Source organism: Erpetoichthys calabaricus, chromosome 4 (assembly GCF_900747795.2).
Source record: "Erpetoichthys calabaricus chromosome 4, fErpCal1.3, whole genome shotgun sequence".
NCBI lineage: Eukaryota > Metazoa > Chordata > Cladistia > Polypteriformes > Polypteridae > Erpetoichthys > Erpetoichthys calabaricus.
The window spans coordinates 312,990,649-313,102,706 of NC_041397.2; the positions used below are offsets into that span (position 1 = coordinate 312,990,649).

Consider the following 112,058-nt stretch of genomic DNA (forward strand, 5'->3'; position numbering starts at 1 on the left):
GCCCTTTGAGACCCCACAAGTCTATGGGCTTTTTTTGGCTACATGATATTATAAAATGATATTAGCAAACATTGATTTTACTGTATTAATATATGCCGTTGCATTTTATTTTACTATTAATATTTATTTATGATTCATTATTAGGAAAAAAAGTAATTAATTAAAGTGTAGTATCTGTTTCATTGAAGAAGTAAATAAATAATAAAAATATCCCAACTTTTAAAACAGTGTACTAAGCCCCTGAACTCAAATGACTGTGACGCCTTGTTAAAAGCCGGTAGCGCTTCTGCCTCCGCTCCATTGAGTTGCTAGCAGGACAGGCGGAAAAATGAAGGCACTTGCACCTCTTGTCCACTAGATGTCCTCAGTAATTAAGCTAACAGCGCGTCTTTGGGATGTGCGGGTAAACCACGCCCTGCCCGGGGTTTGTTTCCTGCCTTACGCCCTGTGTTGGCTGGGATTGGCTCCAGCAGACCCCCGTGACCCAGTAGTTAGGATATAGCAGGTTGGATAATGGATGGATGGATGGGTAAGCCATGCATTATTTTGATCCTGACTATCAGACTCAAATCACCAACACAAATATTCAATAAGCACATTGTGAGACAGCCAAAGGAAATTCCTGAAAAGATTGGTAAAAAAATAAAAAAAGAAAAGAGAAAAAGTTGACATCTGCCTGTTACATTTATTGTCATGTGTCGTACAATGGAAATAAACAAACAAAAACAACCACATTTTTTTCTGTAGCACATTTTCATACAAGGAATGTAGCTCAAAGTGCTTTACACAATATAAAAGAATAGTCATGAATAAAAAATACAGCAAGTTAGAAATAATTAGTTGTAACTAAATAAATAATTTATAAGCCAATAATGTATAACGTATCAATATGCACTTATATAACTCAGATATACTAGTAATAGAATCCTAATCTGAAGATAAGTTTATTAAATCCATTAACATAAATCCAATGTATGGGCTGATGCTCAGGGAGGATAGAAAAAAATAAACTCTTTGCCAAAAGACCACCCAGGCCATTATGGGCATTCTAGCTAACATAAAAGGTGCTAAAGTCAGTCTTATTATTTTTTTACCTTCATATTGGACAGATAGGGATACAGTATCCAAATAAATAAACAAATAAATAAGGTATTTGGTTTACCCAAGAAATTGAAACCGCAATTTGCATCCACTGTTTTTGGGTAATTTAACTCCATGTTTTGTTGAGTACAGAAACCCTTTTCTGCTCCCCTAAGTGGCTCATTGTGTGCTGCTCCATTCTCAAGCTTGTGCCGTAGTGCAGGGTGACCCTGGACTGTCATTTGGATGACTTGGTGTCATTGAGGTACTTGGCAGCTCCATCAACCTCACTCAAGCCACCTAAGAAGATCACTTTAAGTGAGGCTGTCACCTTTAAGGCTGAAGTCTTCTCATCCAAGGAATCTGATGTGATGATCTTGAATTATGTTGTCTTCTGCGGTCTTCTGCTGGGGTTTTTCTTGAGGTTTTCTAAGTCCCACAGAGTGACACCTTGTACCTTGTAACAATCTCCCGATTAGGGAATCCATTCCCGGGAATTTGGGAATCCCACATGAAATTCTGGGCTCCCGGGAATGACACAGTGCACGGGCATCTCACATGTGAACGGTTTTAGAACGAGCGACACTTATTTTTAATAAAACTACTGCAATATGTTGACACCAATAAAAGACTAACCTTATCTACAAGCAGTTCATGCTGTCATATAAGTACATGTATCTAGTTAGTTGTGGTAATAAGAGCGTAGACAGCACAACGTGTCCAGTGTGTGGTTGTCCATGCGAGAGCCCACCTTCATGCAGAGAACGCCAGCTGCTGAGAAAGCACGCTCTGCCTCCACTGAAGTAGGCGGCACAGTCATCAGATACCGATACACTTGTTCTAAACAATGCCCGTGCTTGTTCCTTGCTCTGAAACACCGCCGTTTCAGCTTTTACTGGTGTATCCAGTTTCTTGTCATCATTCTGTGATGGCAAGTTTCTTAGCACAGATAATGCGGATGTAACAGACTGACACGTTGCAATTTCAAGTTGCTATTCAAAGCTGTCAGCAGCACAGATGTCAATGAACTCTGCCCCGTCCCGGCATTTGTGCTGCAGAGTGCAGACACCTCCCAGTCCACTGGGCTCAGTCAGCCGGGAGATTGACTGCTGCTGGTCTGTTGTTGACAGAAGTAATCAGCAACACACTACACCGTGGGCCAAAAAACCGTGCCACCTAATTATTTTCAACTATAACTCTGTTATTTCTTGATAGATTTTTACACTTTTACACGCTATATATCAGAGGTGTGACCAGAACATCATGTGCGGGTGGGCATTTGGCTAGTCTGGGGGGGGGGGGCAAAAAATATCTATCCATCCCAATTTTTGTAGGGGGGTCAAATAATAATAACAACATAGTTTTATATAACATATAACAGCAAAAATTGTGTCATAAATCATAACCTATTGTTCAATAAAATTAACAGAGGCAATGGAACTTGTATTATTATTTTTTGTGAACAAATATAGAGCTACATCTACAAGGTAAATATCAATAAAGTCAAATGTATACAACATATGAGAGCGAGAACAGAAACGTGGTTTATTGTCGTCATGGGAGGCTATAGGACATCAGTTTCCAGTGTTTAACCAGGATATTATCTACAGCAGTGGTCCCCAACCTTTTTGACAGCAAGGACCACTTTATTTGATGCAAATTTTTCCACGGACCGGTCGGGTGGGGTGGGGTGGGGGGATTTTGGGACACAATTTACATAACATTTCTATTATTATTAAGTTATTAAGCTGTTCGCATACGTTTGCAACCTGAGATTTTTCTTCTTTTTTTGCATATAACAAAGACATATGCTTTGCATTTGTCATTCCAACAGATTGCACATCACAAACATTACCACTGTTATCGTTTTTTTCGTGTCTGCCGTTTCTATAGGAGGGTGACAATGAGTTAAATTCCAATGGATGTTTTTCAAATGTTGACAAGCAATAAGCAAAAGGTATCACTGAAAACCACAGAAAACAAAAACAGTAAAAAAAAAAAAACAGTACGAGGAAAGTTCGAAGAAAGAATTTTTTTTACAATGTTTCTGTTTGGGGATCGTTGTGTGAATGTGTACAACTGAGCAGTGACCACAGATCTAACTGCTCTGTGGATGATTCATTCAGGCATTTCAAGGTCACTTCGTTGTAATGAAAGCATCTGCTGAATGTACTTCGTAGTAACGCGATTTCTATAGACTCGTGTCATATGGGGAAACTGTCGGGACCATAAAAATACTTTGTTGTAATACTCTCTCACCTCGGTCCCTCTCCTCTCTCTGCGCCGCTGCAAAGCCCCGCCCGCCAAGCATTCTGAAAAGTCTGAGTCTCCGTTGCCGGCAGTTCTCTCGCGGCCCGGCTGTCAGACGGCTGAGGCCCGGTAGTGGGTCGCGGACCGGTGGTTGGGGACCCCTGATCTACAGGACCAGTCTGCGGTTACTCTTGGCAAATTCTGAAATAAATTCATTCATGTCTAGATTTTTCTGTGATGTTTTTCTCATGTGCCAGAATGACTACATTTCTCTTCCTTGAATGCAGCATTGTTCGGCGGAGTGGCGTGAGAATGCGGTTCAAAGTAGAGAAAGAGCTTTCGCATGCAGCTGAAGACACACCAATGATGAGTGCTGTGATGCAGACATGGCTCTGACGTGCGGGATACTAGACGCGTGTTTGTGGAAGCCGCCACCGTCTTTTTCTAGAGCTTTTTTCCAATTAGTGTAGCCGTGTTTGGTGAATATGTCCTCGGGGTCCGAATCGGAAGCATTAAATTTGCGGCAGGCAAAGCAAAAGCTGTCATCACAGACAACAGAATATTCAAGCCATGGTCGAGACTGATACCAGCTTGCACTAAAACATCTGAGTGTCTTTCCGAATGCGTGCTTGGGATAATTAATTAAACTGGGCTGGGATGGGGTATCCGCATATTTAAGTCAGGCAGACCGGACTGTATATTTTGTTGAAGGCAGAGGTTTGGAGTACCCGACACGGGCACAGAGCTGGAGGATTGTGTAGGCTTATCTACATCTTTTGGAGTTTCAGTTCCCGACGTGGGTGCGCTGTGCTCCGTGTTGGTACAGAGGTTGAAGATGTCTGCTTTTTGATAAGCCACCTATGCATAGCCTTTGGTGTTACCAACCAGAAAATAAAAGAACAATGGAACGTATGCACTGTTTTAATTAAAGAATGCGGTCAACAAATTCAAAACATGCTGCAAAATGTGCGGCGAAGTGAACTGTGAGCAGCATGGTGCCTGTCTAGTGGAGGAGACACTGACGGATACGCCGCAAATTCAAATGAAAAGTAACTCAGTTTTGAAAATCAAATGTTATTCTTCTCCAGAGTTTTCATTGGACAGACAGAGAATTTGGCGGGGGGTTCGGCCCGTGGTCACGCCTCTGCATATATATACACTAGCTTGGCCATTCCCGTTTTCCCGGGAATTACAGCAGTTTAATTCCCGAGAATGCGGGAATGAAAAATGTCCGGGAATGGATTCCCTACTTCCGATTACTACACATCACCACCTGAGAGGGAAGTGGATGATATTTGAAGGATAAAATAGCATTAAAATATTCATTCCTCTGCCTCTCTTCTCCCCTCTACGCGCATCCCCAATACTTGGCAAAAATCAGAAGTTTGTTGGACTGGTTAAGTATACAATAATCCAATTGATACATTTACATGCCCGGTGACTGAGTGCTCATTTGTGATCCCTTTTTCCCCAGACACCCTCCTCAGCCTCCATACCCCCAGCAGCCAAATCTTAATCCCCGGTTTGAAACAGACATAAAGAAAAAAGATATTTTTTAAAAAGAAAGATTTAACGTAGTCCATGACACGGCGAGGAAACCTGCAGTACGGTTATTACTGTATGATGGATTGGAAAAAAACAGTCCTCAGGCGAAAATAGCTTCCTCCTCCTCGATCCGTCATTCCTCTTAAAAAGAAAAGTTTCCCGCCGAAACATCCTTTCCCTGCTTAGTTGTTATAGCAACATGACGCCGGCAACTAACATGCTGGAATCCTTGCCAGGTGGGGTCCTCCCAGCACATGGTCGTCCACAAAAAGTGCCTTAAGAGATAATCCTTAGACACCCTCACAGCCACATTATACAGTGAACAGACGGTCAAGAAAGCCAACCCGCTTGACGTGTTATGCAGCCTTGCTTACAACCTGGTGACAAGAACAAGATCAAACAGAAAAATGAACTAAATTAAAATTGTCATTTTCATCAAACTTTGATCCCAAAATACCTTTTTCCTTATTAATGAGAGTTTGAAGAAAAGAACTTGAATTTTCTCTTACCTGGAATGAGCGAGTCAGTATGACAGTCTCTTCACCTGGAAGGGCCGGCCCAGGGCGGTCATTTCCAAAGGTGAGCCATCTTGAGATGACAATACCTACCTGTGAAATGAAGCATATTAATGATTTGAAGTCAGTTATTTATTACAATTATAAAAATTGTCTACATTTTCGTATCTTTTTTAGTCTAATGCAGGGCTGCAAGGAGGAAGAAGAGTGCATCTTGGCAGGATCAGGTGAAGGCAGAAAATGGAGTTAGTGGAGGTGACCGTCCATCACAGAGTCCAGATGAGTTCACTCATTCAGGTCAGATTTGAGTCACCAATAAGGTGCTCTCATGATTCACTGGTTAAGATGGCGTATCTCAGCCTTTAAGTATTTGCGACCCAAGTTTTCATAACAGTTTTAATCGCACCCCCCTAGCATTTTTTTGAAAGGAGCCCACTAATACCAATTTGTTCTGTTTTAATTAATGATATATCATAGATGCATATTTTATTATACCTACTTAACTTTTATCACATTTATATATCTAGTATCAGAATGTAGTTTAAGTTCATTCATTTTGGTTTCAATAGATATATTTTTCATATTTTTGATTCGTTTTCTTTTTGTCACATCTTCGCACCCCCCTTTTTGTTACTTCGCGCACCTGTTGGGGGGCCCGCCCCACAGTTTGAGAACCACTGGGTTAGGCCCACTGTATTTTATCTCCAGAGCACTGGGTTCAAGTTTCCCATGGGCACCATCTGTGTAGGGTCTGCATGTTCTTCTCTGTCCTGTGCTTTGCATCTGCTTTTCATCCTCATTCTGTCTTTTGTATACTACTGCAAGGATTGGTCCTGTGTGACATCTTCAACTTCTAGATGAGCTCAGCCCAACTTTTTCTTGGTCTCCCTGACCCATCCATTATTTGCTCATCTCAGCCAGCAGAGACTCTAGCAGCCATGTTCCTCACCCCCTGATCCCCATTGTAGCTTCTTCCAGCGGCACCAGCCAGACCGCTCAGTGTTGGTTATCCTCCTGTCATCTTTCACACTCCCATGTGGTATCTCGGATCCCTGAGGAGGACTCCACCACACTCACAACTGTTCTACTATGAAGTCATTGGGGCGAACCAGCCCCTAAATCACCAGTCCTTTGCGGAGCCAACAACTGCACTACCTTTCCTAATGTTGCTGGCTGGCTGCCTTTCCTATGCTGGCTGGCTGGTCCTGTCTCTTGACCTCATACGGTTCTCATGGTGCTTCCCTTTCACTCTCGATTCTCCTCACCCCCATTCATCCCAGCTCTCCCTTATAGGCCTCCATGGCTACAGTGTTTCAGTCGCAAACTGCAGTAAGCCAATGGAGCAATCAAGACACACCACACACTCACATGCAGCTGTGCTCTCTCTCAATCACACCACCAACCTCCCTCAGCTGCGTGAACATGCACACCCATGGACCTTGAGCTGGTCATTCATTATCTGTCTATTAGCAAAATGACCAACTGCTTCTTGGTCAAAGCCCCACTATTCCACACCCTGGATTTCAGGTTAGGTAAATGAATGGGTGGGTGGAATACAAAAAGTTTCAGCAGCTTCTTATTATAAGCAACTCTAAACATTTTTTATTTGTGAAATATGGATAATGAAGGCTTTTGCCTTTCTTATTAGGAGGGCCCTACTTTATTATACATAACTTAATTTGTGGACATATTTCTTTTGATTTCTTTGTATGTTTGGATTACTTGGGTTGTTACCAACCTCTGGTGAAAACTATATGTCAATAGCACTTTTAGAAATATATTTACTAATAAAAACATTGACGTGTTCACTACTTATTTTCCCCGCTGTACATGGTGATTCCCAGGATTCTGGACACAAAATTCATATGCATCAAATTAGAACATCTTCCACAATATTAGATTTTCAATACAACATCAGGAGCCATACATTATGACCAAATAACTAAATGTATTTTTTATGTATGTTTTGTTTTCACATCCTCTTCTGTACACAGGTGATATTGTTACGCCTTTGCTGATCCATTGTTATCAGATAGAATGAGGTGCCACTCCCTGACTCACTGGAAATGTGCAGCTAAAGCAATAAACTCAATTTTCATGTCAGAAAGTCCTGAAAGCAGTGTTTTGGCACCAAACAGTTCTTGGGATTATCTTTTGAGATGGAAATGGCTTGTTTGAGAGACTTTTTAGTGGACAATTATTTAATAGGCTGTAGTTGACCATTCCGTGACAGCTGGTTTCCTATCAGGTGAAACAAGTTCTCTTGTATTTTGATATGTGGAGAAGGCTACTGCTTATCCAATGCTTAAGACAGGCATCTAAAGTCTAGGGGAGTCAATTACTACAAATATTCTTCTGTCCATACTCACTCCAATACCCTAGAAAGTTGGGTAACCAGAAGACTCAAAGCTCCAAAAAATAATATTGTACATAGCATGAGGAAGTCAATTGTCATTTGAAAATTAACATTGTAGGCCGGTGATTTTAACGATCAGAAATACTATTGAGGACGCAACGAATGAAACATTCAGTCCAACCAAATGTGAAGAGTACTTATTCAGCTGATCTGGTGAAAGCACAGGTTAGACGTCTTGTGGTCTCTTTGGTGAGATTGACTTCCACTTGGGTTTGGCTGATATGGTAGCCAGTATTTTGGATTAGGTTTTCTGCTAACTCGTTACATTTCTGAGTATCTTTGTTCCTTCTTCCCACCATGAAGCAATGTCCCCATCCAATGGTACTTGACCAAGAATGCTTATGTATCTCAGAGAGAAATTATGTGTTACTTCCAGAGAAAAGAATTGGTTTATGAGGTATAAAAGACCTCCATAATTGAAAGATGTCCTGTTACTGATGATGAACCGTTCACATGTGGATGGCATCAGCATAACCGTGAAATTAGCAAATATTAATCATCCTTCTGTCATTCACAGAGATGGACTGTAAGGTGTTACATGAGCACACAATTTCAATTAAGATCTTGTGACAACAAGATCGAGTAGTGAACAAAGTTTCACTCTTTCTTAAAGTCATACAGCCAGCCACATCCCTCCTTATGATTACCTGGTCTTTGATCACAGTAACAGTGGTGTCAGCCCACTTATATCTGTCAAGTGTTTCCCAATCTCTCTAATCTGATGAGTCAACTACCAATTTAGCAATGACATTCTTAGCTATAACATCATGACTTCATGTCCACTTCTCAGCTTGGAACTGTAGATGATAAGGTGCACAGTCTTATACACCATGTAGCCATTAGTTTGTTTCTTCTACCTGACCTGAGGACTGTGAATAGCAGAGAATGTGTGGCAGGTCCTCATGACTAATGTGTTCCCAACTCTTTGGCAGTAAATGGTGGCCTTTGATCACTCCTATTATTCTTGTGGTTCCAGCTGTGTCCTTTGGGCATGTGAAATTACAGGTTACTTTAAACAAATTTGTTTCCTTTGGAAAGATTCATCACTGGCTTATTCAGTTTTATGAATTCACGACCAGGAGAAGGCAATGCCTTTACTCTGAAACCACACTCATGTTCAGGGCTATTTGTCCAGAAGACCCATTAACATTTAGATGAGATGGAGCCTGCATACACTAACTGGAGAACGAATTGATAAATCGTTGCCATTATAGGATTATTTCTTTCTGCACAGATACTAGACCACTGTCAGGGTCTGACTTCTTAATCTACTCACCTGGCTTCACTACTGTGCTTCATCTCCTTTGTTTCTATTTAATGCGATCACCTTGATGTCCAACATTTGTTCTTGGGGAGAGGCTAGGATATCTAAATGACAGCTTTGGACTAGCTGGAGTGTCAGCAGGGACCTGGCACTTAAAAGGACTACCTTCATTGTGACACCTTCAGTATTTCACTAATCAGGCCCTTAATGAGTTTCCAATTGTGTTTCCTTGTTCTTCATGAATTATTTTAAAGTCAATGTCCCGATCCACTGGACTAATTCCCATCAAAATTTTAAACATTTTAGTCAGGTCTCCTCTTAATCTTCTTTTCCTTAAACTGTAAAGGCTCAGCTCTTTTAATCTTTCCTCATAACTCATCCCCTGTATCCCTGGAATCAGGGTTTTGCTGGTGTTCAGGTGTAGGTAGTTTGAGTCGCACCATTTAACAAAGTCCTTGATTAGGTCCCTATACTCCTCCTCCTGTCCACTCCTGATGCAGCCCACGATAGCAGTGTCATCAGCGAACTTTTGCACGTGGCAGGACTCCGAGTTGTATTGGAAGTCCGATGTATATCGGCTGAACAGGACCGGAGAAAGTACAGTCCCCTGCGGCGCTCCTGTGCTGCTGACCACAATGTCAGACGTGCAGTTCCCAAGACGCACATACTGAGGTCTGTCTTTAAGATAGTCCACGATCCATGCCACCAGGTATGAATCTACTCCCATCTCTGTCAGCTTGTCCCTAAGGAGCAGAGGTTGGATTGTGTTGAAGGCGCTAGAGAAGTCTAGAAACATAATTCTTACAGCACCACTGCCTCTGCCCAAGTGGGAGAGGGATCGGTGTAGCATATAGAAGATGAATTAACTTAACTTTGACACTTTTCTGGAACCTTGCCTTGATGTCCACTAGATCAAATAAGTGCACTGGATCTTCACCCTAATCAATTTTGAGCATCAAGGTCGGCCTATACAGTATAAACATTTAATGTTTCAGCAAAACTGGCAGTTTTTACTTGTTGGTTGCAGATGGGCAAAGAGACATTTTGATTCCATTGATTCCTAATCATTCTCCTCAGGATGATTACTTAGTGTGGCAGTGGCTGAGGGCTGTGCCCAGCTGGGACGCTGAGAAGGACTGGGAGAGGGTAATGTCCATCCTGAGCCAGTGGAGGACCTGACTGAGCCAAGGAGAAGGAGTTCTGTGTCTACTTGCGGCTCTGCACGAGCTGGAGGATTGCCTTCAACCTGCAGAGTCGCTCTTTCAGGCAATGTGCGTCCTCCGTGAGGTAGTGAAGAAGCTGGAGGGGAAGGCGATCAAGTCACTGAAGACACTACATCAGTGGCCGAAGGGGCGTGATACTGGATTCTCCGGCCGGAGGGACGCGGTGGTACAGGTAAGTGACACCTGTGCCATAAAGGGAAAAAGGGGGTCATGCAAAGGGGGCCCGGTATCGGTCGGTTACGTGTACCGAGTAGCCGTACCTCCCACAGTGGACGCGGCAGTGAGGGCTGATCGTGTGGTGAGGGCAGAAAGAACAAGAGGGCACTAAGAACACTGGCTGATGTGTGTCGGGTGTCAAAGGGCCCTACACCCAGAGCCAGTGTCGGTCTCACTCCGCTCTAAAGGAACTCAGATGGCACGGGGTCTCTGCCTTTCCCATAGGGAGACTCAGACCGTCAAGGTGCCACAGAGAAAGAGGAGGACCCAGAGGGAGAAAGCCGGCTCTTCCGACAAGGGAGGTCGTGAGGCTGGGAACTCACGTGCAGTGACGGGCCACCCTCTGCGGTATCAGAGGGAAGCCCCGAAAGCAGCTGAGAAGACGAGGGTGCGAGTGGTCCCGTCTGATGCCCCGGTCTGGGGGGCACGGAGACCTCAGAGGGGGTGCCGAAGTGGCGAGTGCCTGGGTACCAGTCGAAGGTGGGAGCGTTGCCTGGATGGTATGAAGAAAGACACCGAGCGGTGTCATCAAGGCAACATCTCCGCCCCTTGCTCTAGCTTTTGTTTTCTAGGACCGGGCCCTGGACAGGAGTGTGCCGGCTCCCCGCCTTGGGAGACCAGCCCTTGCGGGGTGGGCCGCTGGCCCCCATGGGTCTCAGCTGATGAAGGGGCAAAGTGGCAGGCGGCTGGGGGCTGTGCCCAACTGGGATGCTGAGAAGGACCAAGAGAGGGACTATACTTCCTCCCGGATCACGAGAGGGCAGCCGCCCTGGTTTGTGTGGGGGCCACGGGAATTGAGCATGGAAGCTCAACCCTATAGGGGCCCGTTGCCACCGCCAGGGGGTGCCCAGACGACTGAGAAGCCCTGGACATCAGCACTTCAGCCACACCCGGAAGTGCTGGTGGAAGTATTACCAGGGACACCAGGAGACCAATTTCTATCCTGCCTTTTTAAGTAAAATTCTAGAAAAGACAGCTATTAAGCAGCTCAATGGTTACTTGAATAAACATTGTATTATTGATAAGTTTCAGTCAGGTTTTAGAACAAATCACAGTACAAAAACTGTGCTGGCTAAAATAGTAAAGGATTTGAACATTAAAACACTCTAGACGAGAACAGGCCATTCAGCCCAACAAAGCTCGCCAGTACTATCCACTTATTTCTTCCAAAAAAACATCAAGTCGAGTTTTGAAAGTCCCTAAAGTCTTACTGTCTACCACACTACTTGGTCGCTTATTCCAAATGTCTATCATTCTTTGTGTAAAGAAAAACGTCCAAATGTTTGTGCAAAATGTACCCTTAACAAGTTTCCAACTGTGTCCCCGTGTTCTCGATGAACTCATTTTAAAATAACAGTCTCGATCCACTGCACTAATTCACTTCATGATTTTAAACACTTCAATCATGTCACCTCTTAATCTTCTTTTATTTAAACTGTAAAGGCTCAGCTCTTTTAATCTTTCCTCATAACTCATCCCCTGTAGCCCTGGACTCACCCTAGTCGCTCTTCTCTGGACCTTTTCTAGTGCTGTTATGTCCTTTTTGTACCTGGAGATCAAAACTGCACACAGGACTCCAGATGGAGGCCTCACCAGTGTGTTATAAAGGTTGAGCAGAACCTCCTGTGACTTGTACTCCACACATCAAGGCGCTATATAACCTGACATTCTGTTAGCCTTCTTAATGGCTTCTGAACACTGTCGGGAAGTCGATAGCTTAGAGTCCACTAGGACTCCTAAATCCTTCTCAAAAGGTGGACTCTCGATTTTCCGACCGTCCATTGTGTATTCAAACCTAACATTTTCACTTCCTATGTGTAATACTTTTTTTCTGATTTAATGTGGTCAGAGGCCGTATTTCATTTCTCCTTCTCTTAGTCTTGAGCGCAGCATTTGACACCATTGATCACAGTATTCTTATCAATCACTTTAGTCAATTGATGGGCCTCTCTGGCAGCGTTTAAAATTGGTTTCAGTCTTACTTAACAGGTCGAAAATTCTTTGTTGTGGTGATTGTACTTCAGAGATATATAATATTGTATATGGTGTGCCACAAGGATCTATATTGGATCAGTTGCTTCAGTTCTCCATTTGTCTATAACACAATGCACAAGGTGAGCTACCACAGCAATGCAGACGACACACAACTCCATTTATCACTAGAGCCTAATGACCATGATTGTAGTGAAGAATTAAGTTGGTTCGGGTTTAAATTTCAATCACTGCACACATCCGGTCAGAGATGGATGAAGATGTCCAAATGCTATTTATTAATTTCTTCCAAACTTATACAAATGTGAAGGTATGGTCTAAATAAAATAATAAACATAAATTAGCTATCACAGTTTCTTTCTCTTCAGTTTGCCAATGTTAACATTAGTCATTAACAGATACTTTATTTATCCAGTAGATGGCATACTACACTCAAGATAACATCAATATCAGGAAATTACTAGAACGCTAAACTATAAAGCATTTACTAAAATTAAATAAGTAATTATTCTTAACATATATACATATTATACATGAGGAAACCATAATACTGTAATTCTATAACAAAGAATATGTATGAAACTCCAAATAGCGTCTGTTCAACTATACTTTAGCTTCCTGAAACGTCTATATTTTAGAAACTGTATTAAATATATATCCAAATTACAAATTTAAACACAAACAATATACTTTAAGGACAAACAATTAAATTCCACTTACTTTATAAATAATTGCGCAAACATTCACATATAACAAATAAAGCTCCTACTCTACTGCTCAGACGCCACCAAACAATCCATAAGGTTCAAGCCCTGAAGCCCTGTGATTGGCCAAGTTCCAACTCAGCACAGGCCAATCACAATAACTAATAAATCAAGGTGGAAGACAACTAATTAAAGGGATACAACACATAAATAATATACTGCCTTTTCAACAATGATGCTCTTGGACAGGGGTGTCGAACTCTGGGCCTGGAGGGCCGCAGTGGCTACAGGTTTTCATTCTAACCCTTTTCCTAATCAGTGAGTAGTTTTCACTGCTAATTAGCTCCTTTTCCCTTCATTTCAATAGCCCTGTTTTTAAGGATTCAGTCCTCTGAATTGATTTGTTTCTTCATTAAATGGCACCCAAACAGAAATGAGGTGTGAAACGAGCCAAAAGATGACCAGCTGAACTGGGATTTCAAACTCCAACAAATTTCACTCCAAAATGTCTATTAATGAGAAGCTGTTAATTAAGCCCATTATTTAATTCAATTCATTCTACCACAACAGATATTCTCAAATTTGTCGATTTTTCTGTTTTTTCTAAGAACACCGTCAAAATGTTTTGGTGACCTGAGAGATCAACCTTACTGAGACCTTCACCTTTCTTTATTTTCAGATATTGTGTGATGGGCACAGGTGAGGTGGTCATGTGGTGGCTTGTTTGATGTCTCCTTATTGTTTGGCTACTAATTAAGGAAAAAGAGACAACTAAGGGGCCTGAGTCAAGTTAATTAAAACTAAAGCAAAAGAAGTTAATTAGCAGTAAAAACGGCTCACTAATGAAGAAGACGGTTAGAATGAAAATCTGCAGCCACTGTTGCCCTTGAGGACCGGAGTCTGACACCTGTGCTCTTGGCTGTCTGATCCAATGTCTTAGCAGTTATTTCAGATTTGATGAGTAGTCACTTTCTTACACTAAAAAGGAAAAAACAGAAATCTTAGTGATTGACAAACATGGATATAGCGAGGATACTGGAAATAACCTTGATCGGAAGTAAAGACGTTAGGGGTTAACATCGCCTCTGACCTAAACATTAAATCACACATTAACCAGATTACTACGACTGCATTATTTCACTTAAAGAATAAAGCAAAAGTTATAACAATAATTGATTTAGAAGACACTGAAAAATTAGTTCAAGCTTTTACTTTTAGTTGACTAGATTACTGTAATTCTCTCCTAACAGGAATACCTGAGAAAGACATCAACCGATTGTAATGAGTGCAGAATGGATCAGCCAGAATCTTAACAAAATTTGAGCACGTCTCACCAGTTTTAGCGTCATTACCTCAGTTGCCTGGGTCATTCAGAATTGACTTTAACTTCTTCTTCTGGTTTATAAAGCTTTAAATAATCTGCGCCGTCCTAAAGTTTGGAATGCCTGTCCTCCTAACACTCCAAGTTGTAACCTCAGATCTTTGAATGGTGGTCTGCTTATAATTCCAAGAGTCAAGATTAAAAGAGGTGTTGAGGTGGCCTTCTGCTGTTATGCACCTAAAATCTGAATACTTTACCTATAGAAATTTGCCAAGCTAATTCCGTGGGACATTTAAAAAAAAGTGCTGAAAACTCACTATTTTAATATGGCTTTATCGTAGCTACATATTAGTTGTATTCCTAATAGACTATATGGGCAGAGAATTATCATATTCTTCAGGGATCCACAATCTCCAATTTTCTTTGTTATTTTCTCTGGTTCTTCTGTGATGACAACCATTGCCACCACCACCACCTGATTAAGGCACCATGCAGCTCCCTGAGAAGATGAAATGAAGGCAGGTGTCTCAGCTGTCCACGAGACCAACTCCATCTAATCTCATCTTGTGAAGCATAAAAAATACATGGTCCTTTGTCCGAGGTGTGGTGTGATGCTGCCTTTCACAGCTTGTTTTAAGGTACTTTCTGACAGAAGAGTGTAGGCACTGAAGTTCCCTTCTTGAAGTTATGACTTCTAATCAGTCTTCTCAGACTGAGCTCAGTCTCTTGCCCAGAGTTTGGCTCGGCAGAGTTGATCTTGGAGCTCATTCAACTCATCCAGCTCCGAGGCTTTATGGATATTATCTTCCAGTACAAAGAAAGTTTGTGAGCTTTTTGCTCCACAGAGAATTGATAGCCTCTCAACCATAAAAGAGTGGATGATCAGCTTTCAGCTCCCCAAAAATGGGCAGCTCATCAACTTCCAGTTACACATCTCCAATGTTGCCTTATAGGTGCCTTATTTTGTCCATCATATCCAGTCACAGTTCAGCTTAAAATGAATGTCATTTTGGGTGCCTTTTTGTGTGAAGGAGTTTCTACGAGGTGCCCGCTCAGCTCTGATTTCCACCTTTTTGTTATCAGATGTAGAACAGAGCTGACCAAAGTGTTGGTACAAGGTGCAGTTCAGCCGTTCACTTAGGAATGCAGCTTGGGAAGTACAGCTGAATTTCTAAATTAAATCTGCTGTCCTAAAAGACCTTGTGTGCCTCTAAATGCCTAGGCGAAAGGGCAATGCCCACTTTGTCCTTCACATTCATCCTGGTAGACTGCCTTATTGTGGTGACAACTTTCAATTTTGCTAGTTTAATTGGTGGTCTGCTGTCTCTACTGTACTAACATTTCCTCTTTTTGTGGTTAGACAAGTTACTGTACTTTTATAGAGATCAGAAGTTACAGTAAAATAAAAATCGTCAATGTTACAGTTCAATACTGTGCTTTCTTACAAAAATGCTTTTAGCAAAGTAGTTAGAATAAAAAGAGAGATTAATAAAATTCTTGATTACTTCATAATAAAATCATATTCTCTTAACAGATTTCATCAGTTGAGTGTTAACAAAGGTCCAAAATAAATTCATTCAGTATTCAGTTTTTTTTTTTTTTTTCAAAAGGTCTCTTTTAAAAGTTTCTTAATATGTTGGCACTTTGACTCTGGCGATTTTCTCTTTTGACTCTTCTTTTCGACACTTAGTGAGAGTTCTTCATTTCTAATGAGACTTGTTATTATTTCTGCCCTTTCCTTCACTTCCTGCAGTTCCTTATTTCGCTCCATCCATTCCAGCTTTGCTTCTTGTTTTTTAGTCTGAATGAGGAGCTCAATGTTCCCTAGAAAGTAGAGCGGGTTTCGTCTGAGGGCAATTTCTTCAAGTCGTTTTATACTTTCATGAGACTCCTTACGGAGTTTGTAATTCAGCTTTATCAAAGTCTCCAGTTCATGACAAAACCACTCAGACAGTTGTTCAGTTGTCATCAATTCCCCTTGTGCTTGTTCGTATTTCTTCTTAAGCTCATCAAACATCTTTTTGACTTTTTTAGCTTCAGAGATGAATCTGTGCTGTTGGTCGGAGCGAATATTCCGTGAACACTTACCAGGACAAACAGTGCGGACCCCGTCCTTCATAGCAGAACATCTGATCTTATCCTCATCATTTGATAAAGAACACGGATAATGACAGGTGAAGTTGCCTTTCTGGCAGTTAGTGATGAACTTGCCGGTGCCTGCAATGCTCTCTGTTTTTGTCTCAGTTACATCCACTTCATACTCAAAATCCTTGTTGCTCTCTATGTCAGTAATATGCTTATCTGAAATATCACGGGTTTGTCTAATTTCTTCACGTTTACTCAGTGCAGTACTGATTTTAGGCCGCAATACTTCCACTACCGTCTCCAAACTTTCATCATCCATCTTCTCTAAAGCCTTAAAAAACCCCTCCATGTTGTTTGCACCCATGTCCCAAAACATTTTGTCAAACATCTGATCATCACTGCTATTAGTCTCGTCATTATTAGCATAAAGTGCTGAATTATTAAATTTGAAAAATAAAGGACTCTCTTTCTCATCTTTGGGGAATGGTATGTTAGACTCCGTGATGGCATTCAGAACTGGTGGACGCTGTCCATCTGCAAATGTGATCAAGACTAGGATGTTATTGGCTATGTCTTTACCAAAAATGGACAAAATGGAGTCAAAGATGTACTTCTGTGTGTGTGTCAGTCGAGCTTGGGAAGCCTGAACTACAAAGCACACTGCGGTAATGTGTTGGACCCCCTGTGGAGATGAAAAACATTCTCGTATCTGCTCAGTGATTTGTTTGTCCTGATCAATTCCTCTGGCATCTCCAAAACCCGGCGTGTCGACTACAGTGAAGGAGTATGGGACCTTGAAACAATCCTGGTAATTCATTTCATAGACAGTGACAGCAGATGTCTGGCTTTCAGCTTGACTTCTAGATGTTTCTTCATGGATTAACTTGAACCTGAAGTCATCCTCCCACTGGACACCAAATACGTAGTTGACCATTCCATTGATCAGGGTGGATTTGCCAGAACCTGTTTCTCCAAGGACCATAATTGTTTTTGAAGGTTTGATGGATGTTCTGTTTCCAAAGGAACATGTTTCTATCTTCTTCACAGTATTTATGAACTGTGATTTCAAAGACAAAAGATGAATTCTTAATTTTCCATCTGTTATCTCCTTACATTTGTCTTTTATAGCATGTCTTCCCGTAGGCTTTATAATGGGCAGTGTTCTTACTTCAATCTTATCACTGGCCTGACTCACACCAACTTGACAAATGGCTCTGTGTCTGAGTTGATATGTTGAAGTTGGATGTAACTCTGTGATGGTACATTTTACACATTTATCAGTTGTGTTCACAGTCTTCCACTCTTCATCTTCTAGTCGCTTATACTCCACTCTGTACCCTTCTAAGTCACACTTTGGTGGTCTTAACTTTAAGGTTACACTGTCTTCTGTCTGGGAGTCAACCACAAGAGTCTCAGGTTTCGGTGGAAGCTGAAAGTTTTTGTTTATGAGATGCCCACATTTATACAAATAGATTGTTGCCCCAAGATATTCACCATCAGCCTTTGACCGGACGAGAAATCTCGTTGTTTTGCTGCTTTGGTTTATTTCAGCAAACTCAATGAAACGCTGGGAATGCTGTCTGAAATTCTGGATGATTAACTCTTCACTTGGCTCTGACAGATGATATGAGGACTTCCTAGAAGGGGCTTGAAGATAGCGTTCCATTTCTGACATGTATGGCTGACACACATGCAGTGAAGTGAACGTCAAGCAGACAATATTTTTAATACTGGTATTGTAAATTAATGTATCCAGGTCATTTATAACAATATCAAGTTTTATTTCATTAATTCGATTAAAGAAACTTCTGAGCATAGTGATTTCCTTTTCTCTTTTATCCAGCCATGTTGTTATGACACACTTCTTAAATGGCGACTCTTCCTTCTTCTTCAGAATGTTGGCCAGCTCTCCTTCACTTGCGTCACCCCCCCCTGATATTTGGCAAGACCCTTGCCAGTTCTTTTTGGAAGGTATATTTAAATTGATTAAGCATTGATTTGAAGTCATTTGCATTTTTCCTAATAATAGAAAAGTTGTTGACAACACCGTCTTTCATGATGTCATTACACCTCATGATGTGCTCGTCTAATTCCTCCAGGACCTCCTGAGATTTGGACACAAGTGCCACACTGATCTCTTGTACCACCTGAGCAGCCTGTGAGTTGAGATGTTTCAGCGGGTACAGCCAGACCTGGACGGGCACAGCTAGCTTGTCATCTTCGTCAATATGCTTTGGCAAATTGTTGTAAATCTGCATGGCATCCAGAAAGCTTGTAGGATTGTGATCAAGGAGAAAATCACCATAGAATGTGACGTTAAGATGGTCAGCGGTTTCCTTGTCAGCATCTATCATTTTTAAGTCTCTTTTCCCATCTACAGAAATATATTTTTTAATTAATGTTTCTAATTTTCCTTTATTATCTCGGTTCTGTTCCTCTTTAGTGTCCATTTGATCAAAAATGAAAAAAGCCTGAGCTCCATACAACACACCTGTGACAACATGGGTGGCCGATTTCTGCTCAAACACTTCTGGATAGACGACGTTCTGATTCCCCAAGTGGCTCATGGTGAGCTGCTCCATTCTGGTGGTCGTGCTGTAGTGCAGGGTGACCCTGGACTGTAGTTTGGATGATTTGGTGTCATTGAGGTACTTGGCAGCTCCACCAACCTCAATCAAGCCAGACAAGAAGCTCGCTTTAAGAGAGGCTGTCACATTTAAGATGGAAGTTTTCTCATCCAAGGAGTCCAAAGTGATGATGTTGACCTGCGTGTTTTTCTGGGGTTTAATTTTGAGGTCTTTCTTGAGGTTTTCCAAGTCCCATAGAGTGACATCTGGTGATAAAAACAAAATTGAACAATCAAAAAAATTGCAATTTGGTGATACGTGGATCCCAGAATATCACTGCAGGTGGTCTGTTTGAGAGAGCAAACATGAAAAATTGAATTTTCTCTTACCTGGAATGAGTGAATCAGTGCGACAGTCATAGAGCATCCCCACCTGGAAAGGTCGGCCAAGGGCGTCCATCTCCAAAGCTGAGCCATCTTGAGATGACAATCCCAGCCTGTGAAATTAAGCACATAAATGATATAAAATGAGCAGTTTATTACAATTGTAAGAGTTTTCTCCATTTTTTCGTCTTTTTAAGTCAAATAAAGGACTGCAGGGATATAGAAGAGTTCATCTTAGCAGGATGAGCTGAAAGGCAGGAATCAGTGCTAGTGGGGGTGCCAGTCCATCACAGAGTGCAACCAAATTCACTCATTCTGGTCAGACTGGAGTTACCAATGAAGTGGTATTATAGGTGGTCCGGGCCACTGCATTATAATATTGGCTTGGTCTCCATCTGTGCAGATTGGGCCTTTTCTCCACAAATCTCTTTCATTTTTTATTTAGCGACTCTGATTTTCATCTTCATCCTGCCTTTGGCTTACTGTTGCCACAAAAAGATTCTGTTTTCCATAACCCTAATTTTATATGAAGCAGATTCAAAAAATGGCTGGATGGAATACTAGTAATTTAAAAACATAAATCTATAAAAAACTTCCAGTTTTGATCAGGACTTGCAAACATTTTGTTTAATTCTGACATACAGATGATGAAGGCTTCTGCTAATCTGATCAGGAGACCCCCGCTATCCATACAGTGCCTATAAAAAGTCTTCACTCTTTGGAGATTTTCCCATTTTTTTTTTTATATAACATTTAATCCCAGTGGATATAATTTTGTTTTTTGACAACAAAAAGAGAGTCTTCAATGCCAAAGTGAAATCAGATCTCGTCAAAGTGGTCTAATTTAATTTCAACTATTAAACTCTAAATAACACTGATCTGCAAATAAATAAAGGAATAAATAAAATGTGCATCAGTTAGAAATTTTAGACATTCTTTAAACATTTGAGGACTCTGGATCAATATCACAATTGCAGAGCAATGAAGGTTTAAAAAAAGGAAAAAAATCAACTATATTAAAGAAAGTTTTATGGTTTCCAGAGAAGCTGACCTCCCTGTGCAGCGATGTCGGGTGATCTTCACGTTCGCTTGCTCTCGCTCCGTTCGATTTCTTCTTGTGGTGCTATCTCAAGTTGAAGGTATACACACACCGACCTCAAAACATTGAAGCCCTCAAGGCTGCTACTCACCCAACGAAATCACCGCTATCCCACTTGAAACGGCCGAACGAGTCATGTGAGCGTTCAGAAATCGTCTCGAGGAGTGTATCACCTTTGATGGCCACCACCTTGAACACATCATTTTTAAAACACAGTGAAAGAAATCTATTTTGTATACCCTTTATTGTGTCATAATGAAATTTATTTTATCTTTAAGTGTTTTTGTAGAATAAACATTTAAAATGTGGTACTTGTTTTTGGCTTACCCTGTAAATTCAGACTTGGAAAAATGTATAAATTACATTTCAAATTGTTTTAAATATAATTATTTCTTACAAAATGTAGTCATTTGGAAATGTTTTTTTCCTATTCTAATCCTCTGATGGTGTTTCATTGTGGAATCTTCTTCTTCCTCTTCATCGTTTCCCCCTTCTCTGTGGGTTCAATGTGCCTGATCAGCCAGTCCTTCACAAGTTGGTCCTGCACCTCCTCCCCTTCAGACTCTTTTCCTTCAAATCTTCATCTCCTTTACCCATCCACCTCCACTTTGGCTTCCATCACTTCCACTTCCCTGTACTTCCATGTCCATCACTCTTTTGCCCACATATTCCTTGTCTCTCCTCATCCCATGTTCACACCACTTCAACCTCCTTTCCTGTACTTTCTTAGACATCTCTCACTCTTTTGTTGAACCTCTGATTGTCTCATCTCTTATTGTGTAATTTTTTGTTACTATGTACATCTACACATTCTCATTTATGCCATTTTCTAACTTTTTAACTCTGCTTCTAATTCTTCACCTTTGGCTGCCACTGGTCTTAGATGTTTAAATTTATCCTCTCTTTTCAATGGCTCTCCCTGCAGGTTGACTTCTGAATCCTGGATACAATTAAACCACAGATAGTCTGTCTTCTTCCTAGTTATCTTCAAGCCTCAGTCTTCCAAAGTCCTTCTCCATTCTTCCAACTTTCTCTCCACTTTCTCCTTTCTCATGCTACACAACACAATTTTGATGGCAAAAAGTCAGCACCAGCGGTGATTGGTCTTTTAACTTAGGAGTCCACACATCCATAATCAGATCAAAGAGGTAAGGACTTAAAGAAGATCCCTGGTGCAGACCACCTCTAATTGGAATCTTGTCTGTTACCCAGCACTGCTTTTAACCCGAGTCCTCATTCCCTCAAACATATCGTGGACAATCTTCACATACTTCTCTGGTCCTCCTTCCTGTCTCATGCTCCTTCAGACTTCTTGACGTGATCCTATATCATAACCCTTCTCTAAATCAATAAATTCCACATAAAAACCTTTCTGTTTTTCTTGGTGCTACTCTATGAGTTGTCTCAATGCAAAGACTGCAGCAGTTGTTGCTCTCCCTGTTATAAAATCAAACTGCTCCTCTCCAAGCCTTCTCTGTATAACCCTTTCCCCAAATTTTCATTTTGTGTGACAGCAGCTTTATCCCTTTACAGTTTTCACAATCCTGAATATCACCCTTCTCCATATAATTGGGTCCAGTCACACTGTTCCTCCACTCCTCTGGTATTCTCTTCTATTCCTTGATCTTCTGCATTAGATTCCATAAATCATAGCTAACATTAAGAACGAGGAAGACTGCCATTTTGCACCTCAAAGTATACATCAAATAATATTCTGAACATGGAAAATAATTATTCCATTAAAAATTAATGCTTTTTTTTAACTAAATCTGATAGCTTGTGGCAACAGTTAGTGGTTGAGAAATTTCAATTTCAGTAATCGATTTAGCACACCTAAATCTATAAAATACAGTTTTTTAGTGTGTGCTGGATTTTGGTGTAGACCAGTATAGTTGATCAACCCTTCAAATTAGTTGTGTGATGGCTTTAAGAGGCAGAAGAAGAAAATAGTTTTAATGTAACTTCAGTAGCATTATAACGTTCACAGTGAAGAACGGAATGGAAACCCAAATCAGTGAACTTGTGATAAAACCTCAATGTGCTACACTTTTCACAACACTTTTAGCCGACAAAATGCCAGGATTTTATCCAAAACTTGCCAGTTGAGACACAGCCAGGCCAATTGTCCTCAACACTGAAGAAGAATCTGCAAAGTGCTGATAGATAAATGCTGTCTGTTCACACCAACATCCCATCGTCTGCACAGGCTCCACAAAGTTGTGTTTTACAAGTTGCTGCACCCCTTCTGATGGTCTGAAGATACTTGAGCAACTTCTCTCCCCCTCATTTTTATTCAACAGATGTTAAAACATTTGAACATTGGAAAAATGTTGACAAGTACTAGCCATTCAGCTCAGCAAAGTTCACCAGTCCTATTCACTTAATTCTCCCAAAATAACATCAAGTCGAATTTTGAAAGTCCATAAAGTCTACCACACTACTTGGTCACTTATTCTATGTCTCTGTAAAGAAGCACTTCCTAATGTTTGTGCAAAATTTACCCTTAACAAGTTTCCAACGGTGTTCACAAATTCTTGATAAACTCATTTGAAAGTCACAGACTTGATCCATAATTTTTGAACACTTCAGTCAGGTCTCCTCTTAATCTTCATTTGCTTAAACTGAAAAGGCTCCGCTCTTTTAATCTTTCCTCATAACTCATCTCTGAGCCTGGCCGCTCATCTTTAGACTTTTTTTAGCCCTGTTATGTCCTTTTTGTATTCTGAAGACCAAAACTGCACACAGGACTCCAGATGAGTCCTCACCAGTGTGTTAAAAAGCTGGAGCAGAACCTCCTGTGACTTGTACTCCACACATCAAGGCGCTATATAACCTGACATTCTGTTAGCCTTATTAATGGCTTCTGAACACTGTCTTAATGAGTGCAAAAATGTGTTAAACAAACTGTAAAAAGTGCAAGTGCAAGCGTGTAATGATTTAGTAAATTCCAGGTTATCTGCTAATCCACCTATCTTGGTATCATCTGCCAGCTTGTTACTTATATTATTATCCTAATCATTTATATAAATTAAAAATAGCAGTGTCCCCTGCTTGCTCTGCCTGAGCCAATTCTGCACCCATCTAAAAACATCACCCTGAACTCCCAATAATTATTTTTTGATGCCCACCCTCTCATCCCCTCTCATCTGGCACCTTATCAAATGCTTTCTGAATGTCAAGATAAATAATACCATACACACCACTCTGCTCAGATCCCTTTGTTGCTTCCTCACAGAATTCTACCATGTTAGTAAAACGTGATCTCCCTCTTGTGAACCCGTAGTGACTGTTCAGTAAAACTCCTTCTCTCTGGCATCCTTCAACATCTGCAATAAGATGCTGCAGATGTTCTATCAGACAGTTGTGGCGAGCGCCCTCTTCTACACGGTGGTGTGCTGGGGAGGCAGCATTAAGAAGAAAGACACCTCACGCCTTGTCAAACTGGTGAGGAAGGCAGGCTCTATTGTAGGCACGGAGCTGGACAGTTTGACATCTGTGGCAGAGCGATGGGCGCTGAGCAGACTCCTGTCAATCATGGAGAATCCACTGCATCCACTGAACAGGATCATCTCCAGACAGAGGAGCAGCTTCAGCGACAGACTGCTGTCACCGTCCTGCTCCACTGACAGTCTGAGGAGATCGTTCCTCCCCCAAACTATGCGACTCTTCAATTCCACCGGGGGGGGTAAACGTTAATATTATAAAAAGTTATTGTCTGTTTTTACCTGCATTATTATCAATCTTTAATTTAATATTGTTTTTTTTTGTATCAGTATGCTGCTGCTGGAGAATGTGAATTTCCCCTTGGGATTAATAAAGTATCTATCTATCTATCTATCTATCTATCTATCTATCTATCTATCTATCTATCTATCTATCTATCTATCTATCTATCTATCTATCTATCTATCTATCTATCTATCTATCTATCTATCTATCTATCTATCTATCTATCTATCTATCTATCTATCTATCTATCTATCTATCTATCTATCTATCTATCTATCTATCTATCTCTTGACATGAGCTGCTCACCCTTATCCTTAGTAATTCCTTCCATTGATTTGCACATTTAGCTTACTTACTATTTTGTCTTGGTAGAGTTCTGTATTATTCTACTTTCCCCTTTTGTATTCTTTATTGTGAGGCCTTTGTCAGAATGCCTCAAATCCCATAGACTTACCACTGTTTATAAGGTATTGTACTTTATAACTTCTCCCCATCTTCCCTTCTACATCTTTAACCTCAGGCAATTACAGAGTAAAAGACAAACAGGAGTTAAGTTACAACTTTAAATAATGTGTTATTGAATATACTCATAAAATAATAACAATAAGCAATGTACAAGTGAATATTGGCAACCATAAAACCTGATAAATGCTGATGTGTAGTTTCAGGTGGCACACAAACTTGTTAGTTACTTCTAATGTCTCTAGTTAAGTTATCATTTCTAGCTTTCTTCAGGATGGGCCGAATGCCTGACTAAATATGGCTACTAGGCTGTGCTTCTCAGTGTGGTCGTCTTTTCAGTTCATGGTGTGTGTGATGCTCCTTCATCATGATGGTGAGAGAGAGACACAGGGAGGGGTAAAACAACCAAATGTATAAATTCTTTGTCCGAATCCTTACACCAATAATGCATTGTGCTATAGAATGGCCTCTGATTCAACCCAATCCTAAACAGCCATACTTCAGACCAATGGGACACACGATAACATTCACACCTGCCACTAAAACCATTTGTTGTGCTGATGACTTCCAGCTAAGTAGTTTGGCTTTCCTGTGGGGGATTGATTGAGAGTGTCCTGCAGAGGATCTCTTGCCAAACTGATTTTACACAGTGGTTAGTTAAACATCAAACCATTGCTGTTCCATTGCTGTTCTAATTAATGATATAACAATCCCAAGGAGACTGTCAGTTTTCACAGCATTAATAGCCTCTGGAGAAATGTATCAGGTTGTGGAGTAAATGTCAAACAAATAAAATATTGCAATTCTTTCAACAGTTGAAAACCAGATTTGGTAGAGATGTCCTATTACTCAAAATTCAATAATGGATATTAATTTCTTCTCACATGTATCGATGTGCTCTATAAGGAGTAACTCTGAGATGGTGGGTTGGGTTGTGTTTTGAGTTCACCCCGATATTTTATTTTTACAGATACTTGATGCTAAGGAGTACGCTATTGTTTCTTTTTTGGAGGATATTTATGCTAAAAAGCATAAGTAAAAAATGCAAAGCCCTGAAGCTGGAGATTGCTATCTACTTTGTGACTGAGAAGCCAGGGGCATTTTATAGTAATAACAAGTACCGAGTTAATGGCAATGCCATTGTGGCAGACGACCAGGGATCTTCATCCACCGTGAGACCTGGAAGAGGGTCGGACCATGGGAGGGGCACTGTTTTTCCCTGAGCTCAAGAGGGCAGCCGCCCTGGATTCCATCAGGGCCATGATAAAATGGAGCTGGGGAGCTCAACCCTGTGGGGACCCTTGGTCACCACCAGGGAGCTCCTAGACAGTCTTAGAGTCTGCCAAACCAGGAACTATGTATGCCTACAGTGCTTCCAAGAGCAAGGGCAGCACTTCCGCCACACTAGGTAGTGCTGCCAGAAGACCATCACTGAGCACCTGGAGCACATCCGGGGTGGGATAAAAGAGACCTCCTCACTCCCTTCGAGGAGCTGGAGTTGGGTGGAAGAGGATGGAGCTTGCGAGAGAGGAGTGTAGGCGGGTGAAGGAATAAGGACTGAGTTAGTGTGGGGTTTTGTGCACTGTCGTTGTGTTGTGTGGTCTATAATAAACCATGTGTTGTAGACATCTGGAGTCGTGTCTGTCTGTGGTTGGGCTATCTTTTACACCAGCATTTCTCAAGTTTTCATAACAGTTTTAATCGCGCCCCCCTAAAGTTTTTTTGAATGGAGCCCACTAATAACAATTTGTTCTTTTTTAATTAATGATATATCATAGATGCATGTTTTATTTTAATTACTTAACTTTTATCGACATTTATCTAACTCTATATTTATTTTTCTAGTATCGGAATGTAATTTAAGTTAATTAGTTTCGGTTTCAATAGATGTATTTTTCATATTTTTGATTCTTGTTTCCTTTTTTTTCACATCTTCGTGCCCCACTTTTTGTTACTTTGCGCCCCCCTAGAGGGGCCTGCCCCACAGTTTGAGAACCACAGTTTTACTCTATTTAGTCTGTCACCTAGAAAATCTTCTAGCACATATTTAAAGAAGAATCCCAATCCTCCAGCTTTTACCATCTTTTGCTGTGGAGAAACATGGGAGGTGTTGCAGTGATAATGCATAATGCAAGACTCTGTGCTCTCTTTTACAACCCTGGCGAAGTTTTGATATTCGTATTACTTGTGTCATGAAAGGCTGTTTTCTAATATATAGCTTAGTTCAATGGTAACATGTATGTAAGACAGAGATGTCCATGGTAGCTCAATGATCGGTTTCTGCGTAACATATATAATACTTTAGCTGAAGTACTGCAGATGCAGACAATTTCTAACCCATCACCTACTTCCATTTACAGGTCATTTTGAAAGAGGAAAACAATCTAATTGGTGTTAAAATGTATGTGTGCAAGGAAGCATCCCGTGATATTAAAATGAAATCTGCCAAGATGGTTGAAAGTTAAGGGTTGTGGTTTGCACCACACAGCTGACTGCCTTCGTGTCCCCCAGTGAGTTTCTGCACCAGCCACCGTCTCAGTAATGCAAAATGTGAAAACAGTTTGTTTACAATCTCCAAAAAATACAAAATGAACAAAGGAAAATGACTTGAAGTAATAAGGTGAGTTATAACTCTTCACTGCCTAATGAGAGTGTACCAAAGGAAAAGCTGTTCTTAAGTATATTTTCCTAAAATGTATCACCAACTTGAAACTATAAAGATAAAAAATGAAAAAAGATTAATGGTTGAGAAATAAATAATCAACTGAAAACTGCCACCTCTTTTTTCCGAGTATTTCAGCAGGACAAAAATTAAACTTATATAAAGAAAAACAGCATCCAATGATGAGGAAATGCTAAGAGTTTTCATAACCATACCGTTATTTGCGGGGGCACACAAGTCACTTTAACTCTTGTTGAAACTGAATTGTGAAATAGAAAAATGGAAAAACTGATACTGAAGTATATTTTGATGTAGAATTAAAGATTACACTTCAGCTGGTCTGTATTATTCCTTTATGGGGTCACACCAGGAATCGGCTTCCAGAGAGATGGCTCCCCGTGACTCTCTCTCTGTGTTCGTCTGTCTCTGTCAGCTCAAACGCCAGCGCCACACTTGTACTGGCCTTCTCTCTCCTCTGTCTCCTGCTCTTACTGGCTCCTTTACCTCACCGTTGTCTCTCTGCCTTTTCTGTTCTCTATCCCCTGGGTCTCAGTCTGACGCTGTTAAGGTGTGCCGTACCAGCTCTCCATGGTGACACTCTCCTGTCTCCTTTCTTTATGCCTGAAGTAAGCAAAACATGGATTCTGCAACAACAAAACACACTGCTGCAGAAAATACAGAAAATACGATCTTCATTGTAGAGGACGACCATCTAGTAGACGAATGATTTGCATAATCTAGTGAAATGCAAATATATAAAGCATGTGCTACCATAGACACTTTATTACAGGCTGGGGCCGCACCTTGTTTGCAGGTTTGTTTTATTTTTTTATTTTTTGTTCTCACAGGGCTTTAAAGTCCTATTGACTTGTTCTGCTGTACATACTTTTACTTTGCTGTTCGAGATAAAATGTAAAATATTGTTCTGTTTTGTTACTTTTTGTACCAAAGTGTTATGAAAATCTCTGCCTTAGTTTGCCTGTAGTTTCTTAAGAACTCTAACCTGTCATAAAATCAAACTAAAATCCCAAGTAAATTCTTTCCCCCGTCTTGGCCTTTAATGGCACAGCCCAAGCAAATTTTAAGAACACATTGATACATGCGAGGATTAATTTACATCCATCATTGATTTTTGAGTATTAAGACATCTCTACCAAATCTGCTTGCCACTGGTCATCGACTGTTGAAACAATTGTTCTGTTTTTCTTGAACTTTGCCCATGCTGGTTTGTACACTCTATAGGTATATTGTCCACTCATCCACTCCAACATATTTTTTCGCTTGATATTTTCTCCACAACCTGATACATTTCTCAAGAGGTTATTAATCCTGCGAAAACTGCCAGTCTCCTTTGGAGTGTAGTAGATTCTCTTTAAAGTCTTCTTCTGCATCCTCTCTCTTCTGTCTGTCACTCATGCTCTCTGTACTTTCTGCGCAGGCTGGTGCTGTATTCACCTAGGACTAGGATGCCCTGCTCTGCCCCATAGCTGACATACCTTGTTTTCTTACAGGCCCAAGGTCATCCTTGGCTTCCAAAGCTGCCTGCCCCTTTACAGACCATAACTAAGATGGCCACTCCTCTCAGACTACAGCCAAGATGGCTGACTACTTCCATTCAGATAAGAGCCAAAATGCCCAATTCCTAACAAACCACACAAAGCAGGTACAGACTACAGGTTGTAACTTCCGCTAACTAGGCTACATCTTGGTGGTACCGGAAATCTAAGGGTACGTGAATTACACCAGTAAAATTTTTGATCGATTTTGGTGCCAGTTTATACTACTCCTGATGCACTTTACCTCCTCCTTACCTGTTCCTTAAGTGCTAAAATACTGAAAGAATATCTTTGGGTTCTCTTTTGCCTTACCTGCTATATTCCTCTTTGTCTTTTATTATTATTATTACCATGCTTATTTTAACTTCACCCGTTTGTTGTCTGGTACAAATCTTGTAATCGACACTATCCCACTTCCTATTGTCCAAATGACTTGAAATTTTGCACACTTACTCACTTCCATCGACAATACATGAATCAATAATCAATTTCACTAATTGATCAATTAATCCATGTTGATTAAGAAATGAAATATTCATATGAAGAATAGTTAAAGATTTCACCAAAAGATGGTGCTAGTAACAGATAGAAATATTAAAGAAAGTGTTAAAATATTGATTACAAATTATACTAAAACAAACCCAAGACTAAACAGTTGAAAATAATATGTATATACTGTATATATATATATATATATATATATATACCGTCTTTTTCTGAAAATAAGACACTGTCTTACTTTCTTTTTTGGTCCAAAATACGCACTAGGGCTTATTTTCGGGGGAGGACAAAAATAAAAGTATATTTATATATTTTTATTTAATATTTATTTATTTTACACAGAATACAGAAATTTAAATTTATTCAATTACAGTCATGTCATCTTCTTCTGGAACATCGTCATAAATCAAGATTTACACCCCTGGAGTCTTCCACAATTCCCTTTTTGTACTCGACGGAATAGCTCTTTCGTTTTGTACTCATTTTAACTGCGGTTAAAAATTATTCACTTTATAAAAAATAAAATTACGTATGAGGAAATAATCAGACTTACAAGACTGAAATGAACAAACATTGTATCTGCACTGTCGCTCAATGTAGACTGCTGCCTTAACGAACAATTATTTATAGTGTGCGCCAACGACGCGTTCCGTCGCATTCCGCATATGCATGCCCCCCTCCACCCCCTCCCCACCTCATTCGACCATACTCTGCGATACGCGCGACGCAGTACAACACAGCAGAGCAGAGCGGACACAATATTTATGTATTCATGCTGCCTTATGTTGTATTTTTAAGATAAATTCCAAGAATTAATTTGAAACGAACTGTAGAGGTAAACAATGAATTTCTCGGAATATTTTATTTCAAACATTTCTCTGAAATACGAGTATTAGGGAAGCTAAACATACTTAATAAATCAACAGCATTTTTTAACGAATTCTTTTTTTCACATTATTTTAACTAGGGCTTATTTTCGGGGGAGGGCTTATATTACAAAAAGTTCCGAAAATCTCGATAGGGCTTATTTTCGGGGGATGTCTTATTTTCAGAAAAAGACGGTATATATATATATATATATATATATATATATATATATATATATATATATATATATATATATATATATACTTTTTAAAAGCACGCTTATATTAAGTTAAAAAGTGTACTAAAAAGTAAAAAATAAGTCTCTGATACATCACTCATAAAATAAAAGCGTGGGTGCTTTTCATCAATCAACACTCAAAAAAACACTTCTTAAAATATTATCAAAATCGCCCACCTTTTATTTTACTAATGATGCATGAGAGACTTATTTTTTTACTTTGTAGTACAGTTTTTAACTTAATATAAGCGTGGTTTTTAAAAAGTATTTTTACTCACTTCGCTCTATCACCCCCAATCCCCCCTTCGGTGGCGTGCTTCATTCTCACCACTTTGCATCTCTGCTGCTCGCGTTGTGAAGGGGGGGGGGGGCTGAACGCACACTAACCATGTGATCTGCAGGTCGCGCTGCATGTCGTTCATTAAAATGCCTGTACAGCAGTTGTCCTTTTGTCTCACTTCTTTGTCTCATGGGACGTTAAAGTGTCTCCAAGAAATTGTTTGTAAGTAGGGCGTGACGTGCAAGTAGTCTTGCTGGACTTCAAAAGGTCTCCACGAGATGATCACGTCTCGACCCAAAATTTTTTAATATAATAGATAGATATATTATGTTCTCTAATGTCCTTCTTAATGGTTGCCCTCATTTTCTCACATTGGAGTTATTACTCTTATATGCCTTATTCATTTGTTTTTTCCTTTGCAGCTTCTTTTTCTCCTCTTTAATAAACAATTGTGAATATTTTTAAATTTCCCATTCATTCCAAATTTAGGTATGTACATGTCTTGCATTACATGTAATACATTTTTAATCCTGTGCCACAGTCCTCAACTGTCTCCACATTTGAAAGCTTATCCCAGTCCGTCCTCCTTAGACTTTGCCACATTTGCTCAAAAGCTGCCCCACCAAAGTTAAACTTAATAGTTTTTGTCTTTGCCTCCATGCTCTTCCAAAACATTAAGAATTGTATTATACTATGGTCACATAATCCTAGTGGTTCAATCACCTCTACACCCTCAATTCTGTCCTGATTAAAACAAAATACTAAATCCAGACAGGTGTCCCCCTGTGTTTGTGCTTTAACATATTGTGTTAAAAAACAGTCCCTGATTACATCTAAAAACTCCTGCTCTTGTACTCCAATATTTGCAAAGTTATCCCAGTTAATATTCAGGTAGTTGAAGTCCCCCATGATTGTAATATCCCCATGTAAACTTTTTAATTTTACTAAAGAAATGTGCATTGAAGTTATTGCCTGCATTGGGTGGTCTATAACACACTCCCAGAATAAGACCTCTTTCCCTAATGCTTTCCAGGGAAGCCAGATGTCCTCACTAAGATGGGATTCAGCATCCAATTCTAGATGTTAAGAGATCAAAGTGCTAATAGTAAAGATTAATTTACAATAGCATGTTGTTGTGTTTTTCCCTTCTAGTTATTATGGAAGAGGAATTGCAACCCAACAAGTCCTTAAAAAACTTTATTTAGTAGTTAAACATACACTAAGACATTTAAAATGATTGAATTGTTTGACTAGAACAATTGATAAAGAACACTATACATGGGGTCTTACAGTATTTTGCCACTGAGGACAAACGCCACATTAACTAATTTTAGGAATGTGTCTCAAATTGGCCAGTTAGACCAGCCATTGTTACATTTTCTTCTCCTGCACCTCTCTGTAAGTTGAAGGTCCTAATTGGCAAAATTATCTGTTATTTCTTTTATCAAATGCGAGTTTATCAAGGCCGTATTGCACAAACACAAGCAGCACAGCCAACTGTCTTCATTCAGTTGATTCATTCTACTGTGGTGAATAATTTTCATTAAGCAAGACTCTCATTTAATTGATCTTCAATGTCTTCTGCCAGATCATCAATGTGTTGGCAAAGCCATATCACAAAAGAGGGTCTTTTTCAAAGTGGCGAGCAAACTAATCGCCATACAATACTGTCAACATTGCAAGAGCCGCTGAACAAACAAGGCTCTTGAAAGCTATTCCTCGTTTGTTGTTTCTAGGTTTTAAGTTGCCACAGGCAAGAAATTCTTATAAAATGGATACACGGTCAACTTTAATTACAGTAGAAAGCAGAGAAATTCACACTGCAGAAAATTGCTTTAACATTTGTGCTTTTTGACTTACTTTTCCAATAAGTGTTTGCTCTTTACCTGAATTTTATCTTCATCTTGTTCTTCATCATGCCATTACAGTTAATGTATTAGATTTTTTCACTTTATGGTAATGTTTAATCTTACTGTTGATTATTTTTTTTTTTGTGGTTTGACATGAGACACTTTTCCATATTGATTATGGAGTACACGTAAAAAAGTTGTTTTGAGAATAAGCAAGAATGTAAATTTAAAGAAACCAATGTCAGACCACTATCTACAAGATGGAAAAATAAATCTGTTATTACAGTGCCTTGAGAAAGGATTCATCCTCCTGTTTTGTCACATTGTAATCTGGAAATAAAAAAGATTTTCATTTCGATTCTATGTAATGGACTTAACAATATAGACCAAATTGATAAAGTGGAATGAAAATAAAACACCTTGTACATGTAGAAAAACAAAACAAAACAAGTATAAACCTAAAAGATGTGAATGCATTGTGAGACTTCTGCACTCTTTTGAGACTCTCCCTAAAGGGACGACACACATAACCGTGACTGCCGCATCTGTTGAGGGCTGCTTGTCCGTCTCAGTGCCACAGAAACAACTACAAGCTGACCGCTGCCACATGCAATAAGTGCCTGTCGCCTGATGGGTGATGGACAGAACATTATAACTTGGCCACTGCCCTGGCCCTGACCCTGCCTGTTTGCTGCGTCTGTGTGTAGTAGAATGGTAGATCGAGCTACAATTAATAACCTTGCTATTCCTGTTTTGAGTGAAATAAAACAGGTTTTGCAAAGGTACTGAGACTCGGGCAGCAAGACACCTATTCACACGTCACAGCATTTAAAAAAGTACTAATTCTGGTTAACTTAAATAAAAGTGAGACTTTTAATTTAAACAAGAACTTTTATTCAGCCTAAAATATATTTCCTTCAAAATAATATCCTAAAATGTACAAATAGAACATAATCAATTCATAAGTAATATGACTGTATTTAATTCAATCCTCATCTTTGTAACATAAACAGAAACTCTAGATGTTAAAGAAATCAAATCCGTTTCTCTTACTTGCTCGGAGATGCAACCATTGTCACTCCCAGCACTTCAAGGTGTTTCAGGCTCTGCTCAGCTGATGCACTTCCGTCTCTTTAAAAGGTCTGACTGCAGTCTGCCAACAGGTGTAGCTTCTGCGTCTTCTTTAGACACGTGATTTCCAGGAAACTATTTGAATTTAAATTAACTATTTGCTCTAAAGAAAAGATAATAATTCCTGATCTTTTGATTTTGTTATTGTATATAGCCTTTAACAAATCCTAATAACATAGCATAGTCTAAATTTATTTGCATTTATTTTACTAAGACGGTAAAAGTAGATTTGATACTGTTATGGTGTATAAAATCTACATCTTATTCTGTATTATATTTTGCTCAATCCAAACAAGATGAATTCAGATGTAGGAGGCATTATAATAAAAAAGGCATATCCTCTTCCCTTATACCTGACTTTATAACAATTGTTCATAGCTTAGTGCTAATTTGTTTACAGCCTGGGAAAGAAAGCCTGGATTGATAACTCAGGCTATTGATTACTTTATGGATGGACATCTGGGACATCAATTGGGTTTACGACATGGGAAATGAAGGCTGAGGCAATATCAAAGAACTTTATTACCTGGGGAGCAAAATTCATCCATCATATTGACAGCCAGCCAATCAGGTGCTTGGAACATTCACGTGCTGTGAAACCATGGCATGAAACTTTATAATAAATATGCCTCATTTTTGAAAGAAACATCAGCAGAAGAAGAAGAGAAACAGTGACGACGGAAGAGCGACGTCAGAGAACAAAACAAAGACACATGTGACCAGTTTTCATCCGATCGTCAGTCAACAGCATTCTCATGAACATTGATTGCTAAATCAAACGCCGCCCTGGGACTTTCATCCTTGACATCACTGATTCCTTTCAGTAAGCTTTTTTTAAGGCTATTTTATCCAGACTTTACTATCGATCTTATTTTCTATTACTTATTATTGTTCTTTAAAAAATAGTAACTTGTTTTCATCTTTCTATGCTTTGTCTTAATGTCTAGAGTGATTGAAGTAATAAGGTAGATTTCTAAGAACACCTGGCGTAGCTGGAGATTTTGCCATTAGCTCTGTGCTGCGGGGTTTTAAGGCTGAGAGTGAGGGCGCCACTCAATAGTTAGGGACAGTATGAGAAGAAGGTATTCTTGGCTGATAAATGGCCTATAGTCAAGGATACTGAGTCTTTGTATGTTTTAATATTTTCTTGGAGACCAAAAGTAACATTTAGGTCTGAGGTCTATTTAAAACATCATATGTTGTCCGTGTCGATAATAAATAAGTCTCTTGATGTGCTGAGAGAGTGACAAGTTGTGTTATACTTAAAGCATTTGTGTGTTTTTTAAGTGCTAAAAGTTAGCCAACTGTGTGTGAGTCATTTGTAGGGCACTGTTGTGGTTAGGGTCTGAGTGTGTGTGAATCTATGTATGTGTGTGTTATTATTTAGGGTGCGGGAGTAGACCAATCCAATAACGAACTTGACAAAGAAAAGGGTAAATAGACGATAACACAGATACAGGAGTCATCCCATCCACTTCTAAACAAATTCAAAAACTCAAATGCAAGGAGACAAATTCAAATTAGCCTGACAGGAACATCTTTGGGGTGTGTGTGTGGGGGACATAGAAGGCCGTAAAGAACCTTCACCTAAACTGTGGCCAGGCTGAGGTCTAAGTGTCAGGGCTAAATGGTGCTAAGGCAGAACTTTGAATCTCTCAGTCCCCAAGTGCTCTCTGTATTATTACCTATGGTTTATTATTTATCACTATAATATATACTTTATGTAATATTTATTTTGGGTGACATATCCATTCCACTCGTGTCTGGTTCAGGAAAGATCTTCAACATGGTCATCCTGGAAAGGCACAAAGGATCAGTCGATCAGAAGAGGAGGAATGAGCAGGCAGGTTTAAGGAAAGAACAGTCATGTGCAGACTAAATTTCACTCTAGGTGTCACCATCTGACAGGCCATCAGGTGGAGCTCAACTCATTCTTATATTGACAAAGTGAGGTCAGCAAAACGGCCAAGATGCATGCACCAGCTCTTTACATGACGCGGTATTGTACATCTCATTTCATAGGACACAGTTCATGTGAGAGTAGAGCAGGAAACATGGCTGGTCTGGCCACGCTGTAGGCTGTACCTGGGATGCAATGGCAGAACCAGTCGTGAACAAGTTCAGTTTTTCTACTGTACCTATCCCAGGCCAGCACACAAGATCACGGCAGCAGTGTTTAACTCACACATTGCCCAAATTTCCTTCGTGAGCCATTGTGAGGATACAAGATTAGAGGCAACTACAACTACAGGTTCCACAAAATTCATCTCAACAGTGAGGGGAAATTCACTATTTTTAAGGTGTCCTTGGAGTATACCGTACCCATGTCTAACAGTAGATGAAGACACACACCCTCCAAACTCTAAAATACACGTTTTGAGGTTAGCGGCTGTGGAGCTCAATGAGAGGAGAGTGGTTGATGCAGTTTGAGTGGAAGGCAACTGTTCCATTGTTCAGATAAAGCGAGGACTGAACAACAGACTTTAGAAAAGTGGTTAAGATCCTCACAGTTCCAGCACCTGTGTCCCTCTGAGGGGTCCTTTAGAGGTCTGGACTCCTGATCAGTTGAGCCACAGTTCCTGCAGTGCAGTCTTGAAAGCAACCGAGACAACCGCCTAGTATAGTGAAAACAGGAGCTGTCCTGAAATGAAAGTGACAACCTCGCCCGAAACACAGGAGGCTTCAGTCACTTGTCATGCAGTGGGATGGGGCTGGACTGGAGAAACAGCAAATTTATACAACTCCAATTCCAATGAAGTTGGGACGTTGTGTAAAACGTAAATAAAAACAGAATACAATGATTTGCAAATCCTTTTCAACCTATATTCAATTGAATCCACTACGAAGACAAGATATCGAATGTTCAAACTGATAAACTTTATTGTTGTTTTGCAAATCTTCACTCATTTTGAATTTGATGCCTGTAACACGTTCCATAAAAGCTGGGACAGGGGCAGCAAAAGACTGAGAAGTTGACGAATGTTCAAAACACACCTGTTTTGAACATTCCACAGGTGAATTGGAAACAGGTGTTTGTCATGATTGGGCATAAAAGGAGCATCCCCAAAAGGCTCAGTCGTTCACAAGCAAGGATGGGGCGAGGTTCACCACTTTATGAACAACTGCATGGGCAAATAGTCCAGTAGTTTAAGAACAACGTTTCTCAATGTACAATTGCAAGGAATCTAGGGATTTCATCATCTACTGTCTGTAATTTCATCAAAAGATTCAGAGAATCTGGAGAAATCTCTGCACATAAGCGGCAAGGCCGAATACCAACACTGGATGCCCGTGACCTTCGATCCCTCAGGTGGCACTGCATTAAAAACTGACATCGTTCTGTAAAGGATATTACCACGTGGGCTCAGCAATACTTTAGAAAACCATTGTCAGTTAACACAATTTGTCGCTACATCTACAAGTGCAAGTTAAAACTCTGCCATGCAAAGCGAAAGCCATATATCAACAACACCCAGAAATGCCGCCGGCTTCTCTGGGCCCGAGCTCATCTGAGATGGACTGACGCAAAGTGGAAAAGTGTGCTGTGGTCTGACGAGTCCACATTTCAAATTGTTTTTGGAAATCATGGACGTCGTGTCCTCCGGGCCAAAGAGGAAAAGGACCATCCGGATTGTTATCAGCGCATAGTTCAAAAGCCAGCATCTGTGATGGTATGGGGGTGTGTTAGTGCCCATGGCATGGGTAACTTGCACATTTGTGAAGGAACCATTAATGCTGAAAGGTACATACAGGTTTTGGAGCAACATATGCTGCCATCCAAGCAACGTGTTTTTCGGGGACGTCCCTGCTTATTTCAGCAGGACAATGTGAAGCCACATTCTGCATGTGTTACAACAGCGTGGTTTCGTAGTAAAAGAGTGCGGGTATTAGACTGGCATGCCTGCAGTCCACACCTGTCTCCCATTGAAAATGTGTGGCGCATTATGAAGTGCAAAATACGACAACGGAGACCCTGGACTGTTGAGCAACTGAAGTTGTACATCAAGCAAGAATGGGAAAGAATTCCACCTACACAGCTTCAACCATTAGTGTCCTCAGTTCCCAAATGCTTATTAAGTGTTGTTAAAAGGAAAGGTGATATAACACAGTGGTAAACATGCCCCAGTCCTAACTTTTTTGGAACGTGTTGCAGGCATCAAATTCAAAATGAGTGAAGATTTGAAAAACAACAATAAAGTTTATCAGTTTGAACATTCAATATCTTGTCTTTGTGGTGTATTCAATTGAATATAGGTTGGAAAGGATTTGCAAATCATTGTATTCTGTTTTTATTTACGTTTTACACAACGTCCCAACTTCATTGGAATTGGGGTTGTACGTGAGTCTGGTGGCTGATTCAACTTGATGTACCATGACAGTTGCTTTAACAAGAGTCGTATCATCTGGTGCCATCAATAATCTTCCACTAACTTTAGGGTTACTGTTATGTTCCACAGAGTAGTAGTAGTAGTAGTAGTAGAGCTTTATTGTCATCCTAACAATATACTTACAGTACACAGTGGGACGAAATACCATGATAAATCCCTCATAATTCCTACTAGTCAGCAGTGATTTAATGAATTGATGTGTCAGCTGACAGCACTGAAGGAAGAGGATTCGTTGGATAGATAAGACTGTGAGGTGTAGAGAAATGAAACACCAGGAGGTTTGTGTTACAGAATATCCCGCCACAGTCTCAAGGGTTTTAAAGATGTGTTGGCCTTTGGTGCCTATAGGCAATGTATAAGTATGGCTGTTTTACAAGAATTGCTCATCTCGTCCAGGCCAACGGCTGCTAAGTATGTCTCTAAAGATTCAATCCAGCGAGTTCATAGCACCACAGGCTCGCCTGGGACAGCAAGGAACACTCTAAAAAGAGAAAAAGGGCTCTTTTTGATTTAAGGTAATTTTAGTAGTTGTAATGAACTATATTAATATGTTTGTTCACCTAACGTAATTTTTTGCTTTACTTCAAATTGAAAAACCTTGCTGTCGCTTAATGTAACTTCTTCTATTTAGTCTAAAGCAAAAAATCGCTTTGGAGATCTTGCCGGCTCCGGCCCCTGTGATGTCACGTCCGGGCTCGCACCAATGGCAGAAGACCTACATGAACCCGACCCCTCATGACTTCACTTCCTGTCTTCCCCTTTAAAAGCCTCCACCTTTTTCCTATTCCCTCAGTTCTGTTTGGACTCAGTTTTGTGCACATCAGTGCTGTATTATTTTGAAAAGCAACTTTGCACCCAGGAAACCAAATTATACGGGTGGCTGCCCCAAACCTTTATATGACTCTGCCTTGAGTTTGTGACTATATATACAGAATTTAAGTTGGCATTATAGTGAATGCAATAATGGACAAATTTTTAATTTGAGTTCATCCATCCATTATCCAACCCACTATATACTAACTACAGGGTGACGGGGGTCTGCTGGAGCCAATCCCAGCCGACACAGAGCACAAGGCAGGAAACAAACCCTGGGCAGGGCGCCAGCCCACCGCAGTTAATTTGAATTTTTAAAGAAATTTGGTTTGAGCTAAATACATTTTTTGCTTTTATTCAAGTTTTTGAAAAGGTTAAAACAAACTCAAATGAATTAAGTTTACTCAAATACTTTTTAAAATTTGAAAGAAATCAATTAAATTGCTTGTTACCTTGTGAAGTAATTTATTTAGGTTGATCCTACAAAACATTTTTTACAGTGAATGTAGAAGGTGGCAGGGAAATACAGTTAGGGGAGGTCATCATGAAAAGTAAAAACATTAAAAATGATAACATGAAATAAATGTGTCCACTGGTGTGTGCTATAAAGTTGTGTTCTGAATGATTCCGATCATTTTGAACATTTTTATAATCAAAATTTGGTGCATGTCCTCTTCAAATTCAGGGGAGAAACGCGAGGTGCGGCAGCGACGAGAAAAGGCCGAGCCTCGGACTGCGCTCTCCCTCACACGCTGAGCAATTGGCGCGTGCCTGTCGCTGTCTCTCTCTGTATGTCGCCAATATAATGTTTGCAGACACGTTTATTACACACCCTGACTTTCCACATTCTGGCTAATATCTTGAATGAATGTGTGTGCCATATTTAGTCTTTCTGATTGACATAAAACCGCAGTGAAAAGGCACAATCAAAGCATACAGTACCGTTCCACACCGAAGGGGGCGCATGTGAGCACAACAGGTGCTCGTTTCTGCTGCTGTTCTTTTACTCAGAGGCGCCGATAAGTTAGAAATATGAGACAGTCAAGTGCACTGCAGCGCTCCGTTTATTTATTTATTTTGTTCCGACTGATTGCCAAAATGAAAGATTAAGATTTTTACAACTAAAGGAAAATAAAGAGGACTTTTACAAGAAAGTGACGGAGATTTTCGTGCAGAAGGATAGGCGTATGGACATAATTTACAAATAAAGGCAAGATCATAAACGGTTTTCAATTTTATAAAAAAAGGCAAAAACAATCCCATATTTAAAAACTAAAATTTGACCCTATATATTCTTTTGTTTTTCTTGTTATCCTTTTGTTGAACAGCCAGTATTAAAAATGATTAAAGCATTAGAATTAAAAGCTTTTAAAAACAACTAAATATTTCAATTAAGGTCAAAATTGAAATCCGTTTTTTTTTTTATTTTGTATACCATTCTATACTTTCATTTGTACTGAATGAGTATGAAGTGTAAATTACAACGGAAAATTTAGAACACATGGAGGGTGAGGAGCAGATGCGCTCTCTCCGCTCTCTCTCGCCGCTATAAATGTAACGGTCTTTCTTACAGCATATATACCTTACCTATGTGTGTGTGTAAAGAATGCTAATGAGACATGAAACATGAACAGTAGTCAATGTGCAAGCTGACAATTGAATAGTGAATAAGCGGATCTTTTGTGTTCATATATTTGCAAATCTGACTCTGAAGGAATCACCAGCCATGAACCTCACCGGACATCACTGGAAAGAGGGGAGAATGAAAGCTCCATTTTGGTCAATGCTGTTATGTTACCAAAATGAAGACCGCACCGCGGTCAGTATGCAACAACTCTTTTCTTGTACCTCACATTTCACAAATGCATGCAAAGACAGCAACAGACATGACACTGTTGTAAGGATGAGCGGACGTAACAATCATGTTCAAGTTTTCATTTTTTGTTTTTACTTGTTTGGTCCACAGCAATATTATATACAGTATGCATTTACCGGTCCGTAGCTAAAAAAAAAATAGTTTGGTAACTGCTTAGGTAAGTTTATGCCTTTCACTTTTAGTGACCCTATAAGTATCGAGTTCTGTATTATAAATATCCCTATTATTTTGTGTATGTACTGACTTGTTGGTGGCCCGAGTTAGTTGGGGATGTTTGTGTTTTCTTCCACCAGGGTCCAAGGATCGGTTGCAGAGAAAAACACTGGAGTCTGCGGTGCGCTTTTCATCTTTTCGGGACAGTCGGGCAATTTAAATCTTTCAAAGCTGCACGTGTGCTTTTACAAGATTTTTGGATGCATATTCAGAATATGAGGGTTACAGTCTGGATAGAGAACCTTGGCTGGAAAAATAACGAAATAATATTTGATTAGAGTAATTGCAAATCAAAAAGTATGTTGATATATACTGTATAAGCCATTGCTCCCCCTTTCTTTAATCCAGGGCTCTTACTTCTTTAATATGGTGTCGCCACGTACAATATTCACATTTCTAATACTTCCAACATTTACTTTTCCCTACTTTGCAATATTTAACCTATTAAAGCATAACAAATTCACAATTTGCTTCAGGTTTACACAATATATGTATATTGCACCATAACTATACTATCTGTATTGTTACTTTTTATTTATTCTCACCAAACATTACATATCTACATGGGAATGCATGAGCAATATGTTTATAACAGTCAGTCAGTCATTCTCCAACCCGCTATATCCTAACACAGGGTCACGGGGGTCTGCTGGAGCCAATCCCAGCCAGCACAGGGCGCAAGGCAGGAACAAACTCCGGGCAGGGCGCCAGCCCACCGCAGATGTTTATAATAACTTTCATTAAATTCAAACACTGTCAAAATATATTAATGAATAAGCTGAGACACATTGGCCTTAATGAAATATCAAAAAGCTTGTGAGCTGTAATTTAACAGAATGCATTGTGAACGACACGTACAGTCTACTGACACGATGTCACGAGAAAAAAGAAATACCACAGTCTATATAAACTGACAGCCTCCTTGATTTTAATCTTATTATTAATTGTCAATATCATAGAAATTAAGTTGTTTTAAGAAGATGACAAGTCTGCAATAGTCTGTTCAATAAACACTCCGTTTAAAATGTTTTGCATATACAGAATATAAGACAGAATCTCAGTAGTAACGAATGATACGCGACACTGAGGAATTATAATCATAAAAACGGGAACAAGTAAAAAATATGACTTCCTAGAACAGACACTTTTAACGTAGGCATTTCAATAATTAGTTTAGGAGGCATACTGTATGTGTGTATTTCCATATTGTTTTAAGAACTACGTAAGCCACCTGTTGTAGTAAACGGTAACTCAAAGAGCACTTAACAGTAAATAGTCTAACAACTCAGTATAATTAAATGAGACGAAGAGGCCGCGCCGCTAACAATGAAGGCTCACACTGTCCTGCTGCATGTTTAGACGGCGCTGATTGGCTGAAACAGTTTACAGCGACTTTTTCTAAGAGGGAAGTGTCATAGCGATCGAAACAAAAATACACATATAAGCATGAAGGACAGTAGTCTATGTTGTTATTCTATAATACAAATTCAGTACGAGTCCAGTGTCTCCAATCACTCAAATATGAAGTTTAATATGTTTTACAATGAAACGCTTTACATAGGCCTATAATGCACACTATAACTGGGGTTCACGGTGGAATTTCTTGTTAAATGGAGGAACAGAAAAAAAAACTTTCTGTAAGGAGAGAATCAAGGATGAGAACCCCTACTATGTGTACTGGGAGAAAACTGTGATACCATTGAGTCAACTAATCGGGATGCTTACTGTCCACCATTTTACTTGGTCATTTATTCCGTGCGTCTGTGGTTCTGATTGTGAAACAAAACTTCCTACTACAGTATTTGTGTGTGGAACACTTTTACAGTTTCCCCCACATTGATTACTGAAAATGAATCTGCCTTAGACATTAGTAATCAACATATGTCACACGGTTAAAGAAAAAAATCATTGATCGTATACAGGTCTTCTTATTAGTATTTTGTTTGGACTGTGACATTTCACAGATTCCATATTATCTCAATTCACTCAGCCAGAATCTGAACAATTCATTTAAAATAAGAGCTTATCTGAATGACGTAAAGTCACAACTGAAGTAACAAAACCAGACCGAGGAGCTGCAACAGGACTCTGTAGGGATGGACAGATCGATACCACAGTAATCGATACTTTCATTACTTAAGCTGTACTCATTTGGTATCGATTACCATTAAAAATATTGAATACTGTTTTTCTGTATTTTAATTTATTATTTATTTTATTTATTATATTTTTATGGTTGTAAGGTTCCTGAAAAGACACTCGTAGAATGTACTAACACACTCTCCACTCACACGTACTGAAATGAGCAGACGTACAGTGACGCAAGACCGCCATAAAGCCACGCCCCTTGCAGAAGCGCAGACTGTACGGCAATGGCAGACAGAAGGCATAGCGTTGTGTTCTGCTACTTTTCACAAATAGAAAAGAATACGACCTCCCGATGCAATATTTGTGAGAAGAAGGAGGAGTACAGTGGCAACACAAGCAGCCGATTTAAACCTTTAAAAAGCAGTCATGCCGACCAATAGAAAGATGTGGAAAAAACATTAAGAAATGCAAATCTGAGAACACGGCGATTTAGCTACAAATGACGCCAGATAAGGGACGTTTAACGAGAGAGTTTTTAAAGAAGCGCATGACGTCATCCAGGTAAGTATGTAGACGGGGGCTTACTGAAGATTTAACCCTTTGGCGTGCTACTTGGTAGTCCTCTGCTGAGATAGGAGAAGTGGTCAGGAGGACAATTACATCAATTAGCCATTTATTGTAGAGTAGCCAGACAGAAGCCACACTTGAGTAAAAGGCATATGACATCCCATTTGGACTCTGAGAGCAGAGAAACAAAATTCACTGGTTTGATGAGACACAAATCAAATTCTCTGGGCAGAACTTCAAGCACAATGTTGGGTGAAGACGAGTCACTGCTCATCATCTGCCTGATACCATCCCAATGGTGAAACATAGTGGGGGCAACATCACACTATTGGTGTGCAGGCACTAGGAGATTGGTCACAAGTGAGGGAAGGATGAATGCGGCCAAATACAGAAAGGTCATTGAAGAAAACCTGAATCAGAGTGCGTGCCACCTCAGATTGGGGTGACGGTCCACCTTTCAAGCGGTCAGGGCTCTATGAAAAAATAAAAGAATTTTAACTCTTATTTTAGTCAGGCAGTGTGGTGTGGTGGTTACAGCTTTAGACTTCAAGCCCTGAGGCCCAAATAAGTAAATGTTAACTCTGTTAATTAATTATCCTTTGACAATACCATTAATTCATTAAACAATTTGGCAAGGCTCCAGCTTTATTTTCCTTAACTTTCTCTGTTGTAATGGTGGTCTCCGGCCATTAGACTTACATTAAGGTAATTAAAGCTCATTTTAAGAACCAGAACAATACAATTTATTGCTAAACACAACAATTATAGAAATATGATAACTTCATATATATCAGGATATAAGACAGGATACAAGACATAAAAGACCAGACAAAAACATAACAGAGAAGAAGCTGGCTGCTTACTGGCTACTTAGAGTTCTAATATATCAGATAACAGATACACAGTTTTACAGTACCAAGTATTTAAAGATGATGACCCAAGTTATTGTTGTTCCAGGTTTAAGTGGAGGACTTCATCCTTTTTAATCCACAAGTTGCAGTTGGACATGACAGTGGCCAACAATTCATACTGCATCGCTGGATTCATGTGATTCTCTAAATATTCCCTGCCATTTGCTGATTTCATTTCTGGCATCAATCACTTTAGTGGTGTCTGATATTTGTGACTGAGTGTGTGGCTTATTGTGACAACATATGGCTTCACTTCAGTCTGGATTTGTAGAGACCTGATGCTACTGAAAGATCTAACCAGAAAATAACAGTAAGATGGATCCACACTCCACAGATTGGCGTTAAGCTTCTCCTCCCTACAATCCATTTAAGAAAAGTCCGACTTTCCTTTTCTTTGTCATCAGGAAGTTTTCCTCGAGTGTTCTGAGTCGAGGGTTAATTCAGGGTGCTCAGACTTTCAGTGTTTCCAGCCTCATCAAAGATCACCCAAGGAAGGATTAAGGCCTCTGGAAGCATTCAGTACCTCATGGTGTACTGCTAAGTCCTCAGTGTGCTCTCGGCTTCTGATGGAACTTGGATCAGAATGAGCTGTCTGAACAAGCAGCACTATGGTGTCAGCCCACTTATATCTGTCAAGTGTTCACTGAGCTCTCTAGTGTGATGAGTCAACTACCAATTTCGTAACCACATTCTTAGCTATAACATCATGACTTCATGTCCACTTCTCAGCTTGGCACTGTAGTTGATAAGGTACACAGTCTTACACACCATGTAGCCATTAGTTTGTTTCTTCTAGCTGACCTGAGGACTCTGAATAGCAGAGAATGTGTGGCAAGTCCTCATGACTAATGTGCTCCCAACTCTTTGGCAGTAAATGGTGGCCTTTGATCAAACTTACTGTCACAGGAAGGCCTCACTTACTCACATCTGGGTTCACTCCTATTATTCTTGTGGTTCCAGCTGTGTCCTTTGGGCAGGTGAGATTACAGGGTACTTTAAGGAAATTTGTCTCCTATAGAAGGATTCATCACTGGCTTATTCATTTTTATGAATTTAAGACCAGGAGAAGGCAATGCATTTACTCTGAAACAACGCTCATGTTCAGGGCTATTTGTCCAGAAGAGTCATTAACATTTAGATGAGATGGAGCCTGCATACACTAACTGGAGATGAATTGCTAAATCTTTGCCATTAAAGATTTGCCATTATTTGCCAACTTCTTTAACAGGTTTGACCACACTAACCGACTCGCATCTCGGAGTACTGCACCCTCCACCCATCCTTCTGATGATACCCTGTTAACATTATACAAAATAATTGTCTGTCTGTATACCTGCATTTTTATTACTTTTTAATTTAATATTGTTTTTTTTGTATCAGTAAGGTGCTACTGGAGTATGTAAATTTCCCCTTGGGATTAATAAAGTAATTATCTATCTATCTATCTATCTATCTATCTATCTATCTATCTATCTATCTATCTATCTATCTATCTATCTATCTATCTATCTATCTATCTATCTATCTATCTATCTATCTATCTATCTATCTATCTATCTATCTATCTATCTATCTCCTCTTTTTGTGGTTAGATACATTTATACTACTACTCTTTTATAGAGATTAGAAGTTATAGTTAAATACAAGTAGTCAAAGTTACAGTGGCAATGCTGTGCTTTTCATCCAATAATGCTTTTAATAAATTAGTTAGAATAAAATGAAAGATAAATAAAATATGCTTTAGCATTCTTGATTACTTCATAAAAAAGTATCATATTCTTAATAGATTTCATCAGTTGTGCAGATACAAAGGTCCAAAAAACAGTCATTCAGTATTCAGTTGTATTTTTCATAAGGTCCGCTTTGTAACTTTGATATTCTGTTGGCACAGTGTCTCTGACGATTTTCTCTTTTGACTTTTGGTTTGGGCACTTAGTGAGAGTTCTTCATTTCTACTGAGGTTTGCTATTATTTCTGCCTTTTCTTTCACTTCCCGCAGTGACTTCACTCTGTCCATCCATCCCAGTTTTGCCTCTTGTGCTTCAGCCTGAATGAGGAGCTCAATGTACTCTGGAGAGGAGAGCGGGTTTGGTCTCAGTGCGATTTCATCAAGTCGTTTAATTCTTTCATGAGACTCTGTAATAAGTTTGCAAATCAAGTTTGTCACATCATCCAGTTCATGCTGAAGCCTCTCAAGCACTTGCTCAGTTGTTATCAGTTCCTTTTGTGCATCTTCATATTTCTTCTTAAGCTCATCATACGTCCTTTTGACTTTTATAGTTTCATAGATGAATCTGTGCTGTTGGTTGGAGTGAATATTCCACGCACACTTACCGGGACAAACAGTGCAGACCCCGTCCTTCATAGCAGAACATCTGATCTTATCCTTATCATTTGGTAAAGAACACAGATAATGACAGGTGAAGTTGCATTTCTGGCAGTTAGTGATGAACTTGCCGGTGCCTGCAATGCTCTCTCTTATTGTCTCAGTTATGTCCACTTCATACTCAAAATCCTTGTTGCTCTCTATGTCAATAATGTGCTTATTTAAAATGTCACGGGTCTGTCTAATTTCTTCACGTTTACTCAGTGCATTACTAATTTGAGGTTGCAGTCCTTCCACTATTGTCTCCAAGCTCTTGCGCTCTTCAAGCACCTCTTTACTTAGTGCTAAACTTTTATCATCCATCTTTACTAAAAACTTAAAAAACCTCTCCATGCTCTTTGCACCCATGTCCCAAAATATTTTCTCAACCATCAGACCATCACTGCTATTAGTCTCGTCATTATTAGCAAAAAGGGCCGAATTATTAAATTTGAAAATAATCGAGGTTCCTTTGTCATCTTTCGAAAATGGGATCTTAAACTCTGTAATGGCATCGACAACTGGTGGACGCTGTCCATCAGCAAATGTGATCAGTACCAGAATGTTATTTTCTATGTCTTTACCAAAAATGGACAAAATGGACTCAAAGATGTACTTCTGTGTGTATGTCAGTCGAGCTTGGGAAGACTGAACTACAAAGCACACTGCGGTAATGTGCTGAACACCCTGTGGAGATGAAAAACATTCTCGTATCTGCTCAGTGATTTGTTTGTCCTGCTGAATTCCTCTGGTGTCTCCAAAACCTGGTGTGTCGATTATAGTGAAGGAGTATGGGACCTTGAAATAATCCTGGTAGTTCATTTTATAAGCAGTGACAACAGACGTCTGGCTTTCAGCTTGACTTCTAGATGTTTCTTCATGGATTAACTTGAACCGGAAGTCATTCTCCCACTGGACACCTAAGATGTAGTTGACCATTCCATTGATCAGGGTGGATTTGCCAGAACCTGTTGCTCCAAGGACCATAATTGTTTTTGAAGGTTTGATGGATGTTCTGTTTTCAAAGGGACATGTTTCTATCTTCTTCACAGTATTTATGAACTGTGATTTCAAAGGCAAAAGGTAAAGTCTAGATTTTCCATCTTTAATCTCCTTACAATTTATAATATGTCTTCCCAAAGGCTTTTTAACAGGCAGTGTCCTCACTTCAATTGTATCACTGGCCTGACTCACACCAACATCACAAACGGCTCTGTGTCTGAGTTGATATGTTGAAGTTGGACGTAACTTTGTGATTCTAAATTGTACAATTTTATCAGTTATGTTCACAGTCTTCCACTCCTCATCTTCTAGTCGCTTATACTCCACTCTGTACCCTTCTAAGTCACACTTTGGTGGTCTTAACTTTAGGGTTACACTGTCTTCTGTCTGGGAGTCAACCACAAGAGTCTCAGGTTTCGATGGAAGCTGAAAGTTCTGGTTGATGAGACACCCACATTTATACAAATAGATTGTTGCCCCAAAATATTTTACATCAGGGATGGAGTGGACGAGAAATTTCGTTGTCTTGCTGCTTTGGTTAATTTCCGCAAACTCGATGAAGCGCTGAGAATGCTGTCTGAAATTCTGGATGATTAACTCTTCACTTGGCTCTGACAGATGATATGAGGACTTCCTAGAAGGGGCTTGAAGATAGCGTTTCATTTCTGACATGTATGGCTGACACACATGGAGTGAAGTGAAAGTGAAGCACACAATATTTTTAATACTAGTATTGTAAATTAATGTATCCAGGTCATTTATAACAATATCAAGTTTCATTTCTTTAATTCGATTAAAGAAACTTCTGAGCATAGTGATTTCCTTTTCTCTTTTATCCAGCCATGTTGCTATGACACACTTCTTAAATGGCGACTCTTCCTTCTTCTTCAGAATGTTGGCCAGCTCTCCTTCACTTGCGTCACCCCCCCTGATATTTGGCAAGACCCTTGCCAGTTCTTTTTGGAAGGTATATTTAAATTGATTAAGTATTGATTTGAAGTCATTTGCATTTTTCCTAATAATAGTAAAGTTATTGACAACACCGTCCTTAATGATGTCATTACACCTCATGATGTGCTCGTCTAATTCCTCCAGGACCTCCTGAGATTTGGACACGAGTGCCACACTGATCTCTTGTACCAGCTGAGCAGCCTGTGAGTTGAGATGTTTCAGTGGGTACAACCAGACCTGGACGGGCACAGCTAGCTTGTCATCTTCGTCAATATGCCTTGGCAAATTGTTGTAAATCTGCATGGCATCCAGAAAGCTTGTAGGATTGTGATCAAGGAGAAAATCACCATAGAATGTGAAGTTAAGATGATCAGCGGTTTCCTTGTCAGAATCTGTCATTTTTAGGGCTCTTTTACCATCTACAGAAATATATTTTTTAATTAATGTTTCTAATTTTCCTTTATTATCTCGGTTCTCTTCCTCTTTAGAGTCCCATTGATCAAAATACAAAAAAAGCCTGAGCTCCATACAACACGCCTGTGACAACATGGGTGGCTGATTTCTGCTCAAACACTTCTGGATAAACGACATTCTGATTCCCCAAGTGGCTCATGCTGAGCTGCTCCATTCTGGTGGTTGTGCTGTAGTGCAGGGTGACCCTGGACTGTCGTTTGGATGATTTGGTGTCATTGAGGTACTTGGCAGCTCCACCAACCTCATTCAAGCCACACAAGAAGCTCGCTTTAAGGGAGGCTGTCATATTTAAGGTGGAAGTTTTCTCATCCGAGGAGTCCAAAGTGATGATGTTGACCTGCGTGTTGTTCTGGGGTTTAATTTTGAGGTCTTTCTTGAGGTTTTCCCAGTCCCATAGAGTGACATCTAGTGATAAAAACAAAATTAAACAAACAAAAAAAAATGTACTTTAGTGAAACGTGAATCCCAAAGTATCACTGCAGGTGGTCTGTTTGAGAGAGCAAACATAAAACATTTAATTTGCTCTTACCTGGAATGAGTGAATCAGTGCGACAGTCATAGAGCATCCCCACCTGGAAAGGTCGGCCCAGGGCGGCCATCTCCAAAGGTGAGCCATCTTGAGATGACAATCCCAGCCTGTGAAATTAAGCACATAAATTATATAAATTCAGCTGTTTATTACAGTTGTAAGAGTTTTCTCCATTTCTTCATCTTTTAAAGTTTAATACAGGACTGCAGGGAGGAAGAAAAGTGCATCTTAGCAGGATGAGCTGAAAGGCAGGAATCAGTGCAAGTGGGGGTGCCAGTCTATCACAGAGTCCCACCTAAGTCACTCATTCTGGTCAGATTGGAGGTACCAATGAACTGGTATTATAGGTGGTCTGGGCCACTGCATTATGCAGAGTTTGCATTTTCTGTTCAAATTTCTGTCTTTTAAGGAGTCTGATCTTCATCTTCATCCTGCCTTTGGCTTACTGTTCCCACAAAAGATCCTGGCTTTCATAACCCTAATCTTAATACATAATTTGCCTGCCTCCTCACTCACTCACTCACGTCCGTCCGAAGCCAAATGCGCAGCTGCCCGAAAAACCTTACAAGACCGACATCCAACCCCAACATCGTGGCAGGTGGCAGATTTACGGCCGCAAAAATTCAAAGAGAAAGGCGACTTCGATTAAAACTCTAGAGGCCTGAAAGGCGATTTCGACTACAGCTCGAGGCCTAATTACGCATTCTGATTCAATTACGCATTCATTCAATACACCTATATCAGGTTTGTGGTGCTTATACTTATTACTATTCCATATTGTACTGGAACGTTCATCATTCAATATTATACTATAAGCCTGGAAAATTCATCAACTAACAGTACAAGCCTGTACAGTATGAGTAAAGCGGACTACAATCATTAAAAAACAACTTCTTCGTTACTTATCATTTGTTCTTCATACACTGCTGACACAAACTCGTGCCCGTTTCATCTTACGTTGTCGAAACGGGCTCTTTGTCTAGTATTATATGAAGCAGATTCAATAAATGACTGGATGGAATACTAGTACTTTCAAAAGCATCCATCATTAAAGAAGCTTCTAATTTTGAGCAGGACATGCAAACATTTTGTTTAATTCTGACATATGGATGATGGGGGGTTCTGCAGATCTGATCAGGAGACCCCACTATACATACAGTGCCTATAACAAGTCTTCACTCTTTGGAAGTTTTCACATTTTATTTTTTAATATAACATTGAATCCCAATTGATATAATATTGTTTTTTTGACAACAAAAAGAGAGTCTTCAATTCCAAAGTGAAATCAGATCTTGTCAAAATGGTCTAAATGAATTTCAACCATAAAGCACTAAATAACACTGATCTGCAAATAAATAAAGAAATAAATAAAATGTGCTTCAGTTAGAAATTTTAGGCAATCTTTAAACATTTGAGGACATTAGATTCAAATCAGAATTGCTCTGTCACATCCAATTTCAGAATGGTTGAAGGTTTAAAAAAAAGGAAAAAAACTCACTATTTTACAGAAAGTTTTACAGGAGATGTTACCGGGGAAGCTGACCTCCCTGAATGGTGATGCTGGGTGGTCTTCACGTTCGCCTGCTCTCACTCCGTGCGATTTCTTCTTGTTGGGCTATCTCAAGTCGAAGGTATACACACACCGACCTCGAAACATTGAAGCCCTCAAGGCCGCTACTCACCACTAAATCACCGCAATTCCCCTTGAAATGGCCGAATAAGTCATGCGAGCGTTCAGGAATCGGTTCGAAGAGTGCATCACTAATAATGGCCACCACCTTGAAGACATTGTTTTTAAAAACACAGTGTAAAAATTCTATTTTGTATAACCTTTCTTTTGTCGTAGTGGAACTTTCTTTTATCTTGTAGTGTTTTTGTAGAATAAGCTTTTGAAATGTGGTACTTCTTTTGTTTCACCCTGTATATTTTTAAAATCAATTATACAGACTTGAAAAAATAATAAATTGTATTTCAAGTTGTTTGAAATATAATTATTACTTACAAAATGTAGTCACTTGGAAATGTTTTTTCCTATTTTAATCCTCTTACGGTGTTTCATGGTGGAATCTTCTTCTTCCTCTTCATCTTTTCCCCCTTCTGTATGGAGTCAATGTGCCTGATCAGCCAGTCCTGCACAGCTCAGTCCTGCACCTCCTCCCCTTCAGACTCTTTTCCTTCAGATCTTCTTCTCCGTTAGCCATCTACCACTACTTTGGCCTCCATCACTTCCTCTTCCCCTCTACTTCCACTCCCACCACTCTTTTGCCCATATATTCCTTGTCTCTCCTCATCCCATGTCCACACCACTTCAACTCCCTTTCCTGTACTTTCTTAGACATCTCTCCCTCCTTTGTTGAACCTTTGATTGTCTCATTTCTTATTGTGTCATTTGTTGTAACTTCGCACATTCATGTAAACATTCTCATTTATGCCATGTCTAACTTCTTATCTCTGCTTCTAATTCTTCATCTTGAGCTACCATTGATCTTAGATATTTAAATTCATCCTGTCTTTTTAATGACTCTCCCGGCAAGATGACTTCTGAAATCTGCTCATCATTAAACCTCAGATAGTTTGTTTTCTTCCTAGTTATCTTCAACCCTCAGTCTTCCAAAGCCCTTTCTCCATTCTTTCAAATTTCTCTCCACTTTCTTTTTTCTGGTGCTACACAACATAATATCAATGGCAAAGTCAGCACCGGGGGTGATTCGTCTTTTATCTTAGGAGTTCACAAATCCATAATCATATCAAAGAGGTAAGGATTTAAAGAAGATCCCTGGTGAAGATCATCTCTAATTGGAATCTTGTTTGTTACCCAACACTGCCCTCACTCCCTACATAACCTGGACAATCCTAACATACTTCTCTGGTCCTCCTTCCTATCTCATCCTCCTTCAGACTACTTGACGTGGCACTCTATCATAAGCCTTCTCCAAATCAATAAATGCCAAATGCAAACCTTTCTTGATGATTCTCTATGACTTATCTCAATGCAAAGACGGCTTCAGATGTTGCTCTCCCAGTCATAAAGTCAAACTGCTCCTCCCCAATCCTTCATTTAAAACCCTTTCCCAAATGTTCATTGTGTGTGATATCAGCTTTATCCCTTTATAGTTTCCACAATCCTGAATATCACCATTCTCCATATAATTGGGTACAATCACACTGTTCCTCCACTCCTCTGGTATTCTCTAATATCTGTTGATCTTCTGCATTAGATTCCATAAATCATCTATTTCTTTTTCCGCTAATCTCTTCAACTATTCTTTTGGTATTTTATCTTGTCTTGTTGCCTTTCCATTTTTCATTCTTTTCAGTTCCTCCTTCATGTCCTCCTCCATATTCTTGTTATTTGCCCTTCATTTGGGACTCCATCCCCAAATGCTGCCCTTGGACTTTTTTCATTCATCAGCTTTTCAAAGTACCTCTACTATCTCTTCTTGATCCTATGATGCTCACTCAAGACCACACCTTACTCATCTGTCTTCTACTTTATCTGACTAAAATCCTCCCCAGCCCTGTCCATAGTACTTGCTAATATAAAAAACCTTCTCTCTCCCTCACTAGTCTCCAGTTTTCTCATACATATACTTCATTGCTTGTGCCTTGTCTCATGCCACTGCCCTCCTTGCCTCTTTGTTTGTCTGCCCACACATTTCTCTGTCTTCCTCCTTCTCTGATTGCCATCCTGTCTTCTTTGCCTTCATCTTAGCCTTGATCACATCCTGCACCTCTCTGTTGCACCATCTCTTTGTCCCTATGGGGGTCCCCTTTCTGTCATCCTACCCAACACCTCTTCACCTGCTCTTAATATGACGTTACTATTCATTTCCCACCATTCCTCCACCATCTCAAATGACTGCACTTTTATCTTTTAGTCTCCACCACTTGTTTGGATCACATGTTTCACGGTGAAATGACCAACAGAAGCCTGCTAACACAGACTTGCTCCTCTTCCTGTAGTTTTTAATCTATATCTCTCAAATATTTTTTAAACCAGTAACATTTATTGTCTCAATAAGGACAGGCTGTGTATTCTTTTACCATTTGCTTACATGTTATCAGGTGAAGACAATGGATGGATCAACCTAACCTTACATATTTCTGTAAAAACCATTTAAACAACAGCCATATCTCCTCTGGAGAAAAACAACGCATCTTTCTAACCTTCTAAATTCAAATTTCTCATTATTTAATAAGAAAAGAGAAAACAACAATTATGTAGAGCAAGAAATGATGTTGGGTTGTGACCAACTTAGCTAGCATTAGGAACAAGGAAGACTGCTGTTTTACTCCTCAAAGTATACTTAAAATAATATTCTGAACATGGAAAATAATCACTCTGTTAAAAAAATGAATGTTTTTTTAATTAAATCTGATATCTTGTGGGACCTGGGGACCTGGGTTCGCTTCCCGGGTCCTCCCTGCGTGGAGTTTGCATGTTCTCCCCGTGTCTGCGTGGGTTTCCTCCGGGCGCTCCGGTTTCCTCCCACAGTCCAAAGACATGCAGGTTAGGTGGATTGGTGATTCTAAATTGGCCTGTTTGTGTGTGTCCTGCCCGGGATTGGTTCCTGCCTTGTTGCTGGGATTGGCTCCAGCAGACCCCCGTGACCCTGTGTTCGGATTCAGCGGGTTGGAAGATGGATGGATGGATATCTTGTGGCAACAGTTTATGGTAGAGAAATTCCAATTTCTGTAATCGATTTTGCACACCTAAATCTATAAAATGCAGTTTTTTTGTGTGTGCTGGATTTTGCTGTAGACCAATATAGTTGATCAAACCCTTCATGTTAGTATTAAGTAGACGCACCTTTACTATCAGCTCTAAACTTGGGTCTCAGTAGACAGATCTCTTTAAGCTTTGCACATCAGGGGCGTCATGCATAAATGGTGCGTACGCACAGAAATGTTGCGTACGAATGTTTCCACGCTCAAATTGCAATGTATAAAACCTAAAGTTGGTGTAAAGCCGCGCACATTTCCACGATACCTCATACCCTGGCATACGCAATTTCTCCGCTCGGTGTTGCAGACTGGCGGCACCCAGCGTCAAAGCAGTGCTACTGTTTGTACTGTTAGCACACCTAAATCTATAAAATGCAGTTATTTTTGTGTGTGCTTGATTTTGGTGTAAACCAGTATAGTTGATCAACGCTTCAAGTTAGTATTAAGTAGACGCACCTTTACTTTCAGCTCTAAACTTGGGTCTCAGTAGATAGATCTCTTTAAGCTTTGCACATTTTTCCTCATTCTTCTCAAGCTCTGTCAAGTGTGATGGTGGTTGTGCTTGAACAGACTTTATCAAGGCCAGCCACAAATTCTCAGGTGGATTGAGATCTGAACTCTGACTTGGCCTCTTCAAGACCCTCACATTGTTGTTTTGAAGCTTTGGCTTTGTGCTTAGGCATGTTGTCTTCTCTCAAGGCACAGGATTTTTTCAGACTTCATCAACTTTTCCTCTGTATTTTGCTTCCTTCGATTTCCCCTCACTCACCTTCCAGGTCCTGCTGCAAAGATGCATCTCCACAGCCTGATGTTGCCATTGCCATGCTTCTCAGTGGAAATGGTATATTTGTGATAATGTGGAGTGTAACACAGCATTTAGTCTGATGGACAAAAATACTCAGTTCTGGGGAGCGGCCTTCAGAGTCTCCCACGTGCCTCCTGTTTGTTGTTGTTTTTCTTGTTTTTTAATTAAAACAGTGGCTTTGTCTTTGCCACTCTCCTATATGGGTGCAGCAGATGAAGCCCCACGGCATAGTTGTTGCCTGCACTGTCTCTCTAACATCATTCAGTGGAGATCATTCAGAGGTCTCAGAGGACTGTTAATGGCCACCCTAACTTCTGTTCTGCAGTTTTTGTGTTCTAGCAGATTTACAGTGCATCTGGAAAGTATTCACAGTGCATCACTTTTTCCACATTTTTGTTACATTACAGCCTTATTCCAAAATGGATTAAATTCATTTTTTTTCCTCAGAATTCTACACAGAACACCCCATAATGACAACATGAAAAAAACTTACTTGAGATTTTTGCAAATTTATTAAAAATAAAAAAATTGAGAAAGCACATGTACATAAGTATTCACAGCCTAAAACAACTCTGAATCCAAACAGCGAGGCTGGCAGATACCACTAAGCCACTGCCTTGTAGCTTTTGACTTTTTAGTTAAAGGCGAGGCCCACCACCGAGAACTGTGGCAGGTGTCAGGAAGGGCAGCTGGTTAATAAAAAGCTTGCCAAAACAAAATAAATGGACATTTGGCTTTCTTACAACAAACAAGAGTGGGGGCTATGTCAATACAGACCGACCCCACATGAATGTGTGAAGGCTTTAAGAGGAAGAAGATGATAGTTTTAATGTACTGTTAGTTCAGACGCATTATAATATGCACAGTGAAAAATGGAATGGAAACCCTAATCATTAAACTTGTGATACAACCTCGATTTGCCACACGTTTCCCAATACTGTGAGCCAAAACAATGCCAGGGTTTTACCCAAAACCTGCCAGTTGAGACACAGCCAGGCCAATAGGCCTCAGCACCGGAGAAGAATCTGCAAAGTGCTGATAGAGAAATGCTGTCTGTTCACACCAGAATCCCACCATTTGCACAGGTTCCATAAAGTTGTGTTTTACAGGTTGCTGCACCCCTTCTGATGGTCTGAAGATACCTGAGCAAGTTCTCTCCCCCTCATTTGTATTCAATGGATATTAAAACATTTGAACATTAGAAAAATGTTGACAAGAACTGGCCATTCAGCTTAGCAAAGTTCGCTAGTCCTATTCACTTAATTCTCCCAAAATAACATCAAGTCGAATTTTGAAAGTCCCTAAAGTCTACCACACTACTTGGCCACTTATTTCATGTCTCTATAAAGAAACACTTCCTAATGTTTGTGTGAAATTTACCCTTAACAAGTTTCCAACGGTGTTCCCATACTCTTGATGAACTCATTTGAAAGTCACAGACTTGATCCATAATTTTTGAACACTTCAGTCAGGTCTCCTCTTAATCTTCATTTGCTTAAACTGAAAAGGCTCCGCTCTTTTAATCTTTCCTCATAACTCATCCCTGAGCCTGGCTGCTCATCTTTAGACTTTTTTTAGCTCTGCTATGTCCTTTTTGTAGCCTGGAGACCAAAACTGCACACAGGACTCTAGAGGAGGCCTCACCAGTGTGTTATAAAGCCTGAGCAGAACCTCCTGTGACTTGAACTCCATACCTCAGGGCGCGATATAACTGACATTCTGTTAGCCTTCTTAACGACTTCTGAACACTGTCTTTATGAGTGCAAAAATGTGTAAAAAAAATGTAAAATATGCAAGAGGAAACGTTTAATGATTTAGTAAATTCCAGATTATCTGCCAATCCACCTATCTTGGTATCATCTGCAAACTTAACCAGCTTGTTACTTATATTATTATCCTAATTCATCCAACCCGCTGAATCCGAAGACAGGGTCACGGGATTATCCTAATCATTTATATAAATTAAAAATTAACAGTGTCCCCTCCATGCTGTGCCTGCGCCGATTCTGCACCCATCTTAAAAATCACCCTGAACTCCCATTTATTTTAGTTTGATGCCCACCCTCTCATACCCTCTCATCTGGCACCTTATCAAATGCTTTCTGAATGTCACGATAAATAATACCATACGCACCACTCTGCTCAGATCCCTTTGTTGCTTCCTCACAGAATTCTACCATGTTAGTAAAACGTGATCTCCATCTTGTGAACCCGTACTGACAGTTCAGTAAAACTCATTCTCTTGCCATGAGCTGCTCAACTTATCCTTAGTAATTCCTTCCATTAATTTGCATGATTAGCTTACTTGCTATTTTGTCTTGGTAGAGTTCTGTATTATTCTACTTTCCCCTTTTTGTATTCGTTATTGTGAGGCCTTTCTCAGAATGCCTCTAATCTCATAGACTTACCACTGTTTATAAGGTATTGTACTTTATAATTTCTCCCCACCTTCCCTTCTACATCTTTAACCTCAGGAAATTACAGAGTAAAAGACAAACAGGAGTTAAGTTACAACTTTAAATAATGTATTATTGATAATACTCATAAAATAATAACAATAAGCAATGTACAAGTGAATATTGACAACCATACAACCTGATAAATGCTGATGTGTAGTTTCAGGTGGCACACAGACTTGTTAGTTACTCCTAATGTCTCGAGTTAAGTTATCATTTCTAGCTTTCTTCAGGATGGGCCGAATGCCTGACTAAATATGGCTGCTAGGCTGTTCTTCTCAGTGTGGTCTTCTTTTCAGTTCATGGTGTGTGTGATGTTCCTTCATCATGATGATGAGAGAGACATAGGGAGGGGTAAAACAACCAAATTTATATATTCTTTGTCCGAATCCTTACACCAATAATGCATTGTGCTATAGAATGGCCTCTGATTCAACCCAATCCTAAACAGCCATACTTCAGACCAGTGGGGCACACAATATCATTCACACCTGCCACCAAAAATAATTTTTTTGCTTCTGCTTGCCAGCTAAGTAGTTTGGCTTCCTGTGGGAGGGTTGATTGAGAAAGTCCTGCAGAAAATCTCTTGCCAAACTGATTTTACACACTTCTCCTGTCCCTGTCATTAAATTCACTATCCTGACTTGGTCCTAAGTGGGGATTGTTAGTTAAACATCAAGCCATTGTTGTTCCATTGCTGTTCTAAGTAATGATATAACACTCCCAAGGAGACTGGCAGTTTTGGCAGCATTAACAGCCTCTGGAGAAATGTGTCATGGAGAAAATGTCAACTAAAAGAAACAGAGCAATTGCTTCAATGATCGATGACCAGATTTGGCGTAGACGTCTTATTACTTAAAATTCAATGATGGATATAAATTTATTCTCAGATGTATCGCTGTGCTCTATAAGGACTAACTCTGAGATGGTGGGTTGGGTTGTGTTTTGAGTTCACCCTGATGTTTTATTTTTACAGATACTTGATGCTAAGGAGTACGCTATTGTTTCTTATTTAGAGGATATTTATGTTAAAAAGCAAAAGTAGAAAATGCAAAGCCCTGAAGCTGGAGATTGTTACCTACTTTGTGACTGAGAAGCCAGGGGCATTTTATAGTAATAACAAGCACAGAGTTAATGGCAAAGCCATATAGTCTGTCACCTAGAAAATCTTGTAACACGTATTAATGAAAAAAAGAAAAATCCCAATCCTCCAACTTTTACCATCTTTTGCTGTGGAGAAATGTGGAAGGTGTTGCAGCAATGAGGCATAATGTAAGACTCTGTTCTCTCTTTTACAACCCTGGTGAAGTTTTTATATTCATATTACTTGTGTCGTGAAAGGCTGTTTTCTAATATATAGCTTGGTTCAATGGTAACATGTATGTAAGACAAAGATGTCCATGGTAGCTCAATGATCAGTTTCTGCGTAACATAAATAATACTTTAGCTGAAGAACTGCAGATACCGACAGTTTTTAACCCATCACCTACTTCCATTTACAGGTCATTTTGAAAGAGGAAAAAAATCTGAATGGAGTTAAAATGTATTTCAGCAGGACAAAAATGAAACTTACATACTGTATAGAAAATCAGCATCCAGTGATGACGAAATGCTAAGAATTTTCATAACCATACCGTTATTTGCGGGGGCACACAAGTCACTTTAACTCTTGTTGAAACTGAATTTTGAAATAGAAAAAAGGCAAAACTGATACTGAAGTATATTTTGATGTTAGAATTAAAAGTTACACTTCAGCTAGTCTGTATTATTCCTTTATGGGGTCATACCAGGAATCAGCTTCCAGGGAGATGGCTCTCTCTCTGTGTTCGTCTGTCTGACTCTGTCGGCTCAAACGCCAGCGCCACACTTGTACTGGCCTTCTCTCTCCTCTGTCTCCTGCTCTTACTGGCTCCTTTACCTCGCCGTTGTCTCTCTGCCTTTTCTGTTCTCTATCCCCTGGGTCTCAGTCTGATGCTGCTAATGTGTACAATAGCAGCTCTCCATGGAGACACTCTTCTATCTCCTATATTTGTGCCTGTAGGAAGCAAAACATGGATTCTGCAACAGCAAAACACATTGCTGCAGAAAATGCAGAAAATACGATCTTCATTGTAGAGGATGACCATCTAGTAGACGAATGGTTTGCATAATTTAGTGAAATACAAATATATAAAGCATGTGCTACCATAAACACTTTATCATAGGCTTGTTTGCAGGTTTGTTTTATTTTTTTTTTGTTCTCACAGGACTTTAAAGTCCTATTGACTAGTTCTAATATACTTAATTTTACTTCACTGTTCGAGAAAAAATGTAAAATATTGTTCTGTTTTGTTACTTTTTGTACCAAAGTGTTATGAAAATCTCTGCCGTAGTTTGCCTGTAGTGTCTTAAGAACTCTACCCTGTCATAAAATCAAACTAAAATCCCAAGTAAATTCTTATTAAGACATCTTTACCAAATCTGCATACCACTGGTCATCGACCATTGAAACAATTCTTCTGTTTTTCTTGAACTTTGGCCATGCTGGTTTCTACACTCCATAGGTATATTGTCATCCAACATATTTTTTCGCTTGATATTTTCTCCACAACCTGATACATTTCTCAACAGGCTGTTAATGCTCCCAAAACTGCCAGTCTCCTTGGGAGTGTAGTAGATTCTCTTTAAAGTCTTCTTGTACATCCTCTCTCCAGGTCTGTCACTCATACTTTCTGTACTGTCTCTGCATGCATGTGCTGTACTCACCTAGGACTAGGATGGCCTGTTCTGCCCCATAGCTGACTTACCTTGTTTCCTTACAGTCCCAAGGTTGTCCTCGGCTTCCAAATCTGCCTGCCCCTTTTGAGACAATGACTAAGATGGCCACTCCTCTCAGAGTACGGCCAAGATGTCTGACAACTTCCATTCAGATGACAGGCAAAATGCCTGATGCCTATCAAACAACAGAGCAGGTACAGACTAGAGAGTACAACTTCCAATAACTAGGTTACATCTTGGTGGTACCGGAAATCTAAGGGTGTGTGACTTACACCTGTCAAGTTTTTGATCGATATCGGTGCCAGTTTATTCTACTTCTGATGAACTTTATCTCCTACTTAGCTGTTCTTTAAGTACTGACATACTGAAAGAGTCTCTTTGGGTTGTCTTTTGCCTTACCTGCTGTATTCCTCTTTGTCTTTTATTATTATTATTATTATTATTATTATTATTATTATTATTATTATTATTATTATTACCATGCTTATTTTAACTTCACCCGTTTGTTGTCTAGTACAAATCTTGTAATCAATATTCAACCCACTTCCTATTGTCCAAATGACTTGAAATTATGCACACTTACTCACTTCCAATGAAATACATGAATCAATAATCAGTTTCACTAATTGATCAATTAATCCATGTTAATTAAGAAATTAAATTTTCATATGAAGAATAGTTAAATATTTCACCAATAGATGCTGCTAGTAACAGATAGAAATATTAAAGGAAGTGTTAAAATATTGATTAGAAAATTATACTAAAACAAATCCAAGACTAAAAAGTTGAAAATAATATATATATTTATATTGTGGTGCCCGGCCGGCGTTCATGCCCGGCCGGGACGCCCAGGAGGACCGGAGGAGGGCTTGTGGATCCTCCGGAACACGAGGGGGCGTCCTCCCTGGTTGCTGTGGGGACCACGGGTACAGAGCTTGGAAGCTCATCCCTGTAGGGGCCCGTGGTCACCGCCAGGGGGCGCCCCAATGCCTTGGGAGTGTTGGACCTCAGTACTTCCGCCACACCGGGAAGTGCTGAGGGGAAGAGAATTGGAGACACCCGGTGGACTTCCGGTTTCACCGCTGGAGCTTCTGCCACACAGGGGTGTGGCTACGAGCCCTCAGGATGCAGCTGGAGCCATTCCAGGGTGAATAAAAGGGGCCGCCTCCCTCCAGTCAGGGGCAAGAGTCGGGAGGAAGAAGGATGAAGCTTGGTAGAGAGGAGTGGAGGTGGACCAGAGACAGAGAAGGCATTGTGCGTGTGGCCAAGGACTTGAGGGGTGATTGGTGCACTGTAAATATGATTAATAAACGTGTGTTGGGTGAAACCATTGTGTCTACCTGTCTGTGTCCAGGCTGTTCCCCACAATATATATATATCTATATATATAGATATATATATATACTTTTAAAAAACACACTTATATTAAGTTAAAAAGTGTACTAAGAAGTAAACAATAAGTCTCTCATACATCAGTCATAAAATAAAAGCGTGGGTGCTTTACATCAAACAACATTTATAACACTTAACAAAATCTTAGCAAAAGCACCCACCTTTTATTTTAATAGTGATGTATGAAATGTATGTATGTTTTTTAATTTTTAGTACACTTTTTAACTTAAAATAAGTGTGGTTTTTAAAAAGTATTTTTTTATAAACTGTATACTGTATATTATCTTCTCTAATGTCCTTCTTAATGGTTGCTTTCATATTCTCATACACACTACAATTCACATGGGAGTTTCTACTTTTATATGCCTTATTCATTTGTTTTTCCTTTGCAGTTTCTTTTTCACCTCTTTATTAACCCATTGTGAACATTTTAAAATTTCCCATTAATTCCAAATTTAGGTATGTATCTGTCTTGCATTACACATAAAACATTTTTAAACCTGTGCCACAGTCCTCGACTGTCTCTACATTTGAAAGCTTATCCCAGCCCATCATCCTTAGACTTTTCCACATCTGCTCAATAGCTGCCATACCAAAGTTAAACTTAACAGTTTTAGTCATTGCATCCACGCTCTTCCAAAACACTGAGAATTGTATGATATTATGGTCACATGACCACAGTGGTTCAATCACCTCTGCACCCTCAATTCTCTCCTGATTATTACAAAATATTAAATCCAGACAGGTGTCACCCTGCGCTTGTGTTTTAACATATTGTGTTAAAAACAGGCACTGATTACATTTAAAAACTCCTGCTCCTGTACTCCACCATTTGCAAGGTTATCCCAGTTAATATTCAGGTAGTTGAAGTCCCCCATGACTATAATATCGCCCTGTAAACTTGCCTTTTTAATTGTACTAAAGAGATGTGCATTTAAGCTATTGCCTGCATTGGGTGGTCTATAACACACTCCCAAAATAAGGCCTCATTCCCTAATGCTTTCCAGGGGTAGCCAGATGTCCTCACTAAGATGGGTCTCGTCAACCAATTTTAGATGTTAAGAGATCAATGTGTTAATAAACATTAATTTTACAATAGCATGTTATTGTGAGGGTGGCACGGTGGTGCAGTGGGTAGTGCTGCTGCCTCGCAGTTAGGAGACCCGGGTTCACTTCCTGAGTCCTCCTGGAGTTTGCATGTTCTCCCCGTGTCTGCGTGGGTTTCCTCCGGGTGCTCTGGTTTCCTCCCACAGTCCAAAGACATGCAGGTTAGGTGGATTGGCGATTCTAAATTGGCCCTAGTGTGTGCTTGGTGTGTGGGTGTGTTTGTGTGTGTCCTGCGGTGGATTGGCACCCTGCTCAAGATTGATTCCTGTGTTGGCTGGGATTGGCTCCAGCAAACCCCAGTGACCCTGTGTTCGGATTCAGCAGGTTGAGAAATGGATGGTTGGATGGATGTTGTTGTGATTTTCCCTTCTGGTTATTATGGAAGAGGAATTGCAACTCAACAAGTCCTTAAAAAACTGTATTTAGTAGTTAAACATACACTAAGACATTTTAAATGATTGAATTGTTTGACTAGAACAATTGATAAAGAACACTATACATGGGGTCTTAAGTAGGATGAGTACAGTATTTAGCCACTGAGGACAAACACCACACTAACTAATTTTATTAACATGTCTCAAATTGGCCAGTTAGAGCAGCCATTGTTACATTTTCTTCTCCTGCGCCTCTCTGTAAGTTGAAGTTCCTAACTGGCAGCCCCACTATTATCTGTTACTACTTTTATCAAATGCGAGTTTATCAAGGCCATATTGCACAAACACAAGCAGCACAGCCAACTGTCTCTATTCAGTTGATTCATTCTGCTGTGGTGAATAATTTTCATTGAGCAAGACTCTCATTTAATTGATCTTCAATGTCTTCTGCCAGCTCATCAATGTGTTAGCAAAGCCATATCACAAAAGAGGGTCTTTTTCAATGTGGCGAGCAAACTTATCACCATACAATACTGTCGACATTGCAAGAGCCGCTAAACAAACAAGGTTCTCGAAAGAAGTGCCTCGTTTGTTGTTTTTAAAGTCATGGAAGTTTAACAGGTTTAAAGATGCCACGGGAAAGAACTTCTTACAAAATGAAAAAGAGGTCAACTTCAATTACTGTAGCAAGAAGAGAAATTCACACTGCAGAAAATCACTTTGACATTTGTGCTTTTTGGCTTACTTTTCCAATATGTGTTTGCTCTTTACCTGAATTTTATCTTCATCTTGTTCTTCATCATGCCATTACAGTCAATGTATTAGGTTTATTGACTTTATGGTAATTTTTAATTTTCTGTTGATCATTTTTTTTTGTGGTTTGACATGAGACACTTTTCCATATTGATTATGGAGTACACGTAAAAGGTTTGTTTTGAGAATAAGCAAGAATGTAAATTTACAGAAACCAATGTCAGACCACTATCTACAAGATGGAAAAATAAATCTGCTATTACAGTGCTTTGAGAAAGGATTCATCCAACTGTTTTGTCACATTGTAATTGGGAATAAAAAGAGATTTTCATTTTGATTCTATGTAATGGACTTAACAATATAGTTTAAACTGATAAAGTGGAATGAAAATAAAACACCGTGTACATGTAGAAAAACAAAACAAAACAAGTAAAAACCTAAAAGATGTGAATGCATTGTGAGACTTCTGCACTCTTTTGAGACTCTCCCCAAAGGGACGACACACATAACCGTGACTGCCGCATATGTTGAGGGCTGCTTGTCCGTCTCAGTGCCACAGAAACAACAACAAGCTGACCGCTGACATGTGCAACAAGTGCCTGTCACCTGATGGGTGATGCTGGGAACATTATAACTTGGCCACTGCCCTGGCCCTGACCCTGCCTGTTTGCTGCGTTTGTGTGTAGTAGAATGGTAGATCGAGCAACAATTAATAACCTTGCTATTCCTGTTTCATGTGAAATAAAACGGGTTTTGCTAAGTTACTGAGACTCAGCCTCATCTTAGGGGAGCAAGACACCGACTCACCTGTCAACATCATATAAAAAGTACTGATTCAGGTTAACTTAAATAAAAGTGACACTTTTTATTCAGCCTAGAATATATTTGCTTCAAAATAATATCTTAAAAATAACAAATAGAGCATCATCAATTCATAAGTAATATTGTACGTATTTAATTCAATCCTCATCTTTTGTAACATAAGCAGAAACTCTAGGTGTTAAAGAAATCAAATACGTTTCTCTTACTTGCGCAGAAATGCCCCCATTGTCACTCCCAGCACTTCAAGGTGTTTCAGGCTCTGCACAGCTGATGCTTTTCCGTCTTTATAAAAGTTCTGATGGCGGTCTGTCAACAGGTGTACCTTGCGCGTCTTCTTTAGACACGTGATTTCCAGGAAATGATTTGAATTTAAATTAACTATTTGCTCTAAAGAAAAGATAATCATTCCTGATTTTTTGATTTTGTTATTGCATATAGCCTTTAACAAATCCTAATAACATAACATAGCATAGTATAAATGTATTTGCATTTATTTTACTAGATAGATAGATAGATAGATAGATAGATAGATAGATAGATAGATAGATAGATAGATAGATAGATAGATAGATAGATAGATAGATAGATAGATAGATAGATAGATAGATAGATAGATAGATAGATAGATAGATAGATAGATAGATAGATAGATAGATAGATACTTTGTTAATCCCAAGGGGAAATTCACAATACTAAGACAGTAAAATTAGATTTGATGCAGGAGTCAGCCAGGACATCATCCCATCCACTTCTAAACAAATCCAAAAACTCAGATACAAGGAGACAAATTCATCTTGACCTGACAGGAACATCTTTGGGGTGTGTGTGTGGAACATGGAATACCATAAAGAACCTTCACCTAAACTGTGGCCAGGTTGACATCTACGTAGCAGGGCTAAATGGCGCTGAGGCAGAACTTTGAATCTCTCAGTCCCCAACTGCTCTCTGTAATATTACCTATGGTTTTACTATTTATTACTATAATTTATACTGTATGTAATATCTATTTTGGGTGACATGTCCATTCCACTCATGTCTGGTTCTGGAAAGATCTTCAACATAGTTATCCTGGAAAGGCTCAAAGGATCAGTCGATCAGAAGAGGAGGGATGAGCAGGCAGATTTAAGGAAGAACAGTTGTGTGCAGAATAAATTGTCACTCTAAGTGTCACCGTCAAACAGGCCATCGGGTGGAGCTCATTGGTTTAAATTGACAAAGTGCATGCACCATCTCTTTACTTGACACGATGTTGTATATCTCATTTCATAAAAGCATACAGTTCATGTGAGAGTAGAGCACAAAACACTGCTGGTCTCACCATGCTGTAGGCTGTAGATGGGGTGCAATGGCAGAACCAGTATTGAAGAAAATGTTCAGTTTTTCTACTGTATCAATCCCAGGCCAGCACACAAGATCATGCCAGCAGTGTTTCACTCACACAATGCCCAAATTGCCTTCATGAGCCATGGTGAGGATACGAGATCAGAGGCAACTACAATTGATTGTGCAAGTGCCACAGGTTACACAAAATTCATCTCAACAGGACAGCTCAGCAAGTATTCTGTACTATGGAGACATCTCCGCGAAAATTATCTCAATGGGACCCACCTGTATGAATGAAAATACACAGCAGCTCCGGGGATAGGGCTATTTTCAGAGGTCTTTTCAAGCTCCTATAATGAGAGAGTAGCTCATAGTGGATAGTGGAGCATTTGAACAAGTTCTGTTTTGCTGATGTCAGGTCCGAGGTCTGTGGTGGAGTAGAGGAATCACAGTAGAACAGATTTGCCACAGCATTTTCATGGCCAGAGTGGACTATAATGTGAAGATATACTGCTGAAGTCTCTCTGACCAGCAGTAAATCCTAAGGAGCTTATCTCCAGTGCCTGATATTGACCAAAGGGCTGTACATGCCTGTGGGTCAGTACATAATTTGATTGCCCACCCTAAAAGAAACATGTGCTACCATTCACAAGTAAAGACACAAGTTTGAGTTTCAAGCTTAACCACAAAATATGTCTGTTCAGCTGGGCTTAGAGCCTCCAAGGTGAAGGCAATGGGTCATTCAGTACCATTCTGTAGGTGGGAGAGCGACTCACTGGAATCATCCCACATAACAAAGGTTGGGTTACAGATGTCAAAGTGAGCAAAGACAAGTGGAGACATGAACTGTACCTTCAAGAAATGGACAGATTCTGAGCAGGTGGGAGTCCAGGACCAAGGAATGTTCTTCCTCAGGAGGTGACATAATTGGGATTTAGTGGTGGAGTACTGTGGCAGAAATCATAGATAGATAGATAGATAGATAGATAGATAGATAGATAGATAGATAGATAGATAGATAGATAGATAGATAGATAGATAAATAGATAGATAGATAGATAGATAGATAGATAGATAGATAGATAGATAGATAGATAGATAGATAGATAGATAGATAGATAGATAGATAGATAGATAGATAGATAGATAGATAGATAGGCAGGCCTCATATAGTGAACACCGGAGCTGTCCTGATATGAAAGTGCATCCTTGCCAGCAACACAGGAGGGTTCAGTCACTTGTCATGCAGTGAGATGTTGGTGGACTGGAGAAACAGCAAATTTAGACGTGACTCTGGTGGCTGATTCAACTTGAGGTACCATGACAGTTGCTTTAACAAGAGTCGTATCATCTGGTGCCATCAGTAATCTTTCACTAACTTTAGGGTTACTGGTATGTTCCACAGAGTTGGTCCCTGATAAATCCCTTGTCTAACTGGCTGAATTCCACAAGTCAACCATGATTTAATGAATTGACGAGTCAGGCAGCTGATGGAACTGATGGAAGAGGATTTGTTGGATCGATGAGACTTTGAGGTGAAGAGAAATGAAACACCAGGAGGCTTATGTTACAGAATATCCAGCCACAGGTCCAACGATTTTAAAGATGCGTTGGGCTTTGGTGCCAAGACAATGTATAAGTATGGCTGTTTTAGAAGCATTGTTCATCTTGTCCAGGCCAAAGGCTGCTAAGTATGTATCTAAAGATTCAATCCAGAGAGTTCATAGCACCACAGGCTCACCTGGCATTGCAAGGAATGCAGAAGGTGGCAGGGAAATACGGTCAGGGGAGGTCATCATGAAAAGTAAAAAAATTAAAAATGATAACATGAAATAAATGTGTCCACTGGTCTGTGCTATAAATTTGTTTTCTGTATGATTCCAATAATTTTGAACATTTTTGTAGTCGAAAATCACTGAATTTGCGCATTTTCTGTTCATTTTCAGGGGAGAAACACGACGTGCAGCAGCAATGAGCCTCACTTCACTTCGGACTGCGCTCTCCCTCACATGATGACGAGGTGATGTATGCAATTGCCGCGTGCCAGTTGCTGTTTCCCTATATGTCGCCAATATAATGTTTGCAGACACGTTAATTACACACCCTGATTTTCTACATTCTGGATAATATCTTTAATGAATGTGTGTGCCATATTTAGTCTTTCTGATTGGACATACAACTGCAGTGAAAAGGCACAAGTTAAGGCAAACAGTACCATGCCACACCGAAGGGGGCACATGTGAGCCCAACAGGTGCTCGTTGTTGCTGCTGTTCTTCTACGCAGAGGCACCGATAAGTTAGCGATATTAGAAAGTCAGGTGCACTGCAGCAGTCCGTTTATTTTTATTTTTTTTGTTCCGTCTGACTGCCAAAATGAAAGATTAAGATTTTTACAACTAAAGGAAAATAAGGAGGACTTTTATAAGAAAGTGTTGGAGATTTTTTTGGAGAAGGATAGGCGTATGGACATAATTTACAAATAAAGGTAACACCATAAATGGTTTTCAAGTTTATAAAAACTGGGATCAGACGAAGAAAAAAACAATCCCATATTTAAAAACTAAAATTTGACCCTATGTATTCTTTTGTTTTTCTTGTTATCCTTTTGTTGAACAGCCAGTATTAAAACTGATTAAGTATTAGAATTAAAAGCTTTTAAAAACAACTAAATATTTCAATTAAGGTCAAAATTGAAATCCATTTTTTTATTTTGTATACCATTCTATACTTTCATTTGTATTGAATGAGTATGAATTGTAGAATTACAATGGCAAATTTAGAACACGTTGAGGGTGAGGAGCAAATGCGCTCTCTGCTTTCTCTCTCGTCGCTATAAATGTAACGGTCTTTCTTATCCAAATATGTACCTTACCTATGTATGTGTAAAGAATGCTGATGAGACATGAAACATAACCAGTAGTCAATGTGCATGCTGCCAACTGAATAGTGGATAAGCTACGCTTTTGGTTCATATATTTGCAAATCTGACTCTGAAGGAATCACCAGCCATGAACCTCACCGGACATCACTGGAAAGAGTTTAGAATGTTTAGAATGAAAGCTCCATCCTGGTCACCGGTGTCATGTTACCAAAATGAAGACAACACCGCTGTCATATGTATGCAACTTGACACAGTACCTTACATTTCACAAAGGCATGCGAAGACAGCAACAGACACGGCACTGCTGTGAGGCTGAGCAGACGTAACAATCATGTTCAAGTTTTTGTTTTTTGTTTTTACTTGTTTGGTCCATAGCAATATTACATATGCATTTACCGGTCCATAACGAAAAAAGAAGTTTGGTAACTGCTTAGGTAAGTTTATGCCTTTCACTTTTATTAACCTTATAGGTATCAAGTTCTGCATTATAAATTTCCCTTTTATTTAGTGTATGTACTGACTTGTTGGTGGGCCGAGTTAATTGGGGATGTTTTCTTGCACCAGAGTCCAAGGATCGGTTGTACTGAAAAACGACATTGCAGCCTACGGCGCGCTTTTCATCTGTTCTGGACAGTCGGGCAATTTAAACTTTTTGATGGTGTGCTTGTGCTTTTACATGATTTTTGGATGCAGATTCAGAATATAAGGGTTAATGTGTGATTAGTGAACCTTGGATGGAAAAATAACGAAATAATATTTGAATAGAGTGATTACAAATCAAGAAGTATTTATATATATATATATATATATATATATATATATATATATATATATATATATATATATATATATATATATATACAGTGCAACCTCGGTTTGCGAGCATAATTCGTTCTGAAAACGTGCTCGTAGTCCAAAGCACTCGTATATCAAAGTGAATTTCCCCATAAGGAATAATGGAAACTCAGATATTTGTTCCATAACCCAAAACTATTCATATAAAAATGATTAATAAAAAATATAAAGTAAAAATACATAAAACAAATTAACCTGCACTTTACCTTTAAAAAGAATGATAGCTGGTGTGAGTGAGTTTCTAAACTCTTGTGGGATTGCACACAACTAGATGACACGCGGAAGAGCGTCCCAAAGCAATCGCAGTTTCCCAGCGCTGTAGCAGTTCGCTGTAAAAGCGAATCCGAAAAGATTGCGGACATGCTCTAAGCGCCTGCCGTCAATGGGTGATACAAGGAACAAGGAACATTATAAATGTGCAGGGCCCTGCTTGACTGCTGTGTCTGTGTATAAATAACTGTGCTGTTTCTGTTTCAAGCTGAATAAATCTGGTGTTGCTAAAGTACTGAGATTCAGCTTTGTGTTTTAGGGTGCAAGACGGGGACTCGCATGTAACAGCACATGCGCGCGCGCGCACGAGCAAACACACACACACACACACATGAGCGCGCGCGCGCGAGCACACACACATACACACACGCGAGCGAGCGAGTACACACACACACACACACGTGCGCGCGCGCGCAAACACACTCACAATGCTTATGCTGTAGTAAATATTCATCCATCCATCCATTGTCTCCCGCTTATCCGAGGTCGGGTCGCGGGGGCAGCAGCTTGAGCAGAGATGCCCAGACTTCCCTCTCCCCGGCCACTTCTTCTAGCTCTTCCGGGAGAATCCCAAGGCGTTCCCAGGCCAGTCGAGAGACATAGTCCCTCCAGCGTGTCCTGGGTCTTCCCCGAGCCTCCTCCCGGTTGGACGTGCCCGGAACACCTCACCAGGTAGGCGTCCAGGAGGCATCCTGATCAGATGCCCGAGCCACCTCATCTGACTCCTCTCGATGCGGTGGAGCAGCGGCTCTACTCTGAGCCCCTCCCGGATGACTGAGCTTCTCACCCTATCTTTAAGGGAAAGCCCAGACACCCTACGGAGGAAACTCATTTCAGCCGCTTGTATTCGCGATCTCGTTCTTTCGGTCACTACCCATAGCTCATGACCATAGGTGAGGGTAGGAACATAGATCGACTGGTAAATTGAGAGCTTCGCCTTATGGCTCAGCTCCTTTTTCACAACGACAGACTGATGCAGCGCCCGCATTACTGCGGATGCCGCACCGATCCGCCTGTCGATCTCACGCTCCATTCTTCCCTCACTCGTAAACAAGACCCCGAGATACTTGAACTCCTCCACTTGGGGCAGGATCTCGCTACCAACCCTGAGAGGGCACTCCACCCTTTTCCGGCTGAGGACCATGGTCTCGGATTTGGAGGTGCTGATTCTCATCCCAGCCGCTTCACACTCGGCTGCGAACCGATCCAGAGAGAGCTGAAGATCACGGCCTGATGAAGCAAACAGGACAACATCATCTGCAAAAAGCAGTGACCCAATCCTGAGCCCACCAAACCGGACCCCCTCAACGCCCTGGCTGCGCCTAGAAATTCTGTCCATAAAAGTTATAAACAGAATCGGTGACAAAGGGCAGCCCTGGCGGAGTCCAACTCTCACTGGAAACGGGTTCGACTTACTGCCAGCAATGCGGACCAAGCTCTGGCACCGATCGTACAGGGACTGAACAGCCCTTATCAGGGGGGGCGGTACCCCATACTCTCGGAGTACCCCCCACAGGATTCCCTGAGGGACACAGTCGAATGCCTTTTCCATGTCCACAAAACACATGTAGACTGGTTGGGCAAACTCCCATGCACCCTCCAGGACCCTGCTAAGGGTATAGAGCTGGTCCACTGTTCCGCGACCAGGACGAAAACCACACTGTTCCTCCTGAATCCGAGGCTCGACTATCCGACGGACCCTCCTCTCCAGGACCCCTGAATAGACTTTTCCAGGGAGGCTGAGGAGTGTGATCCCTCTGTAGTTGGAACACACCCTCCGATCCCCCTTCTTAAAGAGGGGGACCACCACCCCGGTCTGCCAATCCAGAGGTACTGTCCCTGATGTCCATGCGATGTTGCAGAGGCGTGTCAGCCAAGACGGTCCTACAACATCCAGAGCCTTGAGGAACTCCGGGCGTATCTCATCCACCCCCGGGGCCCTGCCACCAAGGAGTTTTTTGACCACCTCGGTGACCTCAATCCCAGAGATGGGGGAGCCCACCTCTGAGTCCCCAGGCTCTGCTTCCTCATTGGAAGGCATGTTAATGGGATTGAGGAGGTCTTCGAAGTACTCCCCCCACCGACCCACAACGTCCCGAGTCGAGGTCAGCAGCGCACCATCCTCACCATATACAGTGTTGACACTGCACTGCTTCCCCTTCCTGAGACGCCGGACGGTGGACTAGAATCTCCTCGAAGCCATCCGAAAGTCGTTCTCCATGGCCTCCCCAAACTCCTCCCACGCCCGAGTTTTTGCCTCAGCAACCACCAAAGCCGCATTCCGCTTGGCCTGCCAGTACCTATCAGCTGCCTCCGGGGTCCCACAGGACAAAAGGGTCCTGTAGGACTCCTTCTTCAGCTTGACGGCATCCTTCACCGCCGGTGTCCACCAACGGGTTCGGGGATTGCCGCCACGACAGGCACCGGCCACCTTACGGCCACAGCTCCGGTCAGATGCCTCAACAATAGAGGCACGGAACATGGCCCATTCGGACTCAATGTCCCCCACCTCCCTCGGGATGTGGTCGAAGTTCTGCCGGAGGTGGGAGTTGAAGCTACTTCTGACAGGGGGCTCTGCCAGACGTTCCCAGCAGACCCTCACAACACGTTTGGGCCTACCACGCCTGACCGGCATCCTCCCCCACCATCGAAGCCAACTCACCACCAGGTGGTGATCAGTTGACAGCTCCGCCCCTCTCTTCACCCGAGTGTCCAAGACATGTGGCCGCAAGTCCGATGACACGACCACAAAGTCGATCATCGAACTGAGGCCTAGGGTGTCCTGGTGCCAAGTGCACATATGAACACCCCTATGCTTGAACATGGTGTTCGTTATGGACAATCCGTGACGAGCACAGAAGTCCAATAACAAAACACCGCTCGGGTTCAGATCAGGGGGGCCATTCCTCCCAATCACGCCCTTCCAGGTCTCACTGTCATTGCCCACGTGAGCATTGAAGTCTCCCAGCAGAACGAGGGAGTAGTAAATAGTATACGCTCATATGAATGTTGACTATATGAGTGAGGCACGCCGACTCAGACGGAGAAGAGGAGACGATTGCCCACAATCCCGCAGTGAGAGAGAGAGAAGAACCATCAGCTCAGTTGTGATCACATGACGCTCAGCAGACAAAGCATATGCTGTACAGTACATACTACTCGTACTGCAAGACCTCGCTTGTTTATCAAGTCAAAATTTATTAAAAATTTTTGCTCGCCTTGCAAAACACTCGTAAACCAAGTTACTCGGAACAACATTAAGCCCGTTACAATAACAGGCACTAGAACAGTAGTCTATAAACATTAGTAGGAACAGTCTTAAATGGCAAGGGACCTTTTACCTCATTAATTTTTTTCCTGTAATTTTCTCTGACAGTAATACTGGCTTTGCTGTCCGAAATATGCGTTTAATTTTCTGTCACAACAGTGGGCAATCAGCAGATGCTCCCCAGCAACTGATGTAATGTGCGCGAAAATAAATCTACTTTTAAAAGTCATCGTATTGTAATATCATGAAAATTCGTATACACTATTTAGGAAAACCCCTTTAACGACTGACACTTTACACTTTACCGGGCCAAGCTTCTTAATCGCAAATCTGACATCCTCAGAGTGAACACTTGCACAACAACAAACACTAATCCCACCTCTTTGGGGAAGCTGGTCTCCCCGTCTCAGTACCCGATTGGATTTTTCGTGCCTTTGGGTTTAAAGTCATACCTCATTTCCAGAAATCCGATTAGATCGGCCGCGCAATATTTTATAGCTGTCTTGTGTGACGCGTCAGGCGGCCTTTGAAGCTTCTGCTTTGAAGCATCGCACCGTGCCCTGCACATGCTCACTTCACCAGAATACACACACACACGGACACTGGACGCACACAGGGGTTTTATTAAAGAGGATATAAACCATTGCTCCCCCTTTCTTTAATCGGTATGCAGGGCTCTTACTTCTCTATTATGGTTTCGCCACGTACAATATTCACATTTCTAACACTTCCAACATTTTTTCCCCCTACTTTGAAATATTTAACCTAACAAATTCACAATTTGCTCTATGTTTACAAAAATATATTTCAGCACAACTATTCTATTATTATTATTCTGAAAAGAAAATCCGAGCACATCTCTCCAGTTTTGATGTCACTACACTGGTTACCTGTGTCATTCAGAATTGACTTTAAAATACTGCTTATGGTTTATAAAGCCTTAAATAATCTCGCCCCATCTTATATATCGGAATGTCTGACGTCTTATATTCCAAATCGTAACCTCAGATCCTCAACTGAGTGTCTCCTTAGAATTCCAAGAGCAAAACTTAAAAGAAGTGGTGAGGCGGCCTTCTGCTGTTATGCACCTAAAATCTGGAATAGCCTGCCAATAGGAATTCGCCAGTGGAGCACTTTAAAAAACTGCTGAAAACACATTACTGTAACATGGCCTTCTCATAACTTCACTGTAATTTAATCCTGATACTCTGTATATTCAATTCATTATAATAACTATTCATGGTGGCTCTAAAATCTGTACTAACCCCAACTCTCTCTTTTGTTTCTTTTTCCGGCATCTACTCAAATCACCGTGATGTTTCAACAGTGATGGATGGATGGATTAAAAGCCAGAAGTCTGCATGACCATCATCATCAAGTCCTTCCATGAGAACCCTAAATACAAAGAGGACTATTTCATTTCTGTCAGGTAGAATGCCCAGAGGGGACTGGGTGGTCTCGTGGCCTGGACCCCCTACAGATTTTATTTTTTTCTCCAGCCGTGTAGAGTTTTTTTTTTTTTTTTCTGTCCACCCTGGCCATCGGACCTTACTCTTATTCTTTGTTAATTAATGTTGTCTTATTTTAATTTCTTACTTTGTCTTTTTTTTTCTTCATTATGTAAAGCACTTTGAGTTGTTTTTTGTATGAAAATGTGCTATATAAATAAATGTTGTTGTTGTTGTTATTTTAATTTATTCTCACCAAACGTTACATACATGGGAAATAAATATGGGTAATACGTTTATAATAGTCAGTCATTCAGACCCCCGTGACCCTGTTTAGGATATAGCGGGTTGGATAATGGATGGATGGATAGTCAGTCATTCTCCATATCCTAACACAGAGTTACGGGGGCCTGCTGGATCCAAGCCTAGTCAGCACAGGGCACAAGGCAGGAACAAACACTGGGCAGGGCGCCAGCCCACCGTAGATGTTTATAATAACTTCGATTAAATTCAATTAAAACACAGTCAAAATATATTAATGAACAAGCTGAAACACCCATCCATCCATCCAGTTTCCAACCCGCTGAATCCGAACACACGGTCACGGGGGTCTGCTGGAGCCAATCCCAGCCAACACAGGGCACAAGGCAGGAACCAATCCCGGGCAGGGTGCCAACCCACCGCAGAGCTGCAACACTTTGGCCTTAATGAAAAATCAAAAAGCTTTTGAGCTGTAATTTAGGACAGAATGCATTGTTAACGACACGCACAGTCTACTGACACAATGTCACGAAAAAAAGAAATAGCACAGTCCATACAAACACACAGCCTCCTTAGTTTTTAGTCTTATGATTAATTGTCAATACAGTATGTCGTTTAAAGAAGATGACAATTCTGCTTTAGTCAGATCTTTTAACGCTCCGTTTAAAATGTTTGCATATATAGAATATAAGACAGAATCACATTGAAGCGGGACTCGTGAGTATTAATGAATGATACACAACACTGAGGAATTATAATGCATAATAACGGTAACAAGCAAAAAATACGACTTCCTAAAACGGACACTGTAAACGTAAGCATTTCAAAAAATAATTTAGGAGGCACGTGTGTGCATTTCCATACTGTTTTAAGAACTATAAGCCATCAGTTGTACTAAACGGTAACTCAAACAGCACTTAACAGTAAATAGTCTAACAACTCGATAACTAAATGAGACGAAGAGGCCGCGCCGCTAACAATGAAGGCTCACGCTGCCCGGCTGCATGTTTGGAAGGCGCTGATTGGCTGAAACATTTTATAGCGACTTGTCCTAAGAGGGAAGTGCCGTAAAGCGATCAGAAACGAAAAGACACATATACGCATGTAGGAAACTATGTTATGTTTCTGTATAATACAAATTCAATATGACACCAGTGTCTCCAAACACTCAAATATGAAGTTTATTACGTTTTACATTAAAACTGTTTACATAATACACAATAGGGTTCACTGTGGAATTTTTTGTTAAATGGAGGAAGAGAACAAAAAACAAAACAAAACAAAACAAAACAAACAAACAATATAAACTTTCTTAAAGGGGAGGATCAAGGACGCGAACCCTTGCTATGTGTACTGGGAGAAAACTGTGATACCATTGAGTCAACTAATCGGGATGCTTACTGTCCACCATTTCACTTGGTCATTTATTCCATGTGTCTGTGGTTCTGATTGTGAAACAAAACTTCCTTGTGTGTGGAACACTTTTACAGTTTCCCCCACATTGATTACTGAAAATGAATCTGCCTTAGACATTAGTAATCAACATATGTCACTTAGAAGAATAAAAATAAATCAGTGATCGTACAGGTCTTCTTATTAGTATTTGTTTGGACTGTGACATTTCCCAGATTCCATATTATCTCAAGTCATTCAGCCAGAATCTGAAAAATTCATTTAAAATAAGAGCTTATCTGAATGACGTAAAGTCACAATTGAAGTAACAAAGCCCGACTGAGGAGCTGCAACAGGAATCTGTAGAGATGGACAGATCGATACCACAGTAATCGACACTTCCATATTCAAGCTGTACTCACAGGGCCGGATTAAGACCCTTAGACAGGGCCGGATTTTCCTATAGGCTAACTAGGCTTCAGCCTAGGGCCTCAAGATCAAGAGGGGCCTACATTCAAATTGTTAGCAAAATTAAAATTACACTATTCTAAAAACAGTGAACACTAAAACACTGAACCGAAAATAAGGAGAAATTCTACGCATATGACTAATAAACAAACATAAAAATGTATTGGTTAAGATCAACGCGTATTACGTATTTTATTATCTCTCATGTAATTTACAAACTTAAAAATGGAAGGTGAAAGGGCCTCATAAGTGGAATAGCCTAGGGCCTCTTTTCATATAAATCCGGCCCTGCCCTTAGATGCCCTAAGCACTAAGTAATTTTGGTGCCCCCTTACACTAGTAATTCAAAATATTAAAACAATAACAAACTAGAAAATAAAATTTTATTTTATTATCGAAATTTCGAAATTAAACAAACCAAAACCTGTAGAAATTGATTGTAACCCCAAAATTGATTAAAACATTTATTTTGTGCGGCACTGCTTTTCGATAAAGATCTGATCGCGTTTTTATCATTACTTGAAGAGAAAATGGCATCCGAAATTTTACAAATTTTAACGTTTGGGGTCGATTTTAAAGGTTTTTTTTTTAAAATGTACTAGTTTCATTTTGACATGAAAACCATAGATTTACCATTTTGATTATTTAATTTATTTATGGCTTTTGTTTCAATTTAGCAATCTATTTACACATATTCTTAGTACAAGATTTGAAGAATATTTTGTGAAAATGTTCTTAATAAATCTTTATTAGTAAAAAGTTATAAACAATTTTATCCAGTAGTAATCAGCTGTACTATTTTCACTTTTACATAATTTAAATGAATTTAAAAATATCCAAGAATAGAATTAAATAGACTTACCAGAATATTTTTTCCTCAAACTGGGACGATTTTTTGTTTTTGCTTAAAACAGAAAATAACGCTTTCTACGCACTAGAAATGTATTTTAAGTTAAATAACAGATTCACGAAACACAACAATAATAAATTTTAATCAACTATTAACTATTATTTAAAAACATAAAAACATATTGTTTTGAATCGAATTGTTTTCGCAATATTTTGACATAACATGGCGTTTAAGGGAATCACCGTGAAACGGGAATTCCCCACCAGTATGCAGAACGCACTGTGTAAGGCGCCATCTACGAACAGTGACGGCATAGGGAGGTACATGGAGGCATTATTCATTTTTCATTAAATTTTGAAAATGGCTACAAATTTAATTAATTTAATAATTTATGTGATAAATTAGGCCATGAAAATTTTTTGCCGTGCCCCCTTTACCCTTGATGCCCTAAGCACGTGCTTACTTTGCTTATATGGATAATCCAGCACTGTCAGTACAGTACTCATGCGGTATCGAGTACCATTAAAAAATATCAAATACTATTATTCTGTGTAAGATATGGTTGTAAGATTCCTGAAAAGACACTCGTAGAATGTACTAACACACTCTCCGCTCACACTTACTGATATGAGCCTACATACAGTGACGCAGGACCGCCATAAAGCCACGCCTCTTTCAGAAGCGCAGACTGTACAGCAATGGCAGACCGGAGGCAGTATTGTGTGTTGCTACTTTTTTTTACAGATAGAAAACAATACGATGTAATATTTGTGAGAAGAAGGAGGAGTGCAGTGGCAACACAAGCAGCCGAATTAAACCTTTAAAAAGCACTCATGATGACCAACAGAAATATGTGGAAAAAATATCAATAAAATGCAAATCTGAGGGCACGGGCGATTTAGCTACAAATGGTGCCAGATAAGGAACGTTTAACGGGAGAGACGTGACGTCATCCAGGTAACTGCCTCTAGTAGAGTTATGCAGACGGGGGCTTACTGAAGACGTTTTAGTTGAGTTTACCATTTTGCATGTTATCACTCATTATTACTAACGAATCGTTCAAGCCCGTTGTTAGCAAAATGGTGGAGACAAAAGAGCGTAAACCGTAACTGTCAGCGCCTTTTCTCACAGTTACTCTTCGTGTTTTTTCTTCTAATTAACATGAAGTGAACAATAAAACCTATATTCATAAATAAGAATGTCAAACACTCTACAATCATATAAATAATAACTGCGCCTAATTTGAAGATGAAACTATGTTTTCTTTCTGAAAAAAAGTGCCAGTGAAAATGTAAATAAAAATTTTAATTATTTTGCAACTTTACTGGGTTTAACGGTATTTTATTTGCATTAGTGAAAACATTCAGTGTAATAAAATATCATTTTTATACTTTATCTTATATTGTTAAAATTGCTCTGTGCCCCTGTTTTCTCCCCCAGTCCAAAGACACACAGCTTTGGTGGATTGACAATGTTAAACTGGCCCCTGGTGTTTGTGTCTCTGTGTGTGTGTGTGTGTGTGTTCACACCGCGATGGACTCTCACTCTGTCCAGGGATTGATTGTTCTCGCCTTGCACCTGCAGAGACAAAATAGAAATAAGCATAAAAAGGTAAATAAAATACAAATTTGAGACCTAACAAAATGTTAAGCTAATATGAAAAAAATCGTTGTTGATAAAACAGAAGGGCAGAATTAATAGAAAACGCAAATGTAAGAATATTCTTTATATATATATATATTTGTAAATGTTAGTATTATAAGGGAATCAGTTAAAGTACTTTCATAATTTGATTGCCTGCTAACATGTGTGAAACAAATGACCAAATCTTTATGAAAACATGAAAGTTCATATCATCTGTATTATGTTTCTGTGTTCATTCTGGGCAGCACGGTGGCGCAGTGGTAGCACTGCTGCCTCAAAGTATGGAGAGTAAGGTTTGCGAGTGTTGGTTGCATGTTCTCCTCATATCTGTGTGGTTTTCCTCCCAGTGCTCTGGTGTCCTCCCAAAGACTTGCAGCTTCTTTAACAACACTTTTCAATGTTGTGTAGATAAAATTGCAGCCCAGATAATCTTGTGGTGGTTCAAAAGCTTTATAAACAGGAAAGTCCAACTCAAGTGATGAAAAAATGGCATCAACCGATACGTGTCAGTGATGGTAGGCCTTTGACTAACTGTTGTTCACATTTCTTAAATGAAACATTATTAAAAGTAGTTTTCACATTCTGCACACTCTTTTGTGATGTAGACTTCATTTTAAATGGGTGAATGAGCCACGTTTGCCCATTAATCTACATTTAATTACTCATAATGACAAAGTGAAAACAAGTCTTTAGAAGGGTATGCAGATTTATTAAAAATCAAAAATTGAGACCTCTCCTTCATTGCTATGCAGACCTTTAATTCAGTACTCTATAGAAGCCCCTTTGGCAGCACATCAAGATGGCTAATCTTCATCAGCTTTGCACCCCTGCATTTGGACAGTTCCCCCCCTCCACCCCATAAATCATCAGCAGGACATCACTTGTGTTGGATTCTGCTGTCTGTGATGGTCCTTTGAACCACCACAAGTCTATCTGGGCTTAGTTTTTGGCTAAATTATATTATGAAATGCTATTAGCAAACATGGATTTTACTGTATTAATATATGCCATTGCATTTTGTTTTACTATTAATATTTATTTATTTATGTATGATTCATTATTAGGAAAAAATAATTAACAGAAGTGTGGTATCTCTTTCTTCCATCCATCTTCCAACCCGCTGAATCCAAACACAGGGTCACGGGGGTGTGCTGGAGCCAATCCCAGCCAACACAGGGCAGGATCTAATCCTGGGCAGGGTGCCAACCCACCGCAGGACACACCAAGCACACACTAGGGCCAATTTAGAGTCGCCAATCCACCTAACCTGCATGTCTGTGGACGGAAACCGGAGCGCCCGGAGGAAACCCACGCAGACACGGGGAGAACATGCAAACTCCATGCAGGGAGGACCCGGGAAGCGAATCCAGGTCCCCAGGTCTCCCAACTGCGAGGCAGCAGCGCTACCCACTGTACCACCGTGCCGCCCATCTCTTTCATTGAAGAAGTAAATAAATAATAAAAATATCCCAATTTTTAAAACAGTTTACTAAGCCCCTTTAGGGTTGCCAGAGTAGAAAATTCAGAAATACGGGACACTCTTAAAATCTCTCTCTATATTACTATATATATATAAATTTATACATGCCCCCTACACACCTAGATCAATATATTATAATAAAGTAGTGACATAAGTTAAAAACAAAGCAAGGATTTTAATTGGTTATGAGGAAAACAAAAGTAAAATCATTTGAAAATGATTTAATCCAAGCTAAAAAAAAAATTCTGTAAAAATGAAAATCCATCCTTCCATCCATTATCCGACCCGCTATATCCTAACTACAGGGTCACGGGGGTCTGCTGGAGCCAATCCTGGCCAACACGGGGTGCAAGACAGGAAACAAACCCCAGGGCAGGGCGCCAGCCCACCACAGTGACAAATATCCATCCATCCATTTTCCAACCCGCTGAATCCGAACACAGGGTCACAGGGGTCTGCTGGAGCCAATCCCAGCCAACACAGGACACAAGTCTGGAAACAAACCCCGGGCACAGCGCCAGCAAACCGCATAGAAGTGAAATTACTTGACAATATTTATTTAATACAGACTACAGAGAAATATTATGTGATTTGACTGGTCGCTCAAAGAACTTCATGATTGCTGAATTTAGTACAACATTTAGAAAGGAGATAACGGCTGTGGAGAATATAAATTAGCACATTCTCCTTACCTACTTTATATGAGGCTGGTAGGCAAACTGCAGATGATCGAGGTGGTCTATAATCAGGGGTTGGAGCTACAGCGGGGAAAATAAATTACATGCGTCAACAGGGCTATTGACATGAAATTTTCACCAGATGTCAGTAACAACCCAAGTGATCCATACGTACAAAAAGGTCAAAAGAAATAAGTCCTTAAATTATGTGTAATAAAGTGGAGTGACACAGGGAATAAGTGTTGAACACATGAACACAAGGAGGTGCAACAGGCCATGGAAAGTCAAGAAAGCAACTGAAATCTGTCAGCTTTTAGAAAGCAATCCTGATGGCCCCCTAGCAGTGTAAATGAATATCAGCTGGTTTAGTCCTAATTGATGGTTTCTCATTCCCAAGGTGTCACACAAGAAGCATCTCATGATGGGTAACAGCAAAAAGCTCTCTCAAGAAATGTGCAAACTTATTGTTGCAAAACATCCTGATGTCACTGGTGACCAACGTATTTCTAAACTTCTGATTGTTCCAGTGAGCACCATTGGAGCCATAAAACGGAAGTGGAAAGAACATCATTTCAACATAAACTGGCCACGACCAGGTGTTCCTCTCACGATTTCTGACAGAAAAGTCAAAAGAATAATCTGAAGAGTTGTCCAAGAGCTAGGGAGCACTGGTGGAGAGCTTCAGAAAGACCTGGAATTAGCAGGTCCAGTTGTTTCAAAGAAAACTGCGTACGACTCCACTGCTAAAGAAAAGGCCTGTTGAAACTTGTTTGAGGTTTGCTGCACAACATTTGGACAAGCCAATGAAATACTGGGAATATAGAGTATGGTCAGATGAGAGCAAAATTGAACTCTTTGGATGTCATTGCACACACCATGTTTAGAGGAGAAATGGCGTTGCACATCACGCCAAAAACAACACGGTGTGGGGCTGTTTGTCAGCATATGGTCCTGGTAGACTTCATATAACTGAAGGAAGGATGAATGGAGAAATGTACCAGGACATTCTCGATAAGAATCTGCTGCCATCTACCAGGATGCTGAAGAGGAGACGAGGGAATCCCAAACACACAGCCAAGAAAACAATCAATTGGTTTCAGAGAATTAAGAAAATAAAGCTGCTTCAATGGCCCAGTCAATCACCCGACTTGAATCCAGTTGAAAATCTATGGAAAGAACTGAAGATCAGAGTTCATAGATGAGGCCACCGGAAACTTCAAGATTTGAAGACAGTATGTGTGGAAGAATGGGCCAATATCCCACCTGAGCAATGCAGGCGACTCGTTTCTCCATACATGAGGCATCTTGAAGCTGTCATTACCAACAAAGGCTTTTCTAGTAAGTAGTAAATACATTTCAGTGAGCATGTTTAATACTTATTCCTTGTGTCATTCCACTTTATTACACATAACTTACTTTATGGACTTATTTTTTCTTTGTATGTGTGGATTACGTGGGTTGTTACCAACATCTGGTGAAAATTTCATGTCAATGGCCTTAACTTACTGAGAAAAATGTTGACGTGTTCAGTACTTATACTTGTATTTCAGGACTAGCCTCTCAAAGGTCTTTATAATGCATTAAGTGAGATCAACTGGTCTTGTCGTGGCGAAAATATCGGAGCAAAAGACGCACCAAGAGGTTTTCAACTTAAATGAAGGCTATTAGGAGACATAGAATAGGCAAACAGAGTATATGGTTTTATTGCAATAAAACAACAACACGGACTCAACCCGATTAGGCCAAATAGGACTGAGCCCCAAACAGTTCAGAAATCAAAGTTTATATAATTATTTCTTATCATCCTGACCTCGCTCAAATTAGCTCATTCGCTGTTCCCTCTTACTCCCCTCTGCACCTGTCCAGCCAGTATCCCGAGTTCTCATGGGAACCATTATTATCTCCTGACTTCCTTCTGCAGCTGGCCACCGGTGTTTTTTACTGTCTATTGTTCATCTTTATTTTTCTGTTTTGCTTATTTTGCTTATTTTGATTGGCCTCGGCCGGGCAGATGACCCCTTCTTCCATTTTTGGGCTTTCTCTTATCATCTCCCCTTCCTTAGCCTTCACGCTATTTTATATTTGATGGCTAAAGCTAAGCTTTAATTAAAAAGAAATATGGCATGTGCCTTTATTTAACCATTTGCTTGGCAGACCTGACTTGCATTAATATCTGCACTAATGTTAATGCTTATATATTTTTCTATATTTATTTATGCTAATACATGAATACACTGATTTTATTTTCCATACGTTACATCATCTTGACCTCGTTGTAACAATGCCTTTGCCGTCTATTCTGACTCACTACCCCAGCTGGCTTCTCACGTGCCTACCATGACCCATCAACATTTTCTGTATTCCGTCATTTGTATCATTCCTTGCTTCCTAGCCTTCAAACAACTGGTGTTCTCCTTATTCCCCCTTCTGTTGTCCTTGGGTAGTTTCTGTACGTCATTCTCTTCCTGCTCTATCTTTCTAAGTTTCCCAATATTGGTAATTTTGCTTCAAGCTTAACTAAAAAATGCAATATGACTAATGTCTTTATTTAACTATTTGCTTGTCATGTCTAATTTATGCTAAATCTAATGCTTCAGAAGCTGTTAATTACTTTTATGTTTATTTATGCTAATACATAAATTTTTATTTTCCATAGTCTAAAGTCCTTGGGGTGGTTGGAGTGACCCTTCTTTGGCACAGGGACCACATAAGAAGTTTTCCACAGCACACCTTGTGAAAGCTCAGGAAACAGGAGAAGAGTTGTTGAAGGACCACCGCAGAGCTGGCTGGCACATGTTTTCATCACACTGGGCCTAATTCTATGAGGCCCCACAGCCTTGTTCATGTTCCTCAGCTCAGCTCTCCCCTCATTTGGTCAGCAGAGATAGAGAAACTGTGACTTTGTCTAAATGGATTATCTTAAATTTAAAGTATTACCTACACATTCCCAGTATTATGTGTTAAAACAAGTAATAATATTTGGTTAAACACGCTCATTAATAACGATTAATACACAGATACTTGAGCAGAGAATATGCAAACTGCTGGCTCTGTAAGGATGGAATGCCAGCTCTGCACTACAACTTTGGTTTTATGTTGAAACATATGTACTGAACTTTAATCAGATTAAAACTAAATACACTGCTCAAACAAATAAAGGGAACACTTAATCATCCCAGTCTAACACCTAGTCAATGAAACTTCAGGGATACCAATCTGTCCAGTTAGGAAGCAGAAGTGATTGTGAATCAACTTCACCTGCTTTGGTGCAAATAAAGGTGACAACTGGTGACTTGGGAAGGCAACAGCAAGACACCCCCCACAAAAAAGGGAATGGTGGCTACAGGCAATTGGTCTCTCCTTATCCGTCCTGACTTATTCTTCTCTAGTTTTGTGTTTTGCCAGTGTCTTTGCCAGTACTGGTAGCATGAGGCATACCTGCAGCCGATTCAGGTTGCACAGGTAGTCCAGCTCCTCCAAGATGGCACATCCATATGTGCCATCATAAGAAGGTTTGCTGCATCTCCCAGCATGGTCTCAAGAGCATGGAGGAGATACCAGGAGATGGGTCATTACATGAGGAGAGCTGGACAGGACTGTAGAAGGGCATCAACGCAGCAGCAGGACTGCTATTTACTCCTTTGTACGAGGAGGAACAGGCAGAGCATCACCAGAGCAATACGAAATGACCTCCAACAAGCTACTGGTGTGCATGTTTCTGACCAAACTGTCACAAATAGACTTCATGAGGATGGCATGAGGGCCCAACATCTTTTAGTGGGACTTGTGCTCACAGCTTACACCCCATCACCATGCAGCTTGATTGACATTCACCAGAGAATGCACAAATGAGAGCTCCGGCATTGGTACCCCGTTCTCTTCACAGTTGAGAGCAGGTTCGCACTGAGCATGTGTGACAGATGTGAAAGAGTCTGGTGACACCATGGTGAGTGTTATACAGCCTACAACACCATCCAGCATGACCGGTATGGCGGTGGGTCAGGGATGGTCTGAGAAGGCGTATCCTTGGAGGGTTGCACAGACATCCATGTGCTAGACAATGGTACTCTGACTGCTGTTAGGTACCAAGATGAGCCATTGTCAGACCTTACGGTGGTGCAGTGGGCCCTGGGTTTCTCCTGGTGTAGGACAATGCCCATCCTCATGTGTAGACAGTTCCTAGATGACGAAGGCATTGAAGCTATTGATGGGCCTGCACGCTCCCCAGACCTGAATCCAAGTGAGAACCTCTGGGACACTATCTATTGGTGCATCTGATGCTGCCAAATAGCGCCACAGACTGTCCAGGAGGTCAGTGATGCCCTGATCCAGGTCCTGGAGGAGACGTTGTTGGGAGTACATACAGGCACACAGGGGTCATACACACTACTGAGTCGCATTAGGAGTTGCTCTGATGAAAATCATGAATGTTGAATCAGCCTGGGATTTTAGTTTTTGACTTTGATTTTCGGTGTGATGTTGATAAAGCCCTCAATGAGTTGCTGATTTTTGGTTTCCATTGACTGTTGTTACTCATTTTGTTCTCAACAAATTACACACGATTACTCAGAAAAGACTTGAATATTGAATATGAATATATGAGATCTGATGTCTGATTTAGTGTTCCCATAATTGTTTTGAGCAGTGTACAGTGGACCCTTGACTTACAAACTCAATTCGTTCGCGAGGGCTGGTTGTTACTCAAGTTGGTTGTAAGTCAAGACTATTTTTCCCATAAGAAATAATGGAAATACCCATAATGCGTTCTGAACCTCCCACAGCAACACTTACTTAACTTTTTCTTAATAAAAAAGGGTTGTATAATGTGCATAATTCACCAAAAACATCAATAATTTTTCTAATGTACTAACCAAAAAGTTATAAAAAGTGCCTAGCCTACCAGAAACAACCATTTAAGTTGACATCTTTGGCTTGCAGGAAGGGAGGAGGAGGAGAATGAAATGGATGGTGGTTATTGTTTGGAAGGAGCTTCCTTATACAAATCTTTTCTTTGTAAAATTGTCGAGATGGTGGATTTCGACATGCTGTACATATTAGTGAGATCAGTCACACTCATATTTCCTCACAATTTCCTTCTTCGTTTCGATTGTGATCGCTTTTTTTACCTTCGTTACCTTCTCTTCCTTCGCAATTATCGAAATAAATTATATAAATCACTGCACTGACTGAAATTACGTCCACAAACACATGTATCTGGGCTCCGACTGACGCTTACAAACGCTCTCGCCTGTTTGTTTACAATCACACAAGTGGATACACGTGACTGCATTCGGGTCATAACGCAAGACATTGGTCGTAATTCAAAACAAAAATTTTGGTCGTAAACCAAGTTGTTCGCATGTCAGGCTGGTCGTATATCAAGGGTCGACTCTATATACCTAACATTTTAGTTAAATTCGTGTCACTTGATAGCAAGGTATTTGCTCACTTGAACTCTCCGTCAGTATGTAGCGCTCCGATGCCACTAAGATTCACACTGTCAAAGAGACGGGATTTATTTATTTTTTTAGTGGAGATTCCAGGGACACACCCAGCCTTGGCCCGACCCTCACGCACTCACAAACAGAGACAACAAGCCACCAGAAATAAAACAACAGATAATGTTTTAACAATAATGAATAAAAACAACGATCCCACCCCAGTTCCCCTTACGGCGATTATACATTAAAGACAACAAAACACAAATAAAAACCACACACAGTAAAATCAGATATAATGTAAAGGTAAAGGTAGATAGTTTAGAGATCCGCACGTTGAAGGGGAATGTAAAGACAGTTCTACCAGTAGATCCTGAAATGGTGCAGATGGGTTCAGGAGCGCTCCTTTCTTCACAGGGTGGCCATAAATCCACATACAGTCCTCATGTAACAGGCAGACGGCAGACAATCCAGACCCCGACCAAGAAACGATCCAGGACAAAATTGAATAAGCACAGGTACGACAACGGAAGTTAGACAAACAGGAACTTCGGACACGAAACACGAAATACTTTTCTTTCTCTTGTTGGTATCACTGGCCCCTTTTTAAAAGCCGCGCTGGCCTCCTTTGACCCCAACATCCCCTGCACCCTCAGCAGAAGACCAATCAGAGCCACTGCAGGGACTGCTGAGAGTTGCAATTTCAAGCCCCAGTAGCACCACTACAAGTAGTTGTCCCTCGAAGTCTGAAGCACTCGCACTAGTTTTGATGAGCTGCTTCCGTCCTGGTTCATCCAAAAAGAGGATCTGACTTTCTGCAAAAATGCTTCCTAAATGCTCTTTTTACTTTCTAGAATACAAAGGATAGGGAAAGTATTGCAATCATCCACAGATTCGATGTCGAGATTTTGATGAAACTTGATGCTTTAGAACTTCCTGACTTTCTCATATACGAAGTAAAGGGAAAGTACTAGAATCATCCAAAAATTCCATTTCAAAATTTTGATGAATCTCAACGTTTTAGACCTCCCTTTTTGGAATCATGTCTGTGTGTCTATGTGTGTGTGTGTGTGTGTGTGTAAACGTAGGTCAACCAAATGTTGCATAAAAGTATTAGATACAAAACATAGGTTTCTATCAACTTTTGGGCTATTTCTGTTAGCCGGAAGTGGTGCTTTACCTTTTACTCATGCAGCTGCAAGATTCTGATTTATTCAAATTTACTTTAATAATAATTGTTCAAATTATTATTAATTTGATTTGTTGTTGATGGTTCTTTAATATACATAATATAAAAATAAATTAATTGTCTTGAGGTTTACTCCTCAAATATCCATCCCCATATCTGAGTATACAGACATATGAAAAAGTTTGGGAACCCCTCTCACCCTGCTTAATAACTGACTCTCCTTTCAACAAAAAAGATAGCAGTGGTATGTCTTTCACTTCCTAGGAACATCGAGGAGCGGCATATGCGCAGGATTGTGAGAATGGTGACAGACAACCCACAGATCATCTCCAAAGACCTGCAAGAACATCTTGCTGCAGATGGTGTATCTGTACATTGTTCTACAATTCAGCACAATTTGCACAAAGAACATCTGTACATGATGGGTCGCCTTGTCATTGTGCTGATTTGAATGCCTGTCACTGCTCAATGCTGATTACTTACAACACCAAATTGGTTGGATGAGCTCGTTAAACCTTGAACTTCATAGACAGGTGTGTCCAATCATGAGATATAAAGGTATTTAATGTGGTCAATTACAAGTTGTGCTTCCTTCCCTTTGACTCCCCTCTGAAGAGTGATAGCATGGGATCCTCAAAGCAACTCTCCAAAGATCTGAAAACAAAGATTGTTGAGTCTCGTGGTTTAGGGGAAGGCTACAAAAAGCCATCTCAGAGGTTTAAACTGTCGGTTTCAACTTTAAGGAATGGAATCAGGAAATGGAAGGCCACAGGCACAGTTGCTGTTAAACCCAGCAGGTCTGGCAGGCCAAGAAAAATACAGGAGCGGCATATGAGCAGGATTGTGAGAATGGTGACAGACAACCCACAGATCACCTTCAAAGACCTGCAAGAACATCTTGGTGCAGATGGTGTATCTGTACATTGTTCTACAATTCAGAGCAATTTGCACAAAGAACATCTGTATGGCAGGGTGATGAGCAAGAAGCCCTTTCTGCACTCACGCCACAAACAGAGTCGCTTGTTGTATGCCAATGCTCATTTAGACAAGCCAGATTCATTTTGGAACAAAGTGCTTTGGACTGATGAGACAAAAATTGAGTTAATTGGTCAGAAGAAAAAGCACTTTGCATGGTGGAAGAAGAACACCGCATTCCAAGAAAAACACCTGCTACCTCCTGTCAAATTTGGTGGAGGTTCCATCATGCTGTGGGGCTGTGTGGCTAGTTCAGGGACTGGGGCCCTTGTTAAAGTCGAGGGTCAGATGAATTCAACCCAATATCAACAAATTCTTCAAGATAATGTTCAAGCAATCAGTCACAAAGTTGAAGTTACGCAGGGGTTGGATATTCCAACAAGACAATGACCCAAAACACAGTTCGAAATCTACAAAGGCATTCATGCAGAGGGAGAAGTACAATGTTCTGGAATGGCCGTCACAGTCCTCTGACTTGAATATCATCGAAAATCTATGGGATGATTTGAAGCAGGCTGTCCATCAAATTTAGCTGAACTGGAGAGATTTTGTATGAAGAATGGTCAACAATACCTCCATCCAGAATCCAGACGCTCATCAGAGGCTATAGGAGGACAGCGTCTAGAGGCTGTTAGATTTACAAAAGGAGACTCCACTAAGTATTGATGTCATATCTCTGTTGGGGTGCCCACATTTATGCACCTGTCTAATTTTGTTGTGATGCATGTTGCATATTTTCTGTTATTCCAATAAACTTAATGTCACTGTTGAAATCCTACTGTCTCCATAAGGCATGTCAGATATTAAAAGGAAGTTCAGCCAATGAGAAACAAAAATCCAAAGAACTAAGAGGAGTTCTCAAACTTCTTCATATGACTGTACGAGAAAGTGGAATGGACCACTCCCGCTTTTTTTTAATTGAAGGTATACTGGAGTGATATGTCAACGCTCAATCATGGAGGAGCTAATCAAATTCCTAGCTGCACCTGGACCAATCAGAGCATCTGTGACAGTATTGTTAACTATACAAAAGTTATTTGTACAGCATTTGACTACTTGTTCCCACCCTTCCAACCCCAACGTAGAGTAAGCATTTTAGTTTCTAGAGGAGACCACTCCAGATTTTTGTTTTTCTTTTTACCTCCTGCATATTATGAGCATTACCATTCATTTCAAAGGAACAATCATTTGGCTGAAAATGCTTAACAACTGTTACAAACATTTTGGCTTCCATGGATGCCGCCAGGGGGATTCTGTGGGGATTTAAGATCCCTGCTTTCAGGGAGTACCGCATGACTACTTCTACTAGAAGTACTTCCAATGGGATATACTCCAGAACCAGGAATAAAATGAGTCGCTCTGCCTCACCCAGGTGAGCGGGTATCGAGTGGAAGAAGGACAAAGCTCTTCTGTGAGGAGTGGAAGAGGAAGGAGGAAAAGAAAGAGATAAAGAATAGTGGTTGTGCTTGACTTGCGGTTGTTATATCAAAGGAAGCCTTTTGGTAAAGTAATTTATTCTAATAAACTTTTTGCTAGAACCTGGGACTTGTGCTCGTGTAGTTGTGTCTGGGGTTTAGGGTGCTGCAACGTCTCCTAGTAGTCATACTACACTCTTAAAAATAAAGGCAGCAAAGGACTTTTTCAGAATAATGCTGTAGGAGAATCATTTTTGGTTCCCAAAAGGAACATCCACATGAAGATTCCAGAAAGAACCTTAATTTATTTAGATCCATAACAGGCTCAATAAGTAGCCATTGTGGACGCTAGAGGTGCTGTTGCCTCGTTAAACCAACCAGACAGATGTCCAAGACACACGTTAAAAGCACCAGGAAGATTCTTTAATAATATTTCTTCAATAATTGCACAAAGCACCGTACACTCCACAATTCTCAAATAATAAATCAATAACACAATAAACAATCCTCCACTCCCAGAAGCTTAGTCACCTAACCTTCCAACTCTGGCTCTCGTGCTGGTATTCCCAGAGTCCTTTAAATAGTCCATGACCCGGAAGTGTTCCTTCTCCGGGTCAAACGCCACATCATTCTTCTAGTATCCCGGAAGTACTGCGGCTTCCGTCCTCGTGATTCCGATGTACTTACGGGTTGTTGTACCAATAATAGTCCCCAGGTTCTTGGTGAGCTCCCCCTGGCGGCACCCAGGGCATCGAACATGGCTGATGAAACGGACTCCATGTCCCATGATGCCCTGAGGGAATCCGGGGAACCATTTCCGTCCAGGGAAGCTGCCATCTAGCATCCTGGGGGATGCAGTGCTCTGAAAAGGTTGCTTTTCCTCCTTTCCTCTGTTGAGGGACATCCCGGCTAGACTGAAACGCCAGCCGTCCATCACATCGTGAATTGATGGTAGCAGATGTGTGAACTTCCGATGGGCTGCTGATTTTAAATGGACTCTCACTACATACAATCACATTGGCTAAGTTCAGTTATCTGTTCTGTCCTGCTAGGTCATGTACTGTAAATGAAGATTTCTGTTTGTCCACATTTTAGGAACATTTTCAAAGCCCAAATAACCCAATTCATATGCAAAGATCCCTTCACAGAATGAAATGGTTCTTTGTCAGGCAAAGGTTCTATCAGGAACCACACAACCCAGTAAAGAGCCATTAAACAGCCAGTATTTTAAAGAGTGTACATCCCTCAACACCCCTTGCTTTTTACATTTGTCCCTGGCATGAGTTTTCTGGGAGATGCCCATCAGAGCTCAAGGGCACCAGCAGATGGCGATACAGGTTAAATAAGTAGCTTAGGCTTAGACATGGAAAACAAATGTGTGGGCGAAGGAGCTCATTTCCCTTGCCAGAATTCCTCTTTCAGAGGAAATGGATCTGTGTGTGTCTACTTCACTGATGACGATGGCTGTTTACAAGATGAGAGAGACTGAAGCTCTCCAAGCAAACAAGGGCATGGTCTTACACACCGGGCCTCTTCTCTGTCAGTCCTGCTCTACCCCTCAGAGGCTTTCCATCAGTCATTGCTGTAATCATCATTGCCTTGTGTCTAACCTGAAGGCCCTTCTGTTTCACTGCAAGTCCCTTGAATATCTCTCTCTGTCTCATTGCGTGTCCTTATCTGTCACTATTGTTATGTCCCCAGGTCTACCTATCTTGAATATAATGTAGTTCCTTTTGAAATTCTGTATTTTCTAATCAAATTATGGTTTGGCCATCTTTGTATATCTTTTATGAACTTTTATTTTATGATTGTGTGTGCCATTGCAGGCTCAATACAGAACGTGATTATTTATGGATGGTATTGGTAGCTCTCACCAGCAGCTCTCACCATCTATTATACTGTAGATGAATAGATTGCTTCACCATTGGTTGTTCACACTGGTGTTGATATTTCCAACCTGTACTGAGTGCTTTTCTTCTGCATTTTTTTCCATATATAGTCATATGAAAAAGTTTGGCATCCCCTCTCAGACTGCATAATAATTGACTCTCCTTTCAACACAAAAGATAACAGTGATAAATCTTTCATTTCCTAGGAACATCTGAGTACTGCAGTGTTTTCCGAACAAAGATTTTTAGTGACGCAGTATTTAGTTGTATGAAATTAAATCAAATGTGAAAACTGGCTGTGCACAAATGTGGGTCCCCTTGTCATTATGCTGATTTGAATGCTTGTCACTGCTCAATGCCGATGACTTACAACACCAAATTGGTTGGATGAGCTTGTTAAGCCTTGAACTTCATAGATAGGTGTGTCCCATCATGAGATATAAAGGTATTTAAGGTGGTCAATTACAAGTTGTGTTTCCTTCCCTTTGACTCTCCTCTGAAGAGTGATAGCATGGGATCCTCAAAGCCTCTCCAAAGATCTGAAAACAAAGATTGTCCAGTCTCCTGGTTTAGGGGAAGGCTACAAAAAGCCATCTCAGAGGTTTAAACTGTCAGTTTCAACTTTAAGGAATGGAATCAGGAAATGGAAGGCCACAGGCACAGTTGCTGTTAAACCCAGCAGGTCTGGCAGGCCAAGAAAAATACAGGAGTGACATATGAACAGGATTGTGAGAATGGTGACAGACAACCCACAGATCACCTCCAAAGACCTGCAAGAACATCTTGGTGCAGATGGTGTATCTGTACATCGTTCTACAATTCAGCGCAATTTGCACAAAGAACATCTGTATGGCAGGGTGATGAGAAAGAAGGCCTTTCTGCACTCACGCCACAAACAGAGTCGCTTGTTCTATCCCAGTGCTCATTTAGACAAGTTAGATTAATTTTGGAACAAAGTGCTTTGGACTGATGAGACAAAAATTGAGTTATTTGGTCAGAACAAAAGGCGCTTTGCATGGCAGGAGAAGAACACCGCATTCCAAGAAAAACACCTGCTACCTACTGTCAAATTTGGTGGAGGTTCCATCATGCTGTGGGGCTGTGTGGCTAGTTCAGGGACTGGGGCCCTTGTTACAGTCGAGGGTCAGATGACTTCAACCCAGTATCAATAAATTCTTCAGGATAATGTTCAAGCATCAGTCACAAAGTTGAAGTTACGCAGGGGTTGGATATTCCAACAAGACAATGACCCAAAACACAGTTTGAAATCTACAAAGGCATTCATGCAGAGGGAGAAGTAAAATGTTCTGGAATGGCCGTCACAGTCCCCTGACTTGAATATCATCGAAAATCTATGGGATGATTTGAAGCAGGCTGTCCATCACATTGAACTGAACGGGAGAGATTTTGTATGTAGAATGGTCAACAATACCTCCATCCAGAATCAGACACTCATCACAGGCTATAGGAGGACAGCGACTAGAGGACAAAAGGAGGCTCAACTAAGTATTGATGTCATATCTCTGTTGGGGTGCCCACATTTATGCACCTGTCTAATTTTGTTGTGATGCATATTGCATATTTTCTGTTACTCCAATAAACTTAATGTCACTGCTGAAATCCTACTGTTTCCATAAGGCATGTCATATATTAAAAGGAAGTTCAGCCAATGAGAAACAAAAATCCAAAGAATTAAGAGGGGTTCCCAAACTTTTTCATATCACTATATACCCATCATCTTCATCATCAATACCACTTCTGTGATGCTCTTCCTCTGCAGCTTTCACCTTCTTGTGTCCATCCTGAAGGCCCTTCATTTTAATTGAACCTGAATGTCTCCATGTGTCCCAATTTGTCACTTTGTCAATCACTGTTCAAATGTCCCCACCTACACAATTTACTGCTGTGGCCATATTAGATGTTATATAGCTACTTTTGATATTTTGTACTTTTGTTTTTTAAGTATTGCATTGTCCACTTCCCTTTTTTAATTTCTCTGTGTGGCAGTGTCAGTGGCACAACATGGATCAGGTCTCATCATCACTGCTGTTGGTGGCTGCATGCAGCAGGTGGTGACCTTTCTTAGTGTGTGTTTTTTTAATCTTATTTTAGTTGACCCCTAGGCCTAACAGTGCTGATGCCAGTGTCCCTCACTTTGCATTCATTCCAGTAATGGCTGACTTACTGGTGGTCTTCCCCAACTCCTTCACCTTTAAATGCAGGTCATCCGCTATATCAAACTTCTAAAATAAACAAACCTCTCTTCTCACTGAAAAGATGGAGCCAAGATAAGCTTCTCACATGTAATGCAGGGACACAGGAACCCCCTCCCTTGAAGAAGGACGTCCACCGCCCTTTCCTGGGGAATACGTGCTTCTGTTAGAGTAAAATAAACAACATCCAGATGGAAAAATGTTGTTATGAATTCCAAGGAAGGTCATGAAGAAGCTTAAAAGTGGAACTGGAGAGCGGCCACAGTTATAAGATACAGCCTGCCACCCACTTCACTCAGTGCCTCCTGGTTTGGCAATTCACCTCAAACCATCAGAGACAGGAGATGACTTGAGGAAAACGGCTTCATTAAACAGAGGATGCCACAGATTTTCAATATAAGGTGTGTGTAGCAATCCACAAATTCATATTCTGAAGCAGCTCATCCAACTCAATTTAGTAATTCAGCATTTTATTGTAAAGCACCTTTCATTGAGTGCAGACATAGAGTGTTGCATAGTTTCTAATTTTTCAAATGACTACTGAAATTACATAAAGTCATAGATATGTTTAAATACACCATAAAACAATTGCAAACTGAATAATGAGAAAGCATTCTAAGAATTATTATTGTCATTGAAATCCGGCCTGTTATGGTCACAGCAGCCTTCATCAAGAAGGCTCATCAGCATGTAATAGTCGGGGATGGCTTCACGCTTCCTGGTTGCATCCAGGAGCCTCTTGAACCCGGAATAGTCTACAGTAATGAAGTGAAATGAGCAGGGCAAATATGGATTCACACACTAAGCAAGGGTTGGTGCAAAAATGCTTTAATTAAAATCCAAAAACCAACAGTGTCCTACAGTATAGTGCATAAAATAATCATCCTTAAATACATAAATAATCCATAAAAACAATGAAAAGTCATGAGTTATAATCCAAATAAATCCAGCCATAATAGCACAATGAATCAACCATCATCGGGTCTTTAATCTTCCTCCCTTTTTCCCAAATTGAGCTCAGTGCAACTCCCTCTCTGCCTCCCTGGCTCACCCATAGCTTGCTCAGCCTGCCGTCCTCCTTACCGACCCCGTCTTCGTTCTCTCTGTTTTTCATCTGCCAGACTGCTGAGAGTCAGTTGTCCTTCTGTCCTCCTCCTTCTCTCACACATGGTGTCCCTTGGATCAATAAAGAGGACTCCACTACCATTGAACCTGCTTCTCTGATAAATCAGTGGGGATACTCTTCCCCTAGACTGCCAATCTTTTGCTCTTCCACGGGGCTGACAATTGCACTGCCTCTGCTCAGGCACCAAATACTGCTCACTGGTGGTCTTCTCAGCTGATCTTGTTCTGTTTCTTGATTACCCAATGTCATGCCTCATATCAAGCCTGGTTGGATGCAGGTGTGGTCCCCCACCTACACCTGACTGATCCTGACAGAATTGCACATAAATGGGTGATCACCCAAGCACCACAATCAACCCCTGAGCAACACCAGCATGCACACACCCACAACCGCTCAGAGTCTCCATGTTCTTGAACCCAGTTATTTATTTACAATCCCTCTTCACCGTGGACCTGTTATCACACAGCAACTCATGTTCCTCATATATCTGAGGGAAGCTTACATTCCTCTGACTATTTTTGTGAACTTCTACAGAAGCACAGTGGAGTCCATCCATCACCATTGCATCACAGTATGGCACCTGCTCAGTCCAGGGTGGCAGGGCACCACAGAGGAGTAATGAGAAAAGTTCTATATAAATGTAATGAATTATTATTATTATTATTATTATTATTATTATTATTATTATTATTATTATTATTATCTGCGGTGGGTTGGCACTCTGCCTGGGATTGGTTCCTGCCTTGTGCCCTGTGTTGGCTGGGATTGGCTCCAGCAGACCCCCGTGACACTGTGTTCGGATTCAGCGGGTTGGAAAATGGATGGATGGATTATTATTATTATTATTATTATTATTATTATTATTATTAGTAGTAGTAGTAGTAGTAGTAGTAGTAGTATTATAATGAAGGTGGCAGAGAATTTGGCCGGTCACCGAGCTGCCTTCTCATTCAACACATTATTAAATGTTGTTCCTTTTTTAACATATGTGGTCATATCAAGAGTTGATCTTCATTTAAAAAGGATATGTAAATAAAGGTGATATAGCATAACGAACTTCAGGCCAAATTTACATTTTGTAGTCCATTGTATAATTTAAATAAACATAAATGCAAATTTCACATTTGGAAAAAGCCCACCCCTCCATTTATCACAACCTCAAATCTCTCAAATTACAGTAGAATCAGGTGCAAACAATTAAAACATCATGAGAGATGGTCTTGTCTGAAGCAGGCTTTCAAATTATTGTTGAAGTGTGTGTTATCACCATGCCAAGCTCTCTGAGACTTTCAAAAAAGAAACTTATTGATGCTGTAAAAGTATAAACAGTAGGCAGGAAAAGATTTGGGGCACCAGTTGGTGATATCTGTATGTTGCTGGGAAAAAGAACCAATATGTTTTAGTAAATAATAAAAGAAGACGTCTTCTCGGATGTGAGTCCACCAGATGAATGAGTCCACGTTGGAAATGGAGAAGTTTATATGGTTTCTTCGACTGGATGAGGCAGAACGAAGAGGCAGAAGCAGAAGTGACCTTACAGATCTTCGACATTCTGAGCTACTGGTCAGTAGATAATGAAGAACAGGATGTGAATAACAGCGCCCCCTCTCAATTCAAGGTGGAATTGTTGATAATACACAATTCCTGAATGCCTCCTATTCACAAGGGTGTGACAAGACCTGTACATCAAAGAAGGCACTAAAAAAGATCAAACAATTGGAAATTCACCATTCCACTGACTAGAAGATCATCTACAAGTAGAGAAGAGTTTGAGCAACTGCCAGGCCAGCAAGTACTAGAGCAAAATGTAAGATGCTGAAAGAAGTCTGGAAGAAGTCCGCAAGCTAATCACAGGGCCTTCTGGCAGCTCTAGACACTGTTAATGGCAAAGTGCAGGGGTCTACCATTAGAAAGAGGCTGCACTAATTAGATCTACATAGGAGGTGTGTCAGGAGGAACTTCAGGGCAAGAATAAAGTGTGCCCATGAGCACCTAGGCCAAGACCAGGGGCCTCATGTATAAATGGTGCGTATGCACAAAAATGTTGAGTACGCCCTTTTCCACGCTCACATTGTGATCTATAAACCTAAACTTGGTGTAAAGCAACACACATTCTCATGGTAGCATCCCCCTTTTCCTACATATATTTTTGCTCGGTTTTGTAAACTGGCACAAAGTGTCAAAGCAGTGCTAATGTTTCTGTGTGGTTTCCCTTTATTTTTTAGATTCACATCCATGACATGGCTTTATTAAATATACTGAAATTAACCACATATTGTTTATAAATTTGTAACAATATAAGAGTCCATGGAATGGCCAAACTATTCCAAATACCATAGCTGCTTTTGTGTTGTTATTCTCGGTGCACCACTAAGAATATTTTAACCCACTGTATCTGAGTGATACAGCTGATCGCAAAGCTCTACAGCAGGTGTGTTGAGAGTGCAGAGAATTATCCAAATGCAGCTTCCAGCTCTGGAGGACATTTATAGCACACACTGACTCAGGAATACTACTAGCAATTGCATAGATTCTATTCTGCCATGCATACAGTCTATTTGAACTTACCCCATTCGGCAAATACTACAGAGCCTTTCCTGCATGGACCTTGAGGCTCAGAAACAGTTTCATCCCAAGAGCTTAAAATGCACTCAATCAGTCCATCAAGTGCTGCCAGTAGAACTGTTTGTACTTAAAAGTACAATTACCTCACTGTAAACTTGCACTACAACTGTGATATTGTACAACCAGAGCCACTTCATGAACCATTTGCACTATCTGCACTATATGTACATGTATATTGTACTTATGCTTTCATATTGTATATGTTTCATTGTTTTTTATTCATATTATTATTACTAGTAGTCGTAGTAGTAGTAGTATTGTTAAGTTATCATTTTATAGGAAAATAAATTTATGAAGGATTTGCTTATCGAGTCTCATTGTACCATACAATGGGAATAAAGAAATTCAATTAAATTCAATATAAGAGAATGCATATTTGCAGATGATGACAAGTGGCTTCTAAGTCAATTTAGTTTTCCAAGCGCTATCCTCTTTGATCTGTCTGCTCTTAGAATACTAGGATTTATACCTGATATCATTTTAAGATGAAATGTATTAAAGTATGTATATTACATTATAAAGATAAATCTTTAACTTCATTTAAATAATGTATACTGTTAATAATTAAACATGTGGGGGCATGATGGTGCAGATGTAGTGATGAGCTAACGCCCCGTTCAGGGAATGGTCTTGCCTCACGCTGTATGCTTACTGGGATTGGCGCAACCCTGGATGGATAGATGGATGGAATAATTAAACATGTAGTATGAAGATATTTCAGTGTTCCTTTAAAGTTTCGGCATTCTAAGCTTACAGATGTCTTGACATTTATTACAGAGCTCTTTGTATGGAGATTGGTTACGTGTTGAAAGAAAAGGAAGGACAGGAATTGGGGGTTGGTACGTTTGACAGACACAGTACAGCTGCAATAAATTATTTTGCTGAGGGTCACGCACATCCCAGAAGGCATCTTGTGGGAGACTGGAACAATCTATGGATGCAGCATCAGCTCATTGTTACTGCTGCGCCACTGTGCCCCCATGGCACAGAAAGAAGAAAAACATAAATTAAACATAATTAATTGAAAAACTCAGGAGCCGGCAGAGACGAGATAAGATCAGGGACAGGATAAAGGGAGAAGAAAACTCAAAACAATAAACCAGTAGTTGTATTTGGGAAAAACAAGCTAGAAAGCCAAAAGGTGACTAGAATTGTAAATTAGGGTTGACACTAAGCATCAATGCGCTCATCTTTATTTCGAAAGAATCCAATAGATGGTGTGGCCAGGTGCAGTAACGACAGCTCCACAAAAAGGAAAATTTGGAATGCCAACCAGATCATCTCTTTTAATATTTGCAGTCTTATAGAAAATCAACACCTTTGGGCATGGTAACACTTCAAATATCAGAGCCACAAAAACTAAAGGTTTTAGCTGGTTAGCCACTGGTACTTGGGTCACATTCAAAGGAGCTCTGTCCAACGGGTAGTGCTTGTCATAAATGATGCCTCCCTCCGTGGCACCTCGGCTCTTATGGAGAGTGAAACAGCAGGGGTGGAGTCAGTTGGCCTCATTGGGCAGTTTCTTGACATTGTGGAGAGAGAAGGAGATGACAATGTTAGTGAAAGTGCCCCCTCTCATCATGGAGTGTTACTGCATACCACGACAGACACTGTAAGGTGGTCCTCCAAATGAACATGCGTGACAATGGATTAAGGAGTCACCAAGATGCCATCTTAAAAATGGATTAGGAAATTGGAACACATGCCCAATGACTGGACATTGTCAGCATCAACAACACACATTGAACAATAGGACACTAAGGTGACATCACAATCATAAATTAATGATACAGCACACCGAGGAATGCCTCAACAGTCCATGAATTCACAGACAAGGTAAAAACAGAAAAGGGGGAATCTCACAGTTCATTGACTGACATACACACACTTATGATTTGCTCCTATGCACCTATGAAAATCTGAAAAACAGCTTTTAAAATTACAAAAAGACAAAAAGTTGAGTCTGAGCCTAAGGCTCCAGAAAGTGCCGCTTCTGTAGAAAACATCCTGAATTGTTCCTATTACAAAGAAGGCAGGCACCTCTTCACCTAATGACTACACACCAGTGGCACGTATATCTGATATCATGAAGCCCTTTGAGAGGCTGGTCCTGGACTATATGAGTCCTCATGTAGTAGACCACCTGGACCATCTTGCAGTTTGCCTATCAGACAAAATTTGGAGTGGAGGATTATCTATCTGCTCCACAAGGATTATTAACACAGGGACAAAACTGGCAGCACTGTGAGGATTGTGTTTTTTGATTTCTCCAGCACCTTCAATACCATCCAGCCATCCTAGTTAAGGGGTAAACTCAGAAATATCCAGGTGGAGGAGCCTGTGGTGTTCTGATAACAGGCTATTTGTCAGACACACCATAGTATGTGAGAGTCAAGGACTGTGTGAGCAACACTGAAGCACCACAAGGGATTGGCCTGCATGCTTTATTCTTCTCTGTACACCTCAGACTGTAAATAATATATATATATATATATATATATATATATATATATATATATATATATATATATACAGTGCATCTGGAAAGTATTCACAGCGCGTCACTTTTTCCACATTTTGTTATGTTACAGCCTTATTCCAAAATGGATTAAATTATTTTTTTTCCTCAGAATTCTACACACAACACCCCATAATGACAACATGAAAAAAGTTTACTTGAGATTTTTGCAAATTTATTAAAAATATAAAAATTGAGAAAGCACATGTACATAAGTATTCACAGCCTTTGCCATAAAGCTCCAAATTGAGCTCAGGTCCATCCTGTTTCCCCTGATCATCCTTGAGATGTTTCTGCAGCTTCATTGGAGTCCACCTGTGGTAAATTCAGTTGATTGGACATGATTTGGAAAGGCACACACCTGTCTATAGAAGGTCCCACAGTTGACAGTTCATGTCAGAGCACAAACCAAGCATGAAGTCAAAGGAATTGTCTGTAGACCTCCGAGACAGGATTGTCTCGAGGCACATATCTGGGGAAGGTTACAGAAAAATTTCTGCTGCTTTGAAGGTCCCAATGAGCACAGTGGCCTTCATTATCCGTAAGTGGAAGAAGATCGAAACCACCAGGACTCTTCCTAGAGCTGGCCGGCCATCTAAACTGAGTGATCAGGGGAGAATGGCCTTAGTCAGGGAGGTGACCAAGAACCCGATGGTCAATCTGTCAGAGCTCCAGAGGTCCTCTGTGGAGAGAGGAGAACCTTCCAGAAGGACAACCATCTCTGCAGCAATCCACCAATCAGGCCTGTATGGTAGAGTGGCCAGACAGAAGCCACTCCTTAGTAAAAGGCACATGGCAGCCCGCCTGGAGTTTGCCAAAAGGCACCTGAAGGACTCTCAGACCATGAGAAAGAAAATTCTCTGGTCTGATGAGACAAAGATTGAACTCTTTGGTGTGAATGCCAGGCGTCACGTTTGGAGGAAACCAGGCACCGCTCATCACCAGGCCAATACCATCCCTACAGTGAAGCATGGTGGTGGCAGCATCATGCTGTGGGGATGTTTATCAGTGGCAGGGACTGGGAGACTAGTCAGGATAAAGGGAAAGATGACTGCAGCAATGTACAGAGACATCCTGGATGAAAACCTGCTCCAGAGCGCTCTTGACCTCAGACTGGGGAGACGGTTCATCTTTCAGCAAGACAACGACCCTAAGCACACAGCCAAGATATCAAAGGAGTGGCTTCAGGACAACTCTGTGAATGTCCTTGAGTGGCCCAGCCAGAGCCCAGACTTGAATCTGATTGAACATCTCTGGAGAGATCTTAAAATGGCTGTGCACCGACGCTTCCCATCCAACCTGATGGAGCTTGAGAGGTGCTGCAAAGAGGAATGGGCGACACTGGCCAAGGATAGGTGTGCCAAGCTTGTGGCATCATATTCAACAAGACTTGAGGCTGGAATTGCTGCCAAAGGTGCATCGACAAAGTATTGAGCCAAGGCTGTGAATACTTATGGACATGGGATTTCTCGTTTTTTTTTATTTTTAATAAATTTGCAAAAACCTCAAGTAAACTTTTTTCATATTGTCATTATGGGGTGTTGTGTGTAGAATTTTGAGGGAAAAACTGAATTTAATCCATTTTGGAATAAGGCTGTAACATAACAAAATGTGGAGAAGTGATGCGCTGGGAATACTTTCCAGATGCACTGTATATATATATATATATATATATATATATATATATATATATATATATATATATATATATATATATATATATATATATATTCATAGTCTGAGTCCTGACCTGAATTGTGTGGGTGGTTACCTACCAGGTAATGCTTATGGTTGTTCTGCCATTCGGCAAACATCCGCCATGGTGCCCTCTTTCAATTGCGAGAAGCAGATCATGGAATGTTGCATAGTGTACTGTCAAATAATGCAAAGAGTATGCGACACGTGTTTCGCCCTCATTTGGGCTCATCAGGCGTACACACTCTTCAGATGCAAGAAGTGGTGAGGCGGCCTTCTGCTGTTATGTACCTCAAATCTGGAATAGCTGAACGATAGAAATTCACCAGGCTAGACCGGTGGAGCACTTTAAAAAACTGATAAATACACATTACCTTAACATGACTTTCTCAGAGCTTCATCTTAGTTTAATCCTGATGCTCTGTATATTCAATTAATTGTCATTTTTATTCCTGATGGATCCATAATCCGTACTAACCCCTACTCTCTCTTCTGTTCTTTTACCAGTTTTCTGTGGTGGTGATCTGCGTCACCACCACCTAATCAAAGCACCGTGATGTCCCTACATTGATGGATTAAAGACCAGAAGTCCACATGACCGTCATCATCAAATTCTTCCAGCAGAACTCTGAATGCAAGGAGGACTGATTGAGGTCATTGATGTTAGGTAGAATGCCTAGAGGGGGCTGGGTGGTCTCGTGGCCTCAGAACTCCTGCAGATTTTGTTTTTTTTTCCCATCCGTCTGGAGTTTTTTTTTTTTGTTTTTTCTGTCCTCCCTGGCCATCGGACCTTACTTTTATTCGATGTTAATTTGTGTTCCCTAATTTTAATTCTTATTTATTTTGTCTTTTTTCTCTTTCTTCATCATGTAAAGCACTTTGAGCTTCATCACTTGTATGAAAATGTGTTATAGAAATAAATGTTGTTGTTGTTGTTGTAGACCAGTGAAAGGCAACCTTTTTCGAGTTGCGGCGCACTAAGTCCAAAAATTTTCTTTCGCTGCGCACCTGAGGGTCTGCCCATAAATAAAGTCGTGATGACACAATCTATGGACAATCGCCAATAAAAACAGTTAATTTTACAAGTTTGAAAGACATTTTATTAAATAAGGAATCAAAGGATAAATCATAAATTTAATTAATGTGAACGTTGAGATTGTTTTTCAGCACATATGAGATTGATGCGAGGATCAATTTTCGAAAGACAGACGTGCAATGTCGATCATTTGAAGTCTCTCGCGTTTCTTAGTAAGTGTTGAAAAACCTTGCTCACAGAGATAAGAGCTTCCAAAAGTTCAAAAACACTAGCAATTTTAAATATTTTACAAACGTTTTCGCGGCGCCCCTAGAAAATGCACACAGGTTGCCCGACAGTGCTGTAGATTGACGGAAGAAAATGGCGAATGAATCTGTTACACGTTACACTTGTATCCAGGCTGTTACTCAAGGAGAGCTGGGGGACATGGGGCCAGTCAATGGCATCAATGCCTTCGTCATCCAGGATCTGCCTTCACACTCTGACTTCATTGTCCTGCACCAGGAGGAACTCAGGGCCCACTGAACCACCGTAAGGTCTGACAATGGCTCTGAGGATTTCATCTCAGTACCAAACAGCAGTCAAGGTACCGTTGCCTAGCACATGGAGGTCTGTGCGACCCTTCAAGGATATGCCCACCTAGACCATTAGGTCATGCTAGATGGTGTTGCAGGCTACATAACGTTCACCACTACAGCTCCAGACTCTTTCACTCTCTGCCCAGTGTAAATTTATTCTGTGATTAGAACAGGGCACCAATGGCGGAGCTGCCAATAATGCCAATCGATCTGCACTGTAATGGGCTGAGAGCACAGGTCCTACTAGAGGTCATCGGGCCCTTATGCCACCCTCGTGGAGTCTGCTTTTAATAGATTGGTCAGAAACATGAACACCGGTAGCCAGCTGGAGGTTATTTTGTAGGGATCTTGCACTGCTCCTCTTGTTCCTTCCTCGCACAAAGTAGCAGATGCCAGTCCTTCTGCTGGGCTGATGCCCTTCTAAGGTCCCGTCCAGTTCTTCTCTTGTAACAGCCCATCTCCTGGTGTCTGCTCCATGTTCTTGAGACTAGGTGACACAGCAAACCTTCTTGCGATGGCATGAATGAATGTGGCATCCTGGAGGAGCTGGACAACCTGTGCAACCCAAATCGACTTCAGGAACCACCTCATGCTACCAGTAGTGACAAGAAGAGTAGCAAAATGCAAAACTAGAAAAGAGTCAGTCAGGAAGGATAATGAGAGAGTGATTGTCTGTGGTCAACATTCCCTTTTAGGGGGTGTCTTGCCATTGCCTCTCCAAGAAGAAGAAGACAAATGATAAAAATAAAAATACAATAATTGATAAATAAATAATAATACAAGAATAAACTCTGTGTTTTGCACTCAGAAATGTAAACTTACTTTTGTCCCCCCAAAATATATATATGGTTGAAATAGTTTACTGTCAAATAGTGCAAAGAGTATGCAACACGTGTTTCATCCTAATTCTGGGCTCATCAGGCGTACACACTCACTGCATCCCCTCTCGGGAATCGAACCTTGGACGTCAACACTAGAGGTGAAGCCTCTAATGTTGCGCCACGGCGTGTGGGTCGTTTATTTGACAGCATGTAGATCGGGGTAATTACATTCATGGCATTCGTAGACTGAATCACAATCTGATTGTATGGGTGGTTACCTACCAGGTAACGCTTGTGGTTGGTCAGCAAGTCGGCTAACATCCGCCATGGTGCCCTCTTTCAGTTATATATAACTAATTATATATATATAACCCTTTTCTTGGGCCTCTCAATGGTCCTCTTCGGGCCGCCTTCTCTTCCCACTCCAAAGCCTTGTGCTCTTCATCCCGACTCTCGCTCCTCGACCGTTGGAAGGCGGCCCCTTTTATGCTCACCCGGATATGCTCCAGGTGCCCCTTGATGAACTTCCGCTGGGACTTCCTGGTGTGGCAGAAGTGCTGGCTTCCAGGGTTCTAGGACCCACTGGGTGCCCCCTGGCGGTTGCCACGGGCCCCTATAGGGTTGAGCTTCCCAGCTCAGTTCCCATGAACCCCATAGCTACCAGGGCGGCTGTCCTCTTGTGGCCCAGGGGAGGTATAATCCCTCTCCCGGTCCTTCCAGGCATCCCAGAAACACTAGGGGGCTTGCCAGCAACCCAACCCGACACAAACAGACACAGGAGTCACACTTATAAAACCACAAGTTTTTATATTCTTGCTTCACCTCAAGGGAAATGCCTTGCCTTGCCTTTCCCACAGGCACAAGCAAAGCACACAATACTCAATCCTTTACTTTTCCTTCTCTTTCTCCTCCACTCTTCCTCGGCAAGCTTTGTCTTCCTCCTCCCGACTCTGGCTCACCGGGTATTGTCCGCTGACCCCTTATATAAGGCACCCGGAAGTGCTTCAGGTGCTCGTTGCACTTCTGGGTGTGTCGGAAGAACCGCTCACACGGGCTCAGGAACAGCTACAGTGCCCCCTGGCGCCACCTCTGGATCCCAAAAGGGCTGTAGACAACTCCGTCTCCCATGAAGCCTTGTGGGAGTCCGAGGCATCGCTGCAAGCCATGGGGGTTGCCATCTAGTGTTCCCGGGGAGGTAGCACTCTGACCAGGCTTGCTCCCCAGATCCTTCCAGCAAAGAGGTGTCCCGGCTGGGTAAGGATCCCAGCCATCTGTGATAATATATATATATATATATTGTAGGGGGCTCCGCCTCTTGCTCGCTTCGCTCGCCTACCCCCGGGTTTGGTTTATCGGATATACATTGTCATTTTCATGGAAATTGTTACATATGCATTATTTTCACTTTTACTTTAAAACTTTTATAAAAACAACACTTGTCCTTTATTTCTGGGCCTGGCCATGGTTAAATCTCTTTCTCACAGGACATATAATGCCGCTCGCATTGTGAATTGGGGGTTGGGGTGCGGTTGAACGTGTGCTAAGGAGAAGCAGTCGGATCATCTGCTGGCTTGCTGCTGCTGGCGAGCTGCGTATTCTGCTTGTCGCTTGTCGATGATTTAAGAGCTGGGAGCACATGAAGTGTGTCTGCCCAAAGCATTTCCAACAACTGCTAGGTTAGATGTCCGTGAACTTGTTTTAAATGTTGTCGCACTGCCTTGTCTCGTGGGACGTCAAATTGTCTTCCGAGAAGATCATGTCTCATCTCCCTGATCTCCCTCCCAAGATTTTTTTATAATAGAGTGATACATATGTGGGTGGCGCAGTGGTAGCGCTTCTGCCTCACAGTGAAGAGACCTGGGTTCGCTTCCCAGGTCCTCCCTGTATGGAGTTTGCATGTTCTCTGCGTGGTTTTCCTCCATGTGCTCCGGTTTCCTCCCATAGTCCAAAGACATGCAGGTTAGGTGTATTGGCGATCCTAAATTGTGGCTGTGTGTGCCCTGCGGTGGACTGGCACCCTGTCCGGAATTTGTTCCTTCCTTGCACCCTGTGCTGGCTGAGATTGGTTCCAGCAGACCCTCGTGACCCTGTGTTAGGATATAGCTGGATGGATATATATATCTGCTAGGTATGTAAGCCCATACTGTAAAAAGCTTGGGCTCCTAGAAACTATTGAAAGTGTCAGAAAAAAAATTGAAAAGCAGAGTTGGCGGTTTCATTTTGAGGACGTACTTGTCCCCCTTGTCTATCAGCAGCTAAGTGAGTTTCTCTCTCCCTGGAGGTTTTGTTTTGCTGATGAGCTCGCCATGTTTGTGTAATAACAGCTAAGCAAATTTGTCTTTTCTTGGCGTTGTCACTTTGGCAACAAAGTCGCTTTCTTTCAGCTTCATGCTGTAGCCTCGTACTTCTTTATTCTTCCGACTCCTTAACTTTGGGCCACCTTGCCAGCTCTTTGAGCTTCATGCTGTAGCATCGCACTTCCGGGCCGTACAGACACACACACACACACACTTCCACATGTAGATGTTTATATATAGGATATTGTCATCTGCCAAGAGAACATAAACCCACAAAAGAAATGTTGGGACACTAACTGGATCAACCGTTTTAATTAATACAGGATACCAAAAATAAACAGGTATTTGATCGTGTAAAATTTTACAAAATATAAAAAAAGAAAAATACCTCAAGGTTCTGTAGAGTGGTCTATTTTCAAGTAGGAGCTTTGCTGAAACAACCCTGCTGAAAGCACCTTGGCTTTTTGGGGCTGCGGGTGAAAGAAGAGATAATACCACAAGTAACAGCGCCCCCTCATGTCCTGGGGTGGTAGTGCTTAATGTTGAAGAGCCCAGAAGGTGATCCTCATACACACACATGTGTATATTGTGGCCTGCAGAGGGTGCACCAGGTCCCCAAACCCGAAATAGACAGATGAAAGGCACAAGTTCACAAGCTCAACACCTGCTTTATTCAGTGGGAAATGCTTCCCAAATGGTTTCCCAAAGCACATTATAAAAACGCAGCAATATAAACAGCACTCGTCTTCTTCTTTTCTCTTTCTCTTTCTCTCTAAGCTTTGTCTCCCAACGCTGGCTCCTGGAGCATTGGCAGTGGGCTTCTTTTATTCTGGTCCGGAAGCACTTCTTGGTGAGGTGGAAGCCCAACAAAGTAGAGCTCTGCAGTCCCTTCAGCACCCCCTGGTGGCACCCAAGGAACCCAACAGGTTGGTGCCGAACTCCAACTCCCATGGAGCCCTGTGTGAACCCAAGGGACAGCTGCAACCCAGGGGGGCTGCCATCTAGTGATCTGGTGGAGGTAGTGCCCTATGCTTTTCTATCCCTCGGTCCTTCCATTAAGAAGGCGCCAGCCATCCACCACTATATATATATATATATATATATATATATATATATATATATATATATATATATATATATATATATACAGTACAGTAATGAGTATATACAGTATATATCCATTATCCAACCCGCTATATGCTGAATGGGATATAGGATGCCAGCTGGAATAAAAATGAAAGTTAGAAGGAACCTGCATCAGAAGTAAAAAGAGAGCAGGGAGTGCTTGGATGTGAAGTGCTCCTGAAAGGTGGTGGAGTGGATTGTATGATTGTATGTGGCAAGGACTCAGTTAGGGCTTGCGGTTTTAATCGTACCTGAAGTGCTGCTCAAATGAGCCTGTAGGTGGCAGCCAGGCACAGTGGTGCTTGACTGTAACCCCAGCTTCTTCAGAAACATCCAAGTGCAGAGGCACAGAGCCACACGTCACTGCATTTTGGAAACATCACCTCAATGTTTGACTGCAATTTCTTGGCGTAAGTCATTGAATATAATGAGCTGCAGTTTCATAGTGGAAATGACGTCACTTTACATCAATTCTGCACCCTAACAGCACTAACCTCTAACCTGAATTTACCTCTATGATTTCTTTCGCCCAGAAACTGCAGTCAAGAACTATGGTGGTTCTGCAATTCTACAGTTGGATATTAAGGTTATCGGTGGAGCTAAATAGACAGCTGCTATTTTGTTGTGGCTCTTGAGATTCATTAGTAGTTGTTAATATAAGTGTCCCCTTTGTTTTTCCTATTAAAATACAGAGAATTTAGGTCCTTCTGTTTGGTTTTCTTTTATTCATGGTGCTGGCTGTGCTACCCGTCTAAGATGGGTTGAAATTGCAGTGCACCATGCAATGCATACAGTATGTCTCTGTTATATGTCATTTTGTATGGGATTCATAAAAGCAGAGTTAATGTCTGTGATGTGCTATCTGTTGGAATGACAAATACAATGCATTTTATTACTAAAAATGTATGTGATGTGCCATCTGTTGGAATGACAAATGCAACACATTTTATTAATAAAAATGTGTGTGATGCACCATCTGTTGGAATGTCAAATGCAATGCATTTTATTACTAAAAATGTTTGTGATGCACCTTCTGTTGGAATGACAAATGCAATGCATTTGGTTACTAAAAATGTGTGTGATGCACCATCTGTTGGAAAGTCAAATGCAATGAATTTTATTACTAAAAAAGTCTGTGATGTGCCATCTGTTGGAATGTCAAATGCAACGTATTTTATCAATAAAAATGTGTGTGATGCACCATCTGTTGGAATGTCAAAAACAATTGCATTTTATTACTAAAAATGTCTGTGATGTGCCATCTGTTAGAAAGACAAATGCAGTGTTTTTTTTTCTTCCAAAAATGTCTGTGATGTGCCATCTGCTGGAATGACAAAATGCAATGAATTTTATTATTATTTTTATTTTGTGATGCACCACCTGTTGAAATTACATATTCAATGCATTTTATTTCTAAAAATGCATGTGATGTGCCATCTGTTGGAATAACAAATGCAATGAATTCTATTCTGCGGTGGGTTGGCACCCTGCCCGGGATTGGTTCCCTGCCTTGTGCCCTGTGTTGGCTGGGATTGGCTCCAGCAGACCCCCGTGACCCTGTGTTCAGATTCAGCGGGTTGGAAAATGGATGGATGGATGAATTCTATTATTAAACATTTTTGTGATGTACCATCTGTTGGAATGACAAATGCAATGAATTCTATTATTAAACACTTTTGTGATGTACCATCTGTTGCAAAGACATAAGCAAAGCAACTGGATGAAACACACAGACAGACATTCAGGCACTTATCTTTTTATTAAGGTGGACTTTAAATAAACTCTTGGGTTTAATTTTATTTTCTGCCTTAGCTGGGGTAATTAGTTCAGTTATTTCCCCCTAACACTCGCCCCAATCCCCTTTGGTTAGGATGTTGATTGTTTTACACAGTTTTCATTGTTGTGTCTTATGGTTTCCTTTGTGTTGTAGTTTTATGTTATTGTAATTTATAAATGACACAAGACAGTTGAGTTCTGTTAACTGTAATTAGCATAATTACTTAAATTAAATACCTGCTGAAGAAGTTTTATTTTTCGAGGATCTCTTTTCCATTGTGCCTAAATAAAGGACTGTTATGACACTCCCATGGTTGAGAAATATGCAAGTTAGGTGGATTGGCAACGCTAAACTGGCCACTGATGGACGTGTATGTGTGTGTGTGTGTGTGCGTGTGCGTGTGCGTGTGCGTGTGCGTGTGCGTGTGTGTGTGTGTGTGTGTGTGTGTGTGTGTGTGCGTGTGTGTGTGTGTGTGTGTGTTCACCCTATGATAAGCACCCTGTCCAGGTGTCATTCCTACCTTGTGCCATCTGCTTGCCAGGAGAAGCTCCAGCCTCCCACAACCCTGTTCTGGATAAAACAGATATGGAAAAGGTTGGATGAACAGTTCTCAATAGTCTTAAAATTTTTATATAATGTCACTTAATGTAAAATATGAGGTCAGTTCTGTAGTGGTGTGAAAGGCACTATATAAAAGGTACGTAATGAAAAGCACAATAAAGGATATTAAATTAAAGAAACTTTAAATGAAAGAAAGCCTGGCTGCTTCATTTATTCTTAAAAATAAATGTGCCCAAGTGGTTCTTCAGAACAGTTCCATAGTGAAGCTATTTTTGTTTCCCAAAAGGTCCATTTAGAAAGTTCCAGAATGACTCTTTATTTATTTTGATCTGTATCAAGCTGTTTCCTTGATTTGTAAGTAGCCTGCTAGGTCACCTATCTGTCATTGAACATTTCTGTTTCATCCATTAGAAACCTTTTGAAAGCCTAAAATTCCACCTTTATATGTAAGGGTCCTTTCACATAACAAAATGGTTCTTTGTCAAGCAATAGGAACCATGCAAACCCAGTGAGGAACCATCAAAGAAGCAGGATTTGTAAGTGTGAGTGTGTGTGTCTGTGTGTGTTTGCCCGGTGATTGACTGGCACCTTTGACCATGGTTAGTCCTGCCTTATACCTGATGCTTGCTGGGAAAGGTTCCAGCTGTCCTGTGACCCTG

The 112,058-nt window shown here is 40.6% G+C and overlaps 2 protein-coding genes across 2 annotated transcripts; both read right to left on the reverse strand.

Annotated features, from left to right (window-relative positions):
* Positions 1–12,745: 12,745 nt before the first annotated feature.
* LOC114641179 (uncharacterized) lies at positions 12,746–65,588 on the reverse strand. Its single transcript, XM_051925829.1, is given in 5 exon segments — positions 12,746–17,501; positions 48,053–49,614; positions 49,616–49,989; positions 50,114–50,220; positions 65,511–65,588. Coding segments are annotated over 5 exon segments (3,435 nt in total). The 5' UTR covers positions 65,531–65,588; the 3' UTR covers positions 12,746–16,129.
* LOC114641185 (neoverrucotoxin subunit beta-like) lies at positions 17,495–33,893 on the reverse strand. The gene is made up of 3 exons (XM_028790279.2): positions 33,859–33,893; positions 19,568–19,674; positions 17,495–19,444 (listed from the first exon to the last, which is right to left on the reverse strand). The coding sequence occupies exons 1-3, from the start codon at positions 33,876–33,878 to the stop codon at positions 18,534–18,536; spliced, it is 1,038 nt and encodes a 345-aa protein (XP_028646112.2). The 5' UTR covers positions 33,879–33,893; the 3' UTR covers positions 17,495–18,533.
* Positions 65,589–112,058: the final 46,470 nt, after the last annotated feature.

Coding starts and splice junctions, on each gene's coding strand:
- LOC114641185 (XM_028790279.2), bottom strand. CDS start 33,878: ATGGTTGCATCTCCGAGCAA. Junction 19,675..33,858: donor ATGGTTGCATCTCCGAGCAA/GTAAGAGAAACG, acceptor TTAATTTCACAG/GCTGGGATTGTCATCTCAAG. Junction 19,445..19,567: donor CACTGATTCACTCATTCCAG/GTAAGAGAAAAT, acceptor TTTTATCACCAG/ATGTCACTCTATGGGACTTG.